At 37.0% G+C, this 144179-nt stretch overlaps 6 protein-coding genes across 7 annotated transcripts; 3 read left to right on the forward strand and 3 right to left on the reverse strand.

Moving 5' to 3' along the window:
• The first annotated feature begins 29980 nt into the window (after positions 1-29980).
• On the forward strand, positions 29981-31986 carry LOC125775410 (putative nuclease HARBI1). Of its 2 annotated transcripts, XM_049445978.1 has the most exons (5): positions 29981-30340; positions 30395-30714; positions 30769-30872; positions 30942-31089; positions 31144-31986. In XM_049445978.1, exons 1-5 carry the CDS (start codon positions 30153-30155, stop codon positions 31392-31394), a joined length of 1011 nt encoding a protein of 336 aa, XP_049301935.1. In that variant the 5' UTR covers positions 29981-30152; the 3' UTR covers positions 31395-31986. The 2 variants fall into 2 exon arrangements, with proteins under 2 accessions (XP_049301935.1, XP_049301934.1); XM_049445977.1 differs by having other exon boundaries at positions 30942-31986.
• Positions 31987-37669: 5683 nt separating this feature from the next.
• Positions 37670-38829, reverse strand: LOC125775539 (uncharacterized). The gene is made up of 2 exons (XM_049446194.1): positions 38366-38829; positions 37670-38303 (listed from the first exon to the last, which is right to left on the reverse strand). Exons 1-2 carry the CDS (start codon positions 38407-38409, stop codon positions 37718-37720), a joined length of 630 nt encoding a protein of 209 aa, XP_049302151.1. The 5' UTR covers positions 38410-38829; the 3' UTR covers positions 37670-37717.
• Positions 38830-42667: 3838 nt separating this feature from the next.
• Positions 42668-43880, forward strand: LOC125775468 (uncharacterized). Its single transcript, XM_049446115.1, has 3 exons — positions 42668-42948; positions 43011-43190; positions 43255-43880. The coding sequence occupies exons 1-3, from the start codon at positions 42805-42807 to the stop codon at positions 43765-43767; spliced, it is 837 nt and encodes a 278-aa protein (XP_049302072.1). The 5' UTR covers positions 42668-42804; the 3' UTR covers positions 43768-43880.
• A 113-nt stretch (positions 43881-43993) lies between these two features.
• On the reverse strand, positions 43994-45274 carry LOC125775404 (putative nuclease HARBI1). Its single transcript, XM_049445967.1, has 3 exons — positions 44837-45274; positions 44634-44781; positions 43994-44554 (listed from the first exon to the last, which is right to left on the reverse strand). The coding sequence occupies exons 1-3, from the start codon at positions 45247-45249 to the stop codon at positions 44045-44047; spliced, it is 1071 nt and encodes a 356-aa protein (XP_049301924.1). The 5' UTR covers positions 45250-45274; the 3' UTR covers positions 43994-44044.
• Positions 45275-46707: 1433 nt separating this feature from the next.
• On the reverse strand, positions 46708-119047 carry LOC105223131 (transcription factor glial cells missing). The gene is made up of 2 exons (XM_049462647.1): positions 118457-119047; positions 46708-49467 (listed from the first exon to the last, which is right to left on the reverse strand). The coding sequence occupies exons 1-2, from the start codon at positions 118831-118833 to the stop codon at positions 48369-48371; spliced, it is 1476 nt and encodes a 491-aa protein (XP_049318604.1). The 5' UTR covers positions 118834-119047; the 3' UTR covers positions 46708-48368.
• On the forward strand, positions 98382-99752 carry LOC125775526 (uncharacterized). The gene is made up of 2 exons (XM_049446183.1): positions 98382-98606; positions 98689-99752. The coding sequence occupies exon 2, from the start codon at positions 98698-98700 to the stop codon at positions 99352-99354; it is 657 nt and encodes a 218-aa protein (XP_049302140.1). The 5' UTR covers positions 98382-98606; positions 98689-98697; the 3' UTR covers positions 99355-99752.
• Positions 119048-144179: the final 25132 nt, after the last annotated feature.

The following is a 144179-nucleotide window of genomic DNA, read 5'->3' on the forward strand; positions in this document are numbered from 1 at the left end:
CGCGTTTTCCACCCCTTTTGGTCATTACGAATACGTTAGAATGCCATTCGGTCTCAAAAACGCCCCATCAACCTTCCAAAGGCTGATGAATTGTGTTCTTAGAGAATACATAAATAAAATATGCGTAGTATACATGGATGACATTCTCGTTTTTAGTACAACATTAGAAGAGCATATACAAAGCCTAACAAAAATTTTCAATGCACTAAAGAAGCATAACCTTAAGGTACAATTTGACAAGTGCAATTTTTGTGCCAAAGAAACACAATTTCTAGGCCACGTTTTAACACCTGAAGGAGTTAAACCGAATTTCGAGAAAATAAATAAAATACAAGATCTAAAATTACCAAAAACAACAAGACAAATAAAGTCTTTTCTAGGAGCTACGGGATATTATCGGAAATTTATAAAAGACTACGCGAAAGTAGCACAACCTATGACACATTTTCTAAAGAAAAATGTTAAAATTAATATTAACGACTCTACATATATAAACTCATTTCAAAAATTAAAACAAATAATGACAGAAGCTCCAGTACTAAGTTATCCAGATTTCAAAAAGAAATTTACATTAACTACTGATGCAAGCAATTTCGCAATCGGTGCCGTATTACAACAAAATGGACATCCTGTATGTTATGCGAGTAGAACACTCAACGACCACGAACGTAGATATTCTACAACAGAAAAGGAGTTGTTAGCAATCGTTTGGGCCACAAACTACTTCCGGCCTTACTTATATGGCGTCCAATTTGATTTATTAACGGATCATCAACCATTAAAATGGCTATACACGAAGGCTCATTGTAAAGATATAAATCCTAGACTACAAAGATGGATAATAAAATTAGGAGAATACAACATGAACGTAAATTATATAAAAGGAAAGGAAAACAAAGTAGCAGATTTCCTTAGCAGAATCAATAATAACACCAATTTAATAAATTTTATGGAAACAGGTAGCAATCTATCTTTAGAAAATAATTTAGACGAAAACGATGTAAATACAATACACTCTCAGGAGGAGCAATTGAACAACCATATACCCATTTTGGACACCATAGTCAATCGGTTTAAAATTCAGATAATTTTAACAGATAACAAACAATTGGAGTTCGAAATAAAACACAACAATAAAAAAATATACGTAACACCAGTAGATCTCGACAACAATATTTCTGATATCCTCAGAAGACATATCACTTCAGGCAAAATTGGCATATACAGCGAAGTTAACGACCATGAATATAATAAATTACAACAAAAAATCATCGAGTTATTTGATGGATTCGACAACATTAAATTTGTTAAATGTTCATACCACGCTAAAGATATAAATAGCGAAGAAGAAGCCTACAGACATATCCAAAATTATCACAAGTTTGAAACAGGACACACAGGAATATCGGAGAACTACGAAGGAGTTAAAAGACATATCTACTTCCCAAATTTGAAAAAACTGGTGCACAAATTCGTAAACAACTGCGATACATGCAACAGAGTCAAATATGATAGGCGACCTATAAGATCAAAATTTAATTTAACGGAAACACCGAAAGATTGCAAAGAAATAATTCACATGGATTGCTACACTAATTCAAAAGCGAATTTTCTAACTTTTATAGACAGGTTTTCTAAATTCGCCACAGCATTTTTTCTTGAAGATAGGACCAGCCAAACTTTAATCGAAAAAATAAACCAATATAAGTCGCAAAGAGGACATTTTAAAAAAATTTTTGCTGATAACGAATTTAAAAGCATTAATGTTAAAGATTTCCTCAGAAACGAAAATATTGAACTACATCTCGTTAAACCAAATAACCACACCGGCAATTCTGATGTAGAACGCCTACACAATACACTAGGAGAAAAAATTAGAGTATTAGGTATAGAAAATAAAAACTCTAGTATAACAAATAAAATGAGCAAAGCTATAGAATGGTATAATAACAGCTACCACTCAGTTACAAAAGAAAAACCCATAAATATTGAGGAAGGTAAATGTAACAAGAGCACAATTTATGACAGAATATTCAAAGAAAAATCTAAGCGAATAAATAAGAGTAACGAAAACAGAGAACACTATGTAGAAGAAAGAAATATAGGTTACGTAAAGAATTACAAAAGCGTTAGGCATAAGGAACAACCGAAGTTTATAAAGACAAATCTAAACGATATACATTTAAACAACGTTAAACGGAAATACAAATTTGCAGGGGCAATGGATCCTGAAACTTTTGATCCTGACAGCAATTTGGACCCTGGGGCTGGGACAAGTAACAATAGATAAAATAGAAAGCAACAAAGGATATATAGAAATACAAACAGGCGATGCAGATATAGTTAAGTCATATGTAACAATATTACACGTTATAAATCCACTAGAAATATCAAATTTACTTAATGAAATAGAATCTAATATAAAATCGGCAAATCTGCAAGTAGGACAAGCAATACTAAACATGCAAATTAAATTTATTAGAAGCAAGATAAATACTATCACACCCCACAGACAAAAAAGAGGCCTACTAAATGCTGTAGGAACTGTACAAAAATGGCTTTACGGTACCATGGACGACAATGATAGACAAGACCTTGAACAACACCTCAACATCATCGACACAAACAACCACAAGGCTATCGAAACAATAAACAAACAAATAGATATTAATACTAATTTCAATAAAACGTTTCTTGAATTAAAAAGACTTATGCATAACGATAGGGATATGATATCTGCAAAACTAAACTCCATAGGGAACATAAGTAAAAGGACCCAAGACGAAATTTTATACCTCGACTTTTCTCTAAAACTGAAAATATTACAGGACAATGTAGAACACATACAAGACAATATAGCAGCAAGTGGTTTAGGAATTTTACATAGCAACATGATAACCGACCAAGAAATAACAAAATACAACTTAGACTCACAAAAATTGAAAAAAATAAAATTAGGATCCCTTACAGACAAAAACCATAATATTATTTTCGCTATCAAAATTCCAACAGAAATAATAACACTACACACATCTATAATATTGCCGTTAGGAGATATAAGCAACTTTGAGTTAATGTTTCAACAAGTATATGCACTAAGATATAACAATGAATTGTACGAATTTAATGATAATGTAGATTTACAACGTCTTAAGCCAATTAATAATTGTTTGATAAAAAGAAACTGTATGAAAATTTTTAATAACGCCTCCGAAATTATAAACATTAACGAAGGAATTATATTTGTAAAAAATACTAAAAATACTAGTGTAGAAAGTGACTGCATTATAAACAACAGCTCTCCCTTAAGCGGAAACTATTTAATACATTTTTACAATTGTAGCATAACAATTAATAATAAAACATTTTCAACAAAAAGTAAAATAATTAAAAGTAGCATTGTATTAGCAAGCGATATAGACAACATTAAAGATATAAATAAGAAACTTATATTTGATGATATTATATTACAACAAATAGAAAATATAAACTTTATAGATGAAGTTAAATACCAAAAACGACAACAATACATACATATAAGCATATATACAATATCAATTGTAATTATAGTCAGTCTTTCGATAATCATTTATTGTAAAAACAAGAGAAAGAATTTCAAAATTACTAATGTGATCTCCCAGGAGAGAGCTCAATCAAGGGGGGGAGGAGTTACGTCGACGTCGATGCCAACCACTATCGGCATGACCGATATGAATGCAACTGCAATTCATAAGAACTGCAACAAAGAAATAATGCCGACGTCAACGTTAACGACCTACCCCAAAACACTTAGAATTAACTGGTCTACTTAAATATTTTCCCTTTTTTGTTACCGCAACAATATTGCGACCACACGAAATATGCATATCATATTTCGAAACAAACCAGGGCACTTACATTGGATCACATTGCATTTCCGCTGCACATTTAATATGTTCAAACGAATATTGCGATAGCAATTAACGTCACAATAAATAGTGCAACATAAATATTTGAGGGAATGCAATTGATGTAATGTGAGAAGTAGGCCACTTGACAAATATTGTCGCAACTACAAGTGGTTGAGCCAAAATAATAATAAGAAAAGAAATAATGTATTTTGTATCAGAAAATAGAACTTAGCTTAAGAAAATATTGGAAATAAATGAACAGAAGAATTCTGACGATCAATCCGACAAGTCGTGGTTTTCTTTTCGCGGTTCACTAAACTGAAGTTTAATAACCACAACTCGCGTGTTTCGCTCACTTAAGAATTTAGCTGATGCGCGTTTAGCGCAGTTGCACTTTTGGTTGTAATAGGACTCCAAAGTATGCAAACGGTTTATGTGTTTCTAGCATATAATGTGGGAATAAAATATTGTGTTAACATAAAAAATAAAACAATGCGTTTATAAATCAGCACTATGTGCTTTATTATAAAACTGACTACACTTAACTTTAAAGCTTATAATCTAACCTATGCTTGAGCCGGCCTACGTGACCAAAGATGCTTGGTCAGCTAAAAGGGTTTGCGCGTGTAGCGCTCACCTGCAGCTATTTGGTTTTGGGGGAGAAGACATGGTTGCGCGTGTTTCGCTCACTTAAGAATTTAGCTGATGCGCGTTTAGCGCAGTTGCACTTTTGGTTGTAATAGGACTCCAAAGTATGCAAACGGTTTATATGTTTCTAGCATATAATGTGGGAATAAAATATTGTGTTAACTCCTCCCTCCGAAATATCAAGCGTCCCCGCTTGATTAATTAAAAAAATGGGATGTCGTTAAGACTTCTATGCTGCGTCATTTTAATTACTGGCATTTGAAATGATTCCGGTTTGCTAATAATTATTTCAGGCTTTACGCGCTTTTTGCATCTGAAAATTGCAATTATGGTAAGTACTAGGGCTAATAGCCCAAAATGAGTGAATAAACTGGATTTCACTAAAAGATTCAGAGAACTTATTTTTTTAATGTTTTTTATATTAAGCTCTTTCATAAGTTTTAAGGATAAAACTTCCTCGAACTCTGAATTTGAGTTTGAATGTTGGATTAAAGCAGGCAGTGGTCTCAAGCTATGTTGTTCTAAAGTTGTAAAATTCATGTTATTTATTCTTATAGTTTCATTAAAGATTCTTATCAAATATGATCCTCTTAATTTTCTAGTATTATTATTTGTAGTAATATTTCCTTCGAAATTATTTAAAAGTATTAATCCATTATTTATTTCTACAATATTTTTAACATGTTCCGTATTTGTTACGGTGCACTTATATGGTTTATTCCTTATTAAATTTTTTATACAATTTTCGTTTTCCAAATTAACAATTTGGGTTTGTTTGCAAATTTGTATTTCATTTATTATTTTACAATCTTTTTCTATACCATAATATTCTTCATTACATTTCAGTATTTTTTCAAAATTTATCTTTAAAATAGTTTCGTTTTTACTTAAAGGCTTAATTATAATAGATTTGCAAATTTCTTTACCGGTTTCCGGTATTTTTATCATATAAATTAGTAAGTTTTGTTTTACAGCAATTTGAACATCTGCAAAATTCAGAGATTCTTCTAACGAACCAAATTGCAGATTCTCTTCGACAAAAATTTTATTTATTCTATGAGCTTCTTGATTGTTAATAATAACTGAGTTAATAATGTTCGCTTTAGTTAAATGAATTGCTCTTTTAATATTTTCTAACTCATCTTTGATTATGTCAATTTTAAATTTATATTGAAGTATTAGGGCGGTTTGAAATTCGTTACTACTTCCTAGAGACTTTATTATTGAGTTGCTAATTTCTGTTATATTGTTTATTCTTTCTAAAATGTTTTTGTTGATTATTAATTGTTGGTTGTTATTCTCGATTACTTCTTTAAATTTGCTGTTGATGGCTATTAAATCGTCATGGTCAGGGTTGCCAGCTATCCATTTCCAGGCTGATCCTATGTAGTCTAGTGATCTTTTATTTTTGTATTTAGGTAAAATGTTATTAATTGTTATGTTGATATTACTGATTTCGTCTGTTATAAATGGGTAAAGAGGGTTGTTAGCTGGAATGTTTCGTATGAAGTTTCTGTTCAGTTCCCGTAATATTGTAGAGTATTCTGTTATGTTTGTCATGTGGATAATCCGGTATGTTCCTGTTTGAATTTTGCCAATTCCTTCCTCCATCATTACGATTTCTGACTGAGTGTAATCTAACACCTCAACCGAACCATCGCTTAAAATAAAGTTCAGGAAAAAGAGAGATCTAAAAATAATAAAAATGTTCTGAGTTAGTTTCGTATGCGGTCCTTGTGAACTATTTTGCCTGATTCTGTTTTTACAGTGGAATGTCTGTTTTCCTTAACTATTTCCTCTTTGTACCTTTTTGAAAGTTTTGTTCCTAATCTTTTATTCTGTTTAACAAAAATTTTGTCTCCTGTTCTATAGTCAATAGTTTCCTTTCTATATTTGTTATGATATTGCAGGTCCTTTTCCTGTTTCTCTTTTAATTTTTCTAGAACCTTTTTCATAGTTTCTTCTCTGTTAGTGGCATTTGAGGTAGGTCTACCGAAGAATATGTCAACGGGTTTTTTTCCTGTAACAGAATGAACAGAATGGTTGTATTCGTTAACAGACCATTCCATTAATTCGTCGAAATTTTTATCAGAGTGTTCCTGTTTTAAGCATCTCATAATTTCTGATATTGTTGAATGGAACCGTTCTATTTGTCCATTCACCTCGCTTTTATAGGGTGGTGCAGTGAATATTTTTATATTGAATTCGTTTTCTAACATGAATTTTATTGGTTGAGAATTAAATGTCCTTTCGTTATCGAAAACTATAGCCTTCGGAATTCCAAAATAAAATATTATCTCTCTTAAGGGTTTTTTTATACTGTCTATACTTTTCCCGTCTATTTTCTTTATAATGGCTAATTTGGAAAACTTGTCAATAGAAGTCAGTACTTTATGTTTGTCTGTTGAGAAAATGTCTATGTGAATAGTATGACCTGAATATTCTGGTAAGGGTGTAGCTCCTAATTTTACATTGTTTGGGTGGCGATCATATTTATTTTCTTTACAAACTTTGCATAATTTTGTTATTTTTTTTATTTTTTTCGACATAGCGGGGAAATAATATTTTTCCAAAATCTGTAGCCTATTTTCTTTTTCGTTTCTGTGAGCACGATTATGTTCCTCGATTATTATTTTATCTTGGGCCTCGGTCTGAGTAATATCTTCAACTACTATTTGTGTGAAACGAATTTTGTAATTTGCGAAATGTAGAGGGTAGATTGATTGGATTTTTAGCATAATGGGCTCTGTGGTTTTTATACCATTGATTACCGATGGATTAAGATATTTCTTTAAAAGCGATTTTAGCGATTCTTCATTGTAGGTTGTCTCAGTTATTAAGTGCCTATGGTACGTAGGGAAAACTATTTCGAATTTGTATGAATTTTTGGAATCTTCTGATATGAAAATTTGGTTTTTGAAAACGTTAATGGGTATTTCTACTGAAGAAATTAAATTTTCGGAAGAGCTGTCACTACTGTGGACAGTCATTGAATTTAAGTTAGCGATTGGTGGTCGTGAGAGTAGGTCTGCGACGATGTTTGTGTTGCCTGGTTTATAAATGATTTCGTGGTTATATTCTTCCAATTGTGCCTTCCATCTCTTCATTTTTGCATTAGTATTTTTGTTGCTGAGAGCAAAGGTCAATGGTTGGTGATCAGTGTAAATCTTAACCTTTTTTGATCCGTATAGGAAGCATTTCAGGGACTGTAGTGCCCAAATTATTGCCAACATTTCTTTTTCATTGGCGGCAAAAGTTTCCTCTGCTCTGCTTAGAGTTCTTGACAGAAAGGATATTGGCCTACCGTCTTGGGAGAGTACGGCTCCTAGAGCGTAATTTGAAGCATCCGTGGTAAGCTCAAAAGCTTTTTCGAAATCTGGATAGTGAAGTATAACATCGTCTGACGTCAAGCAATTTTTCAGGTCTTTAAAAGCTTCTACTTGTTGTGCTGTTAGATTTAAAAGTGTCCTTTTAGACTGATTCTTGGAAACTCTTCCAAGCTCTCCTCTCAGTATTTCAGTCAGGGGTTTTGCAATTTGTGCGTACGCCTTTATAAATCTGCGATAATGTCCGGTCATTCCTAAAAAGGAGCATAAATCATGGACAGTTTTGGGCCGTGGAAAATTTATTATAGCTTCTATCTTTTTTTGTGTAGTGCGAATTCCATTTTGGCCAACTATTATACCGGGGAACTCGATTTCCTTTTTGATAAATTCACATTTATCGAACTGTACCTTTAAATGCGCTTTTTCGAGAGTGTCAAATATAATTGCAAGATTTCTAAAATGGTCTTCTTTACTTTTGCTAAAGATAATTATGTCGTCAACATAAACGTAGCACCGAACGCCGATGTGTTTCCGTAGCACATCATCCAAAGTGCGTTGGAAAATGGCAGGCGCATTTCTTAAGCCGAATGGAAGTCGAGTAAATTCGAATTTCCCATTGGCAATAGAGAAGGCGGTCTTCTCAATATCTGCTTCGTTGAGAGCAATCTGATGGAATCCACTCTTAAGGTCAATTGTAGAAAAATACTTATTTGATCCTAGATTAGTTAGAATAGTGGTAATATCTGGAATGGGATATTTATCTGGTATGGTATCCTCGTTCAATTTACGATAGTCGATAACCATACGAAATTTTTTTAATCCTGAGGCGTCTTCTTTCTTCGGTACGACCCATACCGGAGAATTGTAGGGAGATTTCGATGGTCGAATAATGCCATCTTTAAGTAATTCCTCAATTTGTTTGTCTATTTCTTTTTTTAAAGGCATTGGATAGGGGTAAGTTTTGGAATATATTGGTCTATCGCTTTTAGTCCTAATTTCGGCTTTAACGTTCGTGACATATGTTAATTTTTTATCTGGTTCAGCAAATAATGTTGGGCAAGAGTTAAAGAGTTGTTTTAATCTTTCGTTATCTTCGGGACTCAAATGATTTAGCCTTAATGTAGTGTGTGCAATAGAGTTGAATGTGAAATTTTAATTTACCTATTTCATCACCGAAAACACTGATATTAGCATGATGAGTAATTTTGACGGGTCCACCAACAGAATTTGCAATGAAGGGTTTGTTCGGAATGGGGTTCCTAATACAAGTTGGACTAATATAATTTTTGTTCGATCCGGTATCTGATAAAAATTTTAGTTCATTGCCATTTTTCATTTTGAAACGATAGTATGGCAATGAGGAGTTTAGTCTAAAAAATTGATATTGTCACTAGGGGTTGCTTCGATCTCTTCTTGTTTTTCGTTGTATTCGGGTTGGTAGTCCTGTGAAGACTCGTAGTACCCTTCAGGATATTCTAATATTTCATTATTGTATTCTATTGGGTCAGTTTCTGTAACTTCAGTATTGTAGATCCGTTGCATTTTATTAGGAGTCTGTATTATCTGTGATGGTGGTCTCTTACTAGCTTGATTATTATTAGCCTGCGCTGGTCCATTACTAAATGCTTGTGGTTTGTTACTGAATGTTTGCTGCCTATTATAAAATGTTTGATTTTGTTGATACTGAGACCTATTCTGATAATTTATTTGCTTCGTTTGAACAGAGCGATCAACTTCCATTGGTGTAGGAGGTTTTGGAGGAAGAGGTGGTCTAAAGTTTGGTTGCACTGTGACGTAGGGTCTTACTTGGGGTTTGAATGAGTATGACCTTGGTTGATTGTGGCTAATAGGTTTGGTATTGGTCGGCAAGCGACTGATACTATTTGTATGGTTCGTCCTGTAATTCATGTTGCCTAATTTGAGACACATATTGAGAGCCTGTGGTAAACTGGTTGGTTCCTTTACACTTAACAGACTGGGTAAGTTACCGTTCAGACCTCTTATAAATGTGTCGAGGGCCTTTTCTCTATATGTCGTTGTCATGACATACAAAGCTTTTTCACCTAACTCCAGGCAATCGATTTTGTCTAGGATAAGCGAGAGATATTGATAGACTTTTTGATAAAATTCTTCAACAGTGCTACCCCGTTGTGCAAGTGTTGTCATTTGATATTCCAACGTGCTAACGTCTCTCTTGTCTGAGTAATGTAACATCAGACATTTTTTTATCTTACCCCAATTTAATGGGGTGCGGTAAGACTCAAGGGCCGTGTCAGCTTCGCCAACTATCTTTTGTCTTATTGTATGCAGGATAGCAAAATATTTTGGGGTGTTCTTATTCTGTCCGTACATTAATAATATTCTATCTACCGATTTCCGCCATGAACTGAATTCTCCGTTTTTACCCGAAAATTCTCTTAAACATTTTACCACATCCGGAACTCTTTCGGATGCGTCCACGTTAATGCTAAAATCTACAGGATGTTCAACTTCTTCTTCGATTTGTGGGTGTAATATGGTCGAAACTGTTTCCGATATTAACGAAACGAGTTCACTTTTTTGATTAGGAGTGAAAGTGGAAGGGATGTTAGGAGGGGAAACGTTAGTGCTGGATGAGTGCAGATTTAATCTCGACAATGTCGATGCTATTTGTTCTTCCTGACTCATTTTGTTCACTTGTTTCTGATTATTTAAATAAAATTTTTTTTTTTTTTTTTTTACAGTGTTAACTTTCCTTTTGTTATAACAATAATTATTTCCTTTCACATAACCTTACTTACTAATAATCTTAATATCAAACTTACATAAATATCATTTGCATTTTCCTGTGTTGATAGTGTTTCCTCCTTTGTGTGATTAATTTAGATTTCTCCTCTTGTAGTTGTATTTGTTGTATTTGCTGGATTAGTTTAAATCTTTCCTCTAGTAGTTGTATTTGTTGTATTGGTTGTATTTGATGAATTAACTTAAATCTTTCCTCTTGTAATTGTATTTGTTGTATTGGTTGTATTTGATGAATTAACTTAAATCTTTCCTCTAGGGTTGTATTTGTTGTATTGGTTGTATTTGATGAATTAACTTAAATCTTTCCTCTAGGAGTTGTATTTGTTGTATTGGTTGTATTTGATTAATTAATTTAAATTTTTCCTTTTATAGTTGTATTATTTTACACTTGTTTAATTTATTCTAAATTTCCCCGTCACGCACTTTTTGTTCAATGTATTTGTATTTAGCTTATGCTTTTCGTTCGGCTGGGTTGATACTGCCCGTCCTTTTTCCGAAAGGTACTAAGGGGCCGAGTACGAAATGTTATTTAAGTTTAGTCCGCGAGTATAAAAAATATTATTATTTTTTCCTCACGGTCCCTGCTCGGGCGCCACATAAAAAATAAAACAATGCGTTTATAAATCAGCACTATGTGCTTCTCTTGAGCTTTATTATAAAACTGACTACACTTAACTTTAAAGCTTATAATCTAACCTATGCTTGAGCCGGCCTACGTGACCAAAGATGCTTGGTCAGCTAAAAGGGTTTGCGCGTGTAGCGCTCACCTGCAGCTATTTGGTTTTGGGGGAGAAGACATGGTTGCGCGTGTTTCGCTCACTTAAGAATTTAGCTGATGCGCGTTTAGCGCAGTTGCACTTTTGGTTGTAATAGGACTCCAAAGTATGCAAACGGTTTATATGTTTCTAGCATATAATGTGGGAATAAAATATTGTGTTAACTTATATAGCAGCCTATGTATGAAACCTAATATCACGATCGCATTTCACACTACACTTGAAACCATGAAAAGTTTTTTGTCAAAATCTATTAAAGGACATTACAAAGGAATAGAGAAAATATAATTAAACATACGTATGAAAGAGCACATAGAATCGCAAAAAATAATTCATTAGAGATACTAGAAACTTTCTATTGGCCAAATATAAAAAAAGATCTAATCCGACTAACTAGAAATTGTAGCATTTGTAAAGAAAACAAATACGAACGCCACCCGACAAAACAAGTTTTTGCAAAAACACTCGTACCCGAAGGTATAAGCACACAAATACAAATGCACATATTTAAAATCGATGGAACAATGTACAAGTATCTCTCATGCATAGATAGATACTCAAAATACGCATATATGAGAAAATTAAACGACAAAAGAGAATTCTACAAAATATTAGAGGAAGCACTCATACAAATATTCCCATTTTGCATTAAACTAATTACAGATAACGAGACTATATTTAATAGCATAGCAGCAAAAACTCTTTTCCAAAGGCTATATATTAAACATTCAATGACCGCAGCAAACCATTCAACGTCGAACGCTCAAGTTGAACGGCTGCATTCAACCATTCTTGAAATTACTAGAACTCGCATTAAACAAAATAAATTAACCGCGACTGAAGAACTATTCAACGCAATCAAGGAATACAATAGGACAATACACACAAAAAGGAAACTCATCGAATTATTTTTTGAAAGGAGCAAGACTGAAGGAATAAAAAAACTGATCGAAAATAAGCAGGAGTATATGCTATCACACCACAATAAAAAACGAACACAATAATACAGGACAAACAGTTTATGTGAAACAAAACCGACGAAATAAAACAAATCCACGCTATTTGAAAAAAACAGTACAAGAGAATCGTGAGGACACAATTTTAACAACGGAAGGTAGATCGTACACAAGGACAACCTCAGAAACAATGATGAAGATAACACTAACATTAATCCTAGCAACATCCTTAGCTCAAGAAATAACCGACTTACAAGATCGCAAGTACGTGTTAACCGAGACTGACCCATCATTTTTGTATCAAGAACATGAGTACCTATTCCGAACTTATTCCGAACTTAAGCAAAATACTTAAACCATACTACGAGATCGCGGAACATAAAGGAGAGATGCCTAGTGAAGACGCAACAGAAACAGCATTGTTCAACAGAATAGAAATCCTCAGAAAACAACTACTGAATAATGGACGAGCCAGACGCTCAGGACGATCTCTAGATTTCTTACGATCGATTTTGAAATTTATCACAGGAGTCCCAGACCACGATGACCTGATTGAAATTAAAACAATACTCAACGACATAATTGAAAATAATAACAAACAAATACAAATTAATTTCAACTTTGAAATAATGATGAACACATTTAATATTGAGATGATTAAACAAAAAGTTATATTGCAAGAATTATACAAGGGATTATTTGACTTAACTACGACAATTAATTTCGCGAAGAACGGAAATTTTTATTTAGCAGCAATAAATATGGACGAGATTGAAAGGATATTAGAAAAGGAACAAACTAGTATACCGGTTATTGACATACTCGAACATGCAGACACGCATGTAGGCAGATTAGACGACACTTTCATTGTAATTTATAAATCTCCAGTCATTGAAAAGAAATGCACAAAATTACAAAGACTACGAAGCCCATTGTAATGTTATCCTAGAAAATAATGCACCTATTATAGATTTAGGACATGGTAATGTCGTATTACAGGGAAAACATATTTTGAACGAAAAATCAATTGAAGGATTGAATTTAATGCAATTTAATGAAACAATTATTATTGACTTAGAAGTATTCCACAACCAGGAACAAGAAATTAAAGATTATATTATAGCTAATGGAGTACTTGTAGTCCTAGGATTAAGTCTTCTTCTTTTTTACTGTCGTAGACACCGCTTACGGGATTATAGCCGAGTCAACAACAGCGCACCAGTCGTTTCTTTTCTTCGCTACGTGGCGCCAATTGGATATTCCAAGCGAGGCCAGGTCCTTCTCCACTTCGTCCTTCCAACGGAGTGGTGGTCTTCCTCTTCCTCTGCTTCCCGCGGCGGGTACTGCGTCGAATACTTTCAGAGCTGGAGTGTTTTCATCCATCCGGACAACATAACCTACCCAGCGTAGCCGCTGTCTTTTAATTCGCTGAACTATGTCAATGTCGTCGTATATCTCGTACAGCTCATCGTTCCATCGAATGCGATGTTCGCCGTGGCCAACGCGCAAAGGACCATAAATCTTTCGCAGAACTTTTCTTTCGAAAACTCGCAACGTCGACTCATCGGTTGTTGTCATCGTCCAAGCCTCTGCACCATATAGCAGGACGGGAATTATGAGCGACTTATAGAGTTTGGCTTTTGTTCGTCGAGAGAGGACTTTACTTTTAAATTGCATACTCAGTCCGAAGTAGCACCTGTTGGCAAGAGTAATCCTGCGTTGGATTTCCAGGCTGACATTGTTGGAGGGGTTACTGCCGGTTCCTAAATAGACGAAATTATCTACAACTTCAAAGTTATGACTGTCAACAGTGACGTGAGAGCCAAGTCGCGAGTGCGACGACTATTGGTTTGATGACAGGAGATATTTCGTCTTGCCCTCGTTCACTGCCAGACCCATTTGCGTTGCTTCCTTGTTCAGTCTGGAGAAAGCAGAACTAACGGCGCGGGTGTTGAGACCGATGATATCAATATCATCGGCATACGCCAGCAGCTGTACTCTCTTATAAAAGATTGTACCTGCTCGATTCAGTTCTGCAGCTCGAATAATTTTCTCCAACAGCAGATTGAAAAAGTCGCACGATAGGGAGTCGCCTTGTCTGAAACCTCGTTTGGTATCAAACGGCTCGGAGAGGTTCTTCCCGATCCTGACGGAGCTTTTCGTGTTGCTCAACGTCAGTTTACACAGCCGTATTAGTTTTGCGGGGATACCAAATTCAGACATCGCGGCATAAAGGCAGCTTCTTTTCGTGCTGTCGAAAGCAGCTGTGAAATCGACGAATAGGTGGTGTGTGTCGATTCTCCTTTCACGAGTCTTTTCCAAGATTTGGCGCATGGTTAATATCTGGTCGGTTGTTGATTTACCAGGTCTAAAGCCACACTGATAAGGTCCAATCAGTTTGTTGACGGTGGGCTTTCATCTTTCACACAATACGCTCGACAGAACCTTATATGCGATGTTGAGGAGGCTAATCCCACGGTAGTTGGCAGAGATTGTGGGGTCTCCTTTTTTATGGATTGGGCATAGCACACTTAAATTCCAATCGTTGGGCATACTTTTGTCAGACCATATTTTGGAAAGAAGCTGATGCATGCACCTTATCAGCTCTTCGCCGCCGTGTTTGAATAGCTCGGCCGGCAATCCATCGGCCCCTGACGCTTTGTTGTTTTTCAGGTGGGCAATTGCTATTCGAACTTCTTCATGGTCGGGCAATGGAACGTCTGCTTTATCGTCATCGATTGGGGTATCGGGTTCGCCTTCTCCTGGTGTTGTGCGTTCACTGCCATTCAGCAGGCTGAAGAAGTGTTCCATCCATAATTTAAATATGCTCTGGGCATCGGTGGCTAGATCACCTTGGGGGGTTCTACAAGAGTATGCTCCGGTCTTGAAACCTTCTGAAAGCCGCCGCATCTTTTCGTAGAATTTTCGAGCATTACCACTGTCGGCCAGCTTATCAAGCTCTTCGTACTCACACATTTCGGCCTCTTTCTTTTTTTGTCTACAAATGCGTCTCGCTTCCCTCTTCAACTCTCGGTATCTATCCCATCCTGCACGTGTTGTAGTCGATCGCAACGTTGTGAGGTAGGCAGCCTGTTTTCTCTCCGCTGCGACACGGCACTCCTCGTCGTACCAGCTGTTCTTTTGCACTTTCCGAAAACCAATGGTTTCGGTTGCAGCTGTACGTAAGGAGTTTGAAATGCCGTCCCACAGTTCCCTTATACCGAGTTGTTGACGAGTGCTCTTAGAGAGCAGGAGTGCAAGTCGTGTGGAAAGCCGGAGACAGCCAGATAGCTTGATGTATCTTCTTATGCTGGAATCTAGTACTACAGATAACCATATTTCGGGCCCCGGCGAAGTCGATCAGCCTCAACCCATTTTGGGATGTTTTCTCGTGGTGGCTGAATTTACCGACCGTAGTGCCAAAGATACCTTCTTTGCCCACCCTGGCGTTGAAGTCGCCAAGCACGATTTTGACATCGTGACGGGGGCATCTATCATAAGTGCGCTCCAAGCACTAATAAAAGGCATCTTTGGTCACATCGTCCTTCTCTTCCGTCGGGGCGTGGACGCAAATCAGCGATATGTTGAAGAACCTCGCTTTGATGCGGATTGTGGCTAGACGTTCATTCACCGGAATGAATGATAGTACTCGGCGACGGAGTCTCTCTCGCAGCACGAATCCAACACCAAACTTGCGCTCCTTTATATGGCCACTGTAGTAAATGTCACAAGGACCTACTCGCCTCTGTCCTTGTCCCGTCCATCGCATTTCTTGGACGGCGGTGATGTTAGCCTTTATCTTTACGAGGATATCTACTAGCTTGGCAGCGGCACCTTCCCAATTAAGGGACCGGACATTCCAGGTGCGTGCCCTCAAATCATAGTCCTTATTTCGTTTGCCATGGCCGTCATCAAAAGGGGGATCTCTCATTCGAGGCTGTTGGCGGTTTTTTATTGGGAGTGTTTTTTACGTGGCGGGTCCCAAACCCAGCGCACAACCCTATGCTGGGTTGTTCTTAGGCTACCCAGAGGATACTTGGTCAAAGACCGGATGTTGTGAGCTGCTTGACTCATATGTAAAAGAATCGTTTCTGGCCACTCCCAAGTGAATGGCGATCAAAGAACTTTCCTCACTTACGTGAACTACACATGACTCCATCCTCCATCCTAGGATTAAGTATATTTGTAATATTCAAACTATATATAATTTATCAAAAAACTGTATATCTGGGAAACTACAACGCTACCATAGAACGTGTAGGAATGACTCATCTACTCAAGACTCAAGTATTGATCAGGAGATCTATTTTTCACAAAAGAGGGGAGAGTTAATACTTTAACCTTTAACCACAACCTTATGTTTCAGTAAACATTAAAAAAGAATCATCAAAACAACTTTATCTTTGAACAGTAGAAGCGCACTATCAGTACAACAAACAATAACAACCCAAATAATTATTTACTAATAAACAACCAGCATCTCAATAGTAAGAGCAATAGCCTCGTCACTTTATCATTATCGACTGCCGAGTAACAAGTTACCACTTGTAACGCTTGTACAGTTTAATTCAATATTGAAATACATGTGAATATTATGCAAATAATAAAAATAAAGGATCAGTCAGAACCAATCTCATTGGCTGACTTAAAATTACATATAATTATTTTATTCCTAACGAGTAAATTAACTCCCGCAAAAAGGAGGGCGATAACGTTCGCGAACATCTAAACGAAATTTTCCATGCTGTCAACAAATTGAAGGAAATAAATGTCACTGTTGGGGATGATTTGTTAACTATATTGCTTCTTTATAGATTAATAGATCAACATCCGGCACACGCGGAATAACGAGACACAAATAAATAAATCAATAGTACTAGCTTAATTATTTTTAGTTATAAATAATTGATAATTGAAATTGTAATTTAGTCTTAGCAGAACAATTAACAATAAAGGTCATGTGTCCCAAAAATAAAAATTTTTTTAGCCGTTGCAATATAACCGGCAATAATTGGCGCCCGAGCTTAAAAAAGCTTGTTCGGTTGGTGAAGGTCTAACCGTGCCGTTAAGAAATAAAAAAAAAAACGCCGCGAAAAGACAGTGTTAAGAAAAACCAACATATTAAAAAAAGCATGAAAAGGATAGGAAAAGAGACTTCCTGGATGCTCCAAGGATACCAACAGAACTAGCGCGAAAGCCTACAGCCAAGGTAACAAAAACAGTGTGAGAAGGTGTACCTCAGTATGAACAAGGAAAAGGGATAAATACACAATCATCGCTTACGAGGATAATGAAGATGTATATGGTGTAAGTAGCATAAGAGATATACATAATTAATAATAAAAAAAACAGAGAGGAAAAAAATTGTGAAAAAAGTTATTATTAAGTGAAAGGAAAATTTTAATAAATTATTAAGCTACAGAAAAATTGTAAAAGAAAAGAGAAAGATTTTTAAATTAACCAAAATCTTTATGCATTTATATTAATAAATCAAGAACCAAACAGAATTCTCGTTTTAGCTATAGTTTAGGTAAATATAAATAACCAAAAAAATAAAATACGGCTTGTACAGCCATTAACATAAACTAAACTGAAAATAATATTGCTTAGCTCTGCGATTCCGTAGCCAACTCAGGAGTTGATCGGACCCTCCAGGGTAAAAAAGCCCCCTTCCTAGAAGGGATAACAAAAAATATAAATATTCAAACTAAAATAGTGGTATAAAAGTTTGAAAAAAATTTAAAAATGGAAAATCCAAACAATCTAATTAAACCCCCCGTACTCGGAATTAATCCTCCTGCTGCATCAACAGCACCGTCAGGCTCTAATAACACAATTCCGCCAGAATTGGCGAACATGATAGAAAACATGGTAACTTTAGCATGTGTACCTAATGTAGTACATAATATTCTTAATAATAAAATAAAACCGGTCATTACGGACTAAACATTAGACGAACAATTCCAAAACAACACGAATGAAATGGATAAGATTCCAGACGTTGGAGATCCTTAAGGGAATTTTCATGAAATGCCTCATAATTTAGTTCCTGGAAAAAAAGTGTCGAACGCATTTTAAGAATCTACGAACCCTCAAAAGGGACACCTAAATATTTCAGCATTTTAAATGTCATCAGAAATAAGATAGTTGGAAAGGCAGATATAGCCTTAGAGTCCTACAACACTCCCCAAGACTGGACAGCAATCCCCCGCTGCTTGACTACTCACTACGCATGTCTCATACAAGGACGAATGACAATTAACGAATTCTACCAAAAGGTATATGGACACTTATCTTTATTTCTGAACAAGATAGGATGTATGGAGATAGAAGAAGGAGCAGTCCACTTGTTAACGGAGAATTACCGCGCTAAAGCCCTCGATACTTTTATAAGGAGACTTTCTGGTGATCTTTCCCGGCTACTTGGCATTAAAGAACCAAAAAGCCTACCCGAAGCCCTCCATCTTTGTCTCAAATTAGAAAACCAAAGCTTCAGAGCTTCTCACGCTAATAACCAAACCTCTATCACACTATCAACTTCTCGTCAACAACTCATAAATCAGCAAGAACCACGACATCAATACAACCAACCCAGATATCATCAACCATTAAACCCTCAAACCACATCCAAATTTTATCCTGAACTAGCTTATCTACCAAACCCTTGACATATTCCAACCCACAAACTACCATAGCAACCAACTAAACCTTAATCACTCTAACATCCAAGAACATTCAAATCGGAATCCAAATCAATTTAGTCAATAATATCGACAACAAAACCAGAATCTATATAGTCCACAGCAAAACATTGCTCCTCCTAGACGCCCTAAACCACCTCAACCAATGAACGTGGATGAGAGTATAAGGTAGGGCTGCCATACGTCCTGGTTTACCAGGATTTGTCCTGGATTTGCACGAATTATCCTGGTGTACTGGTCAACCCTTAAACTGTTCTGGTATACTGTCAAATTCTCATGTATGTGAATAAATAAAATGAAAAAAAAGCTTTTCTTTTTTCAGATTATTGTTAGAGCGGATGCACACTTGTCAAGTACTTGAAAGCAAGAGAAATTTCCCCTGCTTCTCACCCCTCTTATCCTATGCGAGCAGAGTTGCTTTCAAGTACTTGACAAGTGAAAATGCGCTATTATGAAAAAATGTTCATCGCTAGTTTAATCGAAAATCGATAATAAAATTTGTTTCTTCTCTATCATATTGAACATATGATTTATGCATTGCTGGTAAACGTGGATTTGTATTGTTCGTAAGTTTTTCTATTTTCCGTTTAATAAATTTCATTTAAATGTTATTTCATTCTTCTTTAGCAAATGCCAAAAAGAAAGTGCAAATTTTTAAACACCTACACAGCTGAATGGTCGTATATGAAAAAAGGAAAAACTGATGACACTGCGTATTGCTCGATATGTGGATTTGACATTAACATTGCAAATGGTGAAAAGTCAAGCATTCTAGATCATGTAAAAAGTGCTAAACATCTTTCAAAAATAACAATTGCTTCATGTTCAAAAGATATTAGTTCTTTTATGGTTAAGAAGAATACACAACTTGAGCATTTGATAGAGGTTGCTAAAAGCAAAAGCGCCTACAGAATTGTAAATCATCATCAACCATTCAGCTCATTGGATTGTACCACAAAACTGGATGCCGTATTATATCCAGATTCAAAAATCCCCGCAAAACAATCGAACGCCAGAACAAAAGCAACAGCCATCATAAAGAATGTTTTGCCACCACATTCAGTTACGGAATTCACTAAAATACTAAAAGATCATGTTCCATTCTTTGGAATATCTACCGATTCGAGCAATCACAAAGTACAGAAAATGTTCCCCCTGATAATTCATTATTTTACGGAGAAAGGGTTGGAAATAAAATTTTTAAAAATACAGTCATTGCCAAATGAAACATCCGAAACAATAACAACATATAACAACATGCATCGATGCACTAAAAACTGATATTCCACTAAAAAATCTTACGGCTTTTGGTGCAGACCAACACAAACGTGAATTTTGGGGGCAGACAAAGGAATGGCGTAACTAACGTTTTTTACAAGTTGAAATCCGAATTGGGTCGAGAAATAGAGGGCATTGGTTGTTCTGCTCATGTCCTCCACAACACTATTTCACGTGCTACAGATGTACTGTCAATTGACATTGAATCTGTGTTTTTGAAGATATATAAATATTTCTGCATCTTCACGGTTAGAACTGAACGATTGAAACAGTTTTGTGAAAACGCATAGGTAATATTTAACGAAATACTCTCCCATACAAGAAGTCGGTCTTTTGCCTGCAACAGAGCATATATTACAGCTTTGGATACCGCTCAAAGAATTCTTTGAGGTTGAAAAAGGAGCAGCGAAAGTAATTACTGACTTTTTTAAAAATCCGTTAGCAGAACTATATTTCACATTCATACACAGCCAAGCATTTGTAATTGAGAAACAAATCAAAATCAAAAAATTGAAAAGCGAAATATTTCAGTTATGGAAGTTCAATTAATTTTAAGTGAAACTATATGTGATATGAAAGACAGATTTGAAAACAATTTTATTGGAATTCAAACACAAACAGTTTTGAATAATTTAAAGAACAAATGTTTGAATGATAAAATTTCTGATTTTGAAAATGACGTTAAAACTTTTTTTACGACTTCAATTAACTACTTAGAGGATTGGGTGGTCCCCTTAAAAAAGTATGCAATTTTTAATTGGATGACATTAAAAAATATACCTAGATAGACTGACGTTCAAAAAACGATAACTTATTTACAAGAAAAAAATATTATTTTGTCTGATGAATCCTTCCAAGAAGTTTCTTATCTTAAGTCATTTTTAGAGATAAATAAAGAATATCTAAAGGATAAGGATACAATTAAAAAATGGTTTTATTTTATTTTGACAAAACTTCTGAAAAGGAGCGAAAAGAAAATTTGTTAAAGATAGTACAATATTTATACGCAATGCCCAGTCATAATGTTTACGTAGAACGTATTTTTTCATTAATAAGTTCACAATGGACCAAAGAAAGATCATTCAATGTAAGTTTAATTTTAATATGACATGCTATGAATTTTACAACTAATATCAAAGAAAAAACTTTCACATAAATTCTAACGAACCACCAGAGGACCAATACAACGAAAGCGTATACAACTACAATGACCAATACAACTACAATAACCAATACGACTAAAATGAGCAAACATACAATGAGCCAAATCACAAGGACACAATTGAAGAAACACTCGACCTCACTGACGTACATTTTTTAGACTAAATAGCTCTTCGCTACCTTATTTCAGATGCAGGACGAAGAGCGGCGAAATAATGCAAATATTAGTAGACACCGGATCCAATAAAAATTACATACAATCAAGCTTAATAGAAAAAGCAATAGCGAACAATACTCCTTTTCTAGCCAACTCAGTAAGCGGCAAAATAAAAATTACTCGCCATACATATCTAAATCTTTTCAATTTGGAAAATTGCAAATTAAAATTTTTCATACTGCCAACACTCACCACTTTCCATGCCATATTGGAAAATGATAGCTTAAAAGCACTTTCAGCAATCATACACACAAAAGAAAATTACATGGTAATAGCAAATACGAAAAGAATCTATCTGAGACAATATAGTGTACAGGACGTTAACTTAATACATATCCGTGACGAACATATGAGTACAGTAGAAAAACATACAATTAGGAAACTAGTACAAAAGCACCGAAACCAATTTTCGAAACCGGACGAAAAACTAACCTACACAACAAAAGTAGTTGCAGGAATTCGAACAAATTCAGACACGCCTATATACTCCAAGTCATACTCTTATCCTATTAGCCTTAAACAGGAAGTTGAAAAGCAAGTAAATAAATTATACGACGGTTTCATACGACAATCAAGATCACCCTATAACTCACCTGTACGGGTACCGCCTAAAAAAGAAGATGCGTCTGGGAGAAACAAATTTAGAATGGGTATAGATTACAGGAAGCTAAACGCAGTTACAGTTGCAGATAGGTATCCAATAACTGAAATCAATGAAGTTCTCTCCCAACTAGGAGAAAACCGAATTTTCTCTGTGATTGATTTAAAAAGCGGTTTCCATCAAATTCCTCTTAAGGGATCTGACGTGAAAAAAACAGCACTTTCGGTGAACAATGGGAAATACGAGTTCACCCGACTTCCGTTTGGTTTGAAAAATGCCCCAGCCATATTTCAAATGACACTCGACGAAATGGACAACACTATTAAAACCAAGATAATATCAGAAAATCCCTTTCTACCCATCTTGATACATGAATTTACCCTTACACAAACTTACCTAAATAGACTCCGACCCAAAAGATTTAAAAAATATATAGAAACAATAGGAAAAGTCTGGAAATGAATCGCGGGAAATCCCGATCACGATAAGTCAATAATTTTAGATAATCAAATAAATAATATAATAAACAACAACATTAATCAAGTAGTAATAAGTAAAATAATTTTTGACAGGATAAACACTATTACGAGAGTATAGAATAAAATTTTGAAAGCGGTACAGTATAATGAAGATGTACAACGCAATTTTGCTATAAAATTAAAATATAAATTAAAGATTGTAAAAGAAGAAATTATTAATATTGATTATGCGATTAATCGCGCCAAAGCCGGAATCGTCAATTCGTATATTTTATCAAATGAAAAACTACCATTAGCAAAATCCATTTTCATAAAAAATAACTTCACACTAAATAAAGTAGAAGAATCACTAGAACTTGCAAATACAAAAGTAGCCTCAAATGAAAAAAATGTTATTATATATGGTAGGAATACCATTAACAAACGAAGAAATTTGCGATTCAATTGTTATCAAACCCATAAAAAAAACAAGTAAGGAAGGGCTAAGTTCGAGTGTCACCGAACATTTTATACTTTCGCATGATAAAGTGATAATCGAGATTTCATTATCCGTCATTTACATATTTTTTTATTTTGCTGTAAAATTAATTAGATTAGTAGTTCCTGAGATATGGTTTTTGGTCCATAAGTGGGCGACCAGAGCGGAAAAAAAGGATTTTTTTTATCATTCCAAATTTGTACCATCTTTTCAATTTAAGCTAAAAACTAATGAAATAACATTATCCGAATACTTTGGCTTGATATATTCAATGGTTTTTTGTTGGGAGAGCTTCAAAGCTTCAAAGTATCAACGCAAAGTTACTCAGAAAAATGTGATGAATATTGCAAAGGTTAAAACTCAAAAGTTAACCATAAAATATCAATTGTAAAGTTTTTATTTATTAAAACCAATGTCATAGATGTGATTTACATCATCAAATGTATACTTTGTTTTTCAAGACTTTTTTTAATATGATGTTTTTTCATGGTCCAAAAAATCACATGTTTCACAACTTCAACAGAATATAACTATTGTGTGCAGGAGCGCGCAGGTTAGCCACTTACACAAAATAAACTTTAAAATCTCCTTAATCGATAGAAAAAAAATCAGCTGCAATTAGCTGCCAATTCATGAGTAATTAGCATTTTAATCTACTGTAACTGCAACTGCGTTGTTTGTTTGCTTGATTCGCTGCTTTGTTTTTTTGCCGGCTTCGTTGTTTTGTTTGTTTTTTTGATTGTTCGGTTTGTTGCTTTGTTGTTATTTTTTGGAGTATTCTCTCGTTATACAACAACAACAAAATACTAGTTTAGATGCATTATATTATTAGAACTAATTACACAGTACAACAGCTAATCTGGGGGGTGAGAAATTCAAGCAGCAATAGATCCTCAAAAATTTGAAATTTATTGCATGAAAACTGCGAGGTTATACGAGTATGTCAGCCTTTATGAATTTTACTATATGCCAATGACGGTACATAAAGTTTTAATGAATGGAAGTAAAATTGTTTCATTCTCTATTTTACCATTGGGCATGCTATCAGAGGAGGCTCAAGAAGCTCGCAATAAAGATTACAAGAAATATAGGCTTAATCATTCTAGAAAATGCGACAGAATTTCTACAAATCAAGATGTAATGCACTTGCTTTTAGCTTCATCGGGTCCTTTTATTAATGGTTTCAGAACAAATCCCAAAAATAAAACTTTAGAATTGGACGATGATGTTAAAAAATTACTTGTTGAATAAGTAATTAATAATATATGATAATTTTTGAATATTTATTGGTTATGTTATATGGGAGGTGGGCGTAGTTGTGGACTTGTTTCATTTTTAGAGAAATAATAATTTTTATTGATTCAAATCCGTTTGACAAATTTTTAACAGTCTAGCTGTGATAACAGCGAAAATATTGCAACTTTTGTGATTATATTATATGGGAGATGGGCGTAATTGTGGGCGGATTTGCTTTATTTTTTCTGCACAAGCTTATATTTACAAAATGTTACACTGTAGAAAATTTTGTTACTGTAGGATGATTTTTGTGTTATATGGGAGGTGGGCGTGGTTGTGGGCGGATTTTAACAAAAATTTTTTTTTCATCTAATTTGGCAAAATGAGAGATGTGTGCCAAATTTCAAAGCCCTACCTCGATTCCTTCTATTTTTTGCCGCGGCTTGTATGAAGCGGCACCACTGTGCACCACGTCCATTTTCAATTAAAAAAAAAAAGCCAGGGTGCAGCTTCCTTCTGTCATTTCTTCCGTAAAATTTAGTGTTTCTGACGTTTTTTGTTAGTCGGTTAACGCACTTTTAGTGATTTTCAACATAACCTTTGTATGGGAGGTGGGCGTGGTTATTACCCGATTTCTTCCATTTTTGCACTGTATATGGAAATGCCTGAAGGAAACGACTCTATAGAGTTTGGTTGACATAGCTATAGTAGTTTCCGAGATATGTACAAAAAACTTAGTTATGCCCCTCCCTAATGCGATCCTTTGTGCCAAATTTCACTTTAATATCTTTATTTATGACTTAGTTATGACACTTTATAGGTTTTCGGTTTTCGCCATTTTGTGGGCGTGGCAGTGGGCCGATTTAGCCTATCTTCGAACATAACCTTATAATATAAAAATATAAAAATAAATCTTGTGGGATCACACGCCGTTCAATATCGTAATTCCACAGTTTTAATCGACAACCAAAAACACTCCTTTAATGAAATACTAACTAGTAAACCATTACCCGCAATCTTACAGTCAAATATCCCTTCGAACAAAGAGGAAGAAATTCTCAGCCTTGAGATGATGAAGGAACTCCACATAAATAACACCAATCAGTTACAAACACTGACGACAACCCACACAGCAGCTCTAATAACAAATTATTCATTAGTAGTTATATGCCTGATGAGTCTAGCAACAATAGGCACTGCATCAATCATAAGGAAGAATTGTAAGACAAAACTAATAGAACCATCGAGCTACAATGTAAACGTGAATGTGGCCAATAATAAAGAAGACACATCGAAAACTCCCACGCCACATCCGGCACGCACAGTATAAACTACAGCCAGGATTTAAGGCTGAGCAACAATAATGCAACCATTGCAACAATTGTCGAACAATTAACAAATCAACATCCGGCACACGCGGAACAACGAGACACAAATAAATAAATCAATAGTGCTAGCATAGCAATAGAGCTATTCAAACACGGCGGCGAAGAACTGATAAGGAGCATGCATCAGCTTCTTTGCAAAATATGGTCGGATGAAAGCATGCCCAACGATTGGAATTTCAGTGTGCTATGCCCAATCCATAAAACAGGAGACCCCACAATCTGCGCCAACTACCGTGGGATAAGCCTCCTCAACATCGCGTACAAGGTTCTATCGAGCCTATTGTGTGAAAGATTAAAGCCCACCGTCAACAAACTGATTGGACCTTATCAGTGTGGCTTCAGACCTGGTAAATCAACAACCGACCAGATATTCACCATGCGCCAAATCTTGGAAAAGACCCGTGAAAGGAGAATCGACACTCACCACCTATTCGTCGATTTCAAAGCTGCTTTCGACAGCACGAAAAGGAGCTGTCTTTATGCCGCGATGTCTGAATTTGGTATCCCCGCAAAACTAATACGGCTGTGTAAACTGACGTTGAGCAACACGAAAAGCTCCGTCAGGATCGGGAAGGACATCTCCGAGCCGCTTGATACCAAACGAGGTTTCAGACAAGGCGACTCCCTATCGTGCGACTTTTTCAATCTGCTGCTGGAGAAAATTATTAGAGCTGCAGAACTGAATCGAGCAGGTACAATCTTTTATAAGAGAGTACAGCTGCTGGCATATGCCGATGATATTGATATCATCGGTCTCAACACCCGCGCCGTTAGATCTGCTTTCTCCAGACTGAACAAGGAAGCAACGCAAATGGGTCTGGCAGTGAACGAGGGCAAGACGAAATATCTCCTGTCATCGAACAAATAGTCGTCGCACTCGCGACTTGGCTCTCACGTCACTGTTGACAGTCATAACTTTGAAGTTGTAGATAATTTCGTCCATTTAGGAACCGGCAGTAACACCTCCAACAATGTCAGCCTGAAAATCCAACGCAGGATTACTCTTGCCAACAGGTGCTACTTCGGACTGAGTATGCAATTTAAAAGTAAAGTCCTCTCTCGACGAACAAAAGTCAAACTCTATAAGTCGCTCATAATTCCCGTCCTGCTATATGGTGCAGAGGCTTGGACGATGACAACAACCGATGAGTCGACGTTGCGAGTTTTCGAGAGAAAAGTTCTGCGAAAGATTTATGGTCCTTTGCGCGTTGGCCACGGCGAATATCGCATTCGATAAAACGATGAGCTGTACGAGATATACGACGACATTGACATAGTTCAGCGAATTAAAAGACAGCGGCTACGCTGGGTAGGTCATGTTGTCCGGATGGATGAAAACACTCCAGCTCTGAAAGTGTTCGACGCTGTACCCGCCGCGGGAAGCAGAGGAAGAGGAAGACCTCTACTCCGGTGGAAGGACCAAGTGGAGAAGGACCTGGCCTCGCTTGGAATATCCAATTGGCACGACGTAGCGAAGAGAAGAAACGACTGGCGCGCTGTTGTTGACTCGGCTATAATCACGTAAGCGGTGTCTACGCCAGTAAAGAAGAAGAAGAAGCTAGCATAAGTAATTTTTAAGTTATAAATTATTTATAATTGAAATTGTAATTTAGTCCTAGCAGAACACTTAACAATAAAGGTCATCTTGACCAACAATACAAATGTTTTTAGCTGTTTCAATATAACCGGCAATAATTCATATCGCCAAATTGTCCATCGAGACCAAAGGTAAAAAACAACAACACAACTACTGGAGCGAAAAGTAGAACTTCGAAAAATCCATGTTGTTCGAATCAGCACGTAGAATAACCAACTCCGGCGAATATTGGTGCTTAGGCAGCGGCCGTTCATCACATAAGAGTGCGAAAAAGAGCGAATTCAATAACTTTAGAGAGATTAGCTAGCAACAGCACGGATAAAATCACGGGTATAGGTAACGTTGAAGTTATTATTAACGAAAACAATAGCGAAGAGCGGATTAATTTCGAAAATGTATTGTAGGTTAAAGGTTTAAGAACGAATTTGCTCTCCGTTTCGAAAATTACGAATGAGGGGTAAGAAGTAATTTTTCGGCGAAATGAAGCTGTCATTTCAAAGAATGGGGAAACTATTCTGACAGCGATAAGAATCGGTGACTTGTACTATGTTAAGGGTTTTGATCAATCTGCGAGATTATCGCAAACGAAGCCAAATAGCATAAACACATGGCAAGCACGAATGGGCCACCTAAACGAAAAGGATTTAAAACGCGCAATTGGTATGGTATACGGTATAAATTTTCATACAAATGAAAAATTGCAAACTTGCGAAATCTGTATAAGCGAAAAACAAACACGAGAAAGATTATGAAAGCAGAGGGACCAACGTACAACCGAGTTACTAGAGATTGTACACAGCGACGTTTGCGGTCCAATGAAGGTTTGCTCACATTCAGGTGCAAAGTACTTCGTGACATTCACTGACGATTTTTCGAGATATTTCAAAGTTTATTTCATGAAAAATAAGTCAGAAGTTTTGGAAAAATTTAAAATATTTGAGAATATGGTGGAAACGTATACAGCAAAGAAAGTTAAAACACTACAGACGGACAACGGGTTGGAGTATATGAGTAACGAATTTCAAAACTATTTAAATGAATGTGGAATTGAGCGGCGATCGACCGCTCCTTATACACCACAGCAAAATGGCATAGCTGAAGGAAAAAATATAGCTCTTTTATAAATGTCTAGATGCATGTTAACACAAGCAAGATTAAAAACAATATTTTGGGCAGAGGCTGTAAACACAGCGAACTGTAGTCGAAATAGATGTCCCACAGGTAAAACTCCCACAGTCATTCACTTCAGACCTTTTGGTTTAAAATGTTACGTTTTAATAAAAGATAAGTCCAATGGAAAATTTGATTCCAGGTCTGAAGAACGTATACTAGTAGGTTATTCGAATGAAGCTAAAGCTTATCGATTGTGGTCTCCTCAAAAGAAGAGGGTTGTAGTCAGTCGAGATGTGAAATTTTTAGATGAAACATTTGATAGAAATGATGATAAATACTGTGAAGATGGATCTGTGGAGATAGATTTCGATACACGAAAAGATGAAAGTATAGTTGAGTCTGAGAAAATAATTGAGGGGTCTTCAACCGAAAGCGAAAATGAAAACATAATTACTGTATCAATAGTTCCGAAAAGGGGCAAATGTAGACCAAAGCTAATTCGAGGTGGAACCCGTGGACGGCCCAAGAAGTTATTTCAAGAAGTCACAACTAAGAGAACTGATAATGAATCTGAATCTAGTGTAGGTTTTGAAGAATGTGAATATGCAAATATATCACTAGTAAATGACCCAACGACTTTTCAGGAAGATATAAACAGTGAAGAATGTAATATGTGGCTGCGTGCCATGACATCATTCAGAATGATGGCTGTAATTGCAACCCAAAAGAAATTTCAAATACATCAAATGGATGTTATGACTGCTTATTCGAACGGTGCCCTAGATGAAGCAGTATATATTGAAATACCTGAATACTTAGATGTAATCCTTAAAAAGGTAGCAGCAGGATATCCGACACACATAAAAAAGACTAAAGCTGAACAAATACGACGTACATCATAAAATTAGCAGAAGTCAATATCGAAAACCAAAGATCCGGTACGTAGACTAAACAAATATTTATATGGATTACGACAGTCTGGTTTTCAATGGTATCAAAAATTAACGAATAAACTAAGACAAATAGGATTTAATGCATCTAAATGCGATCCACGTTTATTTATATTGAAACAAAAATCAAAGATAATGCTAATTACAGTGCATGTAGACAATTTACTCTTTGCTACGAATGATCGTGAATGGTTAAAAGAAGTCAAGAAATCTCTTTCGGAAAGTTTTGAAATGAAAGATTTAGGACCAGTTAAAATATGTCTTGGTATTGAATTTAAACAAGATACAATTGCAAACTTGAAAAACCAGTTAAGTCAGACAACAAAGAAATACAAAATATTCCATATCAAAGATTAATTGGTGCTCTATTGTATTTGGCTGTAACAACACGACCTGGGGTCGAATCGTTACATCCGTGCACGGATCGGCAAACGTACGAAAGAAAATTACGTGATACGTCAATCGTATGTGGCGATTGGCATTATGACATACGAAAGCGAACGGATCGTAATGTGTTTTCAATTCACAATAGTTTTTAAATTCCACATTGCTATGGATCGTAGGTCGCAATAGATGTGGAACTGTCAAAACTGTCGCAAAATATTTAATAAATTTGTTAGTTTAAACATCAAACGGTTGAATATCAAGATGGATCCGACTTTGTTTTTTTATTTGAGCTCTAGTGAGAGTGATAGTGATGAAAAAATAGTGCGGAGGCAACTAAGAGATCGGAGCAATCCTTTGGCACTGCCGAACACAGCGTAGGTATATAAAAATTAAATCATGAAACCTCATTAATGAAGTTTTCTTTGCAGATTTTTAAAACGATTTCGTCTAAGTAAAGAGGCTTTTGAATATGTCCTAAATAATATATGTTTAACGCAATCTGACGTCAGAGCAGTGCCTCCAGTGTTACAATTAGCAACCACGCTCTCACATTTGGCTGGCGGTGGATACCAGCACAGTGTAGGCAGTGACTATTTAATCGGGATTTGTCAAAGCACTGTTTCGAAGCTGACATCCCATGTACTTAAAGAAATGGAAACGAAGTTGTGCCCTCAGTTTATACGGTTTACACCAGAGGATTCCCTTACGTGTAAAGAGTGGTTTGTGCAGCAATATAAAATTCCAGGAGGTGAATATACACTTTACTAAAATAGTAATATTACTAATTATAAATAATTTTTAGTTATAGGGTGCGTTGATGGAACCCACATCGGCTTACAAAAACCCACAGTGAACGAGCACATGTACTTCAATAGAAAAGGCTACCATAGTATCAACGCTATGATAGTAAGTTGCTTTTATAATATATTTCTTGAATATACATTTATGCATATTTGTTAAATTTTGTATTGTCAGATATGTGATCACACTTACAAAATTTTGGCTATTAACTGTCAATACGGTGGTGCAGCCCACGACTCATTTGTTTGGAAACACTCGGACCAGCGAAGAGTTTTGGAAGAACGATTTCAGCACAACAGGAATGAAAATTCATGGCTTTTAGGTATATTTTCATTTTGTTCTTTTTACCACATTTATTTTATTTATATTTTAACAGGGGATTCTGGCTACCATTTGGAACCATGGTGCATAACTCCTTACAGAAACGCTTCGGAGGGTGCAAGTGAAGCTATGTTCAATGAAATACATTCCAAGGCAAGATGTATCGTCGAACGAACTATCGGAATTTTAAAAGGACGCTGGAGAATTTTAGGATATGGCAGCAGAGGAAGGTACCATCCGACAAAAGTGGCAAGATTTGCTAACGTTTGTGCAGCATTACACAACATCTGCATTAATTTAAAATAAATTATGATCCTCAGAATTGCGAATCTGATCAAACAACGGATATCGACACTGGGGTAGCGAACCGCCTCACCGCAATCGGCCAAACAATAAGGGATCAAATAATGCACTCTTTAATAAATTGAAGATGAAAATGTCTATGTATTTATTCTTGTAAATTTTTTTCCCTTCTAAACTGAAATACAAAAATTTTGTTCATATAAACTCATTGTTTTTATTAGTCGTTTCATCACGTTTGTTGGTTTTATCACATTTCTTAAATATTGTTACAAAAAGTAGTATTAAGTTTTATTTGTATTGCTATAAGCATCCCTGATTATGAACAATAGCTGTAGGTATATGGAATAGCATTTGTCTTGTTGTAGACATCTGGCGCCACGGCTGTCTGCTTGTCGAAACAATAGACATCTGGCGCCGCACTGTCTGCTTGTCTAGTTAAACAATTGCTGAGTCTGGCGCCGCGACTGTCTGCTTGCGTCTGGCGCCGTATAGCCGTATGTTCTGGTAATTTCCAGACGCGATATTCTAGAAGGACACGTCGGCATCAGCGAGAAGTGCGTGGCTATATAAGCCGTGGCAGCGCCAACGTAATCAATCAGTGCTAAGAGTAAACTGCTATAGTGTAGACGAGTTGTGAAATAAAGAGTTGTTGAATTAAATTAAACAGTGTTGATTTTATTTGTCAATCCAGAGATACGAACCTAACAAAGTAAACTAGCAAGAGTAAATTCGTAACAATTGGTGTCAGAAGTGGGATTGTCAAATAATCCAAATTCAAGATGGTTAAATTCGGAGAATTGAGAATTCAGCAATTAAAAAAAGAACTGGAGGAGCGTAATTTGCCGATAAGCGGACAAAAGGCGGATCTGCAGGCACGATTACGTGAAGCAATGGAAGCGGATGGAATCAATGTGGACGAGTTCGAATTTGTTGGGCCAGAAACTTCTACAAAGGTAGAAGAAAAAGTAGAAGAACAACGAACATCATCAAGTGCAGACACGAACATGCTGTTAGTGGCTTTTAAGCAAATAATAGCTGAAAATATATCACAAATAACAGAGAATGCAGTGCAAACAGAAAATCGTCTGGCACAGCAAATAGCTGAAAATACATCGCAGTTAAAGTCTTGCCTTACACAACAAATGACTGAAAATAATACGCAGTTAGAAAAGCGTTTGGTACAACAGATTACAGAAAATACTACACAAGTACAAAAACAAGTGCAAGAGAAATTTTCAAAATTTGAAGACGAATTAAGCACTTTAAAAAATGACGAAGAAAATTTGAAATCAGAAGTTCTTCAACTGAGTAATCGTATGCGAGAACTGCAACTACTTGGCCCTGCACCATCAACAAATAATCAAAGATTGAAGGCACCCACATTCGATGGAAGTATTCCATTTCAAATTTTCAAACTTCAGTTTGAAAAGACAGCAATGGCCAATAACTGGAATGCAGCGGACAAAGTGGCGTCCTTGTTTGTATCATTGAAAGGACCTGCGGCAGAAATCCTTCAGACTATTCCAGACTGTGAACGGGACAACTATGAGGCATTAATGAGTGCGATAGAAAGACGATATGGTAGTGAGCACCGGAAACAAATATACCAGATCGAACTGCAAAATAGGGGTCAGAAGATGAACGAGTCATTGCAAGAGTTCGCAACTGAAATCGAACGACTGGCTCATTTGGCAAATGCAGATGCACCTGTGGATTACATTGAGAGGGTAAAAATTCAATGTTTCATAAATGGAATTCGTGATGTGGACACCAAACGCGCCACATATGCATTGCCAAAAAGAACGTTTGCTGAAACGGTTTCGCACGCCCTCACACAGGAAACAGCTTCCCTACTAAGTAAACCAGCACACAAAGTACAAAGGGTTGAAATGGAACAACCGGCGCTGATGGAAGAAATATTGAAGACTCTGAAGACAATTGCTGCACCGCGAGTAAATACAACAGGAAGATGTTTCAACTGTGGAAAAGCGGGTCACTTTGCCCGAAATTGCAATATAAAAGTAAACCCATCAAAACGGAAACAACCAATAGATAACGAGGACGGAGCATCCACATCTCACAAGTCGTTAAACTAAAACGGAACAGTTCAAAGGGGCGTGAGCTGGTTCCCACAACTATTTGCCCCGCCATCTCGATATCACAAATAGGTCGCCATGACAACAATCTTACTATCAACGGCATCGTAAATGGACGACTGTCAACGCTTACTTTGGATACTGGTGCCACACATTCAATTATCCGACCGGATGTGGTAAGAGGAACGGTTGAACCATTAGTCGGTTGCAAGCTTCGAACGGCCACCGGGGAGGAAGCAGCTGTCGCGGGAAAAGTGTTTTGCAAAGTGATGATTGGTACCCTGGAAGTTAATCACATCTTCATCGTAGCAGAAATCACGGATGAAATCATAATGGGAGTAGATTTCATGATTGATCACGGGGTTACTTTGGATTTAAACAAGCAAATGCTGTTTTGCCAGAACATGGAGATGCCTATAAACACCGGATATGTGACCAACGTTGAAAGTAAGAGGGTGATTGTTGATGATAATCAGAGTATTCCACCAAAATCTGAGGCGATTGTATGGGCCAAAGTGAATGGAGGAGGTGGGACTGAAGAGTTGTGGATTGTGGAACCAACAAAAATAGATACACCCATATTGGTAGGAAGAACGCTTGTGAAAACTAGTGAAGACGCCATCATTCCGGTCAGAGTAGTGAATGAATTCAACACGCCTATAAGTCTGAAGAAAGGAGCCGTAATTGGACAGTGCCAGAATATAAGTGCAATAGCACGATGCAAACGGTCACAACAGAAACCTACTATTGAGCCACAGCAGATAAGTCCTACACTCCTAAATAATTTGCTGAACGAACTGCATGGAAATGAAAAATTAAAAGCAGAAAAACTATTAGAAAAATACGCATCCATATTTGCAAACGAAGGAAACACAGGAAGAACCGGCATTGTCAAGCATCGCATAAATACTGGAGACGCTAAACCAATCCGACAAGCTCCGCGTAGGGTTCCACTAGCAAAACGTGAGGATGCTAACAAAATTATTGAAGACATGCACAAAAACGGTGTAATCGAACCTTCAATAAGTCCATGGAGCTCACCTATCGTCTTAGTTAAAAAGAAAGATGGTAGCACCCGTTTCTGCGTAGATTATAGGAAGTTGAATGATGTCACAAAGAAAGACAGTTATCCTCTACCAAGAATCGACGATACATTAGACACCTTGTCTGGAGCGAAATGGTTTTCTACATTAGATCTACAAAGTGGATATTGGCAAGTCGAGATCGATGAATGTGACCGTGAAAAGACCGCTTTCAGCATGGGCGACGGGTTATGGGAATTCTCTGTGATGCCATTTGGGTTATGTAATGCGCCTGCAACGTTCGAGCGACTGATGGAACATGTGTTAAAAGGACTCAACTGGAAGACATGTTTGGTGTATCTTGATGACATTATCATCATGGGAAAAAGTTTTGATGATCATCTGAAAAATCTAGAGGAAGTCTTTCAGCGAATAGCATCAGCCGGATTACGCTTGAATCCCAAAAAGTGTTCATTATGGAAGAAGCAGGTCACATATCTCGGACATAAAGTGTCAACTGACGGGATTCACACCGAGGAAGGAAAAATAAAAGCAGTGAAAGATTGGCCTCGACCCACCAACATACATGAACTCCGCAGCTTCCTCGGCTTATGCACGTATTATCGCCGTTTCGTACCTGGATTTGCGAACGTGGCTAGTAGTTTACATGATTTAACAAAGAAGAATCGTCCGTTTTTATGGCAGTTGGAACAGGAAAAAGCGTTTGAGCAGCTTAAGGAACTACTTTGTACGGCGCCGATGTTGGCTTATCCAATACCTGGAAAGAAATTCATCCTGGATACAGATGCGAGCGCTTATGGAATTGGAGGTGTCCTGTCTCAGCTCATCGACGGACAAGAAAGAGTAATTGGGTATTACAGCAGAGTGCTCGGGAAACCAGAGAAAAACTACTGTGTGACGCGAAAAGAACTACTAGCTGTGGTGGAATGTGTAAAACATTTCCACAAGTATTTGTATGGACAACGATTCTTGCTGAGGACTGATCATGCAGCATTAAAATGGTTATTACAGTTTAAGAATCCGGAAGACCAAATTGCACCATGGATTGAAAGATTACAGAATTACGACTTCGAAACGGAACATCGAAAGGGGATTCACCACAAAAATGCCGATGCATTATCACGTCGCCCTTGTCCACTGGAATGTAAACATTGCTCCAAATCAGAAGGAAAAGAAGGTATAATCGACGTGCGATTACTGAATATAGAACCTGAAGATGATTGGACTCCTCACCGCATCAGAATCAATCAGCTGGAGGACCCTGATCTTGCAAAGCTGGTAATGGCCAAAGAAAATGGGGTACGACCACCAAAGGAACAAATAAGTAGCGAGAGTCCAACTGCAAAAGCATATTGGGCCCAATGGAACAGCATAAACCTCGTTAATGGATACCTTCATCGTACCTGGGAAAGCGAAGATGGCAAACATTCTCGTCTGCTGATCATAGTACCGAAGTCCATGATCCCGAAAGTATTGAAAGAATATCACAATGGACCTAGTGGAGGGCACCTTGGAATTACAAAAACTATAGAGAAGATTAAACAACGGTTCTACTGGATCGGTTGTCGAGATTCCATAGCAGAATGGATAAGTAATTGCGTAGAGTGCATGGCAGCTAAAGGTCCTAAAGCCAAAAGTCGCGGTAGGCTACAACAGTATAACGTGGGATCACCATTTGAACGAGTCGCAATGGATATTGCAGGTCCGTTCCCAACCAGTACGGCCGGAAACAAATATCTACTGGTTGTCATGGACTATTTCAGTAAATGGCCAGAAGTATATGCCTTACCAAACCAGGAAGCGAAGACCGTAGCCGAAGCGTTTGTAGAAAATTGGATAACAAGGTTCGGAGTGCCCGTCGAATTACACTCAGATCAAGGCAGAAATTTCGAATCTTCCATTTTCCAAGAAGTCTGTACATTATTGGGCATCCACAAGACACGGACAACAGCGTTACACCCACAATCAGATGGGATGGTAGAGAAATTCAACCTAACGCTCGAAGAACATCTGCGGAAAATCGTTGATAAAGACCAACGGAATTGGGACAAGCGCATCCAGATGTTCCTGCTGGCGTATCGTTCAGCGAAGCACGAGACAACTGGTTACACGCCGGCAAAGATTATTTTCGGATCTGATCTGCGACTCCCTGCTGATCTTAAGTTTGGAACGAATCCTACAGCTGTAAGAAATGATGGAGATTATTGTTCTGCCTTAAAGGAAGAAATGAATGAATTGCATCTAATGGTAAGACAGCATACGCATCTGATGAGCAATAAGATGAAGGACCGGTTCGATCAAGCGGCAAATTCAAAAGGTTTTGAAGAAGGTGATCTGGTCCTGTTGTACAATCCACTTCGAAAGAAAGGCTTGTCCCCGAAACTGCAGACAGCCTGGGAAGGACCCTATATGGTGATGAAACGACTTAATGACGTGGTATACCGCATACAAAGAAATGGAAAAGCACGATGTAAAATGAAAGTAGTACATTTGGAGAGGCTCGCCCCATTTGGTTCAAGAGGATTTGTGCCTAATCGAGACGATTAGGCTTTAGTGGAGGGCAGTGTTACAAAAAGTAGTATTAAGTTTTATTTGTATTGCTATATGCATCCCTGATTATGAACAATAGCTGTAGGTATATGGAATAGCATTTGTCTTGTTGTAGACATCTGGCGCCACGGCTGTCTGCTTGTCGAAACAATAGACATCTGGCGCCGCACTGTCTGCTTGTCTAGTTAAACAATTGCTGAGTCTGGCGCCGCGACTGTCTGCTTGCGTCTGGCGCCGTATAGCCGTATGTTCTGGTAATTTCCAGACGCGATATTCTAGAAGGACACGTCGGCATCAGCGAGAAGTGCGTGGCTATATAAGCCGTGGCAGCGCCAACGTAATCAATCAGTGCTAAGAGTAAACTGCTATAGTGTAGACGAGTTGTGAAATAAAGAGTTGTTGAATTAAATTAAACAGTGTTGATTTTATTTGTCAATCCAGAGATACGAACCTAACAAAGTAAACTAGCAAGAGTAAATTCGTAACAATATTAAATAAATAAAATTCAAAAAAAAATAAAGCTCTATTAAATTAAAAAATTCATTAAATGCTTAAAACTAAAAATTCATTAAATACTTAAAACGAAAAATTCATTAAATGCTTAAAACTAAAAATATTTACATCAATGTACCAAGTTTTATAATAAATTCCTTCGTAAGGTTTCGAGCTCCAATTTTTTTATCTCGTGGTCTATTTCCCTTGTTGATTGTTGGATGCGGTGCTTTTCCAACTTAATGGCAACCAGCTTTTCCTGTAGTGCCAGCATTTTTTCTTGTGCTGCTACTAACCTATCAAGCTTCTGGTCTATGCCTTTTTGAAAAGCCGATAGCGACTTCATGTTTTGTTGAAGTAACTCCAACTTCTCGTCACTCCTACTTTTTCTCCTCGGTGTGCGTGGAGTTTTTTCTGTTGGTATTGTTGTAGCGAGTAGCGACTGTGTGGAAGTTGTTGGGCCTGGTAAGGAGCTGGGGAAAGGGCTTGCCTCCTCATCACTGCTATCACAGTTAACGATAAACGTCGAAGCTTGCGTAGTTGGGTTATTTCCAAATGCAGAAACATTTGTTATGCCTTCTACGCAAGCTTCGAGTCCAGCTGCTTCAATTAGCAGTTCGTCCGTCGCAGTGATCAACTTTTCATTATAGGGCCCTCCACCAGTTCGCTGCTTTGATGCCTTATTGAAGGAAAGTTTTTTTTTTTGCTTGATATTTTTGATCAGCAAAAACCTAAAAAAACCATAAAAATTAATATTTTATCAAAATATATTGCATATAAATTATATACATACCTTCCTCCACAACTTAGCATCTTTAACTGGTGGCCCCACGGCATAAAGCTGCTTCGCCAGTTCCTCCCATAATTTGTTGGATGCAATTCTTCCTTGCGCAGAGTTTGGAAGGTTATTTTTTGCCAAACATGGATGGCTTGACATGAATTCCGCCATCACATCTTTTTGTTTAGGATTTAGCTTATTATAATTTGTCCTAAAATAGATTTATTATTAAAAATTTTAAATTTAAAATTTACCAAATACTCACATTTTTAAATAATTCGTCTGTTACGATCGGTAGTTTGCGTTCGAGTGACAGTTCGAACGAACGGATACGTTTATATACTCGTTCGCGTGTGTCATCATGCCAGATTACGATAGAAGCGTTACGATCACGTATATAAGCGTTACGATCACGTATGTCATAATACGAAATACAGACTTTTACGTGACGAGTGATACGTTCACGGATGTAACGATTCGACCCCTGATTTAGCATTCACTGTTAATTTTCTAAGCCACTTCAATTCTAACCATAGTTTCGAGCATTGCAAAGCGGCCAAAGGAGTGCTGAGATATTTAAAAGGAACTTTAAATTATGGCTTACTTTACGAGCAGACAGATGAAGAATTGTATGCAGTCGTCGATGGAGATGGCAAATATTTGAGTGCCTGTGACTTTGTCACTGCTACCTAAAAATCACTGGTCAAAGCTGTGACAAGTTTCCTAAAGTAGCAGTGACAGGAATTAACGAACAAAGTAGCAGTCACAGTATCACATGAAAAATTGCGACTGTGACAAAATAGCATTCACAGTATCATATGAAAAATTGCGACTGTGACAAAGTAGCAGTCACAGTATCATATGAAAAATTGCGACTGTGACAAAATAGCATTCACCGCGGAATATAAAAAATTGCGACTGTGACAAAGGAGCAGTCACAGTATCATATGAAAAATTGCGACTGTGACAAAATAGCATTCACAGTATCATATGAAAAATTGCGACTGTGACAAAATAGCATTCACCGTGGAATATAAAAAATTGCGACTGTGATGAATTCATATTCATTAAAGCTATGAATTTTCTTCAATTTTAGATAAGTATAAATTGGTTAACATATAAAAAGTTAATTTATCTTCAAACGGGTAATATTCATGTACAAATTAAATTAATTACAGAAACCTCAATGCTGTAGTAAAGCCAATTATAAAACTTTTAATCTTAAAATTGCATCAATTTATATAATAATTTAAAAAAACTTATAAAAAGTATTTTATAACTAACGAAATATTTTTAAAAGTATGTTTTCGTTTACTTTAAATAGCTTCTATTGAGTATCCTTATATTGAAAAAAATCTTCAGAGAATATATTTAGTGCGACTTTAAAAATGTGCGTCTTAAAAAATAACGAATCATTTACATTAATTTTTGTACGAAACTGTTACAAATCAGTTTATTTATACTTAATAAAAATTAAAGATGTCTGTGTCAAAAAGAACCAAAATGAGTTATGTGTGGCAATTTTTTAAAGAAGTGGATGCTGTTTTCGCAAAATGTGATATTTTGCCCTTCTTTTCCATTTAATGTAAATATTTTTAACACTATTTAATTTTATCTTTTATGTATATACTTTGTATTTGGTGATTTTCTAAAAATGAATTTACTATGTTAATTTCTGTTTATTTTAATAAATATGTACATTGTACCTAAATGAAAAAAGGAAACAATTTTGTTCTACTTTATTGGCCTATGTCTGTTACAATTTTTATTCTAGTCACAGTCACAGTTTAAAATCACTGCTACTACAAAGTCACAGTCACAAGTAGCAGTGTTCCTTAAAAGTCACAACATCGCCCATCACTAGTCGTCGATGCATCGGTATTTTTGGCAGTTAACATTGCGCGTGCACTTAAGGAACCGTAGTTACGATATTTTGGCAATGGCCGAACATTCGGGTTGAGTTCATCTTTCGTGAATTGATAAGCGGCGAATGAAATTAATATCAAACCACCGGAAGTATCAACCGTAATTGACCCATTTCCAAGTTTTAGCGAAGACGGTGTAAAATGTCTTCGGCAATGATATTTTTGTTCGTATCCCATAATAGGTGCGGATTTGAAGGCTGATATGTCGAAATGATTATCGCGAAAAGTGTGCGGACTTCATTTGCATTCCAGTGATTGACATTTTCCAGCAATTGTAACTGCTGGTTTACTTCTCCAAAACTCGAAGACCCCGTACCATTCACTGTACGCAATGACTCAAATGAAGTTGAACCACGTTCATTAATCAATAGCAATCGAAGGTAGAAACAATCATCGTTTTTCGGGTAGATTGTGTAAATTCGTTCTAATGCATTAATTGATAACACACCTGGATGAGCATCTACTGAGGATCACTGACGAAAGTTGAGAAAAAACTCCTAAATGTTAATTTTGTTGCTAGCGGTGTTTCCACTGGCTGTACTGTATTCTCTGGGTTGAAATACACTCTTTGGCCATTCTCCTAATCAAATGCGAGACGCACGACAGTCAGAAAACGTTTATGAATTGCAAAAGTAAATATCGTACAAAGAGCTTTATTGCAATTCACGTTTCGACCGTATCGTATTGCTTCCTTTGGTGACGTATTTACAAACGCATTTTATAGATTTCACCAAACTGCAATACTCAATATTGATATGAGTTTTGAATGTGAATTAAACAACAGTGGGGAATATAGTACGATCCATGTGTTGTCAGCTTCGATATTCACTCTTCTAAATTGAATGCTGAATGTTCTTGCATTGTTATCTGGTGAACGATGCCGATAGAGTGGATATTTTCAGTTTGTGTTTCCGAGAGAAAAGCACATGGATAGTGTTTCGTGCTTTTATTGTCAGATGTACAAACCGAAAAGGGATTGTAGTGGATGCAAGGTCCATGAACCATATTGGTTTCCCACTTCGTATAATACTGGATCTTTCTCTGGATTAGGAATTTCCGCAGAAATGGTTCCATCAATTTGATCTAGTGTAACCACCATCCACCATCCAAAGAAGAATGTATGCGTGCGGCAAACTTCTCTTTTGCCACTCAAAAGAGTACATCTAACATCTAAGAGCACCACATCTACGTTGCTTCAAGATAAAGCAGAAGTCGTGGTGTGACATCGTGACGATCGCTTGCTAATTGACCCCGATCCATAATACCGCACGTATGGCATCGCATCCTGGGAGTACTCGGTCATGTGCCTTGGGCTGCTAATGTAAGTTGATGCCAAAAAGAACGCCGACCGTAGCAAATTTCAATCTGTTATTGATCACTATGTGTGCAACACACGTAACATTTCCACTGAATAATTTTCAAAAATATTTGAAACAAACGACAAATTTGAAAGATTCAAATAATTGAAAAACAGAACAAAAAAATTGAAAAAAAAATGTGTATGGAAAAATTTAATTTTTTGGAATTGTCCAATTTTCCGACTTTTCCTCACAAAAAGCATACAGGTTTTGTTTATTTTTAAACCTTCCCCGATTCCCACAGAACATTCTCTGAAAATTTCATCAAGATTGGTTCAGTCGTTCTCTCAGCGTTACTAATAAACAAACATTCAATCGTTTGTATGGAAAAAAGAAAAGGGATGGTTTTAGGAGTTTTCCGGCAATTATTCGAATTTTTCTTGCCGAAAAACCTTCCTTGAGCCTCAAACAACATTTTAAAAAAAGAATTGGCAAAATTGGTCCAGGCGTTGTTGAGTTATGCGCTTACCAACACATTTTGCGATTCACTTTTATATATAAGATTATGTTTTTTGACAATGTTATAGAAAATTTTACATTTGTTATCGACATATTTATTTTCATTCATGTGTAAAAACATCTCTGAATAATGCAATGTAATAGATTTTGTGACTGTCATCTACAGACTAGAAAAATCGTCTCAGGTCACAAAAATTGTCTCTAACTTAAAATGTCAAATTTAGAGGCTTGTGACTATATCACAGTACAGAATCGCACGGTAATTAAGTCATTATAGATACCTAATAACTAATTTCTTTAAATTGTACTACAAGGCTTTTTAAGACTTTCCATTCTTGTACATGAGTGTGATTGAAATGTCATCTTGTTATACAGCTTAATACTCTTAAATCTACAGCCCTATTCTGAAAAAACCTCTCAACTGAGTTGAGAGGAAATATTTAAGAGATTTCTTGTGAGGCATAATTTGTGAGGCTATTCTAGCTCAAACCTCATAAGAAAAAAGCTCAAAAAAGTCACCACGTGAGGTAAAAAGCTTTTAGCTGTCAAACAGCTGTTTTAAGAAAAATAAGCAAACAAAAAAGTACAATGGAAAATCAGCATATGTAAGTAATTTTGCAAATTTTAAATATATATATATACAATAATTTTATATATTCCTAGGCGTACAAAAACGGAGAGAACAACTCAGGAGCAGCTGCAACATTACATAATGTTTTGCAAGCACCATCCTGAGTTGCAACGCGGGAAGCTAACTCCGACCAACCCTCAAGGGCTGCAAATACTTTGGTCGGAGTTAGCAGACAATTTAAATGCCTTAAGAGGCCCAACCCGGTCGGCAGCCAAGTGGAAGGAGGTAAGTTAATAAATGCTTGTGTTTGTGTCACATTATTAAAATACATACATATATTTCCATAGTCATTAATGCATTGGAAACACCAGTTGCGATCGCGAGCGCGCAAACTGAAAACACATGCGCAAGCGACTGGTGGAGGCCCTCCGATAAGTGGAATGACTCCATTCGAGGAGCAAGCTATAACAACATTTGGGGCAGCAGCGGTAGATGGATTGCCGGGTGTTGCGACTTTGGGTCATCAGGTAATATTTTAATTTAATATTTTTAATTACATGAGGCAATAATTGGTCCGTTTTATACTTACAGGTTTTGCCGTTGTATATAAATACACTTGAAGCTCCAGCTTCCTCGCCAACACCAACAGTCGCATCGCCTGCTCCAGCACCCTCACTAGCAGTCGCATCGCCTGTTCCAGCATCTTCAGTAGCAGTCGCATCGCCTGTTCCAGCATCTTCACTAGCAGTCACATCGCCTGCTCCAGTTTTTTCTGCTTTATCAAACAATTTTTCTTCCTCGCCATCACCTCATTTTTCTTCTTCACCATCACCTCCATCTTCTTCCTTATCTCCTCCCATATTATCTTCTTCTATGCCGTCGCCTTCTTATATCCCTCCCGAAAAATCGACTGCAGCGAAGATGCTTGGAACAGTGCTGAAAAAAATGGAGGACAGAGAAAAGCGAGAGGAGGAGGCCATTGCTCTACAAAGGCAAATTGTAGAGCAAAATGCGCAGATGACAGGGGTGCTGACTCAAATGACACAGGCACTAACCTCGCTGTCAGAGGTTATGGCTAAGTTGTCCCAAAAATTGGATAAATAATAATAAAAATGTAAAAAATGAAATAGAAATGTAAAAAATGAAATGAAAATGTAAAAAATGAAATAGAAATGTAAAAAATGAAATAGAAATGTAAAAAATGAAATAAAAATGAAAAAAATAAAATTAATTATTTAAACATATGTAGATGTCTTTTTTTCATTCTTAGAGGAAGTAAAATGTACAGAGACAGTAAGTAACTTACATATATGTATATATATTTATATATATATATTTATAGTACATAACGCCACTGGAAATATATACATACATATGTATATTATAAAGACATAATGTAACGTTCTCTTACTCTAGCACCCTCCCTAAAATTGGGGTTTTCGAAAACAATTTCGGTGTCTTGTGATTCTTCTAAAACTTCTTCGAAGCCAAGGTCTGCAGCCACACCATGCTTCAGTAATATGTTGTGAAGAATTGTACACGCGTAAATAATCAAAGACGCTTTTTCAGGGCTGTAATGAAGAATGCGGTGTTTTGAGAGGCACCGGAATCGTGACTTCAAAACACCAAAGGCCCTCTCAATGGTATTACGTGCTTTGGCGTGCAACTTATTGTAACGCACTTCCCTTGCGTTTGAAGGTTCAGCGACTGGCGTTAACAGCCATGGCTCCAATGGATATCCTTGGTCGCCTAACAACCACGAATCACTTTGCGTGTTATAGGTATTTGTGAGGTGCATACGTGTTGGGGATGTGGTCCAAATACCAGAATCATGGCAAGACCCGGGATATCTCGCGTTGACAGCGGTGAACAGAAGTCGATGATCACAAACCTGCCAAAAATGCAAATATATACATATGTATTAATAGAAAGATTGGTAAATAGTTTGTATAATATAGAACATTACGTACTGCTTCTACATTAAGGCAGTAAAATCCTTTCCGGTTCATAAAAAGTGAGAGAGGAGTAGTGGCGTCTGTAGTTGAGGGTGAAACAATCCCAATAAGGGTACAATCGATTGCGCCGATTGTGCCCTTGATTCCAAATTTCGTGTAAAAACTGTAAGAAAAAATTTATTTATTTATTTATATTTATTTTTATTTATTTATCTTACCCCTTCTTTGCATCTGACACATCCTGCGCGCTTGAAGGGAAATAAATTTCACTTCCCTTAACATCAACAATTAGTTTTGAAATAAAGTGCAGAGCTCTTGATACTGAGGATTGGCTCATAGAGAGCATATAATTATTACCAACGCATTTTTGATACGAGCCATGCCCGTAAAAATATAAACTCGTCAGGAAACGCAGATCAAAAGGAATACTTGACTTCTGCACATCATGCGGCTCCAATTCACTTATCAGCGATTTACATAGCGATTTTGGGAATCGAAATGTGTTAATAAATGCAGTGTCTTGCATAGTAAAGGGATCGCTTTTGTCTCGCAAACCCTTTAAGATTTTTCTCCTACCCTCCGATTCCTCCTCCTCAACAATTGCCGCATATACAAATAATAATTCCTCCATTCTAATAACACATAAAATTCTCAATATTTTAAAAAATTTAAAATATGCAAAACAAAACAAACACCGATGTTTTGTATTATGATGCCTGCTTTCACACGTCACAGAAATTTGTGAGAATAGTGAGCATTTGAGCTTTTGAATTTTCGCCAGAATAAGGTAACCCTCACTACAGTGAGAAACATCATTGTAGTGAGGTTGGTGACTTTAGTGAGGGCATGAGAATAGGGCTGCTAAAAACAATTCTCTAATACCATGTTCAGACCGAAAATTTAAAAGATTAGATTACATTTAAGCATTTCATAGCCCAACAGTGTTATCCCAGCTGTTAGAAAGATAAAAAAAACAGCTGGTATTGTCATTCAAGAATTCACTTCGCTTAATATTTATCAAAAGAAAAGATTGTCATATAGTATTTTGAAATAAAACCCGTCTTTTTAAATATTTTCTATATAATACATAGAAATAATGGATGCACTTTTTCATTTGTTAAGTCGATTTTCAGGTGAAATTAGATTCATTGCTCTAAAAAAAATTTGTTTGCTTACATTTTTTTCCCTTTGTAGTGTCTAAATCAGCTGTGATAATGTAACAGATTTCCAGTGCTGTTAAGCAGATTGCGCAAAATCAGAGTCGCACAGAGAGATTTAGCGTGGATCAGTTTCAAACCATTTCAATGAAGTGATTTGGAGCTGTCAATTTTGTATGGCGAAATTTTGATAAATTTATAAGATTAGTGGGATAATCCATTCAACAGCCGAAATCGTGTGATTAAGTGTCGGTCTGAACATGGTATAATATTGTAATTCAGTTTTCCATATTGCTGCATGGCATACTTATGGCGGGATTCTGTAACCAGTCTCTAGTCTCTATTTGAGACATTTTGAGGTAAAATCTCAATTTGTGACTAGTTACTATTCACTAAACAGTCTCTAGCGTTAGTCTCAAAATATTGCCTCAAATTTCAGACCTGGTAGTTAGCAGGTCACACAACCAAAAAGAACTCTTACCTACCATTTTGAATATACTGAATAGAGACCATCATAGATATTAATCGATTGTCGTTTTTTATATTTTGTAAGCAACTCAAACACGAAAAGATGAAAAATAAATCAATTTTACATAAATATATACAAATATGTCATATGTTTTTTATTGTTATTGGTAATTATGTTTTTTGACTTTGTTTTGGAAAATTTAATATTTGTCATCGACATATTTATTTTCATTCAAGTTTAAAAATGTCTCTGAATAATAAAACGTAATAGATTTTGTGACTGTCACTTACAGAATAGCAGAATCGTCTCAAGTCTCAAAAATTGTCTCTAACTTAAAATCTCAAATTCAGAGACTTGAGACTGTATCACAGTACAGAATCGCACGGCTGATTTTGAGCTTAATCTATTGGGGTACTCACATCGTGTCATAAAGCATCGTCAAATCATAAAATCATAACTTTTTATGCTAGTGTAAAAATCTTGTGTTGGATTGCTTACTAAAATCCGTTCACGCAAATACAACTCTGAAGCTATGTTTTCGGATCCTTATAACTTATAACTTTTGCGACTCTGTGAAACCCCTATATTATTGTTATACTCGCGCAATGTGAAACGGTAACGGTTATTTGTACAAATAAAACCTAAACGAGACATTCTTAGAACTATTATACGTAGGCTGCTATATATATTTTTGGACTAGGCAACACTAAGTGTTTTTTTACAGGGAATTAAAAAATTCATCTCGGCCAAAAAATGGAACCAACTCGTGAACATTTTCGTGCGATCATTTTTCACAACTTTCGACGTGGATTATCACGACAAGAGTGCATCGATGAACTTAAATCTTTGTATGGCTATGAAGCACCATCCTATAGCACTGAGAAAAACTGGTACAACGAATTCAATCGTGGCCGACGCTCGCTCAAAAACAGCCGTTGTGCCAGAAAACATCGATGCCGTACGTGAACTGATAATGCAAGACCGTCATGTAACAAACCTTCAGATAGAGGCATGCCTATACATTTCTCCCACCAGCATACATTCGATATTGCATGAACATCTGGCCGTAAAAAATGTTTGTTCTCGTTGGATCCCGCACAATTTGACAATCGCTCAAAAAAAGGCTCGTGTGGATTGGTGGTAATAAATATGCCTATTTTCATTATTAGGCCAGAAATATATATAGCAGCGCTCGTAAGCGATAAGACAAAAACGAATCTATGTAACTTGTACACATGTTAATTGGCACACAAAATGTTATGCGAAGGCCCATAATATGCTATAACTAAGGGAAAAATTAAACTACAATATAAAAAATTTGGTACAAAGGATCACAGTCTATAAACTTAATTGGATTATTTAATCCCATCGTAAAGTGTGAAAATGAGCGATTACAAAAATTATACTGAAAAATACTAAAAGTGGAACGATTCGCTTAAAACAAAACATTATATAAGCAAATTAAATGAAGTGGAATCACTTTATAAACTGCACTTGATCCTATTTAGTACATACGAAAATAAGGATTTTTGTAGTTCTATTGGGCTTTACACCAAATATATAAACATGTTTTCAAACATACAGTGCGTTCAAAAAAAAACGTTTTCCTTTGTAAGGAAAAATGGAATTAGGAAATAATTATAAAAATTACATTGCACATCTCGTATTTAACTCGCCCAACTCGTATTTGAAACCTTGCAGTTTTTTTAATAGTTCATTTGGGGTTTTTAGCATGCTTCATTAAAAAAGCTGTTTCAAAAATTTTTGTGTACTTAGCACTAATTTTTTAACACACTGTACTCCAGTTTAATTTCCAAAGTAAATGCAATCAATCCAGACTTTCCTGTGACTTCAACATAATGCTTTTCGATTTTGCAGTTGACTTTATACAGTTTGTATTGATTTGTATGAGTGCTGAAAATATTCCCCGTTTTGGAGCGTCGCAAATTGCAATATATAAAATGATCGATTACACCCAAACTTAGCACTCCTTTATACATATGTTTTTCAAATGTATTTATTTACAATAGATTTTATTAGATTGATATTCCTGTGTTGTGAGCAAAACGTATATATTTACAAACCAAATTATTAAACTAGTTTTATTTATTTCAAATTAAATAATTAAATACAATAATTCCATGCGTTATCGTGCCCAGAATAATAAAACTCAGAATTTGTGTTGCTTTCATAAGTAGCGTGCTGGTACTGTGTTTGATGATTTTCGATATTTTTTTCATGGGAGTTCATGTTTTGATATTCTTCAATAAAGTCGAAATGAAAATCTTTAGAAACATTAGGTAGCTGAATCTGTTGCATCGAAACAGGTTCAAATACTGTATTATATATTTCAGTAGTTTGAGCTGCAAAGTAAGCAACTGACCTTGCTAATTCTTGGCGTTGGTTACTGGCAAGAGTTAGAGAGGTCGAGGAGGCTGAACATGGCACAAAGCAGGGATAGTAATAATCATCTGAATTGTAGCCGGAACTAGAAGTAACACTGGATGTGTCATCATAATTTTCATTGAATCGGCGCGGTTCATGATAAACTGGTGTATAGAATTGTGTTTCGCTTGTAGAATTTAAGTCCATTATTTTAGATTTCTGTATCGTATTTTGTAATTGCTGATTCTGCATAGAAGGAGAGTAATAAATGGAAACTGAAGATGTCATAGCAGATGACGGTGCACAATTTTCGAGCATTGTAAAATTATTTTCAAGTCTGTTAACATTGGAAACTGCAGTCATGTGGTTTAAATTCAAATTATCCGTTAATGTTGTTGTATTTAAACATACATTTGAGGACATGAAAGGAGTAATTTCTGTAGGTAAAAGTCTAGACTGTTCCAGATTTTCTTGCTCTTGAGCAAATGGAGCCACGTTGTGAGACCTTTCATAAATACTACAATAATTCTTTGTGTTCCTTTGTTCTTCTAATTCATGTAACCGGTGCTGTGGGTTCATAAAGTGGTTATTAGTACTGCGGTATTTATTATTGCGAGAAGTTTTTCGTTGTGTAAGCGTAGTAGATGTATTGCGAATACGTCGGTTATTACCGAAAAGACGTCGTGCTTCAGTTGACCCCTTGGCTTCGGGCTTTGGATGGTCATGCGTCCCTTTTGCTTGAAAAAATATAACATTACTGGCTCGACGCCAAAAATGGGTTACCGGATAACCACAATGGCCTTTACAAGGTTGTATTTCCAAACGTCCTGAGCAATTTCTGAAAAAATAATTTTAAAACATTTTTATTAGTAAAAGTTTTGAGAAAGTTATAATCAACCGTAACTTTTTAACTTTATGGACTACCTAAGGATATATAAGGGGTATTCGCTTGCTTTTGCAAAACCCTTGCACGGTGCAAGAATTGCATATATTTCCTCTTGGTGCACCGGCACAACAACAAACACTCGCAGAAAATTATTTGCAATGGCTGTAAAATATGACAGATCAAAACCCATGTATATTTGCGTGCAATGTTACGCAAAAATATAATTGCAACCCTGTTTTAGCCGCCATTTTACATAAAGACATATTACGTTATTAAATTGTTGAGGAAGGTAAGTTTTAAATCGATTTTATAACTTCTATTTAAATTATAAAAACTTGTTACCGGTTTTTTTGTTAAAAATGTATGCAGAAGGTGCCCCAATTCACAATAGCCATGCACAATAAGTCATCTTATATATAAAAATGAATCGAAAAATGTGTTGGTAAGCGCATAACTCAAAAACGCCTGGACCAATTTTGCCAATTCTTATTTTAAAATATTCGTTGGGGTTCAAGGATGGTTTTTACGGCAAGCAAATTTCGAATAATTGCCGGAAACCCCCTAAAAACAGCCATTTTCTTTTTTCCATACAAGCGAATGAATGTTTGTTTATTAGTAACGCTAAGGGAACGACTGAACCAATCTTGATGAAATTTTCAGAGAATGTTCTGTGTGGATCGGGGAAGGTTTAGAAATATAAAAACGTGTATACTTTTCGTGAGGAAAAGTCGGAAAAGTCGAAAATTCCAAAAATTTAATTTTTTCCATACAAATTTTCTTTTTTAATTTTTTTTGTTTTGTTTTTCAATTATTTGAATCGTTCAAATTTGTCGTTTGCTTCAAAGATTTTTGAAAATTATTCAGTGAAAATGTTATGTGTGCTGCACACAAAGTGATTAATTATAGATTGGAATTTGTTACGATGCCACGAAGTGAGGTTTGTCGCACGTACACATTCTTCTTTGGACGGTGGATGGTTGTTACACCAGATCAAATTAATGAACTCATTTCAGCGGAAATTCCTGATACAGAGAAAGGTCCAGTATTATACGAAGTGGTGAAAACCAATATGGTTCATGGACCTTGCGGACACCACAATCCCACTTCGGTTTGTATGTCTGACAATAAATGCACGAAACACTATCCACGTGCTTTTCTTTCGGAAACACAAACTGGAAATGATGGATATCCACTGTATCGGCGATGGTCACCATACGACAATGGCAGAACATTCAGCATTCAATTCAGAATAGTGAATATCGAAGTTGGAAACACATGGATCGTACCATATTCACCATTATTGTCAAAATTCACATTCAAAACTCATATTAATGTTGAGTATTGCAGTATAATGTAATCGATAAAATACATTTGTAAGTACGTCACCAAATAAAGCAACATGGCAGTTATTGGTCTTGAACGATATGGTCGATACGTGAACTGCACTAAAGCGCTCTGTAGGATATTTACTTTTGCAATTCATGAACGTTTTTCGACTGTTGTGCGTCTCGCAGTTCATTTGGAGAATGGCTAAGGAGTGTTTTTCAACCCAGAGAATACAGTACAGCCAATGGAAACACTACCAGCAACAAAATTAACATTTTCAAGTTTTTTTCTCAACTTGCTCTATCCGGAAATGTCTTGATATTATACATAGAATGCATCGTCGAAGAGATATTTACGCAGAAAGCAAGACCAACCAGTAGATTGACATCCAGGTGTGTTCTCAACTAATACATTAGGACGAATAACGACGATTGCTTCTACCTTCGGTTGCTATTGATTAATGTACGCGGTTCAAATTCATTTGAGTTATTGCATACTGTGAATGGTAAGGTGTGTGCAACTTTTTGAGAAGCATGCCAGCAATTGCAATTGCTGGAAACTGGTAATCACTGGAATTAAACGATGGACGATGCGATAGCTACTTCGAATCCCACTGAAGTTCGCACACTTTTCGCGATGATCAGCCTTCAAATCCGCGTCAATTATGGGATACGACCAAAAATTACATTGCCGAAGACATTTTACATTGTATACGCTAAGAATTGGAAATGGGTCAATACGGGCTCATACTTTCTAGGGTTTAATATCAATTCCATATGACGTTTATCAATTCAACGAAGATGAACTCATCACGAATGTTTATACAAACTTTGGCCAAATTATCGTAAGTACTATTCCTTGAGTGCGCGCACAATGTTAGCTGCCACAAATACCTATGTTGTTGACATAAATTGGAAGATTCAAAGTCAAATTCCAGGAGACCTGCGCTCATACAAATCTATCGATCGTCTTGACAGTGAGGACGACGCCGCGAATTATCCAGTGAAATTTCTAAATTCTTTGGAGAGGCTTGGTATGCCACCGCATCATTTACGTCTCAGTGAAAATTGCATTTGAGATGACAATCAACAGGACACAAGGATAGCCGCATTGTGTGTGGCATAAATTTGAAAATGCTATGTTTTTCACACGGCCAGATATACGTGACGTGGTCACGAGTTGGAAAACCATCTTTTCTGTACACCGGAACAGAAACCAAAAAATTTTGTTTATCAAGCTGCGTTACATTGAAAAAAAAAAAATGAAATGATAAATTTAATTTTCTTTTAATTTCAAAACACATAATTTCACGCAGGAAAACGGCTGCGGGGTCAGCTAGTTCAAAATAAATTGACCAAATAAGCTGTTCATATATCACTAGATTCTGCAATGGGTGCTCTCGTGTCCTTGTATATTTCGGTATAGTATTTTTACAATCTGCAATCTTGCAAGAGCATATGTATGTGATGCAAAGGCTTCACTTACCAAAATTCTTCAATAAGCTAACATATAGTACGAAATCCTTCTACACATTAGTGAATCGCTGTAGTTGCTCAAAAGGTAACTCTGGCAACTATAGATAGCATACAGTTCAGTTAGTCAGTCAAGTCGCGTTATTCATATCACACACCATGGATAAATTGATCCGAAACTCCTCTCTTCGCTTTCTGAGAGAGCCCATGATCTCACGGTTTGGTATGGCAACACTGAAAGTTCATGGGCTACGAATCAGGTGACAAGCAAAACAATGAACTGCCAGACAAAATCCCATTAAAAATAACTGACAAAATCAGTTCGTTATTTTTCATTGTGGAATACATAAGTAATTGTGTTGTGAAAATATAGTGTTGTTTTATTAAAAATACAGTGTATAAGTGTTTTTACTAAAAATAAAGTTGGTAAGTGTATTATTAAAGCCATCGTAAATACATGTATATAAATATATTATGTTTTCCTAACGTATTATAGGAAAATGCCGAGAACTAAAAATAAGTGGGTGGCTGGATGCGTAGGAGCGCGACGGTTTTTCAATTTCCCCAACAAGGAGAAGGATGGATCTAGGTTCGTAAATCATTTTATTTAGTAGAATAATATAGTTATTTAGTGAAATTTAGAAATATTTTTTCATAAATTGTGCCTATTTTGATATTGTTTTAGATGCAATTTATTGCATAATAAAAAATATATCATACTTGCGAAATGTAATGTAATTTTGTAAATAGTATTGTAATATTTAATAGATTCAATTTAATATGTTGTTTGGAGTAGCGTAGTAGATGTAAATATTACTATAATTATAAATTATAAGTACAAATAAATGTAATACTAGTAGAAAGTATCGTAAATACTAATAAATGTTGTGATTTTATTTTGTACCTATATGGGTGATATAGGCCTATAGAGGAACCGAGCACCCAAAACTAACTTCGGTAACGCGCCTTTTGTATACCTCAGCGGTGGTGTGGAAATTACAAACTCCCAAAACATTTACTAAAAATTCCCTAACACATTTCTTCCATAGTGGCATCATTGCAAATGTTATAAAAAATGTGGACTTTGACAGCGCTCTCTCGAATCAAAGAGTTTCGTATCAATTTATCCATGTCACACACATCTCATGTGCAACATTTCTCAACAATATAATATAACCCTACAACTAACAAAAGAATCAGCTGTTTTCCAAGAATTTTTCACAGCTGAGATCACCTGATCGAAATCTGCCTTTTTTAGGCACAGAGATGTAATTAAAAGAATGTAGTATATCAACTTTTTTTTTGAAAAAGTATTTGTAACGGAAAACATTAATGAAAACTTTCAAGAATATTTTTGAAACAAAAGTTTATTGGATATTTATTGCTCTTCCTTACCACCTCTGAGGTTGCAATGTAGGCGCGCTACCGATCTTTTTTGGGTGTTCGGTTCCCCAGGAGGCCTATTTTCACCCTTTTTATATATTATATACAGTTTTAAATCAATCTATTTATTATAAAAAAGTATGACTAGATAAAAATAAATATATAAAGTCAGGTACAATTCATGAATATTAATTACATTAAAAATATAACATTGACAATATATGTCAAAACAATCAACTGGAAACTATTTAAACAAAAACCAAAATAAATATAAAAAAATCAGGTACAATTCCATGGTAAACATTAACAATACAAGTCATAACAATCGGCTTGTGTTAATTTTAATGAAAACAAAAATTAATATAAAAAATCAGCTACAATTCAGGAACAACAACAATAATATTCAAAACAATCTACTAAGTAATAAATAATATTTACAAAATATTCTAAATCAACCAAAGCGAAATACTTACTATCAAAGGAATAGTGGTGGAAAGAAGGGTTCTATACCTGGTACACGAAAACACTTAAAAAACAAAAAAAAAATATTGATAATAAGCGTACAAACCTAATCGCTAAATTTCTCATTTCAAAATCACAGATCAAGGTAATCATGGAAATGCGGCCTTCGACAGATAAACTTTTTGACAAACATAAAATAATTCAGACTGACAGACATATATACATATAAAATTTACTTTTTTATAAAATTGGAAACATTTAATAATATATTGATACAATAATTAATATTTTGGACAAAACTAATTAAATTTAATATTTTGGAATTTAAATAATCGAAAAATATTTGAATATTTTATAAAAATATTGTTAAAGTTATAAATTTTATAACCTAACACGGCAACACACTATAGCAGATTTGAGGCATTTGAACGTTTTAGTAGTAGAATATTTGGGGGCAACCCGTACCAAGTGACTAATTAGTAGCAGAATATTTGGGGGCAACCCAAACCAAGTGCCTAATTTGTAGTAGAATATTTAGGGCAACCCGTACCAAGTGCCTAATTTGTAGTAGATTTTTGCGTATGTGTTAGTGAAAAATGAAGGATTGGTTAGTTGTAGGTTTATACAATGATTCATATCACACACATCTCATGTGCAACTTTTCTCAACAATTTACAAATTAATAAATAAATAGATATTTCAGTGGAACGATTTTAAATAAGAAAATAAAAAGTTAACATAACAAATATTTGTTTCAAGATTCATTGCAACTCCCAGAATCGATCGACATTATTCCTGATCAATAAATAATAATGAAAATAAAGAATCATCCACTTCAATATATTGTAAATTCTGCTGATCACTCAACATTCGCTAAACTCTGCCGTTAAGAACGCTATGCCGCGGTCGTTGAACCACAGCTAGTTTAGGTTATTTTTAAGGAACTACTTATGTTCAGTTACATTTCTTAACTCAATAAAGCAAAACTTAACTGGCGCCCAAGCAGGGACCAACGAGGCTAGAAAAACTTAAAAGTTGAACTTCGTTGGACATCGCTGGATTGCAAGTCTTGTAAGGCAAGCCCGTAGGGCACCTTCTACTTCAGAGTAAGTTGCAGGAAAAGTTGAAAAAGATCGAATTGCATTTTGAAGCAATTAAAATCATATATTTCTAAAAAGGGCGTAAAGCGATAATAAAATAATAACCCCTACTTTTGCAAAAATTATCTAAACGAAGTTTTGTACGCAAAAGTAGTGTTTATGCGACTTCATGGCATCTCGCCCCTTTACACCACATTCATCACCTCACTCACATTCATCACACAACACAACATTCAGCATACGACACAACATTCAGCACACAACCTGCATCATCATACCACGCAACAAACCAACCACACTACACACACACCATAATCATTTTTCACCACTCAAAAGGATTGGTTAGATCAGGGTGGACCACTATTCGATTTCTACGCCCGTACGATATAGCCACGTCTCGCCAGCTTTTTAACGGTTGATCCGCGTTTCGCTAATTTGTGGTACAGAATTGAGAAAAATCCTTTTTGGTCGTGTGTGTGTGACTGTGCACCAGCAGCAGCAGTGAATATATTATAAATAAAAAAAATTATATTTAATAAAAAAAGGACATACAACATTGTGAAACAGAAAAAAAATATACAACATTGTGAACCAGATTTATGTGTTAGCGATTTATATCGAATTTTTATCCGGAAATACAAGTGGTTGAATTTTACCTTTTTACCTTTAACTTATCTTTCACTTTAACACAAGCTAAAAGGGTTACATAGCCAAAGGTAACAGTAAGTATACCCAGTGGAACTAAGTGAAACGAACAAGTAGTATAACTTAACCCAATTCTGCGATTCCTACCCAAAGGACCCTCCAGGATAAAAGGGTAAAACCAGCTACTGGTTTTCAAAAAAAAAAAACACAATAATAATAATAATAATAATTAAAAATAATAATCGAAATGATTGATTGATTAAGGCGAATCAGAAATAAACTTGTGGTAGTAAAAATACTCCAATTAAGTTAATAATATAAAATTAAATTTTGAAAAAACGGATGGCTAATCCAAACAATTTGATTAGACCTCCAATAATTAATATTGAAGAAAATCCCCACTAACGACAAAGACAGATACAAAGACAAGTGACATTTCAAAACAATAGAAATATTTTAGCCATATGTTGGGCAGTAAAGACTTTTAAAGGTTATCTTTATGGTGGTTCCAAAGTAAAATTTATACAGAACACGAACCACTTACACATGATTGTAATTAGAAAGGTGGAATAGCGATTAAAAAAAGGAAGTCTTACCTGGATGAGTAAAATAAGGAATTACTCTATAAACCAGGTAAAGCAAATATTGTAGCCGATGCATTGTCTTGAGTACCAAAAGAATATGAATTTAATTCAATAACAGAAACCCAACACAGTGCTAAAATCTCTTCTCATAATCTTATTCCCAGCATTGAGAAAGTGCTTAATCCCTTCAGTAATAATGGAACACGACAAAAGACATAAAGGGACAGATTCAGAACATGTCAGGTTCCTTAAAATCAGATTTACTCAAATGAAGGTAGAAGACATAACAAAAGAAACAGCTCATGATGATCTATTAATGATACAAAACAATCTCAATAGCCTTAATACGAGTACAAAACAATAACAACCAGGTCATTATAAATAAACAACTACAGAATAGAATTAATAGAATTATTGATTTAACTACAATTTCAAATATGTTAGAAATTACAAATCAGGAAGGACAATTTGTTTAATAATGAAATAGCAATAAGTTTCCAAAATGAAGTAAGACTAATAAAAGAAGAAATAAAATGTCAAATATACAACTTAATGGGCAAAACAGAATATAATAAATACTTTACTTTTAAACGAAATAGAATTACAAGAAGTCCACAAAATATTTCAAAACAATAATATAACAACTCTATCAGTCGAATAAATGAATCATCGCCTCGAATAACGTTGTAAGTGCCTTCGGCTATGATAGCACTTACAACGTTATTCGAGGCGATGCTTCAAATGTTAGAGTTCGCTGGAGTAACAGTCTTACAAAATAAAACAGCTATAGTTTACATTGTAAAAATTCCAGAATTAGAAGCAACCAATTATCAATATCTACTAATAAAACCAGTTGTAACAAATAAACTAATAGTTCACACAGATGAAATATTTTTTTCCGAAAATTCTATGTTAAAAGTACCAAACAACTGTAAAATATCCAACAATATAAAATTTTTTAAAAATATATAGCCATTCAGAGGCTAAAAATAAGCGTATTTTCATCATTTTTTTTAATATATACAATTACATATTTCATTCAAACAATTCAGCATTTCGAAGGTACATATCTAAAGACTATTTTGGAAATTTTCATGTAAAAATTCCGAAAACTCAGCCATTGACAATTTATCTCCCGCGACGTCTCAAAAAAAAGTGATCTTGCCGTGGACGTCATAAATAATTGGATTGTCTAAAATCAAAAAACCAAAAATATTTCGTTAGTAAATGCATAAATCTCTTTATGGAACGAAGGAAAAAAAGTGATATTGAAATTTGAATTTTTAACAGACTTAGAAAAAAATAAGACATTTTTAGGTTGAATTTTTGCCATAATTCCGAAGAATATATCTCCTAGAATTTTACTCGGATCGATTTGAAATTTTAGGAGAATATTCTAAACATATTGGACTATTTAATAAGACAAAAATAAATCGATTTTTTTTTTTAATTTTCAAACCCACCCAACGCCTTAATTCTACTTAACAACTTTAACGGCAGTCTAATACAAAATAATATAACCCGTCATCTGATAGGAACATATCTCGTACACTATTGGAATGAGAACATAGCCATACATAATAAAGAATTCAGCTACAAGGAGAAAACTATATTGAAACCCGGAGCACCACTCATCCAAATGACCACAATAGAATTGGAGCGTTTTCAAATACTATCATTGGAATCCCTACATGCACTCAACAAAAAAATAGGAAACTTAGACCAAATAAATACAGATTCCTCGCACAAAGTTTATTTTCTTTGTTTATTCTCCCTTGTTCTTCTACAGTGGATCATTCACATTGCGTAACAGGCTGTCAAAATTACTTGAAGAAAAAATTTATTTTTTTTCTTTGGGCAATTACGTGAGATCTGGATACGGACCTCATAGCTTAGTATCCAGCTCTCAGGAAATGTAAATACTTCATATAAAAAAAACGCTTAAGAAACGGTCAAGAAACTTTCCTGCGATAAATTTACTTGTGCTAGTATGCAGCTTTAATGGAATCGAGTACAAATTTTTACTTTTTTTCAATAAAATGCGAATATGGAAAACCTGGTTTTGCGAAGAAACAGCAAATCAACAATGGTTTCTTGAAGGAAATTCACAGTAATCGTTAAATTCGTCCTAATTTCGTTAAAATCATTATTATGGAGTATATTTAATTTTGAAATGTTGTATAAAACTTACCAATCATCAACAACATTCCTTAAATCGCAAGGAAAATATTTATGTTACTACACACATACATACATACATTTACGCACAAAGTGTATTTTCTTTGCTTATTCTCTCTTGCTCTTCTAATGTGGATAATTCACAATGCGTAACTTCTTCTTCTTATTAATTGCCGTAGACACCGCTTACGCGATTATAGCCGAGTTAACAACTGCGCGCCAGTCGTTTCTTCTTTTCGCCACGTGGCACCAATTGGATATTGCAAGCGAAGCCAGGAGTGGACGTCTTCCTCTTCTTCTGTTTCCCCTGGCGGGTACTGCGTCGAATACTTTCAGAGCTGGAGTGTTTTCGTCCATCCGGACAACCGCCGCTGTCTTTTAATTCGCTGAACTATGTCAATGTCGTCGTATATCTCGTACATCGCTCCATCGAATGCGATGTTCGCCGTGGCCAACGCGCAAAGGACCATAAATCTTTCGCAGAACTTTTCTCTCGAAAACTCGCAACGTCGACTCATCGGTTGTTGTCATCGTCCAAGCCTCTGCACCATATAGCAGGACGGGAATTATGAGCGACTTATAGAGTTTGGCTTTTGTTTGTCGAGAGATGACTTTACTTTTAAATTGCTTACTCAGTCCGAAGTAGCACCTGTTGGCAAGAGTAATCCTGCGTTGGATTTCCAGATTGAAATTGTTGGTGGTGTTAATACTGGTTCCTTAATAGACGAAATTATCTACAACTTCAAAGTTATGACTGTCGACAGTAACGTGAGAGCCAAGTCGCGAGCGCGACGACTGTTCGTTTGATGACAGGAGATATTTTGTCTTGCCCTCGTTCACTGCCAGACCCATTTGCTTTGCCTCCTTATTCAGTCTGGAGAAAGCAGAAGCATGGTGAATATCTGGACGGTTGTTGATTTGCCAGGTCTAAAGCCACACTGATAAGGTCTATTCAGTTTGTTGACGGTGGGCTTTAATCTTTCACACAATACGCTCGATAGAACCTTATATGCGATGTTGAGGAGGCTAATCCTACGGTAGTTGGCGCAGATTGTGGGGTCTCCTTTTTTATGGATTGGGCATGGCACTGTTAAATTCCAATCGTTGAACATGCTTTCGTCCGACCATATCTTACAAAGAAGCTGATGCATGATCATTATCAGTTCTTCGCCGCCGTGTTTGAATAGATCGAACGGCAATTCATCGGCCCCTGCTGCTTTGTTGTTCTTCAGGCGGGCAATTGCTATTCGAACTTCTTCATGGTCGGGCAATGGAACGTCTGCTCCATCGTTACCGATTGGGGAATCGGGTTCGCCTTCTCCTGGTGTTATACGTGCACTGCCTTTCAGCAGGCTGGAGAAGTGTTCCCTCCATAATCTAAGTATGCTCTGGGCATTGGTGGCTAGATTACCTTTGGGGGTTCTACAAGAGTACGCTCCGGTCTTGAAACCTTCTGTAAGCCGCCGCATTTTTTCGTAGAATTTTCGAGCATTACCCCTGTCGGCCAGCTTATCAAGCTCTTCGTACTCACGCATTTCGGCCTCTTTTTTTTCTGTCTGCACATGCGTCTCGCTTCCCTCTTCAGCTTTTGGTATCTATCCCATCCCGCACGTGTTGTGGTCGATCGTAACGTTGCGAGGTAGGCGGCCTGTCTCTCCGCTGCGACACGGCACTCCTCGTCGTACCAGCTGTTATTTAACACTTTCCGAAAACCAATGGTTTCGGTCGCAGCTGTACGCAATGAGTTTGATATGCAGTTCCCTTGGTGACGAGTGCTCTCAGAGAGCAGGAGTGCAAGCCGAGTAGAAAATCGTTCGGCTGTCTGTTGTGATTGCAGCTTCTCGACGTCGAACCTTCCTTGTGTTTGTTGGCGTGCGTTTTTTGTTACACAGAGGCGTGTGCGAATTTTGGCTGCAACAATATAGTGGTCCGAGTCGATGTTAGGACCTCGGAGCGCACGCATATCTAAAACACTGGAGACGTGTCTTCCGTCTATCACAACATGATCGATCTGGTTGGTGGTGTTTCGATCCGGAGACAGCCAGGTAGCTTGATGTATCTTCTTATGCTGGAATCTAGTACTACAGATAACCATATTTCGGGCCCCGGCGAAGTCGATCAGCCTCAACCCATTTGGGGATGTTTCCTCGTGGAGGCTGAATTTACCGACCGTAGTGCCAAAGATACCTTCTTTGCCCACCCTGGCGCTGAAGTCGCCAAACACGATTTTAACATCGTGGCGGGGGCAAGCACTCATAAAAAGCATCTTTGGTCACATCGTCCTTCTCTTCCGTCGGGGCGTGGGCGCAAATCAGCGATAAGTTGAAGAACCTCGCTTTGATGCGGATTGTGGCTAGACGTTCATTCTCCGGAGTGAATGATAGTACTCGGCGACGGAGTCTCTCTCCCACCACGAATCCAACACCAAACTTGCGCTCCTTTATATGGCCACTGTAGTAAATGTCACAAGGACCCACTCGTCTCTGTCCTTGTCCCGTCCATCGCATTTCTTGGACGGCGGTGATGTCAGCCTTTATCTTTACGAGGACATCTACCAGCTGGGCAGCGGCACCTTCCCAATTAAGGGACCGGACATTCCAGGTGCATGCCCTCAAATCATAGTCCTTATTTCGTTTGCCGTGGTCGTCATCAAAAGGGGGGTCTCTCGTCCGAGGCTGTTTTTTTCTTTTCATTGGGGGTGTTTTCTACGTGGCGGGTCCCAAACCCAGCGCACAACCCTATGCAGGGGATGTTTCGCCTTCTCACTTTAGCTCGCCTTAAAACGGATGTTCTTAGACTACCCAGAGGATACTTGGTTAAAGGCCGGAAGTCGTGAACTGCTTGAGTCAAAGATAATGCGTTACTAGCTGTCAAAATTACTTGAAATAATGTATTTGTTTCTTGAGGGCGCTGGATACGGACTTTTACATGCTACATATCAATTGATATGAATATCATTTTTCGAATTTTTATGAATACATGCAAAACTGATAACATTCTAATTAAATTATGATATTTTCAAAATATATATTATATTTGTAGATAATGTGCGAAAAAGAGCTATTTTTTAAATATTTGTTATGTTTAATAATATAATATAATTTCATATATGAATATGTTTGTAGATATGTATATATGCCATATATGTATGTATGTACATATATGAAATACTATCATAATACCATAAAAACTTAATATAATGTATTATAACAATATTATTTGTAATTCACATTTCATGAATTAAATTTTCATACGCATCTATCAGCACATAAGTACATACTTATGTAAGTACAACTCAAATGGAGACATTATCGTTCATCAGTAATACGAATATAATGTGCGCGAGTTAATTTTTACCAGAAGTAAAAATGAGTCAAAAGAATACGAGTATATCGTATTTTGAGCTGCACGGAAATGTGTAATCTTTATTTATACTCTTAAGACTAACTTATTACATGGTTCTTACTTCTATTTATACTAACTAGCATGTTTAGTTATTACTAATTGATAGTTTGTTTAGATACAGATTATATTATTTGTTTAGGTTTGTTTACATGTATATTGTTTGCTTAGATACATTTGCTTTATTTTAAGATAAGGTTTTTGTGATATTCAAACTCAAGGTTGTTTGCTTACTGAAACAAAAGGTTATTTTAATGTTTTTTACTATTATAAGGAATACGTTCCTTAACTCCCCCCTCTTTTAAAATGAAATGTCCTCATTTCAAAATATAATAATTAATTATTGTATATGTTTGATTAATTTTTTGTGTTTCTAATTTATACCTTTTTATATTATATATTAAATTATTATTTTTGCATGTTTGTTATGATGCTTTCTTTTATCTTATAATTTAGTTTTTAATTAGCATACATTTTCTACAATTCAACAACCAGCGCACTGCTCTATATGTACATATGAGTGTATGAAATTGCCGAAAAATAATGTATACACAAACCTACATACACATATGTGTTCTGTTTTTTTTTTTTTTTGTTTTCATACCGGAGAGGGAATCTTCGAAAGATACCGCCCTGTTTCAGACGGCATGCACGATTCATCTTATACGTGCATGTGCCGCCATTGTTACCAATTGCGGGGTAGGACGCATACGTACTAAACCCTAACTCGGTCTCCTCTAGCTATTTATTTCTTCCTTGCGGGACCGCCGCTAGGCATTTCTTCACAAGGATAAGCTTTAGCCGGTTGGCTCTCGATCTATAAAATTACCAACTCCATGTGAATCACCTGTCTATCGCTCTTTCTTTGCCATTCCTTCCGTCTAAGTTCTATTAGGGCTGCCGCGCTCAATTCTCTAACAAAGTTCCACACCTGCTGGAACGTAGCATGTGTGGTACAACAATGTTTTCAGGGGTTAGCCGCTCTGAAAGTAGTTTCTCTAGTTCCTCTCTTTCATCTGTCATGCCAGTTCGGACAACAGTCTTTAATAAACTAGGGCATGTAGGCGCTTGTCCTTTATAGTCTTTAATCTTTGACATGACGATTTTATATGCATTTCCCCACGGATTTTCTTCGACCTTGTTGCAGAGCTCTATAAAACAACAGGCTTCTCTCTTCTCTTCTCGGTTCGCAGACTATTGCCATGTCGATTTTCTGCTCAAACACTGTATGAGTAAGCAAGTCTTGTGCTGCTTCGCAGTGGTTGAGGTTGAGCTGTAGAACCCTCATGTTTTGGCTTTTTTGCACGCTTCTTGGTAGAGAGGACATTTCTTGATACCTATCTGATGGTCAGAGTTCCCCTTTCCTTGTTTTTTACATGCACTGCAAGACGACTCCTTGTTGCATGTCTTTGCAAAGTGACCTTTTTCCCCACATTTGAGGCAGCACTGACTCCTATTGTCTGAGTTTTTGCAGGTTCTCGCCAGGTGGCCATATTCCAAGCACCGGAAGCATTTTTTAAGGGTCGGCTTCTCCCTAATCCTGCATACTACCCATCCTATTTTAATTTTTTTTGCTTTCAATAAGTAGCCTAGCCTGTAAGGCGGGGAGGCTTATCACAGCTGTTTGGGTACCTGCACATGGCGCGCTAATGCTTCTGATTGAGTCTTTATCAAAATCCCCTAGTTTTCCCATTTGCGTGCAAATAGCATTGATAATGTCTTCCTCTCCAGCTATTTCATCCATATCCCGGATTTCCACAGTGGTCTCACTCTCGCTGTATGTCATGTTGCCGGTTCGCGCAATCACTATCGCATCAAGCCTAGGTCGGTGCTTATATACTGCCTTCTTTTTCCTTCTGATTTTCATCCAGCCATCTTGTTTCCCGGTATCTGTCCCTTGTTGATTCTGGTTGACTTATCTCTTATTTCCTCGTTATTTTTAACCTTCTTTGGTTCCTCTCCATGGGTGATTTTATTCTTTTTTGGAGGAGTCTGCCTTTTCGCCTGTTTTTCTTCTCTAGGTCTTTTAGGCGTTATTTCCGTTGTTGCGGGCATATTTAGGATACTCCGTCTTGCTTCCTTGATCTTTTGGTACTCCTCTAAGGCTTTTTCGTACGTCTTCGTTATATTGCCAACGAGGTCCCTAAGATTATTGTGGTTTGTTCGCTGCGGTGGGCGCATCATTTCTATAAACTTCTTAATTTCTTCACCAAGCTCACTCATATTGTCGCCGCGAGGTTTTACCGCCTTCGTTTGCGGCGTGTTGTCTTGCAGCGTTGGTGGCGATGATCTTGTTCGCGTTGGTTTTTCTACGCTAAGCATCTTTAGGGGAGATCTGTTAAGTCGCGAAGGCCGCTTAAATGGATCTCTTTCCATTACTGGTGTCCTTTGGGAGTCAGATCCTTGCACTTTTGGATTATTCACATCTCCTGCGTTTACCGCGTCGTTTCCCAGTATGGAAGCATAGATGTTACTGCTACTGTTGCTGCCACTTCTGTTCGTTTGTATTGTTTGTATTGTTTTTTTTCATGTAAAATAAAAAAAAATGTAGGGGGACGGGCCGAAATAAACAGGAGCGAGTGTACCCTCGGTGACTATGCACCTACCCCCGTTCCCTGAGGCCTGTTCTTCGCTTTACTGGTCCCGGAAAACACGGACGGACTAGCGCTCGCCCGGGGCAACGCAGACTACTAATCTTGCACCCAATGCACACTCCTTGACCAGAGCCCGACGGGGCTGGTTTCTGATGGACACCGCGGCTAACACCTCGGCAGAGCAGGGTCACATCACCCTATCCATCTCGGCAGCAGACAAGTCGCTGAAGAGATTTAAAGGGACTCTCAGTGCGCCGCGATGTTTTTGTATTACCCACCATGCCCTTGCATGGTGGGGGAGGACACCTATTTTTGAGAGGCGGTATCGGCTCTCCTCTGTCGCAGGGGTTTCATCAGCTTAGCTGGCTTTTTTTTACCGCAACCTCACACTGGGAGGATGGAGTCATGTGTAGAAGTTCACGCAAGTGAGGAAAGTTCTCTGATTGCCATTCACTTGGGAGTGGCCAGAAACGATTCTTTTACATATGACTCAAGCAGCCCACGACTTCCGGTCTTTGACCAAGTATCCTCTGGGTAGCCTAAGAACATCCGTTTGAAGGCGAGCTAAAGTGAGAAGGCGAAACATCCCCTGCATAGGGTTGTGCGCTGGGTTTGGGACCCGCCACGTAAAAAACACCCCCAATGAAAAGAAAAAAACAGCCTCGGACGAGAGACCCCCCTTTTGATGACGACCACGGCAAACGAAATAAGGACTATGATTTGAGGGCATGCACCTGGAATGTCCGGTCCCTTAATTGGGAAGGTGCCGCTGCCCATCTGGTAGATGTCCTCGTAAAGATAAAGGCTGACATCACCGCCGTCCAAGAAATGCAATGGACGGGACAAGGACAGAGACGAGTGGGTCCTTGTGACATTTACTACAGTGGCCATATAAAGGAGCGCAAGTTTGATCTGGGATTCGTGGTGGGAGGGAGACTCCGTCGCCGAGTACTATCATTCACTCCGGAGAATGAACGTCTAGCCACAATCCGCATCAAAGCGAGGTTTTTCAACTTATCGCTGATGGAAGAGAAGGACGATGTGACCAAAGATGCTTTTTATGAGTGCTTGGAGCGCACTTATGAGAGATGCCCCCGCCACGATGTTAAAATCGTGTTTGGCGACTTCAGCGCCAGGGTGGGCAAAGAAGGTATCTTTGGCACTACGGTCGGTAAATTCAGCCTCCACGAGGAAACATCCCCAAATGGGTTGAGGCTGATCGACTTCGCCGGGGTCCGAAATATGGTTACCTGTAGTACTAGATTCCAGCATAAGAAGATACATCAAGCTACCTGGCTGTCTCCGGATCGAAAAACCACCAACCAGATCGATCATGTTGTGATAGACGGAAGACACGTCTCCAGTGTTTTAGATGTGCGTGCGCTCCGAGGTCCTAACATCGACTCGAACCACTATATTGTTGCAGCCAAAATTCGCACACGCCTCTGTGCAGCAAAAAACGCACGCCAACAAGCACAAGGAAGGTTCGACGTCGAGAAGCTGCAATCACAACAGACAGCCGAACGATTTTCTACTCGGCTTGCACTCCTGCTCTCTGAGAGCACTCGTCAACAACTTGGTATAAGGGAACTGTGGGATGGCATTTCAAACTCCTTACGTACAGCTGCAACCGAAACCATTGGTTTTCGGAAAGTGCAAAAGAACAGCTGGTACGACGAGGAGTGCCGTCTCGCAGCGGAGAGAAAACAGGCTGCCTACCTCGCAACGTTACGATCGACTACAACACGTGCGGGATGGGATAGATACCGAGAGTTGAAGAGGGAAGCGAGACGCTTTTGCAGACAGAAGAAGAAAGAGGCCGAAATGCGTGAGTACGAAGAGCTTGATAAGCTGGCCGACAGGGGTAATGCTCGAAAATTCTACGAAAAAATGCGGCGGCTTACAGAAGGTTTCAAGACCGGAGCATACTCTTGTAGAACCCCCAAAGGTGATCTAGTTACCGATGCCCAGAGCATACTTAAATTATGGAGGGAACACTTCTCCAGCCTGCTGAATGGCAGTGAACGCATAACACCAGGAGAAGGCGAACCCGATTCCCCAAGCGATGACGATGGAGCAGACGTTCCATTACCCGGCCATGACGAAGTTCGAATAGCAATTGCCCGCCTGAAGAACAACAAAGCGGCAGGGGCCGACGGATTGCCGGCCGAGCTATTCAAACACGGCGGCGAAGAGCTGATAAGGAGCATGCATCAGCTTCTTTGTAAAATATGGTCGGACGAAAGCAAGCCCAACGATTGGAATCTAAGTGTGCTCTGCCCAATCCATAAAAAAGGAGACCCCACAATCTGCGCCAACTACCGTGGGATTAGCCTCCTCAACATTGCATATAAGGTTCTATCGAGCGTATTGTGTGAAAGATTAAAGCCCACCGTCAACAAACTGATTGGACCTTATCAGTGTGGCTTCAGACCTGGTAAATCAACAACCGACCAGATATTCACCATGCGCCAAATCTTGGAAAAGACCCGTGAAAGGAGAATCGACACTCACCACCTATTCGTCGATTTCAAAGCTGCTTTCGGCAGCACGAAAAGGAGCTGCCTTTATACCGCGATGTCTGAATTTGGTATCCCCGCAAAACTAATACGGCTGTGTAAACTGACGTTGACCAACACGAAAAGCTCCGTCAGGATCGGGAAGGACCTCTCCGAGCCGTTCGATACCAAACGAGGTTTCAGACAAGGTGACTACCTATCGTGCGACTTTTTCAATCTGCTGCTGGAGAAAATTATTCGAGCTGCAGAACTGAATCGAGCAGGTGCAATCTTTTATAAGAGTGTACAGCTGCTGGCGTATGCCGATGATATTGATATCATCGGTCTCAACACCCGCGCCGTTAGTTCTGCTTTCTCCAGACTGAACAAGAAAGCAACGCAAATGGGTCTGGCAGTGAACGAGGGCAAGACGAAATATCTCCTGTCATCAAACAAACAGTCGTCGCACTCGCGACTTGGCCCCCACGTCACAGTTGACAGTCATAACTTTGAAGTTATAGATAATTTCGTCTATTTAGGAACCAGCGTTAACACCACCAATAATGTCAGCCTGGAAATCCAACGCAGGATTACTCTTGCCAACAGGTGCTACTTCGGACTGAGTAGGCAATTGAAAAGTAAAGTCCTCTCTCGACGAACAAACGCCAAACTCTATAAGTCGCTCATAATTCCTGTCCTGCTATATGGTGCAGAGGCTTGGACGATGACAACAACCGATGAGTCGACGTTGCGAGTTTTCGAGAGAAAAGTTCTGCGGAAGATTTATGGTCCTTTGCGCGTTGGCCACGGCGAATATCGCATTCGATGGAACGATGAGCTGTACGAGATATACGACGACATTGACATAGTTCAACGAATTAAAAGACAGCGGCTACTCTGGCTAGGTCATGTTGTCCGGATGGATGAAAACACTCCAGCTCTGAAAGTATTCGACGCAGTATCCGCCGCGGGAAGCAGAGGAAGAGGAAGACCTCCACTCCGTTGGAAGGACCAAGTGGAGAAGGACCTGGCCTCGCTTGGAATATACAATTGGCGCCACGTAGCGAAGAGAAGAAACGACTGGCGCGCTGTTGTTGACTCGGCTATAATCGCGTAAGCGGTGTCTACGCCAGTAAAGAAGAAGAAGAAGAACCTTCACTCCTGCCGCTCTTCGTCGGAGGTTGCTTATTCGTCACAACTTATTTCGCAACTAACCTGCTACTACAGGCCGTCCAGCTATCCGCGACCTGCCGACCCCCCCGGTAGCTTTGAGCTCAGCTGAAAAGTCTGGCTCCACTGTGAAACCAAAACCAACGGGCACACATATGTGTATAAGTAAAAGATGTACGCTGTAATCACTGTATCAGCCGGTCGATGGACGCGGCAATAATTATACAAGTTATATATTTGCAAGTACTCTTTATTGGCCAGGAACGTGTACTCCGGCTTAAGTTCAACTTAAATCTAAACTAGCTCAATACCTAACTTAACAATTAAGCCCTAAGAACGCATATCCAGTAGTCGACGCTGCCGGCTTTGACGTCTGCGTCGTGCTGACTCTGCTCCATACAATTGTTTATCCAATTGGTGATAGTGCAGGCAACGATCGCTGGTCAACTGTTTACGCAATCGGCTATTGACACTGTGGCTTGCTGTCCGTCCGCCTCGCCGACTTGGTGGTTGTTATTGTTTATGTAATCTGATATGTCGTTGCTTTAGTGGCGGTCGTCGCCCACACAATCTGCTGATGAGGCAAGATGTTGTATTGGCCTCACCACATTCGTACCCAACTGGAAATTTGGCATTATGTGTTAACTGCTCCCCCCTTCGAAACACGATCGTCCTCGTTCGTTGCCATATCGTTCACTACCAGGTTGATCTCGTGTTATGCTCGTGTTTTCTTCTTGTACTGCCAGAGGAAAGCGAGGCAACTGATCAACGCACCTACTCCCAGACCCAGGATGAAAGCAAGTGTCCGGCTCGTGACGGTCGTTAGTTCTTCTTTAATTTCGTCAATGGTTTGTAGATTTTGATTGTTGAGGCGGTGAAGGTAAGGCAAACTCAAAAATGGTCTCATGGCCAGTGATGTTCAGCAGGGGTGAAGCAGCAATACCTGGAGCCTTTTCCAGCCTGCTCATTCTGTTAACGTACTTAGTGCCGTTCAGGAACACATGGTCCACGAAAGTGACGAGATACGTGCCACTTACATTTTTCTCAGGTGTTTCATCAATGGCGATTCTGGTTGGGCTGTCGTTAATGATTATGACTCCATCGTCAACTATGGTGCTAGCGTTAAGGTGACTCGGTAGCGTGTTACAATGTGCTGTGCCACCGGTGTGAAGTTGCAGAGCGCATGTTGTATTTGTAGTTAATCTGCAGAACGTTGAAGTTGTTGTTGCTTCACAGTTGTTGACCGCCAAAATTCCGCTCTTGCACTCGACCACTGTGTTTTCGTTGATTTGCAGCACGACGCCGTTGTGTACCACCGGAAAAATCAAAACTTTCCTACACAAAAACTTAATTCTAGGATATTTGGTTATAAAATTAATTACATCATTGTGCTGAATAACTTTAACGGTTGATACTTCCATTAGCTCAGTGATTGCTATATCTGTGATTGGCCCAACCAATATGGATTTCAAACCCTCGTCATCAATGATTGCTGGATTTACTACCTTTATTTTCGCAAGGGTTATTGCGAGCATTATATTCTGAATTTCCGTGATCATAATCCTATTTCGAGTGAATAAAATTTCAAAAAGGTGCGCCGTATCGATGTTTTCTTTCTTCGCTTCCTTGAGGAGTTCATTTACCGTACTAGTTAGTGCCTTAATCTGTTCCTGTGTCTTTGTGTTAATCACTACCTGTCTATTGTTGGATTCTATTAGTTGGGCTTCTGTCATTCTAATTTGGTGGAAATCGTCAGCGTCTGGGGTACCTGTGATAAATTTAAGGGCTGAACCCAGAAAGTCTAGGCTTCCTGCCATTCTGTGATGTACGCTTATAGCGGCTAGTAATGTTCTAACATGTCCATTGTCAGTCTCTAGCAACTTTCACATGTGCGACTGCGGGAACAGGTCCGTCAAGTTGGCAGTTTCGTCTGTTATGCGCATAAACTCGGTCAAATTAGTTGAGTGCCTCAGGTAATTGTATTCGTTCCATACTAGTGCGTCGCCGTCCACTACCGGTATGTAATGTGAGTGTGAGTAATCCGTTAACTTGGCTGCCGCTATTGTGATTGAAAACCTAAAGAAGCAATATAAGGTGATTAGAAATTAATGTCGTCATTTTCTAAGGCTAAGTACTTTATCTAAGGTTGTCCTTATGGAATATCCTTCCATTTATTAGGACTGTTGTCCCCAGATCTGCATCTACTCTCCTCTCCTCACACAGGGGGGTTAACTTGTTTCCTAACCTTCTATTAGTTTTTACCATTACCTTTTCCTCCACTTCAAAGACCCTGTTCTGCCTTGACGGGTTATTTCTATCGAGCTGAGCCTGTTGTGCTTGTTCAATTTTACCTTTCACTTCCTTTCCGAATTTTTCGGTTGAGGCGTATATTACCTCAATAGGCTCCTTATTTGTGACCGAGTGTATTGTTCGGTTGTATTCAATGGTAGCTTGAGTGATCAGGTCCATTGTATCGCTTATTCTTCTTTCAAGTTTAAGGCACCTAGCAATTTCTACCAAGGTACTGTGAAACTTCTCTACCTGTCCGTTGGAAGTACTGTGGAGAGGGGGAGCGTTTACTATATCAATCCCATATTGGTTCTTCAACAGAGTCACAATGGTGTCCGAGTTGAAGGACGCCTCATTATCACAATAAATAGTTTTTGTTCCTGGGAAGAAATTAATCAATTGGAGGATGGGTATTTTTACATCCGTTATTGTTCGCGACGGTATCGGTTGAACTATTGCAAATTTAAAGAATTTATCAACACAAGTTAAAAAATGCTTCTTGTCTGTGGAGAAAATATCTATGTGCAGCATTTCACCTGCGTACGATGGAATCGGCGTAACGCCGAGTTCCTGCCTTCTAGGGTGTCGATCGTATTTGGCTTTCGTGCATATTTTGCAGTTTGTGACAATTTCGTTTGCCAATTTGGACATTTTCGGAAAATAATAGTCACAGAGGATCTGTTTCACATTTTCCTGCGCAGCTCTATGAGCACGATTGTGTTCAGTAGTGACTATTTCCCTTTGTTCATCCTTGTTCGTAATATCCGACACCATGTTTTTGCAGTACCAGAATTTGGTAGATGGGAAGCATCTTACTAATTCGTGTTGTATGCTGGCTAGCGCCGGTAGCTCGCAGTGAATCGCGTTCACCACGAGGGGGTTAATAACCTCCTTTACTTCGTCTATGAGGCTGTTCCTATCTATGAAGTGAATAACGTGGCGGGTTTTTCCGCCAAAGAGTATACAATTTCGTTTCAGAGGGAAACGCGACTCCTCCAAAACTATTTGATTCCTGAAGCAGTTTATGGGTTTTTCTGTTGCTTCGACCGTGTAGGTCAGTGACAATTCACTGTGAACTGTCGCTGCGTCAGATTTGAGTTCGCTCTCCAACGCATTTATGTTCTGCCGTGAGAGAGCATCTGCGACAGAGTTTTCCTTACCAGGTTTATAATGAATTTTAGCATTATGCTCGTCTATGAATGACTTCCACCGTTTTATCTTTGCATTCGGGTTCTTATCAGAAACCGCAAACGTTAGAGGCTGGTGGTCTGTATAGATGTTGATGTCCCTAGTTCCGTAGAGATAATTTTGAAGTTTCCCTAAAGCCCATACTATGGCCAGTAATTCTCTTTCATTTGTTGCATAATGCATTTCCCTATCTTTCAGCGTTCTTGAAATCATTGTAATTGGTTTACCATTCTGCGAGAGGACTGCGCCAATGCCGCGAGCGGAGGCGTCTGTCGTTAGGTCAAATGGTTTTTTAAAATCTGGATACATTAAGATGACATCTTCAGATGCTAGGATGTTTCTTAATCTTTCGAAGGCATTGCGTTGCGCTTCACTAAAATCAATGGGTACCCTTCTAGACTTTTGTTTACTTACTAAGCCATTTTCACCTTTTAGGATCTCAGTTAGAGGTCTTGCTATGGAGGCGAAATCTTTTATGAAACACCTGTAATAACTTGCTAGCCCTAGAAAGGATCTAAGGCTGAACAAATCCTTAGGTTCAGGATATTCCTGAACGGCTTTGACCTTTGCGGGGTCAGTTTTTGCCCCACCTCTTGTTACTATGAAACCGAGATATTCCACACTTGTTTTAAAAAAATGTGTTTTTTCTCGTGACACTTTCATGTTGGCCTCACACAGTTTCTCCAAGACCCAATTTATATGTTCGACATGTTCCGATTCATTTTCGGAAAAAATTATGACGTCATCGACGTAAACATAGCATGATTTGCCAACTTGTTTGCGTAAGACGTCGTCGATCGCCCTCTAGAAGATGCTTCCAGCATTCTTCAAACCGAATGGCAATCGACAAAACTCATATTTCCCACCGTTAATGGAAAAAGACGTTTTCTCGCGATCCTGCTCGGCGAGGACAATCTGATGGTAGCCAGACTTTAAATCTAAAGTCGTAAAGTACTTGGCTTTCCCTAAATTTGCCAGAATCATTGAAATGTTCGGCATTGGGTACTTATCAGCAATAGTGCGCTCGTTGCGCTTCCTAAAATCAATAACCAGACGTTTTTTTTTGTTGCCTAACTCGTCGTAACTCTTTTTATCTACGACCCAGGTTGGGTTGTTGTAAGGGGACCTTGACGGTCTAATGATTTTATTGCGTAGCAGTTCTCTTATATCCTTTTCGACGAAATCTGTCACTCCCATTGGGTGAGGGTACAACTTCGAATAAATAGGCTCGTTATCTTTGGTTCGGATCGTGGCCACAACCGAAGTGTTAAATGGCAACAGCTCGTTAGAGTCTGCGAATGGCTTCATCCTTTTTAGGATCATTTTTTTAAATTCTGCCTTCACTGAACTTGGTACCTGTATGTCGTTGACATTTGTAAAGTTAACGTTGCTGCACTTATGATATTGCAGATCTTCTGACATGGTACCATAATTTATTTTGCCTCCGTCTAGGTCAATAGTCGCCCCCACCTGCGTTAGCAGGTCAAGGCCTATGATTCCGTCGAACAGTGTTAGACTATCCAACACAAAGAATGGGGATGTTATCCCGAAAATATTTATCAGGCATTTCTGTTTGGTTTTATTGGACCCATGGATAGAGTTCACATTAAACGGGGAGTCTACCGGCTTTACGCCTTTAGGCTCCTTTACGGGCCTAACATAATTTTTTGCCGCTCCCGTGTCAATTAAAAACCTTAGTGTTTTCTCAGCCAACGTCCGCTCAAGGAACGGTAGCCGGGAGTGGCCTCTAAAAAATTAATAGAGGCACTTTCGTAGTCAACCCCATTTTCATTGTCTACCTCTGCTACTGCAGCTACGGCAGCAACCTCATACGCTTGGAAATCCTGATCAACATCCGAATGATTCAAATTGTTGATCCTTTGACGCCTAAAATCTGTCATACGCTCTGAATTATTCTGTCTCTTATTTCTCTGAACGGGAGCATTGTGAATACCGGCAGCTTGTGCCTGTTGGTATTCCGTTGGGTGCCTAAATTTAAACGAACTAGGAGCGACGTCCATAGGTTCGGGGCCTCTACCATGAAAATCCCTATCATTTTCGCGTTGCCTAAATGATGAAGCCTTTCCTGGATTATTTCTGCCCTGACTCTTGAAGTAATGTGGATTTTTTGCGTGATTGGCATCGCCGCCACTATTCTGTGAATAATTATTTTGCCGCCGAGTTTGGGATTTTTGACCCCCTGACTTTTGAGCTCTCTCTTCGGCATTTTTAGCGTAAGTTGCCGCGAACATGTACCTATCGTGACTCGACTCGGCCTCGCGGGCTAGTGCCAAGGCACTTGGTAGATCCTTTGGTCTAGCTGGGAATACAGCCTGGTGTAGGGGTCTTTTTAAACCCGATACGAACGTGTTTAGGGCATCATATCTAAATTTTTCATTTAGGACAGCTGCAGCAGCTGCATCATATGTCATAAGCGTTTTATTGATTATGAGGGTCAGTTTCCTTTCTATCTCATCATAGTACTGTGACAAGCTCAAATCGCCCTGACGCAAGGTATCTAACTCTTGTTGGAGAATGCGCACTGGAGTTTTGTCAGCGTAGGTGAAATTTAATCGTGCCACAATGGCCTTAAAATTTAAAACTGTGTTAAATGAGGCCAGTATATTATTCGCTGAACCCCTAATCTTATTCCGAATAATACCTACTGCCTCGTAATGCTTTACGCTGCCTTCATAAGGTTCGAATAATTCGTAGGCGGCCATCGCTGCCTGCCTCCACGAAATATATTCCTCTTGTTTACCATCAAACTCTGGCAATGACTTGACGAGGTCTAACGTCTGACTACACGATTTTCCCTGCACTATCGCAATTTTCTGGTAGCTTTCTACTTCAGGGGTCGTGATCCTCAATGCACTCATCTCGTTCCTAACTTCACTAATTTTTTCATCAATAACCTGTTTCCTTTGAGCGGCCTGTGCCGCCAATGCGGCTTCTAACACCGCTTGTACCTGTCTTGCGTCCATATCCGTTTCGGTTTCCACTAAGTCTGCCACACGTAACCTTCTAGTATGGTTTATCAATTCCTGCACTGAGTTATCGCAAAGCTCTTTATCGTGAGAGGGGTGGCTCATTAGATCCTGAACAAACTAACACACACAAGTATTTTTTCACTCAAACGCGGCACAATCGTTAACGGCCACCAAAACAATAAAAAATAAAAAAGGATCACTTCACTCTTTATATAATGCTGCTTTATTATTTTCACAAATGATGACGATTGGCTGTGCCATTCACTTACATGATTTTTCAATGAATATGATAATTCCGTTGCTCTGTGGCTGGGTTGTTGATTGTTGATCGCTAATTTTCCTCTTCGTGCCGCACGTTGGGCGCCAGTAAAATATGTACGCTGTAATCACTGTATCAGCCGGTCGATGGACGCGGCTATAATTATACAAGTTATATGTTTGCAAGTACTCTTTATTGGCCAGGAACGTGTACTCCGGCTTAAGTTCAACTTAAATCTAAACTAGCCCAATACCTAACTTAACAATTAAGCCCTAAGAACGCATATCCAGTAGTCGACGCTGCCGGCTTTGACGTCTGCGTCGTGCTGACTCTGCTCCATGCAATTGTTTATCCAATTGGTGATAGTGCAAGCAACGATCGCTGGTCAACTGTTTACGCAATCGGCTATTGACACTGTGGCTTGCTGTCCGTCCGCCTCGCCGCCTTGGTGGTTGTTATTGTTTATGTAATCTGATATGTCGTTGCTTTAGTGGCGGTCGTCGCCCACACAATCTGCTGATGAGGCAAGATGTTGTATTGGCCTCACCACATTCGTACCCAACTGGAAATTGGGCATTATGTGTTAACTTATACATAAAAATATGTCACGTACCCAAAATACAAAAATTGTTCTACAAAAACAACAATCGTCTCATATAGCATCATCAGCATCACAAGTTAATTTGGCAGCCAAACAGTCGATGCACAAATTTGTAGAAAACTACACAACAGCAATAGTTTCATACATGAACGCAAGCGCAGTTTCCACAGGCCAACTTGCTTCATTTATAAAAACAAACACCATTAAATCTCCCTGAGCATGCCTTTGGCTACACGCATCTTTTCGCGACGATGGCAAAAGCTAAAAATCATAAATTGAACAATTTGTGATATTTGTATGAGAAGGAAAAAGTGACAACCCCGCAAATATAAGTATTCAAATATTTATATTAGAATAAAATTGACAACATAGTTTTTTTTGTCGATTTTCAAGTCATGAAATGTATCAAAGAAAATATTCAATATTCCTCAGATTTATGTGTACAGTGATTCCCGGTTAGATAGTACTCCGCTTAAATGAAATCATCCCTCTTAACTGCCTATATCTTGCGGTTTGTTTTTTGAAATACATAGAAATTATTGTTTTAAGTACCACTCGCTTAAGTATCCACACTCACTTATGTGCCATAATATATTTTTATTTTTAAAAAACCACAAAAATCAGTACCTTTGATTGTGGCAATTAACCGGCATTGATTGTATTTGTCAAGGAATGTAAAAAATATTTTTCCGTGGCTCACAAAAATCTGTATCGATATGTATGCACGCGCTTATTCTCATACATACATATTAACGCTGGTTTGATGGCGAAGCTGTTACAGCAGCAAGGCAAGCAGTGACATTTGGCGATCGTTCGTTTGTGTTTTCGGCACAGCTCGGATTTTCTACCAACAACACAATGTTGTGACACTTTGTCGTCACGTCAGTCTTCCGACACATTGACTCTTTGACAAAACTTAAGCTTCGGTCATTGGTTGTCCGTGCAACGGAGATTTCGCATGAAGCAATAAGTGTACACATTTACATACAAATGGGTAGACAAATTTACAATCGTTATGCGTATGGTTCTTTCAAATTTATTTACATGCACACATTATTACATATGTATGTACGTGAATATGCGCAACCACTTGGTCTTACAATATGTTATCAAAAATATAATGCCCACCAAATAAAAATATACATATGGTATGTAACTTATTAAACCTATATTAATTAAATTATTAGGTAATAATGCATGCATGACTTTATTATATAAGTATTTCAAAAGATTTTAAGGAATTCATCATGAAATAGTTCAATTTGTACGCACATGCATGCTTGAGTGCCCTGATATAAAATATATGTACATACATAAATAAATTACTCGTATATGCAGAGTCGTTTGGCATTGCAAATTATGAATCTGTGCGTACATTTCTAAACATTGAAATCAGCATAATTTTTCTCATTTAACACTCAAAATGCTCAATTCTGCTATTTTCGTGTCCCCTGATGTTAAATGTGGTGAAACACGCTGGGGTGTGGTAAAACACGCTCATCCAAAACAGTAAATATCCCAAAAGTGAATTAACGCTAATCGTGAACCTTCTCTATGAAATACGTTCTCTGGTGTCATTTACTCCACAGCTAACAGCGTACCTCGAGTCTCCGGAGAAGTGTATAAAATAAGGATAAAACCACCTGTTTTTAGCAAACGCGAACCGGATTTGTTTTTCATCCTAATGGAAGCGAAATTCCGAAACGCTGGAATTTCAATCGATGAAACGAAATACGATCACGTGATCCGCTCGCTCAACGTTGAAACACTCACGAATGTTGCCGATATTGTTCGTACACCACCAGCAACATTGATCAAAGAGTTCACCTATTCGGAAAACAAGAAGCTGAATAGAATGGTCAAAGAGTGCGACTTTCGCCGCCTTGAAGCAGACGATTGACGCTCTCCGATGAGAAATCAATGAAATCAAAGGAAATTCTTTCAGCAATCAAGTGGTCAAACAACGTTCTCGAATTTTTTTTTCATCATCAATTCGGCGCTGATGCTAAGAAGTGTTCACAACCGAGCGCATTCAAGAAGGAAGGAAACTAAAGACCGTTTCGTGAAGCGGGCAGTCAAAAATCGCACCGTCTCTTTATCACCGAAGACTCATCTTACATTTTTAGTCCACACAGGAGCAGATTTTTCAATTCTGCCTAAACCATCAATTAAAGAGAAACTCAAAACATCGAGAAGAAGAAGAGAATCCACATTAAATTTATAATCGCTGACGTCTCAAAATCAATTTTGTCTTCTGGTGTATGTCAAATGCAAGCAACTCATTGACAAAGAAACCAAACTCGAAGCAAAATGCGTTTCTAACTTCATCATTTATGAACCGGTATTTTCAATCAATAACGACAACGTATGTAAACGTCTGCTAACTGAGTTTAAGGATCTCACGACACCGACTTGTTATGATAAGACAAAAGCAGCGAAAACAGCTGTTTGTCATCAAATCATCACCAACGGACAGCCAGTTTATTCACGCGCTGGTCGTTTAAATCAAGAGAAACTCGTCAACGCTAAGAAAGAATTTTAGTATAATTGATCAACATGGGAATTTGACAATTATCACAAAGCAAATGGGCCAGTCCATTAAACATGGTTCCAAAAAAGCGTGGACTTTGGCGACCGTGTGGAGATTATCGCCATTTGAACGCTCAAACATTTCGTGATCGCTACACAGTCAAACACATTCGCGATTTCACGCATAATCTAAACGGAAAGGCAATGTTTTCTGTTCTTGATTTGGAGAAAGCTTATATTAACATTCCAATCGCCGACGAAGATCGAAAGAAGACAGCCATAATCATACCTTTTGGGCTGTTTGAATTCAACGTTATGACCTTCGGATTATGCAACACAGCACAAACATTTCAACGATTTGAGGATCAGGTATTATTCGGTTTGGACTCCGTATTCTGCTACATTGACGAAATTTGCATCGTATCGAAGAACAAAGAAGAGCATTTTCAACATCTACGCATAGTTTTGGAACGGTTAAGCGAACACGGCTTGAAAATCAACGTCGCTAAATGCGAATTCGCGCAGGAAGAAGTGTTACTTTTAGGTCATTGAGTCAGTAAAGCCGGCATTCGACCATCAACCGACAAAAAGGACGCAAATTATCCAAAGCCAGAAATAGCCAAGAAACTTCGTAAGTTTCTCGGAATGATTAACTTTTATCGCGATTTTATTCAAAATGCAGCTCAAACTCAAGGCCGACTACGCTTTCTAATCAAAAGCAACAAGAAAAATGACAACTCGCCAGTGCCAGTTATTTTGACCGAAAATGCCGAAGGAGCTTTCGAAGAATGTAAGCAAGCATTGAACGACGCAGTTACGTTAGCACATCACGCTGCACAATTGTGACCGATCATAAACCAATCACATTCGCATTTTTACAAAAGCCCGAGAAGGCATCGCCACGACAGATGAATCATTTGGATTTCATCGGTCAGTACACCACTGATATCTGTTACATTCCCGGAAAAGACAACATCTTAGCTGATTTTTTCTCCCGCATCGAGAGCGTATCAATCTGCGAAGCAATCAATTTTGAACAGTTGGCTGAGAGTTGGAAAATGGACTAAGAATTGAATGATTTTTTGAAGAACAATATGTCGACATTGTAACTAAAATTAGTTAATATCCCGAACGCAACCAAAACCATTGTTTGTGACGTTTCAACAAAGCACGTACGAGCATTCATCACTAAGGATTTTCGTCAACAAGTATTGAACTCTGTTCAAAACATGGCTCATCCCAGTAAAAAGTCAACAATCAAAATGATCAGCGAGCACTTTGTTTGGCCAAACATGAAAAAAGACATTGCCGAAATGCTGCAAACTTGTATTTCATGCCAAAAATCCAAAATTACAAAACACAACAGAGCAGCACTTCAAAGTTTTCCTACACCAAGTAGACGCTTCGAATGGATTCACATCGATTTGGTCGAATTTTAAATGCTTATCGCTATTGTCTTACTTGCATCGATAGATACACTCGTCGGAGAATCGCTATTCCAATTGAAGACATTCACGCCGATACCGTCGCCAAGGCTTTAATCAACGGTTGGATAACTTTCTACGGTGTGCCAGCTAAAATCACCACAGATCAAAGCAATCAATTCGAAGCAAAACTATTCAACGAATTAGCGCGTATGGTTGGAACAAACACCATCGTTCAATTGAATGGCATGATCGAACCATGAAATCAGCTATCAAATGTCAAAACAACGAACGCTGGACCGAAACACTGCCAATGATCATGTTTGCCCTTCGCTGTGTGTTCAAAGAGGATATCAAAGCAACATCGTCAGAGATGGTTTATGGCGAGACACTCAAATTGCTATGGAATTTCTTCTAACATCGACGACGATAGTTTTGTTCAAAATTTACAACTTGCACATTCGTTTTCTTGAGAGATGATGCTGTTCGACTACCTCTCAAAACATATCACGGTCCATACGAAGTGACAAAGCCAGCAACCAAAGTCAACGTAAAGCGGAAGAACCGTCAACAAACCTAAACGACAATTAGTTATTAAATTTTAATTTTTTCCGTGATTTAATTATCATCTGATTTAAATTTTAAAATTCGCGCAAACATCGATTTGACTTTTGATTTCATCGTTAAGGTGCTGACAGCGCTAGCGTTTCGTTAGATGACATTCTATATGTATATACATAGAGCGATGGTTAAATTTGCAAAAGCGTTATAGTTTTTTAAATGTCTAAAAATCGGACCAGAATTAACAAAAAAAAATTATTCATTCTATAACGTCTCCTAAATTCTCAAGTTGATCCAAATGATAGTTTTGCAGATATATGTAGGTTTGAAACATGAAACAGCGTTTTTAAACTTGGTTGACAAGACTAGAAATACTTTCAGGTGCATAAGGTTTGTTCGTTTTCTTTTGGGGCATTTTTTACGTGGCGGGTCTCAAACTCAGCGCACAACGCTTTGGAGGGGATCTGTCACCTTCTCACTTTAGCTCGCCCTCAATCGCCTTTGGCTACCCAGGGGATGCGTGGTTTAAAACCGGAAGATGTGAGCTGCTTGAGCGATATGTAAAAAACTCGTTTCTGGCCACTCCCAAATGAAGGGCAATCAAAGAACTTTCCTCACTTGGGTGAACTTCTACGCATGAATCCATACTCCACAATGCCTGCATTTGGTATCCCCGCAAAAGTAATACGCCTGTGTTAATCAAGTGATTGTACTTGCTAAGAGTGTACAGCCGCTGACGTAAATCATTGGCCTCAACACTTGTGCCGTCAGTTCTGCTTTCTCCAGATTGGATAAGGAAGCAAAGCAAATATGTCTGGCAGCAAACGAGGGCAAGACAAAATATCTATTATCATCATACAAACAGTTATAGATAAATTCTTCAATCTTGGAACCAGCATTAGCAGAAACAACAATGTCAGCCTCGAAATCTAAAGCAGAATAACTCTTGTCAACAGGTGCTACTTTGGACTGAGTAGGCAATTGAGAAGTACAATCCTCTCTCGACGAACAAATACCAATCCCATAAGACACTCATGAGCGGATGTTACGAGTTTTCGAGAGAAAAGTTCTGCGAAAGATTTATGGTGCCTTTGCGAGCTGGCCACGCCGAATATTGCATTCGACGGAACGATACCCGCCAGGGGAAGCAGAGGAAGAGGAAGACATCCACTCCGTTGGAAAGACCCGATGGAGAAGGAACTGGCTTCGCTTGGAATATGTAATTGGCGCCACGTAGAGAAAAGTAGAAACGACTGGCGCGCTGTTAACGCGGTTAAAATCGCGTAAGCGGTGTCTTCGCCTATAAATTAGAAACAGGACAATTATTAGGAAAGGATTCTGTCGGAATGTCTATTAGACATATCACAGATTGACCGATATTTTCGATAAATAGTTCGCAATTGGAACTTTGATTCCCATATTCGGTCTCTGGGACTTGAACAGTTTTGGACCCATTTGGGTACTTTTCCGTCCAGTGGTCCACTTTAAGCGCACTATTCGGGAAAAGTTTATTCTAATACATTCATTTGCCCTCTAATTTCATTCTGGAAAGTGAAATAATCAGATTAATACGAAATTGGTTTATATGAGAAGTATGTAGGCGTAGTTGCAGTTGCGTCGAAACTATTATAATGGGAGTGGGCGGAGATATCACCCGGTTTTATCCATTTTTACAGCGTCCGCTAAGGTGTTCAAGATGATTTGTCCTGAGCGAATTTTGATATTGTACTTTAAGTGGTCATTAAGGTCTTATGAAGCGAAGTCACGCCCTTTTTTAAATTTTAACACGTGCCCTTTACTACTGCGAACATAATAATGTATGTTAATTTAGAGTTTAGTTATTACATTTAATAGATTTTCGTTTAATGGCGTTTTGTTTGCATGGCAGCTACCATTCACGAACTCGTTCTTATCTTTTTTTTATCACCTGGCCAAATTGATGTTATATATATGTATATAACCTTATATCTAAATCGATTATTTTTGAAAACACACAACTGTTAAGTGAACAAAACTATTATAAGCTGTAGTAACATGTTGCAAGTGTATAAAAAAGATATATGTATATTTACAGTTAATATTGTAATTAGAATTAGTATCCTCCAATATATCAATGAATATTCTGGAAAAATTATTGAAATCAGTAATCCTATAAAATTTAATATACATATATAAGTATATATTTGTATAAGTTAGTATAACGGGTGATTTTTTTGAGGTTAGGATTTTCATGCATTAGTATTTGACAGATCACGTGGGATTTCAGACATGGTGTCAAAGAGAAAGATGCTCAGTATGCTTTGACATTTCATCATGAATAGACTTACTAACGAGCAACGCTTGCAAATCATTGAATTTTATTACCAAAATCAGTGTTCGGTTCGAAATGTGTTTCGCGCTTTTTTATCGACAAATTTTGTTCAGCGATGAGGCTCATTTCTGGTTGAATGGCTACGTAAATAAGCAAAATTGCCGCATTTGGGGTGAAGAGCAACCAGAAGCCGTTCAAGAACTGCCCATGCAACCCGAAAAATGCACTGTTTGGTGTGGTTTGTACGCTGGTGGAATCATTGGACCGTATTTTTTCAAAGATGCTGTTGGACGCAACGTTACGGTGAATGGCGATCGCTATCGTTCGATGCTAACAAACTTTTTGTTGCCAAAAATGAAGAACTGAACTTGGTTGACATGTGGTTTCAACAAGATGGCGCTACATGCCACACAGCTCGCGATTCTATGGCCATTTTGAGGGAAAACTTCGGACAACAATTCATCTCAAGAAATGGACCCGTAAGTTGGCCACCAAGATCATGCGATTTAACGCCTTTAGACTATTTTTTGTGGGGCTACGTCAAGTCTAAAGTCTACAGAAATAAGCCAGCAACTATTCCAGCTTTGGAAGACAACATTTCCGAAGAAATTCGGGCTATTCCGGCCGAAATGCTCGAAAAAGTTGCCCAAAATTGGACTTTCCGAATGGACCACCTAAGACGCAGCCGCGGTCAACATTTAAATGAAATTATCTTCAAAAAGTAAATGTCATGAACCAATCTAACGTTTCAAATAAAGAACCGATGAGATTTTGCAAATTTTATGCGTTTTTTTTTTAAAAAAAGTTATCAAGCTCTTAAAAATCACCCTTTATATTTGTATTCATTTCCTACACTTTTTTATGCTCTTCAAATTAAAAAAAAGTTATATAATGGTTTTGAAGCACACTTAAATATGAAAACATTTGTGTTCAAGATTGAGATATTATATAGGGTATAATCCCCCATCTATGTTTGCATACTCTACGCCTATGGGACAAATATCGCCTGATTGTAGCGTTATTTCTTCTTTCTTTTGTTATTTGCATTCAGCTATTGAGCATATGCATATACATATGTACATATGTTTGCGACGCTGACTGCTGCCTACTGTACATATGCACACCGCTAGCATATGCTCTATTCCAGAAATCCTAATTAGTTTACATATATATCTACATATTGATGTGCAGTTACCATCATTGCATTTTTGAACATGCGCCTACTGCACAAGCAGTCAAGCTCTTAAAAAATCACCCTTTATATTTGTATTCATTTCCTACACTTTTTTATGCTTTTCAAATTAAAAAAAAAAAGTTATATAATGGTTTTGAAGCACACTTAAATATGAAAACATTTGTGTTCAAGATTGAGATATTATATAGGGTATAATCCCCCATCTATGTTTGCATACTCTACGCCTATGGGACAAATATCGCCTGATTGTAGCGTTATTTCTTCTTTCTTTTGTTATTTGCATTCAGCTATTGAGCATATGCATATACATATGTACATATGTTTGCGACGCTGACTGCTGCCTACTGTACATATGCACACCGCTAGCATATGCTCTATTCCAGAAATCCTAATTAGTTTACATATATATCTACATATTGATGTGCAGTTACCATCATTGCATTTTTGAACATGCGCCTACTGCACAAGCAGTCATATAATTGCCGCTCACTGCGTATTTAAGTTAGGGCTAAAAATAAAGTCGTGACGACAGGTCACAGTAAACGCAGTTCCTCTTATTTTATTGAAATATTATAAATTTTTGGTGCATCCTGTGAGGAACCTGCGACCACCTGTCTTGAGTGATAATAGCCTCGTTGAATTTACGTGCATCGGCACATGCTTCAATTGTGCGCCTTGGAAAGGAAATCCAGAATGCAGATTTCAATCCGGATAAAGTGGAGTGTGAAGTTTTATTCAGGCCAGTAAATTAACACTTTGATCGGTTAATACATCACCACTTTGATCTGGTCAGTAAGACGAAATTGTTTCTCACGAAAAGTTGTTTGCGACAACAGAATCGTTGTACATCACGTTGTGTGTCACGCTGCAACGCCGTTTGAACCCCCAGACTGCCGTCCAGGTTGCATCATCGATAATAAATCACGTGGCAGACATGCGACTAGATCCGGTGTCAATTCCGTGATGTGATGGAAGACCAACGAATTGGTTGACATTTAAGGACCTCTTTGAACCGATGGTTCATAATCGAACTGACCTGGATCCTGCATATAAATTGGGTAAGCTACGCAAGTGTGTCGATCAAGAAAGTGTTCCGATTATTGGAGAATTATATACCGGCGGCTACCATGAGGTGTGGTCCGAGCTAAAACGCCTTTATGACAATCCTCGCTTACTGGCAGAAAAACACGTGCAGATCTTTCTTGATCTACCGAACAACCCAGCAGAGGCTCCGAATACGCTGCGATCAATCGCAGATTGTGTGCGCAATTCATTTCGTGCACCTGCCGTTATGGGCATTCCAGTGCACCACTAGGATACGATAGCAGTTCCTGTACTTTTGCCGAAGTTACCAACAACAACGCAGAATGAATGGGGAATGAGCCTCACAACTGTGAGAATACCGAAGTTGGAGGATTTGCTGCTGTTTCTCGAACCACGTGCCAACAACATTACCGCTGCACCACAAATCGTTAGCACACAACCGTTGTTTAGGCGTTTCGCCTCTCGTACAGTTAAGGCGCACGTGGGCCCCACGAATAGTACTCAATGTACAAACGCACTCCACGCCAACGTTGGTTGCCCTCAGTGCTCAGGTTTTCAGTTTCGTAACATGGAAGTCCCTGTATGTATGTTTCAATTGTCTACGATCAGGAACGCTACTCTGCCGACGAACAGGTACAAGACCTGTGGAAAATATAGCGGATACGAGTGTATCAGCATCATTAGCAGCTTCGGTAACAATGCCTAGCATCAATAATTGCCTGGAATCTCCGAGGCATGCTTTCTACTAACTTGACGGCGTACTCTTGTGGCAAGGATCTCCAAATAAGACCAATTTCGTAAGACAACTGCATCAAAGTGAATGTGCGTCTTCCTCGGAGCTTCTTTTTAATATATGCTGACACACTTTCAATAGGGTTTGCGTCGGGCGACTGCGACGGCCAATCCAATGTAACGATGCCAGATTGAGTTTTCCACTGGGTACAGAGCTGCGGTGTTTAGAATCGTTGTCCTCCTGCAGAATCTAATCTTCATTTTTTCTGATGAACCATTGTTTGGCAGATAGCAGTAAAGCCTTTTTGTAAAGAGGTATGTACAAAGTGCCGAATCCTTGCTTTGAGAAGTAGCCACAAAGATGCACCTTATTCCATGTTTAACGGTGCGCAGAACAAGCCTATTGGTGGAAGTTGACCAGGCTCGAGTTAAGGAACGTATTTCTTATAATAGCAACAAACAACAAAACAACCTATTGTTTCAGTAAACAGAATGCAGGAAAACAACCTTGAGTTTTAACAATTGAAATGCACTACCACTACAACAAACAATCCTAAACAAATAAGTATCAAAACAACATTTAGTTTGAATACCACAACAACCTTATCTTAAAACAAAGAAAATGTATTTAAGCAAACAATATGTAAACGAACCTAAACAATCAACTAGTATTAAGTAAACATACTAGTTAGTATAAATAGAAGTAAGAACCATGTAATAAGTTAGTCTTAAGAGTATAAATAAAGAGTACACATTTCGGTGCAGCTCAAAATATATTCTTCTGACTCATTTTTACTCAATGTAAAAATTAACTCTCGCGTGAGGACAGAACGTGCCCATATAGAACATTCATTAGTAAAAATGACATTTTCAAAATCTCTATCAATATTCTCATGCGCCCAAGCGAGTCGCTTTGTCACAAGTTTTTCAGTCAAAAGAGGCTTTTTCATTATGTTGCGTCATTTCAGATCATGAGTGTGAAGAAGGGTTTGGATAGTTTCGTAGGATATGTCAAAGCCTTTTGCCATTAATTTTGCTTGTCCTTGCTGCAGTGTTAAAGCAGGATTCCGCGAAAACAGATTCACTATTCTTTTTTCATTTTTTTGTTCACATCCCCTATAGAACCACGTTCTGGTAAATCATCGACATTTTTAGCCACTATATATCGCTGTGTCCACTTCTGTACAAATGCCTTCAACTTTCTCATATATTTAGCAGCCGCTGATTTCGATATTTTGGGACCTTTCGGGTGGATGCAAAGGAACACATTCTCGCAGAGCGACGCGTACTTAGCACTCATGGTGTTTAACGTGATTCTCTTTCAAAAGGTCAACGACAACTGAACCTTTGTTAACAATGCATCAACGACAAAGCTTCCCTCTATCGGCTCGCGAAGGAATTATAACGAAATCTTTCATTAACTGTCAGTAAATTCGACCACGCTATTACTTGACAGACTGTACTTAGTCGTGTTCTCAATACAACAGCGCGATTAAGACGTTTTCTGCCACGTTACAAGGGTCAGAGATCGAATATTGTAACAGCAGCAGGCTCTGCTTCTAACTATTAAACAAGCTCAAGGTAAGGCATATAGGCGAGAAATTAATGCTCTCAAATCAAATTCCCGGTTAGACAGTCGAAATCACCTATTAGCCCTAAATCTATATGTGGATTCAGAAGGCATTTTGCGAGTCGCCGGGCGTCTACGAAATGCAGAAATATCTAAGGAACAACGGTACCCAATGATTATTCCCAAAGGATCATTTCTTCTTCTTAATTGGCGTAGACATCGCTTACGCGATTATAGCCGAGTTAACAACAGCGCGCCAGTCGTTTCTTCTTTTCGCTACGTGGCGACAATTGGATATTCCAAGCGTACCCAGGTCCTTCTCCCCCTGGTCCTTCCAACGGAGTGGAGGTCTTCCTCTTCCTCAGCTTTCCCCGCCGAGTACAGCGTCGAATACTTTCAGAGCTGGAGTGTTTTCGTCCATTCGGACAACATGACCTAGCCAGCCGCAGTTTTTTAATTCGTTGAATTATGTCAATTTGGTCGTATATCTCAGCCAATGCGCAAAGGACCATAAATCTTTCTCAGAACCTTTCTCTCGAAAACTCGCAACGTCGACTAATCAGTTGCTGTCATCGTCTAAGCCTCTGCACCATATAGCAGGAGGGAATTATGAGCGACTTATAGAGTTTCGTTTTTGTTCGTAGAAAGAGGACTTCACTTCTCAATTGCCTAATCAGTCCGAAGTAGCAGCTATTGGCAAGAGTTATCCTGCGTTGGATTTCCAGGCTGACATTGTTGGTGGTGTTTACACTGGTTCCTAAATATACGAAACTATTTTCAACTTCAAAGTTATGACTGTCAACAGTGACGTCCTCCTGCGGGTAAGGGTGGACCCCCTTTGGGTTCGGGGAGGAAACCGAAATACCCATTGTAAGGCATGCCTGTAGTAAGAGGCGACTAAAATCCACATACACTGTGTATGACATTTATCAGGTCTTGGTTTGATTGTCATCATTGTCTAAAGTCAGAAAAGTGCTATGATATACGTACTCAGCTTGAAATGATATTATAGACTTTATATTAATTCCTAATATAAAGGCATTAGTTGTTCAAGCAACAAATGTCAACAGTCATGAGTTGGGATTACTATGAGCTCAAACTGGTAGTAGCCAAAAGTTACAAAAGTCACACCAGAGACTTTAACATGGGGAGCAGTTAGTCCTTGGAGGTAACTCCAATCTGCTCATTGGGTTTGGCCCTTTGGGTAGATTCGTGGTGGCTGTGGTTTAAACCTAAATGCAGGCAGGGCATTTGTCCAATGTGGAGTCGCATTGCGGCCGGGCGCCGGACCCAGAGTACGGCAGAGGTTTTAGGTCGACCAAGGCGGCTAGGGAGTCCCACCCTACTAATTGGAACCAAAGTATAAATGTATGTGGAGGCACTCATGCTTTGGTTCTCAAAAGTATGGGTGCAGGTGCATGCATGGGGCGCTGATCAACGCATTGTATTGATCTATGTGCTTCTAGCAATATAAAGAACCGTGGAGTTAGGCTGTCGACAGCAGGAACCCAAGTAAAACCGCAACGGATTCTGTCAACAGTGACATGAGAGCCAGGCCGCGAGTGCGACAACTGTTTGTTTGATGACAGGAGATATTTCGTCTTGGAGAGGTCCTTCCCGATCCTGACGGAGCTTTTGGTGTTGCTCAACGTCAGTTTACACAGCAGTATTAGTTTTACGGGGATACCAAATACCAAATTCAGACATCGCAGCATAAAGACAGTTCCTTTACGTGCTGTCAAAAGCAGCTTTAAATTCAACGAAGAGGTGGTGTGTGTCGATTCTGCTTTCACGGGTCTTTTCCAAGATTTGGCACATGGTGAATATCTTGTTCGGTTGTTGATTTGCCAGGTCTAAAGCCGCACTGATAAAGTCCAATGAGTTCGTTGTTAATCTTTTACACAATACGCTAGATAGAACCTTATACGCGATGTTGAGCGGGCTTATCCCACGGTAGTTGGCACAGATTGTGGGGTCTCCCTTTTTATGGATTGGGCATAGCACACTTAAATTCCAATCGTTGGGCATCCAATCGTTGGGCTTTGTTGCTCTTTAAGCGGGTAATTGCTATTCGAACTTCTTCATGGTCGCGCAATAGAACGTCTGCTCCATCGGAATCGCTTGGGGAATCGGGTTCGCCTTCTCCTGTTGTTGTACGTTCACTGCCATTCAGCAGGCGAGGGAAGTGTTCCCTCCATAATTTGAGTATGCTCTGGGCATCGGCGACTAGATCACTTTTGGGGGTTCTACAAGAGTATGCACCGGCCTTGAAACCTTCTGTAAGCCGCCGCATTTTTTCGTAAAATTTTCGAGCATTACCCCTGTCGGACAGCTTATCAAGCTCTTCGTACTCACTCGTTTCGGCCTCTTACGCTCCTTTATATGGCCACTGTAGTAAATTCCACAAGGACCTACTGTCCTTGTCTCGTCCATCGCATTTTTTGGACGGTGGTGATGTCAGCCTTTATTTTCACAATGACATCAACCAGCTAGGCAGCGACACCTTCCCAGTTAAGGGACCGGACAATCCAGGTGCATGCCCTTAATTCGTAGTCCTTATTTCGTTTTCCATGGTCGTCATCAAAAGGGGAGTCTCTCATCCGAGGCTGGTTATAACTATTTACTGGCGGTATGTTTTTACGAGGCGAATCCCAAACCCAGCGCATAACCCTATGTATGGAATATTTCGCTTTCTCACTTTAGCTCGCCTTTAAACGGATGTTTTTACGCTATCCAGAAGATACTTGGTCAAAGACCGGAAGTCGTGAGCTGCTTGAGTCATATGTAAAAGAATCGTTTCTGGCCACTGCCAGGTGAATGGCGATCACAGAACTTTCCTCACTTGCGTGAACTTCTAGACAAAACTCCATCCTCCCAAAGGATCATTTGCTAACTTATTTATTGCTGATTCCCATTGACGATGTCTTCATGGTGGCATCCAGCAAATGTTACAGTACCGACGGTTTGGATAATTCACTCGCGCTCGCAAGTGAAGGCGTACATATGGAAATGTACCGTGTGTCGGAGACACCAACGAATTCTTCAGAATCAACAAATGGCTTCGTTACCCCGTGAACGGGTACTTGCGGCTCCAATTTTTTCAAACAGCGGCCTAGATTATTGTGGTCCGTTCCATGTCCGCATTGGTAGTAGAAGATCAACTACAACATCTAAGACATAAGCAGCTATATTCGTCTGTATGGCCTCACGAGATCCTTCATAGACGTTTACGATTTATTTGTCGCCGTGGTATTAGTGCTAAGCTGTTCAGCGACAACGGCACCCACATGGTAAGCGCTGATAGACAAATGCGTGAAGATGTGAAGGTGTGGGTATCCTCATATGCGCAACAGCACGTTGCTCATGTTGGTACTCAATGGAAGTTCAATAGAAGCTCTTAGCTAATGACAAGGATTGAAGCTTTTCTTAATTCACGACCAATTGTAGCCTTACATGATGACCTCGAAGGAGGACTAGTCTTAACGCCAGGTGATTTCATAATTGGCCGACCAATCAATTGCCGTCCTGAGCCACCGCTACCAGATATACCACACAACCGCCTCCATTATTGGCAACGCTTGCAAGTAATAATGAACGATTTTGAAAATGGTGGCAAAATGAATATCTGAATTCGCTTCAGGCCTGTAGCAAGTGGATAAGGCGTGAACCAAACCTCCAAATAGGAGATGTCGTACTTATTCGAAATGAGAACTGTCAACGTCCTGTACAAAAGGTGGTAAAACTAATCGGAATACACGAAGAACTTCTGAACTGCGAGGGCTCAGCCGGGTAGGATGTTCAAGATTGGGTATAATCCTCCATCTAAGCTTGCATACGCTACGCCTATGGGACAAATATAGCCTGATTGTAGCGTTATTTCTTCTTTCTTTGTTTATTTGCATTCAGCTATTGACTCATAGGCATATGCATGTACGAGTACATTAGGGTGTGCCATTCTGAGGCAACCTTTTTTTTTCAACTGAAAAGCAAGCTCAAAACTTTCGAAAATGTGTAAAACAAAGTCACTCAAAAGATGAGCTCCTAATTATTTTACGAGAAAACTCGATTCTCGAGTAGAATCGGAATCGAGTTTACCATCCCTACTGGCAGCCATCGGGGCACATATAAAACCTCCGCACAATAACCACCCCAAAAAAAAAAATGATTTTTTTTCTATGTAATTTATATGGAAAACAGAAAATTTGAAATAGGCACCTCTTAATATTAATATTAAGAGCTCATCTTTTAAGTGACTTTTTTTTACACATTTTCGAAAGTTTTGAGCCTGTTTTTCTGTTGAAAAAAAAGGTTGCCTCAGAATTACACACCCTAATGCACATACATAGGTCAGGGAGGAACCACGAAAGTTGTCTGTTCTTTGTAGATCTTGTCGCCCGATATGATCACATTTTGCGGCAAGTTTTGGATATGGTCAAAGGTAGTAATAATTATTTCTAAGTTTTTTATCGTTTTATTTTGTTTATAATTATTAACATTTTAATATCAGAACTTTCTTGAATATGTGTTTTTAGCATCTACAAGATATCTGAATGCAACAATTCAAAATGATTGAGAGCTTGGGGACCAAACTCGAAACACATCCGCTTGAACTAATTTTAGCATCACCGTTTTTTGCCATAATAATCGACAAAAATATAACAAGTAAGGCAGGGTTAAGTTTAGGTTCAACATCCCTAGCCAGGGAAATATTTAAGGAGTAAAACGTCAACCAGGAATCTAAGAAATTTTATATGTGCAAATACTCTATATAACTCATACACTGAAAGAAACAAAATACACAAAACGGAAGTCATTATATGTAGTATATGGTAGTATCGACCCGATTTTATCTATTAACTATTAACATTAAGGTACCTCACATACAATCATCAATCATATGGGATCGGATCTTCGAAAATCCTGGTAACGGTTATAAAGAAGTTGGGTCAAGTTTTAGCTCAAAGTTATCCTTTTTAGGATACGCTGTTATGAGTAAAATACGCTTTCTTATTTTCGTTGGGATAACTCACATATTGGCCGATATATGCAGTACAAAGTCAGCTTTATGTAAGGTATATGTGGGCTCAGGGCCAAGTATTGGCCTAATTTTTGGCATAGGCTGATGAAAGCCGCTACCAAAAAAAAAAAATTAGATAACTTTTTTTCTATTTAATGAATCTGGTTAAATTTTTTTTATTTTGCAGATTGATTTTTACACTTAACAAAAATTGATAACTGGGACACTGAAACAAGAATTTGGTTTGTCCGCCGCCATCACGCACTGGAGTCCGTAGTTTCGGTTCAAAGTGTATAGGCGCACGTTTGGCGGCAATCCTCCGAGCAGATTGACCGTAGTGAGACTTGTAAACAATTTTGCGAAGCATGGGACAGTCAACAGAAGACCTTACCATCGAAACCCTTCAATTCGAACGGAGGAAATAATCGCTGCTGTAGCTGCTGCCATACAAAACAATCCACGTGTTTCGACAAGAAGCTTTGCTCAAATGGGTGTAAGCAGACAGTCATTACAGTCAATTATGCACAAATATTTGGATTTATTCCCATATAAAATTCAAATGGCCAACAAACTGAACGCTATGACGTAATTAGTTACGGATTTATTGCGCTTTTAGGAGTTTTAAACTGTACCGTTATATGGGGAGTGAGCGGTGTTATCTTTAGATTTCATCCATTTTGACACTGTCGGTAGAGGTTCTTAAAATATTCGAGACTAACAAATTTGGTTATTGTAGCTGTAGTGGTTTAGCAGATATGTTCATTAAACATATTAAAGGGTGTGGCCACACCCACTTTTAAAAATTTCTACAATCCCCTGTGCCAAATTACAATTTTATATCTTAATTTAGGTACTATGGTACTTTATATGTTTTCGGTTAATGGCGATTTGTGGCCGTGGCAGATTTTTTTTTGTACTAAAGAACTCACATACCAAGTTTTATCGAGATATCTCAATTTTTACTCAAGTTACAGCTTGCATGGACGGACAAACAGACAGACAGTCAACCACATTTCAACTTTTCTCGTCATACTGGTCATTTATAGTTATATAATATATTGTATATAACCCTATATCAATTTCGTTTAGTTTTAGGTGACATGATCTCTGCAATAAAACTTCGTTATTTTGATATTATCAAAGTATTATCAGAAATAGTTCTAAAGAGCTCTAATCAAGATGAGCGTGACGAAGCAGGGAGTATTAATAAAAAAATGCTAAATTTCGAGTTCGTGTTGCTTTGCGAACAACATCAATTATGCATCCAAAACTTTACATAAATAACCCGATAAATTTGAGCGAGACGAGAAAAGCTTTAGCAGAGCCCAAAGTAAAGTTACAAATTTATCGAAATGATTACAAATTATTATATTTAAGTGCAAAGCCAGTGAAACTGCAAGAAAATATGGTATTGATACCCATTCTCAAGAAAAAAGGCAAAGGAAAGTTAAAGAAAAAATTTGTGAATTAGCTGCTGATCCCCGATTTCCAAACCGAGAAAATATATTTAAAATTGAGATTTTCAATAATACTACATACGTGTATACTAGGCACAGTAATAACTCAATTAAATACAAGTTTTATTAGTAAGAGTTCAGTCTGTATTCAATTTTCCAACACCAACATTTTTATTACAAAAAAAAAATGTTCAAATATGGGGTGCTAGAATGCGACCTAACGGAAGTACTAAGTACTTACAGTTATTATTCTTTACAATTCCTGTCACTTCTGCAGCAGCTCAAAGGTTATTTAGCAAATTAAAAATAATAAAAAAAATAATATGGGCCAAACTCGTCTCCGACATTCATTACTAACAGCAATTGAAAACAAAACCGCAGTAAGGTTTTGATACTTTTCGAAAAATAAGGCTAGGAAAAAATTGTAAATATACATACATAATTGTTATTTAGTCAGCCATTAATCTTTTCTATTTCGTTTTATTAGCCAAACCTACACCAAGTATTAATTGTAATTTATGTTGTTACTGTTTAATATTTTTATTATCTGTCCTGTAGTGCACAAAAAGAGCTTAGCATTTTTAAAGTATTTGTATATTTCGTATTTTTATTTGATAAAACATAATTAGTTTACATAGCAGTGGGCCCCATTTTCCCCAGGGCACATGCTTGTACTTAACATTGGGTATCTTTGCAAGTTAGATCATAGTTGAATTAACGGATACTCACTTCTCGGATCAAGGATCCATGGCACTGAGTACATCCCAAACATGGGATAGATACTATTTCGGAACATTAGTATCACAAAGTAATGTATAATTTCAGCAAACCTCAAGGTACATAACAGTATAGCTAATAATCTTTCTCAAAACGGTGTTGCGGTTAAACCTTACGACCAAGTACCCCAGCGTAAGATGCTTTGTGCCATATTTTTTCGAGCAATAAGAGTGCCTTTCATTTTTTATTTTTGTCAGTTTATTTGTATAAATTTTACTTTCATGTGCTTTAAAAGCATGCTTATTAGTTTTTTTAAACAATATTTATTAGTCCTTTTTATAGTCATGCAACCAGTTGCTACAGGGTATTATAGTTATATTCACCTAACGGTTGTACGTATCTCCTAAAACTAATGGAGATAGATATAGGGTTACATATATGTACATAAATGATCAGTATGACGAGAAAAGTTGAAATCCGGTTGACTGTCTGTCTGTTCATCCGTCCATGCAAGCTGTAACTTGAGTAAAAATTCAGGTACAGGGGTGGGCATATTAGCCCTCAGTGGCATTTTGCCCGTTCGGCACGAGTGCACATTTTGAGGGCTTGGTGAGGGGATCATCGCGGGCACACATGAAGAGGGAAGTGAGAGCAACATATTATACCACTCCATATTTACAAATGAGAGCGCGCACATATATGGGAAGTTGCATTGTGGGTAATAACTGTAAAATTGCCTAACAATTTTAAGTTTATTTACAATTACTTTAAATATATAAAATCTAAGACAAATAATAAAAAGTTTAATAAATATTTTATTTTAGCAATGATTTTTTTAATATGTCTTTATAACAGCATTTAATTTAGTTTATTTGAAATAATAAATTATATGTTTGGTTTAATCCCATTTGCTATAGCTACACGCATTATTGTTCCAAAATTTAAATCAGATAACCTACTTCTTATTTTATGTTTGTTTAATTTCATTATTGAAAAAAATTGTTCACAAGTGTAGGTACTTCTAAACATAGATATAGTTTTCGAAGCAAAAAGTTTCAAACCAGGCAATTTCTTTAAACTTCCTTATAAAAAGTAATTTTTTTTAATAATAACTTCTGTTTATTACCCACCGTTTCTTCAAACCCATATGACCAAATGAATCTTATGAGAGCGCAATGTAACTGATTAGCCAACACCGCTTCTACCGCCCGCTTACCATATAATTTTCAACGATTTGGGGCCATTAGCATTTGTATTCTATTTGTGTGCTTAGCCACTCTCAATTAATAATGCCATACCGCGCAAATATATTTTTATTTGATGATTTCTTATATTTTTGAAAATATGTGTTCCCTTTCTATAGGGCGTTTTATTATTTTAATACATTTCCAGAGGCAACTTAGATTTTTAAAATTTAACAAAACAATTATAGAAAAAAACTCAATTCTTTGAATATTTTGATAAAACAACTAAACTGAAAATATCACAAATCATAATTAATTAACTCCATGCCAGCTAAACTAAAACCTGTATTAAAAGCTAACAGATATCACCCTAAGTATTAAACAAGTTTTAAATTAATTATTTATTTTATTTTTAGTAAAAAGTGCACTGCATGAAATAAGCTGTGACATAAAATTTGTTTACGTTTCTGGTTTTTTGTTTATAAATTGTTAACTAATAATTAAAAAATAATAAAAGGAGTGTCTTTTATAAACTACGCATTCATATTAATAACTACAACTTTGAATTATTTCGATATGTGTATTTGTTGTCAATATATAGCATTTGTAATTTTGTAATTTAATGTGCATGGAATAAGCTGTATTTATATAAGCATTTTCATTAAATGGAACTGCAATATGTTTCCCAATTGTAGCTAAAATTAATTTTTACAACTGGCATCACCACCATTAACTGTTTTATCACATGTACAGTGGTGTGAACAAAATAGGAACAACCATAGGGTGTTGTGAAGTTTGAAAATATGCTGCTTTCTTATTAAATAAAATTGTTTTTAAATACAAGTATAACTTATATAATTTTTTCCTAACAGTGATTAGAATTTCCCACCATGCAAAGGTAAATAAAAACAAATATTAATGCGAAACTCTAAAAACTGCAAATTATGTTTACCTCTTTATGTTCACCCAACTGTATAATTCCGATATGAAGTAAACTTCCGCTCTTTAATTTGTGCACAATGTCAGTATTGCCGCAACCATTCTGCCAGAGATAAAGAGATGTCCAATTCCTCTCTCATTGGAAGTGAGAGAGCAATTGCTAAATTGATTGAAATCTTACCAAAAAAATATGTAAACGGAGGGATTTGTTGCATCGTTCAAGACCACTTATAAAAAATGTAAAACAATGAAAATTAAATAAATTTGTGAAATTTAAAGGTAAGTATTTGATAAAACGTTTTGTAATTTGTAGCATCTTAGTATTGTTTTCAATGGAAAATTATTAAAAACATTTAATGATTGAGAGCTAACAAGCTTAAATCCTTTTATTGGGTATTGAAAGGTCAAAAGTCAGTTGTTCTAATATACTTTAAAAAGATTTAAATAGTGTTTCCATATAAAAAATAACTACTATTTAGTAATTTTTATTCGTACTAAATGTTGGGTGTTGGGTTGATAAATGCCCAAAAATTATTATGTTGTTCAATCTGGCCATAATGGAAAATGTTATAAAAAACGCAAATTTTGAAGCGCTCTCACACTGGAATAAGTTGGACATCCCTTTATTCCTGCATTCTTCGATGAACATTAGGTTACGGAGGAAGGTAATTGATTTTTTTCCGTAAACTGATATTCCCCTCATCTAGCCCTCGTGCGCACTTTACTAACTTTGCGGGCTAAAAATGTGCCCTTTCCTGCCTTACTACAAAAAACAAATTCGAGTTCGTAGATGGGCGTAATGCCACGCCCCCAAATCGCCAGTAACAGAAAACATATAAAGTGCCACAACTAAACATTAAATTACCACCCCTATTCTGTACACTTGACAAATTCAACATATTTATAATTTGTCAAAATTTGAAACTTATCAAGCATTTCGTATTCTGTGTCTGAAATAAAAAGCTCTTTTCTTTATAAGTTGTTAAGATGTCAAATGCTCTTTACAGTGCTCGTTATGAATTAAATATCTGTTTGTGTATCTTGTTGTGAAAATGGAAGATATGTTATTATTGTTAAACGAAGATGAAAATTGTGAGAATAGGAATCGCGTGCGGCATTTGAAATGTTTACGCCAGGATAGCAATCCATCTTCTTTGAGTGAGAATACCTTTTGCGAAAAATTTTCTTTTAACTCACACGATACAAAAACGTCACTACCTTTAACTGAAAGAGTTCTAGCAGCTTTGAGCTTCTTTAGACACGGCTCATACCAGAAATGTGTAGATAACAAGGCAAGTTGACGTGCCCATGAGCCAGTCGTCCATTTCGAGAAGTGTGCGGGCTGTAGCAAAACTTATTGTGAAGGTGAAGGGAGGAGAAATAAAGTTTCCCAGTTCGACAGGGGAAGAAAATTTTATAAAAACGGGGCAAGTAATTATAATATACTAATTTAAGCAAATTTATTTGAAATATATTCCAGATTTTTTAGAAAATTTGGAACAAAAAGCATCATAGGAGCAATTGACTGCACGCATCTTGCTATCAATATAATTTGAATAGAAATCAGCTGTTGCTATTTACATTATTTTGTTCACCACACGTATGGGGAAAAGCTTTGCGAATTGAAGCTTTTACTTTTATCAAGATTGTCACAGAATACCAAAATATTTCTCGCTTGATAAATATTTCAGTTAATTGTCAATATTTTATTAATTTGTCAAATGCACAGAATAGGGGTGTAAGATATAAAGCTAAAACAGACAGACTTGTATAGAGAATCGCAGTGGCAAGGAGCACATGTGGAAATTTTTTTTTGAAAAAGTGGGCGTGGGCTCGCTCTCTAACAAGTTTATAGCGGGATTCTGTAACCAGTTTATAGTTTTTATTTGAGACATTTTGAGGTAAAATCTCAATTTGTGACAAGTTACTAATCACTAATCAGTCTCTAGCGTTAGTCTCAAAATATTGCCTCAAATTTGAGACCTGGTAGTTAGCAGGTCACAAAACCAAAAAGAGCTCTTGTCTACCCACGGTTAATGTACACATCTCCTAAACCACTTAACCCTAGAATGGTAAACACCGCCTGTGAGGCGAAGAATTTTTTTTTTTTTGCAATATTTCCTGATCGTTCACTCGTATTAAGGCGTGCGCTCGTGCCAACTCAGTTGAGTGTTGTACGAGCTTGGGCACAGACGTATTTTGATTTGCTGCGTTGCGTTGGTTATATATAGATACGTGTGTCGCCTCTGAGGCGAAGTTTACCAATAAAGGTACTTTTTTTGTACATATTCGTTTGCGCATTTGTTTGGTTTTTTTTTGCTAAAATTTTGAGTTTTTGCGTAATTTTTATAGTTTTTAGAGATGGCTCCTCCTGATGTGCAGTTACTCATATGGCTGGAGGAGATATCGCTTGATGGAAGTGAACTTGATGACGATTTGGGTGTAGATATCGATTCAGATGATAGTGTGGCTGATCCCACTTACGTCGATGATTTCGACGATGACATGCAGTATATTGATGTATCTAATCAAATTGATGTCAATATACAATCCGCACCGACTCATGTTCATGAAGCTGTAGACATGTCGCAAAATGGCGAACAATTGGCTTGTGAGAACTGGATAATTACGCCATCGGCATCGGTTATGAGGGGTAAGAACAAATATATATGGTCTTCCGAACCGTCTTCGACAACAAAAGTATCGAACAGAACTCCTTCGAGAAACATAGTTCATATTATGCCAGGGCCAAAAGAAGGAGCCAAGGGTATAGTAGATCCCTTGAAGTGTTTTGAACTGTTTTTTACTACAGAATTGAGGGATGAAGTACTCTTACGCACTAATGAATATATTGACCAAGCAGCTACCAAGTATACAATTCAGAATACCACTACATCACAGGTAACAATAGAAGAGCTTCGTGCTCTTATCGGTATATTTATCATGAGTGGTGCGTTAAAAAATAATCACTTGTCAACTGTTGAACTGTTTGACCCTACTATTTGTGATGTGAAATAGTAGGTGGAAAACCCACAAATTTTATTTTGTCTTGCAGAATTTATTTTAAGTTTTAAGATTTATATTATTTTTTAATATGTTAATTAGATATAAGGTCTACAAGACACTGAAGTTTTTTTTTTGATCTCAAACTGTTTTTTAATTTTTTATATTCTTTTTGTAAAAGATCTATTCATACTACTAATAAAATATGTGATCCATAAATGTTGCCAATAAAATATTTAAGATATTTAAAAAATGAATTGTTTTTTGTTTATTTTTATTACCAAGCATGTAATATATACGTTTTTGTTTTTGTTTTAATAAATTTTTGTTTTGCTAAGGGTAAAATTTGGGTTTTTTATAAAAGTCGCCTCACAGGCGAAGATTACCATTAAAGAGCAAAAAAATATGTTTACCATTCTAGGGTTAAGCTACAATAACCAAATTTGGTGAGTACAAATCTTATTAGAACTTCTAGCGACAGTATGAAAATGGATGAAGTCGGAGGATAACCCCGCTCACTTCTCATATAACGGTACTGTAAAAAACTACTAAAAGCACTATAAATCAATAACTAAGTATGCCAGGACATAAGATTTTACCACGAAGATCGTATGAGAAAGCTTTATAGAAACGGTCCAAAAATTGGACGATGGGCGTGGCACCGCCCACTTTTGGTGAAAGCCCAAATCTCGGGACCCGAAGAAACCAATTTCGACAAAACTTAGTATGTGGCATTCTTGAAATGGGTTGAATCCGTATTGGTCACGTAGCCCCCATATACTTTACATAAAAATTTCCAAACTTTGGGGTGACTTTGTGAGTTATCCCAATGAAAATTAAAGAACGTGTTTTACTCATAACAGTGTGTCTTTGTGCCTAAAATAGATAAATTTGAGTGATAACTTTGCAAAGGGGTTAGGGGTTAACTAATATCGGGATTTTAGAACGTCCGGCTGACTCTATATGATTGGTTTTAAACCTGAAAGTATTTCCCTTGCTTTGATTCTTGCAAGCTGCAAGAGCATATCATGTTCGATTGCATCCGAACTTAGCCCGTTTTTGCATGTTGGAAATAACATTGAATATTGCTAAAGAACCGTATATTTCAGTTTATATTAATTAAAGGTTACATTTTTATATTTTAATTGATATTTTTAACAAACAGAACTTAAGTACCATATACTACTTATGCGATATTCTTTTAAGTACCACAAAATGCTGCGTCTTTGGTTGTGGGCCTTACGGAGTTGACTGTGTCTCATTTCCATTAATTAGACTGAGTTGATAATGAGTCATAAATTTAGCAAAGGCAAAATAATTAAAATAGGTAAGTCTCAAATCAATAATACTGTTTAGAAAAAGAAATTTGATATAATCATTCCTTTTTCTCTTACGGCACATGATTTTTTGTAATATAAAGTTTGGAAAAACCCTAAATTATTTGTATAAGTTGTAAGAATTTTGCATATGGAAATATGGAATACTGGAATTGTTTACAAAAAAGTTTAACGGACAGCTTCTCAAAAGCAATGAAATGTTATTCACATACAACTAAGTACGGTATATTGCATTTAAATATTGCTATATTAGGAAAGTTTTGTATAAAACAAGAAAGAATACCACGCAAGGCACCAATGAAGTTTGTGAAGTTTACGGAGACGATGCTGCATCAGTTCGTGTAGGACAACAATGGTTCGCTCGCTTCAGTTCTGAAAATTTCGAAATTTCGATTTACACTATGCACACTGGTCCATTCCATAGGCCAAAAATTAGATATAAAAAATTTGAAATTTACCACTGTAAGGTGGCGTCAATTCGTCCTTCTCCACCTGGTCCTTCCAACGATGTGTTGATCCTCCTCTACATCCCCCGGCGGGTACTGCGTCCAATACTTTCAGAGCTGGAGTGTTTTAGACAAGATTACTTAGCCAGCGTAGCTGCTGACTTTTAATTTGCTGAACCATGCCAATGTCATCGTATATTTCAAGCAGCCCATCGTTGCATCGAACGCGGTATTCGCCGTGGTCAATTCGCAAAGGACCATAAATCTTTCACAGAACCTTTCTCTCGAAATCTCGCAACGTAAATGCCTCTGCGCCATATAGCAGGACGGGAATAATTGGGTGACTTAAAGAGTTTTGTTTTTGTTTGTCGAGGGAGGACACTACTTCGCAATTGCCTACTTAGTCCGAAGTAGCACCTGTTGGCAAGAGATATCCTGCTTTGGATTTCGAGGCTGACGGTATAGTTGGTGTTGATGCTGGTTCCAAGATATACGAAATTATCTACAACTTCGAAGTTATGATTGTCAGCAGTGACGTGGGTGCCTAGTCGCGAGTGTGACGACTGTTTGCTTTATTACAGAAGATATTTCGTCTTGCCCGCGTTCATCACCATACCCATTTGCTTCGCTGCCTTATCCATTCTGAAAAAAGTTGAAGTAACGGCGCGGTTGTTAAGGCCAATGATGTCAATATCATCAGCATACGCCAGAAGCTATACACTCTTACAGAAGATTGTACCTTCTCGGATTAGTTCTACAGCTCTAATTATTTTCTCCAGAAATGGAGTCGCCTTGTCTGAAACCTCGTTTGATATTGTACGGCTCGAAGAGGTTCTTCCCGATCCTGAGGGAGCTTTTGGTGTTTCTCAACGTCAGTTTACACAGCCGTACTAGTTTTGCGCGGATACCAAATTCAGACATCGCGGCATAGAGGCAGCTCGTTTTCGTGCTGTTAAAATCAGCTTTGAAACCGATGAAGGGGTGGTGTGTGTCGATTCTCTTTTCACGGGTATTTTCCAAGATTTGGTGCGTGGTGAATATCTAGTAAGTTGTTGGTTTGCCAGATCTAAAGCCGCAACTAATAAGGTCCGTTCAGTTTGTTGACGGTGGGCTTTGATCTTTCACGAAATACGATCTATAGAACCTTATACGCTATGTTGAGGAGGCTTATCCCACAGTAGTTGGCGCAGATTGTGGGGTCTTCTTTTTTGTGGATTGGACAGTCGCACTTAAATTCCAATCCTTGGGCATGCTTTCATCCGACCATATGTTACAAAGAAGCTAATGCATGCTCCTTATCAGTTCTTCGCCGCCGTGTTTGAATAGCTCGGCCGGCAATCCATCGGCCCACGCCGCTTCGTTGTTGAGTGATACTACTGTGATCAAATTGAAAGGTGTTTTTCGAATCGGTAAATTAAAAGTAAAAGTGAATTCTTCGATTTTTATCGTGTCTGAATTTATTGAACAAATAAATGCGATAATGCACCATCTCATACCGCATTGGTTATTCCTGATCATTTCGCCACATTTTCAACTAATATTGTGTCGCAACCACCACATTTGCTGATTTACCTTCGTGTAACTTCTAGCTATTCAGCAAATTCACATTAGCACTTCGAGGACACCGTTTTGGCTCAATTGAGGATATAAAAGTTGAATGGAAGAAGCTGTGTTGGCCATCATGGAGGATTTTTTCAAGCGCTGATGCCTGGAAAATTCTTTCGAAAGAAATGAAATGGACAAAATTCACCTATGAATTTGATCTCAGTAGTATATTTTTCTTTATACATCGAATTAAGTAAAAAATATGTGTGATCTCTGTCTCGCCCTCAAATAGGTCACGTTTGTTCATATTAGTTAATGTTTTTCAAGTCTTTTTTTTTGATTTCAGCTGCCACCTTTTGCCAATCTCTTTTTTATTCGTGTTATTCTACAAACTTCGACATTTTTTGTGTATTATTTTACATAATTTTTTATATTTAAGTATATGTATAAACAAGGATATTATATTGCTTTTCGTCATATTTATTTGAGCTTTGGTTTTAATTTTCTCGCTTTTATCAAAGGTTTGTTTTATACCTACTTTTATTTAGGCACGCCATATTCATTTCATTTCCTGATAAAGCCAAAAAAGTATGTGACGGCATAAACCGTAGATTTTCATCGGATGTCTGCGAATATATTGAAAATATTGTTATGAAGACTTGTTTACATTTTCAAAAGATTTGAAGAAACGTGGAATAAAAGCAACAGAACAAAATGAAAAGTTATACAAAAAAGTTCGAATTGGTTTGCATAATATGAATATATGTATATTATTAAGTCGAAAATCGTCCGTATTGAATCAAGATCGAGCACGTCCTAGATTAACTCTGGTAGAGTGCTCAGAGAGAACTCGATGTGTCCGCTGCTGATGATTTGCTTTTGGCTTTGCAAATGATAATAAAATCGCAAAATGATGAGGAGCACAAACTAATTTGGAAAAACCCCCGACCTTCATACACTCGCTATTGCCGTCCTGTTCGAATTCAGTTTCAAAAGGAATTAATTCAATTAACCCTAAATGAAGAATTATATTTTAAAAACAAAATTCAACAAATGAGTTACACTGAGGTCAAAACAGCTACCAATCGTAAATTTTATATCGACACATTCTTCTACTTAAAATGGAGGATGGCAACGTGTGCAATGCCTTAACTGAATGCAATGAAACTACTGAGATAACCGATATTGACAAATGCTTGAAAAACAGTACGAACAGTTCGCTACGAATTTGGATTGTCACCATTACATGCCTACATTCGATTTTTTTTTGGTATAAATAAATAGACTTGAAATCAGACAATGGCAAATAAGGGGTTTGGAATATAAAGAACGATTTCTAAGGAAAAAAATATTCAGTGCGAGTTTCGCAAAAAATGGATCTTAAACCAAAAATAAATGGTAGTGGATCTTTAAATGATGGATACACTGCTAGAAAATTTTTCAACGATGCCCATACATCTGAAGAAATAGCAGGCAAACAAAAGTATTAATTGAAAATTGTGCAACATTACTACAAGGCTTATCATTAGAGTACCAAATTAATGTTGAGAAATTTAGGAAATTTGCGCTAGGTACTGCAAGCGAATTAACATTAAAGTATTCCTGGTATTATCTTCCTGCGTCAATCTGTACAATTTCATAATTCACGATGCCGATGTTATTCAATATACATTAGTTTCATTTGAAGAGCTCTCAGAAAAAGCTGCTGATTTAAGGAATAAGGACGTTAGGATATATCGACTCCATCATACACGAAAGAACTCACGTGCCGCTACAAATCAGGACTTATTGAACCGATTAATTTTGAGCTCAGATCCTTTCATCTCTGGTCAAAGAAAACTAACGAGATATGGCTTTGAAGCGGTTTATTTATTTTAATATAATTGTTTATTCCTTATTATGATTTTAAAAAGCATAGGCAAAAATTTCACTTTATTATAGGCAGTGGACCCATATTAGCGGTAATGTCATAAGCTATACAGACCTATTTTTATTTCTATGTTGCCTTCACTCAATCTATAGGCTTTGACGTCACCATTGCGCAATCTTGTTTCAATCATTCTTGCCAATTGCACTTTTTTCAAGCACAAATAATCACGACTACTTATGTGATATTTTTCATTTTAACCATAATAAATACTACACGAAAAATATTCGACTAACCAACTTGGAAATAAAAGAACATGCTATACATATGTTCCATCAAAGTCAATTTGATCATACTGGGGCTAAAGACTTACGTCGGTTTTGACGGCCCAAAAACGCCTATTTTCACCAAATTTTTTTATTAACTTATTACAACTTTTGAGCATTATTTATTATTATGAAATGAGTGCGAATTAAAAAAAATCGCGGCAGTCGTGAGCGAGCAAGTAATCGTATCGAGTGAAATTTCGTAACGTGTCGAGTGTGCGGATCGTCGCACTCAATACGAAACGAATAGAAATTTTATGAAATAACTTCCCTGGTGTAGCTTTAAATGACATTTTCGAATACATTCAAATACGAAACAAAACAAGTACGAGTATTTGAATTTGAATTGAATGTAAATATTCAATATACTTTTATACAATATGTGTAATAAATTGTTCATAAATTTATTAAATTTATTAAATTTAGTTTTTATACAAGTTCATTTGATTCTGATGAAAAACATCACCAAATGGCCATACGATTCAGGATACGTAAAAAAAGTAATCCCATGACTTTACCTGAAGCAGCGTAAGAAAATTTAAAAATTAATTATACCGTTTAACTTAGTATAGATCATATTATTTTAAATCATTTACAGATTCAGGAAGTGGTTTAGACTGACCAAAGACGCATTTACTTTCATCCTATCGGAAATAAAATGTAACGGACATTTATTAACCGCAGTATCGTCAATGCTTTAAACAGCCGGTGGGCCGGTGGAAAATTCTCAGTAATGATAAAAGAAGTCGGTATAGTCCTGAAAATGTGGCAAAGTTCGGCATTGGTCATAAAATTAGGGATCATATTATGCTGTATTTAAATTATAATAGAATTAAACGTTCCAACAGCATTTTAATTCATATTTTGATTTAATAAATATATTTTCAATAAAAACCGGAACTTGGAATTAACATATCGTATATATTGGTGTTTATTTCTGAACTTTTTTCTTTGAAATATCAAGCTCATGCGTTTTAATCTGCAACTCTACACCTTTTTATGCATATCTATAGATAATCCCGGGCCTGATCGAAAGATTTTATTTTTTTTTTCAAAATTAACAAAATGTCGGACAATTAGTCTTACAAAATTAAGAAATTTTCTAAAAAATAAAAATCTTTTTATCAGGCCCGAGTTTTTTATGTATTCTGAAAGCTGTGTTAATTTCATTAAAATCTACTTAACGGTTTTCGAGTTACAGTTGTCACCGGTTCAAAAAACATAATTTTGAGAAAAACGCGTTTAAAGTTTGCCTTTTTGCTTAGAAGTGCCCGAGCTCTCCTTGTCGAATTTGTCGAATAACTCAAAAATTAATTGTCGGATCAACGGGAAATTTTCAGAGAATGTTTTTAAGATAACGGGTGATTTTTTTGAGGTTAGGATTTTCATGCATTAGTATTTGACAGATCACGTGGGATTTCAGACATGGTGTCAAAGAGAAAGATGCTCAGTATGCTTTGACATTTCATCATGAATAGACTTACTAACGAGCAACGCTTGCAAATCATTGAATTTTATTACCAAAATCAGTGTTCGGTTCGAAATGTGTTTCGCGCTTTACGTCCGATTTATGGTCTACATAATCGACCAAGTGAGCAAACAATTAATGCAATTGTGACCAAGTTTCGCACTCAGTTTACTTTATTGGACATTAAACCAACCACACGAATGCGTACAGTGCGTACAGAAGAGAATATTGCGTCTGTTTCTGAGAGTGTGGCTGAAGACCGTGAAATGTCGATTCGTCGCCGTTCGCAGCAATTGGGTTTGTGTTATTCGACCACATGGAAGATTTTACGCAAAGATCTTGGTGTAAAACCGTATAAAATACAGCTCGTGCAAGAACTGAAGCCGAACGATCTGCCACAACGTCGAATTTTCAGTGAATGGGCCCTAGAAAAGTTGGCAGAAAATCCGCTTTTTTATCGACAAATTTTGTTCAGCGATGAGGCTCATTTCTGGTTGAATGGCTACGTAAATAAGCAAAATTGCCGCATTTGGGGTGAAGAGCAACCAGAAGCCGTTCAAGAACTGCCCATGCATCCCGAAAAATGCACTGTTTGGTGTGGTTTGTACGCTGGTGGAATCATTGGACCGTATTTTTTCAAAGATGCTGTTGGACGCAACGTTACGGTGAATGGCGATCGCTATCGTTCGATGCTAACAAACTTTTTGTTGCCAAAAATGGAAGAACTGAACTTGGTTGACATGTGGTTTCAACAAGATGGCGCTACATGCCACACAGCTCGCGATTCTATGGCCATTTTGAGGGAAAACTTCGGACAACAATTCATCTCAAGAAATGGACCCGTAAGTTGGCCACCAAGATCATGCGATTTAACGCCTTTAGACTATTTTTTGTGGGGCTACGTCAAGTCTAAAGTCTACAGACATAAGCCAGCAACTATTCCAGCTTTGGAAGACAACATTTCCGAAGAAATTCGGGCTATTCCGGCCGAAATGCTCGAAAAAGTTGCCCAAAATTGGACTTTCCGAATGGACCACCTAAGACGCAGCCGCGGTCGTTTTTTTTTAAAAAAAAGTTATCAAGCTCTTAAAAAATCACCCTTTATTACGCTTAACGAAAATGCAAAAAAAAACAAAATTTAATTTTTTGAAAATTCTAACTACCCCTAACCCCTTAAGCAGTTGGTTTCTCAAGATTTTTACTTCTACTGCAACATCTATCCCCGTATCTTGGAGGAGTTGCTCTTCTGCTACAGTTAAAAGCTTTTCCTCGTACTGACCACCACCAGTCTTTTGTTTCGAGGCTTTGTTGAAAGAAATTTTCTTTTTTATGTTGTGCTTTTGATCAGCATATACCTATTTTGTATTATTATTTTAATCATCTATTATTTTATTAATTTAATTTATATCATTTACTTGTATTGATCTTACTTTTAATCAAAATTTAGCATCTTTCATCGGTGGCCCGGCAGCGTTAAGTTTTAGAGTCAATTCATCCCAAAGCTTATTTAATGCAACTTTGCCTTGCCCACAGTTAGGCAAAATATTATTTGCTAAGTTCTGATGCTGTAGCATAAAATTATTCATAAATTTTTTTGACGCATATTTATTTTGTTTACATTTGTTTTTAAATCATTAGTTATATTATAATACATGTTAAATATACTCAGTAAAACGATCCGAAAACAAAAAAAATATTTGAATTTCGCTCGTTAACGTGTGCCGCGATTCGGGCCCTGATTGTCATTAGTACCAAATATGTACCACTTTGGTACATCGCACAGTGGTCGGTCTTGTATGGAATCAGCGACAAAAATACTTCCACTGCCTATATTAAAGTGAAATTTTTGCCTATGCTTTTTAAAATCATAATAAGTAATAAACAGTTATGTATATTAAAATAAATAGACCCCTCCATATGATGTTTGAAATTCCGCCACCCGCCGATGACAATAATAAAAAAGTATCAAAAGAAAAATTACAAAAACGGAAATAAAAACTAGAAATAATCAAGTCTTTTGCGTTCGTGAAGCCAATAGAAGCGAAGTTGTTGTATTTTTATAAAAAAAAAAATTAAAAAAATGTTGTGTAATTTTATAAAAAAAATATGTAATTTATTTGTTAATATGTTTCTAGCATAAAAAACATATTTATCGCAACCAGACTGTCAACAGCATTAGTAGTAGCACAGAGAATTTTTTAGATGATTTTTCAAAATTCTGATTCACATTTTTACGATATTGTAATATATATTTATACGGCACGATGACAATTCTTTTGGCGCTGCGATTTCCAGGTTTGGGCGGAAAGAGGAGGTCCTCAGGATTAAAAAATATACGAACATATACACTCCTCAGGCTTTTAGTTTTCGAGATTTAAAGTTCCACAATTTTATATGCAATTCATTCTCACAATTGGTTTGTTTACATGACATGACAAATATTCCACATATTGTGTTTTGAAAAAATCAAAAAAATTTCTCTTTAACATATATAGGGACAATGGTACAAAAGGATTTTTGTTTGATTGATATATATTTTGTACCTTATGTTATTTAATAAATCGAGATAAAAAAAACCAACACCGGGGTGTTCATAGTTCTTTTATCTCGAACTAGTTTCTGCACTGGCGGTACTTACTAAGTATTGTATTATAATATTTTTCTCCCCTTTTTAAATAATATATAATATGTATGAAATAAGAGTTGATTTTGAACCATTGTCGCTCTATGTCTCTAAATACGGAACAGAAAAATTTTTGATTATTTTTTCAGGGAATAAATTATGACAACACTGCTATTTGTCATAAATGTAAACAAACAAATCTCTTGAAAGTGAAAATGTGCAACTTTATGATTTTGTAATTGATTTAAGAAATGTTTAATTTTAAACTATAATTTTATTTTTTTATACTTATTTCAACACTTAATCTACAGCATAAAATCAATACGGTATTTGCTTATTTTCCACAGGAATTTTGTGGTTTATGTTGAGGAGTGCTTAACCGGTCAATATTTTCTGGAGCATCGTTGTTTTGAGCCAAGTCTTGATTCGGCGCAAAGAAGAAAAGAATCGTTCAGCGCTAGAATTTGTGGCTGGCAAAGTGCAGAGTCCGTGAAGGAGAATATGAATCGACGAATATATGTATATCCTTATCGCAAATACTGAGGCTTTCTAAGGCAAAAGGCACTTGTATTCTCGTAGTCATTTTCATTTTCCACGGTTGTTGAAAAAGCGCTACTTCTGCTTTGAGATGGGCGATTGTTTCGATGACTCTGACGACCACATGTTATGAGGTTTTCCATTTCAACATCTAATTTTTCAACCATCTGTGTAGCATTTGAAAAAATTGCGTTGAAGTGATGATCAGCAGTCATTCTTCGCGTGTTCAGTGTTGCACCCAATGTTGTTATGACGTTTGATGCCTTCGCAAGGTCGATTGATTCGTTCTGCAGAATCACACTACGTGGCTGCGTCAGTGACAAAACATCGCTGAGACAAAAAATTCCAATAATAAATTCGAAGTTGCACAGTATTGTGGCTAATTTCGACGCTTTTATTGCAGTTATTATATTCTTCCATTCGCTTATTTTTGTCAGTACTTGAATGATTTCTGAAAGGGTGATTGTGAATTGATGAACGGAATCATGTCTTTGTACCTACCTTGTCTCACAAAGCTGCACAATTTTTCTGCCCAAGAATTGACTGTTTTACAGTGTTACGTTTCGGTATTGAAACTTGGAAAAATGTTGTAAATTCTCCGAATATTTCAGATATCCTTCCAATCAATTACTGTTCGGTTGTCACTGTTAACAGACGATTTTTTTCTTTGCTCCGTGTTCTATTATTTAATCAATATTAATGCCGTGTGTTTGCGGCCATATAGTTGATCGTGCTCAGCCTAAGATCAGCTGCCATAAATGGAATCAATTTATCACAGGCTGATGTGGATATTTTGCTGAAATCCAAAAATGCATTTTATTGTAAAGAGTGCGCGGTAGTTCGGAGAAATTCCATTCGTTCGCCGCCTGCGTCGCCATCAGTGCGCAATGCTCAGTGTTCTCATATTTTATATCCGCAACAACAAAATGCTGAACAATCAAACAAAGAAGCAACGGAACGGAGCCTAATAATTCTAATAAGGTAAATGTGGTACTTAATTCTCTGGTTCTGGAAGTAAGTTCACTGAGAAGTGAACAATCGATACAACACATTAATGCACCAATTGTGTGATGATCGAAATTCGTTAATCGTTAAACTCAGCGAATTGAAGTCAGAGATCTGCAATGTGCAAAAAAAATAATCTGACAACAGTGGTCGGCATTTCTTAGCACAATTGTGCAAACTAACTTCACACGTACGCTTATGCTCTATCGTTCAGTCGTTGTCGAGCCAGCAACGAATTAACATCGCGCAAGATCATAGCGCAAAACGGAATATGTCCTGCGAGAAATATTTTATGATTCTAAATGCCTTTGATGCCATGTAATGCCTTTTATGTTCGAAGTCTTTTAAAGATAATAGGGAATATATCCTCAAAAGACAATTCCTTAATTTTCATTATACTATTAATTAATAATAAAAATTGCTTAATTTTAATTCCAATTTCTCACTGGGCTACTTTTTTTTCGTGCTCACCAACACAGTGACAGATCCTCTCATGCCGACCACTGTCTGACAACGACAAAATCTCTGCACCAATTTCGAATGCTCTCTCTGCTGCCTACTCCACTCTCACTGCTGCGACTGTTGTTGCTACAAATCAGTGGTCGGCATTTCATAGCAAAATTTTGCAAACTAACTTCACACGTACGCTTACGCTCTATCGTTCAGTCGTTGTCGAGCCATCAACGAATTAACATCACGCAAGACCATAGCGCAAAACGAAATATGCCCTGCGAGAAATATTTTATGGTTCTAAATGCCTTTGATGCCATGCAATGCCTTTTATGTTCCAAGTCTTTTAAAGATAATAGGGAATATATCCTCAAAAGACAATTTGTTAATTTTCATTATACTATTAATTAATAATTAAAATTGCTTAATTTTAATTCCAATTTCTCACTGGGCTACTTTTTTTCGTGCTCACCAACACAGTGACAGATCCTCTCATGCCGACCACTGCCAGTGGTCGGCATTTCATAGCAAAATTTTGCAAACTAACTTCACACGTACGCTTACGCTCTATCGTTCAGTCGTTGTCAAGCCGTCAACGAATTAACATCACGCAAGACTATAGCGCAGAACCAAATATGCCCTGCGAGAAATGAATATGATTCTTGATGCCTTTGGTGCCATGCAATGCCTTTTATGTTCCAAGTCTTTTAAAGATAATAGAGAATATATCCTTAAAAGACATTTGTTAATTTTCATTATTTAGATTAGATGCTTAACTTTAATTTCAATTTCTCACAGGGCTACTTTTTTTTCGTGCTCACCAACACAGTGACAGATCCTCTCATGCCGACCACTGTTCTACTGTTAATGGGAGTATGGATTATCTCACTCCCGCTAACCCAAGAGCAATCTCTGCCGCTCCATCTGCTGCCTGCTCCACCCTCACCACTGCCATGGATAATATGATACAAGACTCTCGCATTGGCTCTCATTTTTCTCTCAAAGGCGTTCCCTGATTATTTGACAGCGAAGGAGATCAGGGAATTTCGATCAGCTGATTTCAGAAAAGGCGGGATGCCAGAAGTAAACCGCTATAATTACTTGACGAATTGAGTGTGAAATGAAATTTCATTGAACTGTGCGAACATATTTTGGCAAAATAAATGTTTATGTAAATTAATTAATGATTTTGCATTTTAGCATTTATATATGTTTGCATTTTCAAAGTGTTTAATTTAGTGTTTTGTATAATTTATTAAATACCCAATCTAATATTTTTCAGCAGTGGCATCATTGGCAAATATTATAAAAAATGCGAGTTTTGACAGCTCTCTCTCGATTCAAAGAGTCTCGTATCATATTATCCAGGCCACTGCTGCTGATAATGGTACAAATACAACTTCGTCCAACCTTGCTGTTTCAGTTTCTGCTGGTAATGTCAGTGTGGATTATTGCCCTCCTGCTGCTGCTCCCAAAGCTATTAAATATGCCAATACATATGCTGACGCTGCTGCTATGAATACCAACACTCACTCGAAAGCCAGTGCCAAAAACAATCTAATAGCTGCTGCTAAACCAGATCGCCCCACTGTCGCTGTTAATGCTGCGCAAACAGTTGCCTCTGATGATTCTGTTAATCTGAACTCTTCTAATTCAATTAATGCTAATGGGAATTTGAAGGTAAAAGTAAGCACTAGGAGCAAAAAATCCCCAGCTGCTTCAACTGTTGTTGGCGTTAATGCCAATTGTGATCTCCATGTCGTCATACCCAAGAAATGGGTTCACTTGTCTGCTGAAGAAGATATTATATCTTTTGTTGTTAAACATGCTAATGTTGATAGAGAGCATCTTTTATGTTATAAATTAATTAAGAAAGATACTGATATTAATAATCCTAAGAGGATAAACTTTAAGTTAGGTGTGTCCCCATCTTTTTTTAATGCCGTTTTTTCCTCTTCAGTGTGGCCTTCTGGCATTAAGTTGCGTCCCTTTAAGTTTTTTCCAAAGGGAGGGGAAAACAACCCTGCAGATTAGCTGATGCGTCTGTTAATGAAGACTTTATTCATGCGTTTTCTGGCCCCTGTCTTAAGGTGTACTACCAAAATTTATCGTGTATTAGGTGTAAATCAAATATTATTCGCAAATTTTCTTAACAATTGGATTTCAATATTATCGTTATTGTTAAGACCTGGCTTAGTTCTAGTTACTATAATAGTGAATATTATGATTAAAATTTTTGTTATGTCTTCCGTAAGAACAGAGATAACGAAAACACTGTCTGTCTAAGAGGGGGTGGTGTTCTCCTAGCAGTTCATCGCAAATACCGTCCCCGTTTAATTATGCTTGATAATGATGATTCTATTCTGGACCAACTATGTATTTGTATCAAATCAACTCATAGTCAAATAGTCTCGATCGATTTGTTGACTTAGTCAATCTCAGTGAAAATTTAAAATTTAGGTTTTCGATGGATTTTCTTCAATTACATCAGCTACCACTCATCATTCTCCGTTAGCGTTTCAGGTGGATACTTATCTTTTCGCCCCTGTTAAACCTATTGATGGGCTTGGTTTTAATTTTGCATTTTGCGATTTTGAACGGCTCAACAATCTGCTCATTGAGATTAAATGGGATGACTTACTTTCGGGACTAGATACAGCTAATAGTTTCTCTAATTTTAAGAAATCAATTCAGGAATTTTGTCACTATAATATCCCGGTTAAACATATACAATCATATAAGTTGCCTTGGTATACTAAGGACCTGAAACGTATAAAAAATCTTAGAAATAAATACCACAGAAAATTCTCTTCAACTAAATGTCATGTTTCCTTTACTTAATTTCAGCACTACACAAAATTGTTGAAGGAATTGGACAAGTTTCTCTAATAAAAGGTTTATTGACAGTACAGAGTCTAACATTAAGTCGAACCCTAAGTTCTTTTGGAAATTTGTAAAATCTAAAAGAGCGTGTTCGGCCATTCCTTTTGCTTTACGCTGGGGTGATAAGTCATGCACTCTTGGCGAAATTTCCAACTTGTTTGCTGAATGTTTCAAATCGAATTATGTACACGATCATCCTGATACTAGTTCCGCTTTTTCGGCTAATAATTTCCCATCCATACTCGTAAATTTTGGCACACTGTGTCTTTCACAGGATGATATTGTCAAGGCTATTTGTGAAATTGGATCTGGATGAACTTCCGCCTGTACTTATAAAAAATTTTCTGTTAACAATTAATTATTTTTTGCAGAAAAATCAATAATTAACGTCAATCAGCATGGGTTTGTCTTTTGGGCGCTTCACTGTGTTAAATTTAGCGGGTTTTAGCAATTAATACATGTCTGCATTCTCGGCTGGATTTCAGATAGATTGTGTCTACACAGGTTTCTCTAAAACCTTTGATAAGGTTTCACACTGTCTGTCTGTCGATGGTCCGTTCTGCCTTTCATTTGTTTTCAATGTAATTAATGGAGGTATTGACTGTTCCTATATATTAGGGAAAATTAACTTCAATACTCCTCAGCGTTGTCTCAGATCTATTTTTCCATTTTATTATAAAAAGAACGGTACTAAATTTGCTGAATATGCTCCTCTTAAGCGTGCTATGCGTGACTTTAACTCGATTTCCGATAAAGTTCTTCTTGATTTTTCTCACTCTCGGGCATCCTTCATTAATACCCTCAATTTTGTTTTTTAATTTAAGTTGTCTACTTGCGAAATTGTTTTAGATTTCAAATTTAAGAATTCAAATTTAAATCCTAATTCTCTATTAGTCTGTAAGAATTAATGTTCATAAACTTAACTAAATAAATAAATAAAATAAATTAAAGCAATTTGTTCAGATTATGGGAAAAACATGGTATCATCTCAGCATTTGCAGCTTCTTTTTGTATTTCCTTTACAGCTCCACGAGCTCCCAACTTAACAATACAACCATCAGTGCCTATTGCAACATATTTTTGAATATCCAACCCTATAACTTTCATGTCTTTCAAAAGCAACTGTCCTAACCCGAAAGTGTAATCTCCTCGTGGTTGTTTTCTTTAATATATGGGCCATTCCATCAATTGGCGACAAGGTTTTGTACCCGTGGTTCTCCGATTTTGACCAAACTTTAGAATATCATAATATAGATCAAAATAAGAATATCTGTTAACTTTTTAGTGGTCAAAGTTGCTCCATTGTTTTTTGGCGCGCAATTCAAAATGAGATCAAACAAAAAAATGACTATTTCTTTTATTTTTTAACGACCGCAAAATTGAGTAAAAGAAATGTTTAAGTTATCCAATTTTATGCAAAAAAAATATCAGCTTTCTGATAAAAATATTTTCAAAATGAAAAAAAAAATTCAAAATCCAAAAAAAAACATTTTTTTCCAAAAATACCGTTTTTTGTGCTTTTCCCCCATTTTTTTTAAATTGACTTTTCTATTCGATTCCTCGTCTAATTTTACATAAGAATCAGCGTTCAAAAAAATGGGACTCTGCTCCCATGAGCAGCAAAAAAAATTCAAATTTGACACTCAAAATCCAAAAAAAAAAACATTTTTTTTTTTCCAAAAATCCGGTTTTTCTGCTTTTCCACCAACTTTTTTTCAAAATTGACTTTCCCGTTCGATTTCTCGTTAAATTTTACAAAGGAATCAGTGTTCAAAAATACGGGACTCTGATCCCATGAACAGCAAATCGAATCGTAAATCGAATGGAAAAGTCAATTTTGAAAAAAAGTTGGTGGAAAAGCTCAAAAATTGGATTTTTGGAAAAAAATGTTTTTTTTTGGATTTTGAGTGTCAACTTTGAATTTTTTTTTGCTGTTCATGGGAGCAGAGCCCCATATTTTTGAACACTGATTCTTAGGTAAAATTGAACGAGGAATCGAATGGAAAAGTCAATTTTGAAAAAAAATGGAGGAAAAGCACAAAAAACGGTATTTTTTGAAAAAAAAATGTTTTAATAAAAAGTTAACAGATATTCTTATTTTGGTCTATATTATGATATTCTAAAGTTTGGTCAAAATCGGAGAACCACGGGTACAAAACCATGTCGCCAATTGACGGAATGGCCCATATACCTATGTACATATATACTTCAATACTTTTTCTACTGTGATCAAACTGTGTGATTTGAACTCTTCCCCCTGATTTTACTGATAATCTGAAATTCAATATGTAAGTAGTGAGTTACAAACATTACCTGCGGGAAAACAATTTCAATTGTTGCAAAAGTTTATATTAAAAATGTTGTGTACAAATTCAACATTCATTCTTCGACAAATCGTGAGCATATGAATCCATATTGTATCTTATAAATTTATATCATAGGTCATAGACTCAATAAGTTTCATTACTACATACTACATATCCGAGGTATTTAACGGGTGATTTTTTTGAGGTTAGGATTTTCATGCATTAGTATTTGACAGATCACGTGGGATTTCAGACATGGTGTCAAAGAGAAAGATGCTCAGTATGCTTTGACATTTCATCATGAATAGACTTACTAACGAGCAACGCTTGCAAATCATTGAATTTTATTACCAAAATCAGTGTTCGGTTCGAAATGTGTTTTATCGACAAATTTTGTTCAGCGATGAGGCTCATTTCTGGTTGAATGGCTACGTAAATAAGCAAAATTGCCGCATTTGGGGTGAAGAGCAACCAGAAGCCGTTCAAGAACTGCCCATGCATCCCGAAAAATGCACTGTTTGGTGTGGTTTGTACGCTGGTGGAATCATTGGACCGTATTTTTTCAAAGATGCTGTTGGACGCAACGTTACGGTGAATGGCGATCGCTATCGTTCGATGCTAACAAACTTTTTGTTGCCAAAAATGGAAGAACTGAACTTGGTTGACATGTGGTTTCAACAAGATGGCGCTACATGCCACACAGCTCGCGATTCTATGGCCATTTTGAGGGAAAACTTCGGACAACAATTCATCTCAAGAAATGGACCCGTAAGTTGGCCACCAAGATCATGCGATTTAACGCCTTTAGACTATTTTTTGTGGGGCTACGTCAAGTCTAAAGTCTACAGAAATAAGCCAGCAACTATTCCAGCTTTGGAAGACAACATTTCCGAAGAAATTCGGGCTATTCCGGCCGAAATGCTCGAAAAAGTTGCCCAAAATTGGACTTTCCGAATGGACCACCTAAGACGCAGCCGCGGTCAACATTTAAATGAAATTATCTTCAAAAAGTAAATGTCATGAACCAATCTAACGTTTCAAATAAAGAACCGATGAGATTTTGCAAATTTTATGCGTTTTTTTTTTTTTAAAAGTTATCAAGCTCTTAAAAAATCACCCTTTATATTTAAATCAACATGTATTTATTATCATCAACATCAAATGAGATAGATGTATGTATATAATGTGATTTATATTTATGTATGAGAAAAACATCAAACAGTGAAAATATCTCACACATTGGCCAACATATTCGGCACAAAGTATGTTAAATAAGTTAAACTACAATTTATCCAATGTAATATATGCACATAATTTCGTTATGATATTTTACATATTGATCGATATATATATAAAAATAAAGCGAACTGCAAGTTTGAAACTCATATATGAATATGAATGCTAGAGCTGATATTAATTCGATTTTAAACATTTTTGGTATAATGAAGTTTCATAAGATACCTCACAGATTGGTCGAAATATATTGTATAAAGTTAACTGAAAGTTCGAAACCCCTTAAATTATGTATAGGGAGATCATCATTTGATTGAGCTCATTTTTGACACAAAGGCACAGGAAAAAATTGTCTCCATATTCCAATAACTTATTTCACAAAAAAACCATGAAAAATGTAGGTCCGATTTTGACAATTTTCGCTTAAGATGGCATATATATATATATATATATTCCTACTAATTGTGCAAGGTTTTATCCAGATATCTTCATTGGTGGTAAATGCATATACTAGAAGGAGACGTGAATTTGAATCTACCTGTTTTTACCTACATATGTATATGTGAAATATGTAAATAACATTTAGTAGGGGCGGGAGTTACTCAATTTTTTTAAATAAATTTTTTTGCACAAACTCCGAATTGTGTTACAGTAATATTTAATATATTGCATTAGCAAATTAAATTCTTTGTAAAAGTTTTGTGGATATACACACATACATATGTTAGATGAAATAACTTACGCATTCGGTTAATAGATTTGTACGTTTTGTGAGCTTACAGAAACAATAGGAACGTTAGATGAAACTTCTCGACATACATAGGTATATATTTTACTTATACAAGAATATTGAAAAAACGCTATAAAAAAATATTATCTTTTAATACATAGTTTTTGTACTTAGTGCAATTTTAAAATTTTGAATCTTATTCAATGGTATAAAGCTAATCGTGCTTAATTTTGCTGTGATCAATATCAGGACCTCTAAAAGGCGTATTTAAATTGAAAATGTTTGACATTATTACATATATGTAGATAAGATAAAATATGAAATCAAAATAAATAAATAATAATTAAATAAAAATATTTACCGATTAGGGCATTGTCTACCCTGCTGTTTACGGCGGGCTTTATCACAAATTGCTGGACGTAAATTTATATTGCTACCATTTGCCAGTTTGCATTTAGCCGAACAATAAAGTACTCCCAGACAACTCTTTTTTAATATGTTGATATTATGATTGTTTGTGTTACGCATGGCCCAGCCTGATGAATGTTTTTTCGCATCTTCATTAGACGCCGAATAAACTAGACGGCGATGGCCATCAACCCACTCATCAAATTCATCGAATTCGTTAACAATTGGAATAATCACGTCATTAATATCCCAAGAAATTTCTGTCCGCAACTTTAGTGGTGCTGGACTCGGTGTATGGTATTGTGGCAATAGTTTATTATTTTTTATCATTTATTTATTTATTAATTAGTAATGGATAATTTAAACAAACTATTCGATTTTAGAGCTTTTTGGAACGTGTGTTTTATTCTATTTGTTTAATTCACAAATATTCAGAGTCGGTACAAATTCGCGGTTATAGGAACTCTATTATTTTATTGTATACATTATGACCTTCTAAATAGATCTGGACTTTTATTCGTCATTCACCATCAATGAGTCTTAAAACTTGATCTTAAAATAACTACTAAATTGCTCCGCATATGTGTTTTTGACAAATGGAACGACGGCGAACTCATTACCACACACATATGTATGTATTTATATTCCGACTAGCTGATTGGTGGTGCTTTTACCAGTTATCCGTTAGGTTAAAATTTATCCGTACCAATGGTTTGGGTTTTGCAATCAGATACATTTTTGCGTAGAGCAGCAGCTCATTAGGGTGTGCATTGATCATATATAACAACAAAACTGTACAAATATTTGAACTGAGTTCAAAATGTGACAGCTTGCGACAAGGACGGGGGAGGGGTTAAAAAGTCCTTAAATTCGTGGGACGTCATCTATGGATGGCCCCTAAGGCGACTAATTTATATGCAAAAATTATAAATAAGTGAAATAAGATGTGGAGCAAACTATTGTACTCGATTGAATGTACACATGTATACATATGTAAATTTAAGATCTGCATTCTCGTAACATGTTTCACAGATTTCCGTTTGTAAGAACCATTCAGATATATGTATACATGTCCATATGTCGGTTCATTCAAACGATAACTTCACTGAATATTAGAATATTTTGGAAAGTTGATTTTGCAATGGTATATTTGAGCCGTTGCTACGACCACAAAATGGCATTAACCGAAAAATGAAAAAGTTTTATAACAAAAAAGAAAATCATGTAACTCACGAACTGCTACAGCTATAATAAATAGCTATCATTTGATGAAAATGGTGAAATCGAATAAAATCACGTTCACTCTTATACAAAGTTAAGTTAGAAATCAGTCACCAATATTTGGAATAAAATTTTGCGTAAATATTGTCCTTAAGGTATGACACCACATACTTATATAAAGATATTCAAAAACGGATCACAACTTTGTAAGCGTCCAGATAACGTACATATCTTAATGGAATTCAGTGAGAATCTTTTCTTAAAATGTATACTATCGACGGCTAGTCTTCATATCATGTATGTACATGATATATTAATTTCAAACTTGTGCACAATTTTTTACTGTACATATTGGTCCAAACGTAAAATTATTAAACAAAATTAAGTGAACTTATTGTTTTGGAGATAACTGTAGTTTTCACCCTAGCATATTTTAGTTTAAAATGAAAATAGTTCAATTAATTCATAACTATCTTAACTTTTTGACTATAAACCTTATTTCGTTGCCGATGATATGTGGAACTTTCTTTTCCGCCGAGAGAAAAATCTGACAAGGGTATCTTCCAACTTCAATGTTTTTAAAGAATAAGTCGTGCGTGGTATTTTATTCTCACAACAGTAGTAAATTTGTTTTCTTGTTCAATATAAATCAGTCCATCCAAAAAATCAATATAAATCAGTTTATAGACAGTCTTTCAGTCAAACATGTTTTTTCAAATTATACCGGAATATATGCATATAAGAGTAGCAAAGCTTTTAATTCAAACATTTATTTATTGTTGCAATTATTAAAAAAAGGTTAACTTAAAATCTATTGACTAGCATAATTAAGTTTTTGAACATAACTGAATTTTTCAAACATGGGGAACTAAAGTCTAGAAATTCAACTTCTTGGCTAATTGTGCGCCTAGTCACAGTGTTGCCAGGTGCAATCTGACATTTCCATTGGAAAGTCTGACATTTTTTAGCATAACATCACTCAGAACGTTTTGTCATTTAATCGTGAATTGTTTTATTTACAGGGAATTAAAAAAATCATCTCGGTCAAAAAATGGAGTTAACTCGTGAACATTTTCGTGCGATCATTTTTCACAACTCTCGACGTGAATTATCACGACAAGAGTGCATCGATGAACTAAAATCTTTGTATGGCTATGGAGCACCATCCTATAGCACTGTGAAAAACTGGTAGAACGAATTCAATCGTGGCCGATGCTCACTCAAAGACGAATTCCGTGAAGGTCGTCCAAAAACAGCCGTTGTGCCAGAAAACATCGATGCCGTACGTGAACTGATAATGCAAGACCATTATGTAACATACCTTCAAATAGAGGCATGCCTATGCATATCTCACACCAGCATACATTCGATATTGCATGAACACCTGGCCGTAAAAAAGGTTTGCTCTCGTTGGATCCCGGTCCAGGCAGGGGCAGGTCCAGAAATATATATATCAGCCATCGTATTAATTCACAATTTCGCCTAGTAACGAATGTTTTGAAAATGAATATGCAAAAAGGTTTTATACAAAACTTGGTCAACAAAAGAATATATTTGTCTACCCTAGATTAAAATTACAAAAATATTCATAATTGGACGGACCTAATGCGCTGTCACAACCAAATATGTGGAATCCGTTAGCCCTATGCATATAACTGACGAAAAGACTTTTGTACATTTCATTGGACAGTGAATGTATATGTATGTATGTACAAGATGTTTATATAACACAAGTATGTGCCCTTGTTCATACATTCAGAATTTTATCCATGTGTATGTTTGTAATACGTACAAATACGATTAAACAGCGGTAGAGTTACAGGCATCGTCGGTGACCAATAGCGTTTCTATACGATTTTCTGGTCTAAATTGGTTTTTTTTTAAATACAACTCATTTTTTTGGTAAGAGTGTTAATGAAATGTTTTAATATATTTCCAACGTAGATATAACTGTTGTAAAAATCTAAATAAATATAATTTGGGAATGTTGAGAAAAAATGAGTACGTACACATGTATGTGCATATACGCACAATAGACCACAGGTTGCAGTATAATAATTCACTTTTATCTAATATACATACATATGTATGTTTATACTCAAATGTAAAAACGTTTTATATAAATAAATATAATCTTTTTTTTTGGTAACAAAGTCTATATTGATTTATTATAAGATTTCATATACTTACATACATATGTGTTCTTTAAAATTCATATCTTAAACCGGGTTGATATTTTTAGTATAAGGACGCATCTTGGAAAAGCCGAAATAAATAACTATTTATTATTAGGATCCGACTTTCAATATTTTTCATACATCTTCTGTAAATCAATATATGTACAAATGTAAGTTTCAGTGTGATTTTATTTTTAAACCAAAAACTGTAACAATCCTATAAATTACTACAACAAACTTCATAGCAAAGACTTATATTCTATGGGAAAACTTTAAAATTGTTGGAATTTGTTTATTTTTAACTTGTGAATTGTATTCTGGGCATTTCGTTTCGTTCAGGTAAATAGAGCCTCGGAAACCAATAATAATAAATATATAATTACAGAAAAATATTTTTTTACACGATTTTGAAATAACATGGTTCGTGAACAAGAAATTTTAAATATTTTACACGTAATGTGTGATTTAACACGAATTGCGAAAAAAATTTTAATTTTTTACATGATTTTCTGCAGTGTTGAATATCATCCATATGGCAACTCTACTTCACGGCTCGTTTACTTTAAAGGAAATACCCTTTTTATTTAACATATCAGTTTACTGATGACGCGATATATAATTTCAATAAAGTTCTTAAAGCTAAAGTTTAAGTTAATTATTTATTGTGTAAATTGGTGAAATTTTAAAATTACAGAATTGGGATTGTTAATAATTTTTCATAGGCAACATTATCTAAATTGTTATTTTAGAAAATTGCAATAAGCAAGTCTAAGAAGTGGCTAAGGTTTAACATCCGTTGGCAGAGCTTTTGAATTGAAGAAGCGGGTCATCACTTACTTAGTTCAAAAACAACTTATTATAGTCGATATTATACTTTGTATAAAACTCAAAAACATATGATGTTATGGATTGAAGATTTACAGGAAGAAAAATTCCTATATATGGGAAGATTATTAATGAGAAAGCACTTAGAATATACAACCGACTCCAGGAGTTAGAACCATCGGTATCCCATCAGGAACTAATAAAATTGTTTTCAATGCAAATCATGGATGACTAACAGGTTTTCTGAAAATACACAATTTTCACAATGTAAAAATTCAAGGAGAATTGGCATCAGCGGACGAAAAAGTCAGCAAAAAACTATCTTGAACTAGCAAAAATAATTCAAGAGGGCAGATATATATAAACCAGATCAAATATTTAATGCCGACGAAACGGCATTCTTTTGAAAGCAAATGCCAAAAAGAACATTCATAGCAAAATACCAAAAGACAGAACCGGTGACCCTCTTGCTTTACAGTAACGCATCTGGCGATAAATTTTTGACGCCACTCTTAATAAACGCGGCCCTAAAGCCAAGAGTTTTAAAAGGTAAGGACATTACACAACTACCAGTTCATCTTCTGGCGAATAAAAAGGCATGAATGACGGCTAATCTGTTGAAAGATTGGTTTAATAACTGTCATTTCCTGAAATCCAGAAATATATGACATAAAAAAGTTTAGAATTCAAAATCGTTTTGCTTGTTGATAATGAACCTAGCCAGTTGCTGTTTTTCCCGTCTGATACCACTTCCCTGATTCAGGAACTCGATCAGGGCATTACATCAGAATTTAAAATGTACTACATCAAGCAAACGTTAAGATATACATATGTACATATGTATGTATTTTAGATTCATAGGACGCTATTGATGATGACGATTTGATTGAAATTATGACTATCAATGATAATAAAGATGTCGATATCGGCGAAGACGAAGGTGAAGGTCAGGTTTTAACGGCTAATTTAATTCATGAGGGTTTGGAATTAGCTACAAGTTTGGAACAACATTCCCTTGCTCATGATCCCGAAATGTATTACAATTCCAACGTAAACTTAAATCTTGTGTTGTGGGGTATCAAGAATTATCTAAACAACTAGAGAAACCAAAAACCAACATCTTTTAATAGACTTTATAAAAAAAAAACCTATAGAGGCTGCTATTAATGAAGATACCCAACAGTTGTGTTAGACAAATTACATATGTATCGTGTATTTTTTGCACGGTTTTCTTAGGAACGTATCTACCGTGTAAAAAAAGATTTTACTGTATTAAAAATAGAAAATAGTCGAGATTTATTAAATTTGAAGCATTTCGTTTTCAGTTAAATTCATACTTTTGCTAATGTGAAAAGAAGCAAGACCATTAAGAAGAACTTGCCTTATTCCTAAGATAAATTTTGCTTCAAAAATAAAATGAAAAGTATGGGCGTTAATATTATGTGCTTGTGAACATAAAAGTAGATGAACTTTTATTCAATGTAAAGATAATATGCAGTAATAAAAATATTTGCGTACTCTACTTCTTATAAAAAGCAAAACCAAGTGCAAAATTTATTAATTTCATCGTTCTTTATTTTTATGACCTCTGCCAACCGTTTTGTCATGCTGATACCTAAGTTTTTTTAGTGTATCCTTGGGAATTGTTTGCAACCCTTGCTGTATTCTTCCCCTGAAAATGTCTACCCGGGAATGGAGTGGTGTCTTATGGAATTTTTCGTTCAATATAGTTTAAAGATGCATTATTAGGTTTAAGTGTGGTGATTAAGGGAGCTACTCTAATTGTTTAATCCTTGTTTCAATAAAAAAAACCGTTGTGCTATCCTGCTCTTGTGTTTGGGCTCATTATCCTGTTGAAAGATATAATCACTCAGGGACTTTTCGAAAGGTTTTCTTTTAATTTACCATTTTAAAACTCACCAGTCATCTTGCAGTAAATTTTAACAATTCTTCCAACTCTTGCCGATGAAAAGCAACCTCAAAACCATGAGTGTGAAATATTTTTTAGGCTCACACCACTTCTGGTTACATCTTTTAGAATTTTCCCCCTAAAATTTCGATTTGCATGACCTAATAACGTGATTGCAGATAATTTCGGTATGTTACCGTAACTTTTCGTAAAATTGAGACGGTTTTTATATTTGCTGCGCGAAGTAGAGCTTTATTATTTGCAAAATACTCTTCATTCTCAACATAACCAAACTTTTTTACACTGTACACGAAGAGATATTTGCAGGACTTATTTCTCTTCATGAATTTAGTGGATATTTTTTGGGTTACATTGCAATTTTTTCAGTAGTTTTATGTACTGGTTTTCCGTTACCACATAGTGTTTTTAAATTTTGTGTTGTTCCTAACGGTTTATGTTTTTCCATATCTTGGCTTTGCCAATCCTCATACCAGGTATTTTCCAAAGTAAACGGGACTTAAAAAAAAACAGAACAAATGGTATTTTTCGGCAAAATCAATTTATTTAAATCAAAATAGTCTCCTTCTGCTTAAATACAGCTTTTTGCATGGTCAAAAAGCATGTCGAACGAGTGTTTTAGCTCCTTGGCCGGTATGGCCGCCAGTATGCCGGTGTAAGCCTTTTGAATGGCCTCTACGTCTGCATACCGCTTTCCTTTCATGGGCAAATGCATTTTTCCGGTGATCAGGAATTTTGTTTGGCCCACATGTTGATCGTCATTTATTTCCTCATGACCACTTTGAAAGCGTTGAAACCACTCGTGCACTCTGCTGCGGGATAGATAACACTGACCAACAAAATTTTGTAACAAAAAAAGTAAGCAGTACTTTTGAAATATCTACCTAACCTCTCTACAAAATCATACGTATATTGATTTGATTAGGTCTAGTTTCCGTGTTCCGGTACTTATCAGTAAAGTTTAATATTAATCGTCTTTTCCTTATTATTTTCTAATTCAGTGCTTTATTTTTCTGAAAAGTGGCTGTATTTTGTGTTTGCTAAGTGGAGTGATTCTTAAAGAATGTCAAGAAAGTGTAAAAATGATCCTGACAAGTTCTGTTACATTTGTGGTAAAATAACTTTTGTATCTCAACGAAGAAATTTAACACCTTTAATAAAAAAATTGTATGAAAGTTATTTCGGTTTTCCTGTTGGACAGCAAAATAAAGTGTGGGTTCCACACATATGTTGTGTTACGTGTGTAGGACTTCTTACGGGTTGGGAAAAAAGATCTCGATCTATGCCTTTCGGAATTCCGATGATTTGGATGGAGCCGACAGACCATTCAACTAATTGTTACTTTTGTCTGACTAATACAAAAGGCATTACAATTAAAACAAAAAAACAAATTAAGTATCCTGATGTGTCATCTGCTAAAAAACCAATTCCTCACAGTGAAGAACTACCTACACCAAAACCACCTCAGCGCTCTGATCTTTCAACTGAATCAGAGGAAACAGATAATATAAGTACTGATCCTGATTTTCAAATTGCTTCTTCATCTATCTGTCTCCAGGAAGAAACACCACACCTACTATCTCAAGGAGATCTTAATGATTTAGTTCGTGATTTACACTTGTCTAAACAACAAGGTGAACTTTTAGGATCTCGATTAAAAGGATGGAATTTATTGCAACCAAACACAAAAATAACTTTTTTTCGGCATCGAGATGAAGAGTTAAAAAGCTTTTTTTCACAAGATAATGATTTGATATTTTGTAACAGTGTCTGTGATGTTATGAATATTTTGGGAACACAACACAAAGTTGAAGAGTGGCGTTTATTTATTGATTCTTCAAAAACAAGCTTAAAGGCAGTTTTGTTACATAATGGCAACAATCTTCCCTCCGTACCGGTAGGTTATGGTGCTAACATGAAAGAATCCTATGAAACAATGAAATTTATCTTAGAAAAGATTCAGTATGACGACCATAAATGGAAAATTTGCGGAGATTTAAAAGTTGTTGCGCTTTTATTAGGATTGCAACTTGGGTATACAAAATTTTGTTGTTTTCTTTGTGAATGGGACAGTAGGGATAGGAAGAACCATTACGTGAAGAAAAATTGGTGCAAAAGACGATCTCTTACACCAGGAATAAAAAATGTGAAACATTCTCCATTAGTACAACCTGAAGATATATTTTTACCACCTCTCCATATAAAACTTGGTCTGATGAAAAACTTTGTTAAAGCAATGGATAAAAATGGCGCTGGATTTCAATATCTAAAAGAAAAATTCCCTAAAATCAGTGACGCCAAGATTAAAGAGGGCGTGTTTGTAGGTCCTCAAATCAGGCAAGTGATAAAAGATGATATATTTAAAAACCAGCTCAATGATCTGGAAAAACCAGCTTGGGAATCATTTATAAAAATGACTGAAAATTTTCTTGGAAATTACCGATCAAATGACTATAAAACTATTGTTGAGGAACTTCTAGAGAATTATAAAGCATTAGGCTGCAATATGTCCTTAAAAATACATTTTTTAAATTCACATTTAGACTTTTTTCCTCCAAACTTGGGTGCCGTTAGTGATGAACACGGGGAACGATTCCACCAAGACATTTATAATATAGAAAAACGATACCAGAGAAAATGGAGTCCAACTATGCTGGCTGATTATTGCTGGGGATTACAGAGGGACGTTCCTGACGCGAAATACAGGAGAAAACCATAATGAAGTATTTATTTTAATATTATAACACTGAAAGTAATTTAATTTTTGTTAAAATAAGTTGTAATTTAATAAAAGTGAAAAAAAATCATATTACAATAAAACTATTCGTATCTAAAATTTTAAACTACTAATTCTACTCTACTTGACCTTATTCCTAACAGAATCAGCCAAAATTTTTCTTGTTACACAGAAAAATTTTTTTTTTGTTGATCAGTGTAATCATCGCCATAAACTTGTTTCATCAATTGAAATATTTCGGTAACAGTTTTACCAATTTTAAAACAAAATTTAATGCTGACTCTTTGTTAGAACCTCATTTTCGCACCGATAACACAAACATACTGACATTTAAAACGGAATAACTTCACTTCCAATCAATGAAATATCATGAACAACCGATAAAGATATCAGATTCTAACGCACCAGTCGACATTTAGATGGCGCCCCAGGGGCTTCAATAAAAATGTCTGCCAATAAAAAGTGTTCTCCTCTTTATTTTGTGATTTGTTAACTAAAATTTAGTTACCCTTGACTTTAAAGTACAATTTTATTCTCAAAAAAAAGAAGATGCTGTTTAATAAATGATATTTTACACTTTATTCTGGCGCAGTTCACTCACAAAATGCCAAGTACAATATTGGGAGTGATTACGGGAATCCCCTATGAAATGCTGAGTTGCAGTTCATTGCCCTACTCTTAAAACTAAATACATACTAAATTACGATAACCAGGATTGAACTTTATTTTGTTTGATGTTGTATACATACAGTTGCAAGAAAAATAATAGCAGTCCCTTGAAGGACATACTATCTACCACTGTAGTTTTACAATTTTTAAGTGTTTTCATTTTTTTTTTTTTGCTAAAGCGTTTACTAACACTAGTATTCGCAGTTAGTCATGTTCGAATAACGGTAGGTTGGCATCATATTTTGATATTTTAATTTCACTGACGCTAAGTGGTTTGTATGGCGAGCACATTAATAGCAGCGTTTAATTGTTCTCTGAATATAATTGAAAATATATACGATTTTTAAAAGTAAGTAATATTATCATTTACAATATAATAAGAAATTAATTATTGTGTTCACGCAATTTATTTATTTAAAGTGGGTCGTGGAAAACATTGCAGCACGGAGAAACGCAATTTGATAAAAAATCTAATAAGTGCAAGTAAAACTTATAAAGAAGTACAGAAATTACTTAGGCTGTTCACGATAAGGTGGTTATCGGGTTATGTGGTTATGTGATTAAGTGAACAACAACAAAATGCGGTATGACAAAATAACCAAAGTTGACCAACCTAGGCCCTTGTTTACAGATTATGTGGTTATTTGCTTATTTCTAGTGTTAGAAAGTAGAAAGGAATTTTACTAAATGGCAGCACAAAAAATAAATAAAACTATGCGAATGGCATTTCCATTTAGATTTTCTTATTGGAAAATCTGCTATTAACAGCTGGTTTTTGTTTACAATCAGCAAATTAAAACCGAAATAAAAAGCAACGAAAAGCATCAAAAATTATCAAAAGTAAATAAGAATCACAAAGTACAAAATAAATATACACTTTTTGTCATTTATTTATACTCTAATTTTAGTGCCTACAGAAACACGAAAGCGCCGGCGAGAAAAGGAGGTGAAAAAATGGACGGAAGCCGAAATCAAATTTCATTGAACTAAAATTGTAAACAATGAACAGCTGTTTGTGTAAACATAAGCAAATAACCATACAACATAGGGTGTTCACGGAGCATAGAGGTTATTTTTAATCTAATAAGCACATAACCCGATAACCACCTTACCGTGAACAGCCTAACTATGTTGTTCTGCAAAAATGATTTCCAATGCTCTTAAATACCAAAAATCATCTGAAACACGTGGGCGTAAAAGGATTTTATCAGCATCCCTGGTGAAACGCATAGTAAGGACTAGCAGAGCCAATCCATCAAAGGCAGCTACACAAATTAAAGATGAGTTAAATCTGCTATGTGGAGTCCATACAGTCAGACGATGTTTGAGAGATAATAGTTTGTATGCTCGGAGCCCCCGCAAAGTTCCTCTTTTGAAAAAAATCACATTGACAGAAGACTAAAGTTTGCACACGATTACTTGTTGTGGCCACTCCAAAAGTGGCGAAATATTCTTTGGACCGATGAAAGCAAAATGGTTCTCTATGGTGGGAAAGGATCAAGGGAATATGTGAGACGTCCACCTAATAAAGAATATGATCCAAGATATACAAGGAAAACTCTTAAACATTATGGATCATCTATTATGGAATGGGCATGTTTTTCCTATCATAGTGTTGGTCCGATATGGCTCATTGAAAAAATAATGGATCAATATCTGTATGTGAATATTTTGCAAACTAACATGCTTCCTTATGCCGAAGACAGTATGCCACTGAAATGGATCATGCATCAAGACAATGATCCAAAACATACCAGTAAAGTGGCAAAAGAATGGTTTCGAGAGAATAGGATTGAGGTTATGGAGTGGCCAGCTCAATCGCCAGACCTCAATCCAATTGAGAACTTATGGACTGATCTAAAGAAAGCCGTTTCAGATGAAAAACCAACAAATAATAAGGATTTGTGGGAAGTAGTTCAAAAGGCATGGTATAACATTCCATTGAAAAGATGTCGTCGCCTTGTGGACTCCATGAAGGACAGATGTGTTGCAGTCATAAAAAATAATGGCAATGCAACTAAATATTAATGTGATAAATAAAATTAAATATCAATTACCATTTATTTTTGCCGTAATTACCTCTAAGTTATAATAAACTGAAATACTGCTATTTTTTTGCTCCATTAATTTATGTACTTGGTTCAAAAAAAAATTTTAATAAATAAAATATCGACTTAAATTAAATTTATTGTGTGCAGAAACTTTTCTTTACGTTGTGGTAAAATCCCCTGTGAATACGAAGTACCAATTTTGTAATGTAAAATATGTACCAACAGTTTTCGAAACATGGGGTGGGCACTGCTATTAAAAATCTCGCAGCTGTATATAGTATACATACCTAAATAGCCTGGAAGACAAGACAAGTTGAAATACGGTAGACGGGAGTTCGGCCGTACGTCTGTGCGTGCAAGCGATAATTTGAGTTTGAAATTTAGATACATTGATGAATCTTGGTATACATATATATTTCTTAGTACCATGAGAAGGTTAGTATTGATATGGTCTGAATTGGACCATTACCACGCCCACAGAAACAATGAGTCGAAAACGTATAACGTGACATACTTATGTATAAAGCTGCACATTAAGATACAAAACTGTTATTTGGTACAACTTATAAATCTTCTTCTCAATCTCTTCGGACCGTGTGAAAATGGATGGTAACCTCACCACGTCCCCATATAATGGTAAGTTGAAAAGTACTAAATACGCGTTGACTTAGTAAGTATATTATAGTACAATCCTCTGGTTCCTGTTAACTTTATATTATACAGGTATACCTGGCAATATGTGAGTTGTCAAAAGTTGTAAAATTCAAAAATATATAAAAATCATCCTAGCCTTCATATATCGTATATAACAATTAATACCAAAAAAGTTTTAACAAAATGAAGTGAAAGTATTATTCTGATAATACTATATTTTAATGCCGAAAATGTGTGAAATTCTCTACAAGTATGTACATTAGGGTGTTTTTTTTGAACTATTAAATTTTTTCAATTCCATCATGAAATTTCCTTGGAAATACCTTAAAAAACTTCCTGAAAATTAATATATACACTCGGCGAAAAAAAAACCACGCAGTCGAAAATTTTCTAATATTCCTATTTTGAACTATCACTATTTGCGCAGAATTCACTATTTGTCTTATTTAGCTGTTTTGTCATGTGACTACATTATTTTACCTTTACTTTTAAAACCGTTAGTCTCCGTACGTGTTTATTACAGAATTTGTATTTTTTCTTTTGAATAAGTTGTGTGTAGGATCAGGAAGAGTTTTTCCCAACCGCGTTAGTTCAACGAAACAACAATGATTTAAATGAGAATTTGGGCTATGTAATTAAATTGAAAGAAGAAGTAGAAAATAGAAAACTTGTCGCCTTGGTGGTCAGCAATAGACTCATAATATTTAATGTAAGCAAAATATAATTAGGTACAATGATTAGGCTTATGCTAATATTTTCGATGGATGTCCATATGCTTGCACATGCGAAGGAGTCACACAAAAGGAGTGACAAAACTCTCGCTGCTATGTTGTTGCGAACATATGTATGTAGACATGCATACGTGTGTATATACAAATGAGTTATGTGAGAGCATAATGCACGTACAATTTTTAATACCTTATTTTGTTAGTACAATTGAGTCTGTGCTCTTATACAAGTATATGAGTAACTAAACTTAAAATAACTTAATAACTAATAGGGTGTAACGTTAGTTGACCCAACATCCCGGCCCCGTTGAAAGGACTTTCAAACAGGTAAAACTGCAATTTTGTGGATTGGGCGACAAATTATACCCTTTGAAGTTCGCACATCAACCACTCTGACTCGTGCATCCTTTCCTGGGATAGCATCACTGACACGACCAATTAGCCATCGTTGCGGTGGTACATTGTCCTCATGGATAAGAACCATTGTGTTCTTACCAACATTTCCATGGTCAGTGTTCCACTTTGATCTCGCTTGCAGATCGCTTATATAGTCGTGTGACCAACGTTTCCAAAATATTTGTTTGACGGCAGTTATTTGATTCCATCTGTTGACTTGATTGACGTCGTCAGCTACTGCTCGCTCCGGAAGACTCTTTAACGCGCTACCAGTTAAGAAGAGACCTGGAGTCAAAGCTTCGTAGTCGCTGGGGTCAGACGAAAGTGGTGATAGAGGCCGAGAATTTAGAACTGCTTCTATTTCTACCAAGGCTGTAGAGAGTTCCTCGTATGTTAACTTGGTATTCATAACGCTACGATTCAAATGCCCTTTGGCTGATTTAACTGCGGCCTCCCAAATGCCACCAAAATGAGGTGCCCTAGGAGGGATAAAATGAAAATTGATAAATTGATTAGCGCAATAATTTGTGATGACATCTTTGGTTTCCTTCTTGAAAAGAAAGACTTTCAGTTCTGAAAGTTTGCTGCAAGCTCCGACGAAATTGGTTGCATTATCAGAATAAATATCTGATGGAAGACCTCTTCTTCCAATCATTCGTTTAAGTGATGCCAAAAATGCATCTGTAGACAAGTCAGAAACGACTTCGATGTGGACAGCCTTTGTCGCGAAGCAAACAAATATGGCAACATAAGCTTTATAGGGTACCTTGCCCCTGATCCGAAGATAGATGTTGACAGGTCCACAGAAATCGACGCCGCAACGAGAGCGTGTTGGTGTTAACCGCTCAACAGGAAGATTACCCATCATATGTTGAAGCAATTTCGGTTTGTAACGCACACAATGAATACATGATCGCACAATACGTCTAATGAGATCACGAGCATTAACGATCCAGAATTGTAAACGAATTAAAGCCACCAGCGCTTTAGGTCCGGCATGGTAGTTTTTAATATGTAGATATCGAACATATCGCGTAACAAATCCACATTTACTTGGTAGTAGAATAGGATGTTTCTGGCTTTCCGGAAGATTGGCCAGTTCAATTCTACCTCCAACCTTTAGTAGTTCAAATCCTTGAGTTGTTTCCAAGAACGGATTCAAATTTCGTAGTATGCCATTTGTCATTTTATTTCGTTGCAACAATCGAATGTCTGCAGCGTAATGCTGTTGTTGAACGTTCCAAACAATGCATAGCAAAGCGCGATGTAGTTCATCAGGAGTAAGTGGTCCATCCACCACTTTCGTGTTATCTTTTTTAAGTCTAGTGTAAAAACGTAGCATCCATGAAACAATCCGCACTTCACGAGTATGAGTACTGTAACTGTCAAGCGCTTTAAGAAGATAATTATTATTTGTAGTTATGTTAAATACTGATTTACGCATTTCTGCATTAACAACTTCCATGTCAATGTCGTTACTCTTTCCATTAGGCCATTTTCTTTCGTCTTTGTATAGAAACTCAGGTCCATTAAACCAAATCGAAGTTGTGAGTTCTAATGGTGTGCTTCCTCTGGAAACAATGTCTGCTGGATTGCTTTTCGTTGGCACATGTTTCCAATAAGCATCCACAGTCAAATCCTGAATCTCCGATACTCTATTCCCAACAAAGGTTGAAAGTGTACTCGAATGCATTTGAAGCCAATGAAGAACTATTTGCGAATCTGTCCAAAGAAACGTATCAAAATTGTAATTAGAAAATGTAGACTTAATTTTTGCAAAAATTCGAGCAAGTAATTGTGCACCGTAGAGTTCCAATTTTGGGAGTGACTGTCGTTTAGTTGGTGCCACTCGTGATTTTGCCGTAAATAGACGAACGCTAACATTACCAAAATTGTCAACTATGCGTGTATATATTCCGCAGCCGTAAGCACGTATCGAAGAATCACAAAATCCATGTAAATATTTGTAAAGACTTCGTGTTAGCAGATAAACAATACCTTGGAATTGTAACAGAAGGCAAATCCGAGAGATTGTTGACAAATGTTTGCCATGCCGATGCGATGTTTTGTGGGACCGATTCATCCCATTCTATTTTCAGCAACCACAGCTCCTGAAGTAGAATTTTAGCGGTAACGATTACTGGTGCTAGTAGTCCTAGCGGGTCAAAAAGCGATGAGGCGATGGATAGGATTGTCCTTTTAGTGATGGTTCCATTTATTGGCTGCTTTGGTAGGAATGAAAACATAAAATGATCTTTAATTTGATCCCATTTAAGGCCAAGAGCGCTGGTGACAGAAGTATCAAGATTTAAATCCTTTTCAGTGTGTTCGACTCTGAAACGTTGGTGGTTGGAATGCCATTTTGACAGCTCAAATCCACCTAATTTTAGCAATTCTGTTACCTCATGTTTTATCCTTGATAGCTCCGCAAGTGAGTCAGCACCACACAGTAGGTCGTCGACGTAGAATGATGACTTGACGGCATCTGACCCAACGACAAATTTCGACACATACTGATCCGCGAGGTAGTGTAGACTACGCACAGGAAGATAGGGTGCGGCTCCCATTCCGTAGGTGACAGTTTTGAGCTGAAATGTCTGAATATTTTTATTAGGCGAACTTCTCCACAAAATGTACTGAAACCTCCGATGTTCCTCATTGATTAGTATCTGCCTATACATTTTAACGATGTCTGCAGTAAGTGCGAAGCGATGTAAACGAAAACGAAGCAAGGTTATTACAAGTTCGCTTTGAATTGTAGGGCCAACCATTTGAATGTCATTAATCGATTTTTGCGTAGTTGTTCGACAAGATGCATCAAATACAACTCTCAATTTCGTTGTAGTGCTATTTGGTTTCAAAACGCAGTGATGAGGGATATAGTAGTGAGGTTCCTCCAAGTTTGGATTGGGCAGTGCTTCCATGTGGCCTAGACTTTCATATTCATCCATGAAGGCTACGTATTCTTTCTTGAGCATAGGGGACTGTTGCAATCGGCGTTCTAGCGCATTAAATCGTCGCAAAGCTGTGTTATAAGATTCACCCAAGCAAGACGGGTCATCTTTGAACGGTATGTTCACTATGATCCTGCCGTTGGGACTTCGAGATACAGTGTCATTATATAATTTTTCGCAGCTGTGCTGTTCAGGTGTCCACACATTCGGCTTTGTTGCAATTTCTTCAATTTGCCACAATTTTTCCAATTTTGAATCTATAGACTCCTCACATGTAAACAAGCACTTGGCATTAAGCGCGTTAGTGTTTGCTCGATAGCGTCCCGAAACGACCCAGCCTAATAGCGTTTTCTGTAAAATCGGAAGATTATCACCAAGTTTAATTTGTCCTACAGAAAGTAAACTAAAGAAGCTCTCTGTCCCCAAAAGTAAATCAATTTTCCTCGATTTATTAAATTGATGATCAGCAAGTACAATGTTTGGAGGAATATGCCAAGTAGATGCATCTATCTCCGGTTCTGGATGATAGGCGATGTACGACGTAATGCAAAAATCGAGAGGTAACTCCAAGCTTGTTGCTTGCGACTTAATATTTGTAGAAGTTTTATACTTTATATTGGTAGAGGACTTACCAATACTTTCAATCTCTATGTTGTGTTTGCTACGTGGAAGCATCAGTTTTTGTGAAAATTCTTCAGTAATGAAATTAACTTGTGAGCAAGAATCCAGCAAAGCACGACCAAGACGATAGTTTCCGGAAACGTCGTGAACTAGAACCTCTGCTGTGGCGAGGATGATGTTGTCAAATGATGATGAATTGTTCATGTGTGTATGAACAGCGGATGTCGAAGTAGAATTTGACGAATCTGGTGTATTCCTACGATGTAACAAGGTATGGTGTTGACGATAACAAATCTTACACTTATGCGTTGATGCGCAGTTCGATATCTGATGTCCCCTTGTCAAGCAGTTAATACATAGAGACATCTTCTTTGCATGGTCGAAGCGTTGCGACACACTAAGTGCCTTAAAACGGTCGCAGTTGTGTATTTTATGATTGTTGCTGGAACACACCGAACAACATGAGCTGGAACAGGAAAACGAATAGCCTTTACGTAAAGGTTTTGCTTTATGCGTGTTGGTAGCGCTTTGGTGTACATATCCAACGGTGTGAGCGTTATCAATTGAGTCGAGGTACTGGCAATGTGGGTGCAATTTTCCCAGCTCGGCAAAGTTTAAAGTCCAGAGACTCCTTCCATTTGCGATTGGTTTCTTCATCTGCCTTCTGTAAAACTAAATAAATAAGCATAGCTTGTGAAATTTGGCTTTCAGTTCCCAATGACAATAACGAGCCGTAAATTGCAGATGCCTTATCAATTAAACTTCTCAACTGACCGCCATTAGGCTTAGAAATAGACGAAAGCTCAAATAAAGAGGAAATGTTGTCTAAAAATATGAGAGTTGGATTGTCATATCGAGTTTTGAGTCTCTCCAATGCCTTCAAATAATTTTCATTAGAAACTTGAAAGGCTTCAATAGTTTCTAATGCCGGTCCATTGAGACAGTTGCGTAAATTTCTCTATGTTAGATAAGCTATATTCTCGATCAATAATTTGCTGAAAGGAAGTTATGAAGTTTTGATATTCAGAGTACTTGCCGTTGAATGTAGGAAGTTTAAGTTTAGGCAGCTTCGATCCTGCCTGCATTACGCAAGTGGTGTCTGAGAGTGTGGTGTTGGAATCCTCGGTAACTTGAGACTGAATAATTATCTTTGTGGTTATATACAGCTCCTCAAGATCCATGCGACCGCAATCCTCATGATCTATCCTTTCGATTTCCGTCTGTGTAGACAACACATTTTTGAAATAAGATTCCAGAATACCAAGTCGGCATTTGTATTCGGCTGCTGAAAGTATTTTAGCACCTGGTCGTAGACTGGCCTCGACAATGTTTTTTTATGCGAGAAATATTTTTCTTAATATTAGCCCGTTGTTGCTTGAGCTCTTCCAATGACATGTTTAAAATGTTCAACAATTTACGAAAAAATTCCAAATATAAATTGTACGGTTGTTAGAAAATGATAAAAAGTTTGCGATATAACGACGAATGAGTATAATATAAATAGTTTTATACTTGCGATTAGATTGCCTTGAATCCAGAATTCCGCTCAAAAGGTTCGTTGGGTATAAACGAATATGTTGGAAACTGCAGTAAATGTGAGTAAGCGATAGCGATGGTGTGACCAAATAAGAGCGACGAAAGAATTGCAAGTGCAGCGGCAGCGATGCAATGTGATGCGTGATCACATACAAGCGACGTATTAGCGTATCAGCGATATTGATAGCTAAGCAGCGAACAATAGCAGCGAGCAGTAGTAGCGACAGCGAATCAAGTATTTGCAGAGCAGAGCGAGAGTAGCAGAGACGACAGACGTTAGCAGTGGCAGCGAACAGCAACGATGGCAGAATTGGCAGAAGCGACGGCGTTCAATTCTGAGCAGTGCAGAGCAGCGGTGTATAACTGGTTTAGGTCTAACAGTAAGGTATTACTGTATTTTGTATGGACTACAATGACCTGACCAAGCCTCTGCAACTTGTGAAGAAATGTCCAAATAAGTTGTACGACGATGCGATCCTCCAGCGATAATGATGGAGTTGATTATTATGCGCGAGCCTTACGTTGACCACCAAGATCACGAATCACGATACACTTATGTTAGATAGCCGGGTACAAAGGACTTTACTAAATTAAATTACACCTTTTATTTAATTTAATCGCAACTTCAAAATCAATTTAAAACACTAGCCCCACGTTGGGCGCCAAATAATGTAGGATCAGGAAGAGTTTTTCCCAACCGCGTTAGTTAAACGAAACAACAATGATTTAAATGAGAATTTGGGCTATGTAATTAAATTGAAAGAAGAAGTAGAAAATAGAAAACTTGTCGCCTTGGTGGTAAGCAATAGACTCATAATATTTAATGTAAGCAAAATGTAATTAGGTACAATGATTAGGCTTATGCTAATATTTTCGATGGATGTCCATATGCTTGCACATGCGAAGGAGTCACACAAAAGGAGTGACAAAACTCTCGCTGCTATGTTGTTGCGAACATTTGTAGACATGCATACGTGTGTATATACAAATGAGTTATGTGAGAGCATAATAGCCCTCACAGACGAGCAAAATTAATGCGCCTTAAGCAACGCTAATGCGAATTGAAATTTTATGGTGACAGACGGCAGGCTTGTGCATTTGGACAGCTGATAGTGAAATTTGTTTCTTTATTAAAAAAAAAAGTGAAATAAAAATGAATAAGATAAATTATTAAAAGAAATTTTGGTAATTTTGGAAAATCAATATAAATTTAACGAAAAAATTCGTTTATTATTATCTACGTTAAAAGATAATGGAGTAAAATTAATAGCAATAATTGATTGTAATGCGGAAAAAGTGTGCAAAAAAAGTTAAGAATATTGGAAAAATGGATAGCAAAAGTGCGACATCTGTCAATAAATAGCAAAAATCGGCCATTTTTGAGCAGTGTTGCCTACTCAAATTTAGTAAATTCAACCAAATGCACAGAATTCTTGTGCATTGCAAACATGCTTTAACATGGGTCAAATGCGCAACTAAATGTAAATTAAGCCCGCTAATGCATATTAGCGCTGTCGTCTGTCAGGGCTATAATGCACGTACAATTTTTAATACCTTATTTTGTTAGTACAATTGAGTCTGTGCTCTTATACAAGTATATGAGTAACAAAACTTAAAATAACTTAATAACTAATAGGGTGTAACGTTAGTTGACCCAACATTGTGAAAACAAGTAAAGTTGAACATGGTGGTGTCGACAAAAAAGAAAGCAGAAATCGTAGCTTTATATAAAATAAATTATCCACAGGTCAAATAGTTCGTGAAATGGGCATAAGGAATTGAAACGTGTGTACTATAATTAAAAATTATAAGTATTTTAATTGTTTAGCTCGAAAAAAGGGCAGTGACTTCAGGATATTTCAGCCCCTTGTCATAGAGCCAAAGCTGCAAACAATTACAAGTTTTAAAACAAAAAGATTTTTATGGAATAGGGTCTCTCACGTGGCCAGGAAACAGTCCAGATCTCAATCCAATTGAGAACTGCTGGCATTATTTGGGCAAATTGATGGGCAAAATGATAAGATAAAAGCGTCCAAAAAGTCTAAAAGAAATAGAAAACATTATTGAAGCTGTGCGGAATGAAGAAATTAATAAAAATTATCTTCAACGCTTTTTTGAATCCATGCCTAAACAAATAGCCGGGTTATTAGGAGGAGGGGGTGTTCTACAAAATACTAAGCATTTTTTTAATACAAAACTTGTTATTTTGATTCGCTATGTATTCTAAAGCTCAATAAAAATCATATAAAACATAAAACATGTAAATAACTTGTTTGAAAATTACATTATTGTTCATAACAAAATTTACTTCTGTTTATTATGTGTGTGTTTTTACATTTTTCACTATAACAAGTGTTAAACTACAAGTTTTTATATAAAAATGCTTGGGACGTAAACTAAATAAAAGTAGTTGACCCTCAAAGGAAAATGTTTATCTTAGAATAATATGAATCCAAGCTTTGCGCTATGTAAAAGAACTACATAGAGTGCGTGGGTTTTTCACCAAGTGTAGAATGAAGTATTATGAACAGGTAAAGATGAAGATCAAGATGGATCGATGAGTTGGAGGAAGATGTGAATAAGCTGAGATGTCTGAATTTCTCACGCGCAATAGGCCAAACAGCTGTAGAAACAGAAGGGTTATCTCTTAATTTCAGTTATGTTTACAACACATTGACCGATATTTTCGTTCAAAAGTCAACTATAGGTACCGGGGTCTAAATATTCGGTACCGAAGAGCTTGAATAGTTTTTATTGAATTTAAACAATTTTTGGTCATAAAGTGACACACACTAAAGATTTTATTCATGCAAATTGTTGTTGTATCCCGTTATAGTAATTGCTTCTTGTTTTATGTACTGGAGACTGAACGATTCAAGTATAATCTAAAATTCTGTTATATGGGAAGTAGGCAACATAAAAATATGAAATGAAGGCACTAAATTTTATCGAAATCGGTTGGACGGGTCTCGGGATATGGAGTTTCACAAAAAATTGGGCGGTGCCGCAAATGCTCCTCGCTACTTTGATTCTCTGTCCCAAATTACAGCTTTATATCATAATTTAGTGCTTAGGCATAGTCCTATTACGCCCATTTACGAACTCGATTTGTTTTTTGTACCAAGGAATCTACATACCAAGTTTCATTAAGATATCTCTATTTTAGGTGACGCGTAGAACCGTTGTGTGAACAAAATTATAATACTTGCTACAGAGTTGCAAGAGTATTAGTATAAAAAGGAAATGGTAAAAAATTCAAAACGAATGGACAGTATCGTTAAGTTCAATCGAAAACGAGCGGTATGCATAATGTGTACATTTATACATCAAAGTTTTGGATATTCACCAGTATCTGCAACAAATAACGAGTTTTTCAATAGAAACGCTACAAAAGTATATTGATAGGAACGACGCCATATTTTTTCATGCTTTTTTGACATTTCTCTTCAGTAATGTCATGGATAATATGATACGAAACTCTTTGATTCGAGAGAGAGCTGTCAAAACTCGCATGTTTTATAATATTTGCCTATGATGTCATTGCTGAAAAATATTAGATTGAGCATTTTATATTAACTTTTGGGTATTGTATCTGTATGTGAGTCTGGCTGATCTGAATGGTCCCGTGTTCTAGCTGATACTTTTCTGGTAAGTGTTCATGTTGAATGACGTTTTGAAAGCTTTTCTTTACGTTCACTTTTCTTTGTAATCTTTTTTGTTTCAGGTAGATCAACACTTCCAATGCGACCAATTCTTCTGGTTCTCTGGTCCAAGAGAAATGGTTGTTCACTGATAGGAACTTTCCTTTCCTTTGGACAAGTGCAAGAAGAAAAATAAATGCATTTACAAGCAGCGATGTCAAATAATTTTCCGGCAGAAGAGACAAAGTCGTCTCTTTTAGAGCTCAAACCTATTGGGCTCCTTAAAAACATTAGTTTAGGAGTCAGAAATTTCTTATGGTATGTGGTGAGCATTTGTACAACTCTGGTGTGTGAAACTATCGGAATAGATGACTTTTTGAAAGTACTTTCAATCTTTTTTGTAACTATTTCTGTAACCTCTTTACTTCTAGGTTCATAGTTGTCGCCTCGGAAATCGCCCTATACGAAATCTTTCAAACTGATAACACAAAAGAACATCCTGGGAAGTAGGTAACTGGGACTCAGAGAAATTGTACGGATATATGCCAAACACAGGACATTTCTGTCTAAATTTAAATTTAGATACAGACATTTTGAGTTCTGTGTTCTGTTGAGAGAATATAAGTGATAGAACTCGGCGAAATCACCGACAAGAGTGAAGGAACTCGATGAAAAAATATTTATGTGGAGACCAGTCCGAACGTGTCCTCTCGCGTAGGTGAATGAAGGTGAGTGATAGCACTCGGCGAAATCAACGACAAGAAGTGTGGCCGCAAGCCAATTTTCACCTTGCGCTGTTGCACGCCGCATTTTCACTCGTATCTCGGGAACGGTTCGTCATACGGCCATGATCATAGCACCATTTCGGTAGTAAATGACGTGACAAATAACTTGTTTTATACATTTTGCCATGAGATGCGTATTTCAGGTGTTAGGTAGACAATTTCACGATTTTAGGCGAATTTCCGAAATTTTAAGGCCGAAGTTGGGGTTGAAGATGCAATCCGATCTCAAAACAAAAAGTTGCATTGGAATCAGGAAGTACTAAGGCAACTTTTCCGCACTATTAAAAATCCCGAATCGAAAAAAGTCCGGAATCGACCCACCCTATTGCTCAATAAGAGCACTAAAAAGTTTTTATAAACAAAACAAAAAAGGTTTGGGATATCAAGGAAATTCTTTATTTCTGTGAAATTACTTTTGTACGTACTCCATGAGACACAATTTCATCCCGTGATGACCGGCACGTTACTGTGAATGCGAATCGTTCTCGCTCAATGATAACCGAATATTTTTGGCCCGAATTTAATGATATCGACGTGGAGGGAGGATGGAGTCATGTGTAGAAGTTCTCGCAAGTGAGGAAAGTTCTCTGATCGCCATACACTTCGGAGTGGCCAGAAACGATTCTTTTACGCATAGCTCAAGCAGCTCACGACTTTCGGTGTTTGAACAAGTATCCTCTGAGTAACCTAAGAACATCCGTTTGCAGGCGAAACATCCACTGCATAGGGTTGTGCACTAGGTTTGGGACCCGAGACGTAAAAAAACACCCCCTATGATAATTAACAATCAGCTTGGATGAGAGACCCCACTTTTGACGACCATGGCAAACCAAATTAGACTACGAATTGGGGGAATGCACCTGGAATGTCCGGTCCCTTAATTGGGAAGGTGCCGCTGCCCAGTTGGTTGATGTCCTCGTTAGAGTGAAGGCTGACATCACCGCCGTACAAGAAATGCGATGGACGGGCGGGACAACGACTGAGACGAGTAGGTCCTTGTGGCATTTGCTACAGTGGCCATATAAAGGAGCCCAAGTTTAATGTGGGATTCGTGGTAGGAGAGATACTCCATCGCCGAGCACTATCATTCACTCCGGTGAATGAACGTCTAACCATAATCCGCATCAAAGTGGGGTTCTTGAACATATCGCTGATTTGCGCCCACATTCCGACGGAAGAGAAGGACGATGTGACCAAAGATGCCATCTATGAGCGCTTCAAGCGTGCCTATGAGAGCTGCCCCCGCCATGATGTCAAAATCGTGCTTGGCGGCTTTAATGCAAGGGCGGGCAAAGAATATATCTTTGGCACTACGGTCGGTAAATTCAGCCTCCACCATGAAACATTCCCACATGGGTTGAGGCTGATCGACTTCGCCGGGGCCCGAAATATGGTTATCTGTGGTACTAGATTCCAGTACATAACAATACATCAAGCTACTTAGCTGTCTCCGGATAGAAAAGCCACCTACTAGATCGATCATGTTGTGATAGACGAAAGACACGTCTTCAGTGTTCTAGACTTGCGAACGCTCCGAGGTCCTAACATCGACTAGGACTACTATCTTGTTGAAGCCAATATTCGCACTCGCCTCCGTGCAGCAAAAAGCGCACGTCAACAGACACAAGGAACCGATTCGGCGACTAACAGAAGAATTCAAGACCGGAGCATACTCTTGTAGAACCCCCAAAGGTGATCTAGTCACCGAAGACCAGAGCATACTTAAATTGTGGAGAGAGCACTTCTCCAGCCTGCTGAACGGCAGTGAACGTACAACGCCAGGAGAAGGCGAACCCGCTTCCCCAAGCGATGCCGATGGAGTAGACGTTCCATTGCCCGACCATGAAGAAGTTCGAATAGCAATTACCCGCTTGAAGAGCAACAAAGCGGCGGGGCCCAAGGATGCTCAACGATTGGAATTTAAGTGTGCTCTGCCCAATTCACATAAAGGGAGACCCCACAATCTGCGCCAACTACCGTGGGATAAGCCCCCTCAACATCGCGTATAAGGTTCTATCTAGCGAATTATGTAAAAGATTAAAGCCCACCGTAAACAAACTGACTGGACCTTATCAGTGCGGCTTCAGACCTGGCAAATCAACAACCGAACAGATATTCACCATGTGCCAATCCTTGGAAAGGACCTGTGAAAGGAGCATCGACACACACCACCTCTTCGTTGAATTTAAAGCTGCTTTTGACAGCACGTAAAGAAACTGTCTCTATGCTGAGATGTCTGAATTTGGTATCCCCGTAAAACTTATACGGCCATGTAAGCTGACGTTGAGCAACACCAAAAGCTCCGTCAGGATCGGGAGGGACCTCTCCAAGACGAAATATCTCCTGTCATCAAACAGACAGTTGTCGCACTCGCGACTTGGCTCTCACGTCACTGTTGACAGTCATAACTTTGAAGTTGTAAATAGTATCGTATATTTAGGAATCAGGAAATCCAATGCAGCATAACTCTTGCCAACAGGTGCTACTTCGGACTGAGTAGGCAATTGAGAAATAAAGTCCTCTTTCTACGAACAAAAACCAAACTCTATTAGTCGCTCATAATTCTCGTCCTGCTGTATGGTGCAGAGGCTTGGACGATGAAAACAACCGATATACGACGACATTGTCATAGTTCAGCGAATTAAAAGACAGCGCCTACGCTGGCTAGGTCATGTTGTCCGGATGGACGAAAACACTCTAATGCTGAAAGTATTCGACGCAGTACCCGCCGGGGGAAGCAGAGGAAGAGGAAGA

The sequence above is a fragment of the Bactrocera dorsalis genome, chromosome 1 (genome assembly GCF_023373825.1).
Source record: "Bactrocera dorsalis isolate Fly_Bdor chromosome 1, ASM2337382v1, whole genome shotgun sequence".
NCBI classification, from domain to species: Eukaryota; Metazoa; Arthropoda; class Insecta; order Diptera; family Tephritidae; genus Bactrocera; species Bactrocera dorsalis.

Bases quoted from the DNA above. Each gene is read 5' to 3' on its own strand.
- LOC125775410 (XM_049445977.1), top strand. From the start codon at position 30,153: ATGTGGAACTGTCAAAACTGTCGCAAAATATTTAATAAATTTGTTAGT. The intron at 30,341-30,394 runs GTAGGTATATAA...TTTTCTTTGCAG, and splicing joins TTGGCACTGCCGAACACAGC to ATTTTTAAAACGATTTCGTC. The intron at 30,715-30,768 runs GTGAATATACAC...AATAATTTTTAG, and splicing joins GCAATATAAAATTCCAGGAG to TTATAGGGTGCGTTGATGGA.
- LOC125775539 (XM_049446194.1), bottom strand. From the start codon at position 38,409: ATGCCGTGGGGCCACCAGTTAAAGATGCTAAGTTGTGGAGGAAG. The intron at 38,304-38,365 runs GTATGTATATAA...TGGTTTTTTTAG, and splicing joins ATGCTAAGTTGTGGAGGAAG to GTTTTTGCTGATCAAAAATA.
- LOC125775468 (XM_049446115.1), top strand. From the start codon at position 42,805: ATGTTTTGCAAGCACCATCCTGAGTTGCAACGCGGGAAGCTAACTCCG. The intron at 42,949-43,010 runs GTAAGTTAATAA...ATATTTCCATAG, and splicing joins CGGCAGCCAAGTGGAAGGAG to TCATTAATGCATTGGAAACA. The intron at 43,191-43,254 runs GTAATATTTTAA...TTATACTTACAG, and splicing joins TTGCGACTTTGGGTCATCAG to GTTTTGCCGTTGTATATAAA.
- LOC125775404 (XM_049445967.1), bottom strand. From the start codon at position 45,249: ATGGAGGAATTATTATTTGTATATGCGGCAATTGTTGAGGAGGAGGAA. The intron at 44,782-44,836 runs GTAAGATAAATA...TTTTTCTTACAG, and splicing joins GTGTCAGATGCAAAGAAGGG to TTTTTACACGAAATTTGGAA. The intron at 44,555-44,633 runs GTACGTAATGTT...CATTTTTGGCAG, and splicing joins ACTGCCTTAATGTAGAAGCA to GTTTGTGATCATCGACTTCT.
- LOC125775526 (XM_049446183.1), top strand. From the start codon at position 98,698: ATGGCTCCTCCTGATGTGCAGTTACTCATATGGCTGGAGGAGATATCG.
- LOC105223131 (XM_049462647.1), bottom strand. From the start codon at position 118,833: ATGATAAAAAATAATAAACTATTGCCACAATACCATACACCGAGTCCA. The intron at 49,468-118,456 runs GTAAATATTTTT...TTATTTTTTCAG, and splicing joins GGTAGACAATGCCCTAATCG to AAATTGCTCAGGACGTTTGG.